Here is a 121,896-nt window from a genome sequence, read left to right as displayed (position 1 = left end):
GCAGTGGCTTCCCACTGCTGGAGGGAGCGGTGTGCTAGTGGGGGGACAGGTGATGAGCCAGCGTCTCTTCCCAGGCCCCAGGAGCGGAGCAGTGTCCACGTGCAAGGTCAAGTCCCGCCTCCTGATGGGTCTGCAAGGGACAGGCGGGGCGCGGCGGGAGCGCTCCCCCTGCCCACCTGCCCGCCCCCTTCTGATGCGGTTTCCCTGGACTCCGTTTCACTTGCGTCAGTGGGTACTGGCAGGTCCCCCGGCCCCCCGCAGTGCCCAGCAGCAGGGCGAGCGCAACGGACGCTGCCGAACGGGCCTCCCTCACCGCAGAGTGCGCTCCTGAGCTCCGCGGGAGCCTTCCGTCCGCAGGGCCGAGCCCTCGGGGTGCAGGGCAGATGCCTTCCGCTCTGCAGCGCGGAGCACCCGCCCCCCCAGCGCGGGGCTGAGCCGCCGGCGCGCAGGGCACGGGCAACCCACCTGGATCGGGAGTGGCTTGTGGAAAGCCCCCGAAGTCCTCAGGCGAGGGACATTCACAGGCCTCCCGACGGGGTTCCGGGGCCACGGCGCGGGGAGGAGGGCGGCGAGCTCGGCCGGGAGCAAGGCCCTGGGCTCCGGCCTGACCGTCCCGCAGGTGGGCTCTCCGTGGCTCCACCTTCCCACAGAGGACAGGGCAGCGGGGGTCAGAACAGGAGCCTGCAGGACCCTCGGGCTGAAGTGACCCAGGCGACCCCGACGGCCCCACTCCCGGGCGCCGCAGCGGGCCCGCCCCTCGCTCGGTGGGGGAACTCGCAGCCCAGCCCGACCTCCGGCCACGCCCCCACCGGCGGCACCTCCCCTGCCACCCCGGAGCCCCGCCCCCTCTGGCGTTACGCCCCGCCCCGTGCCGCCAAGCCACGGACGGCGCAGGACGGCGCGGGCGGGGTCTGGGAGCCCCGGGGTTGCGTGGCATCTCGACGGGCGCCGTCTCCGCCCAGTTGCCGGCCGCCGGGTGGTGGGGACCGCCGCCCTGCAGCCGCCAGCCCGCTGGGGCCCGGCCTTCCCCCGGCGCTGCTGGGAGTTGTGTGGTCGGAGCAAGCCGGGCCCAATCCTCTTCCAGCTGCGGATTTCGTGAAACCCGAGCAGAGACCAGGGGTTCCCGTGAGAACCGAGCGTGCGGCGAGGCGCGACGGACGGCACTTGGCGTGACCAGTACTAGGACTCGGTGACGGTTGACTGGACGGCGGTGAACCATGTGAAATAGCTCATTAATGAAGTTCATCGGTTACTTGTTCAAATGATAACATTTGGGATATGACGTAAAATAAGGCTATACTTGAAAACGACTGTCACCTGATTCGTTACCTTTTTTTTTTTTAAAGATTTATTTATTTATTTGACAGACAGAGATCACAAGCAGGCAGAGAGAGAGGAAGGGAAGCAGGCTCTCTGCTCAGCAGGGAGCCCGATGCGGGGCTTGATCCCAGGACCCAGAGACCATGACCTGAGCCGAAGGCAGAGGCTTTAACCCACTGAGCCACCCAGGCGCCCCTCTTGTTACTTTCCTAACGGAGCCACGAGAAAGCGTAAAATCAGGCCTGTGGCCCCTGCCACATTTCTGTTGGGGCTGCTGGACACTCACACGCGGACGGAGATAGAGTGTGCCCCACCCCACCCCGACATTCTCTGCAAGCAGGTGTGCAGTCCCTGGGGCCACGGTGGGCCACGGTCACTCGGGAGCTTGGGGCTACCTTTGCTTTCCCAGGGCTCTGCTGAGAGCACTCTCCGTGAGCTCCCCTTGATAAGGATGAGGGATGTGAGACGGAGGGAGTCAAGACCACCTCCCAGGTCACTCCGCCTGTGCGCAGCAGCGGCTTCTGCACCCTCCCGTTTGTCCCATCGTGCCTGGTGGACCATGAGCCTGGTGCAGGCCAATTATGGCTGAGACCCAGATGTCTTTCCTGAACGTCAAGCTGCCTCCAGGTCTGGCTGGGGACATGGCACTGCACGCCGAGACCACGAAAATCTCCCCTTCGACTGCAGGCGGCAGGTTCTCTGCAGACGCCGGGGACCCAGGCCTGAATCCTACCACACCTCTGCAGCTCTTTCCCGTCCCCTGGGGGAGGAAGTGACCGAATGAGACACAGAGGTGGGCAACCACAGCCGGCTCCCCCGTGCGCCGGCTTTATGCCTTACAAGTCCTGGCTTCTTCATCCACAGATGGGCTGCGGCTTGGAGGTTCGCTCTGAGGGTGAGACGGAGAAGGCCTCCCGGCTCTGGGGACGCAGGCCTGCACGCGGCGCACCTCACAGAGCCCCGCTACTGTTTTGTGGGATGGGCTCTAAGGAAGTTCCAGACGGGCAGACAGGTCTGTAACGCAAACTCAGAACGTACTTCAAGTCCAGTCATTCTTTGGAATGTGCTTAAAATGACGGTGGTGGCTGTGATGGCCGTGTGGGTTCCACACGCTATCAGACGCCCCCCGGCCCCTTCTTCTTGCCCTTCAGTGTGATCCTCTCCAGGAGGCCTCCCTGAGCCCTCAGATCTAAAGTGCCCCCCGTTATGTCAGCTCATGACTAGGTTTTATATTCTTTTTCTGAAGTTGCACCCCCTCCCCCAATAAAACTGGGTTCTGTCTCTCTCCACTAGAATGTGAGTTCCTTGAGAGCGGGGTCTCACCTGTCTTGTTCTCAGCCTGGTGCACGGGGGACCCTCAGTGGCCTGGCCTGTACGGGGCCTTCGGCAGCCAGGCTCCCAGTGGGCAGTCGGTGACCACGTGAATGAAGGCACACGTGCCGATCTCCCAGGCACTCCAGGGTAAAGGGTTCCAGAAAGAAGGGCTCTTGTCCTTGTTATCTGGTTCCTCTCTCCTGAAGGCATTCTAACCAGGCTATGTCCTCTTAATATTCCACACCTATAAGCCAGCAGGACACTTCAGGGGGAGCCTGGGCAGAACAGAGCAGAGCGTTCACCTTCCTTACTCCTGACTCTGTGTTTTTATTACCGTAGCCTCCTACGGATCAACCTTTTGTCCCTGCTCTCCCCCAGCCTCCTTGGGTCGGAAGAAACAGAAATTCACTCAGAGGCCCTTTAGATAAAAGACGCAGAGGTACGGGAGGGACCCGAGGCTGCTTTCTGATAAGCCGGGCCACCTTGAAAGGCTGTGGGTCTCCCACGAGAGCAAAGTGGGAACCATCACAAACCATCTTGAGTCAGCTGCTGGGTCTGGCTCCCTGTCCCTGGCTCACACAGTCCCTTGGTCATTACCCTGTCTCCACGCACAGGGTGGAAGATGACAGTCCTACTCCATCTCACTTCTCACAAACAGACGTGACAGGACGGTGGTTCCAATTCCAGTCTTGGGTCCCAGGAGAGGAGCTGACTGGTTCGGCTGTGCGTCTCTCGTCTCATTAGCAGTGACAGGAAGGTAGGGGTCCCACCTTGTAGAGGTGGCTGCTGAGGTGACCGTTTTACTGTAAGTGGCAGAAAGTTACTGCCGTCACTGTAAGTGAGGTCACTACAGTTACTGCCGTCACTGTAAGTGGCAGAAAATTTTCCAACAAGGAGCTTCCCCAGAGGCTGAAGTCACCCCAGAAAGACCTACTCACCAGGTGAGACATGCAAAGTAACAGTGGGACGGCCAACTGCAGTGGCAAGGCACTGGCAGTGGTGTTGGAACTGGTCCCCCGGCCCCTGCCCACTGGCTGCTTGTGAGGACTGAATGCAGACAGACTTCCTCATCCTACTCGGGACAGACACGTTTTAGATTCATGATCTGCATTCTACAGGACCCCTCGGTTATCCCCAGGGCCACTCAGGGCCTCCTAGTGCCCGCTGCCACCTCTAGGTTAGTGCCCCTGGGGAGCTAGCCAGAACACAGCAATCCGTGACTCTTTCCCTCCCAGGAGTCCCCTGCAGTGGACTGCCTGGGCGTGCACGCTCTTGCCACACAGCCAGGGGAGCCTGTCGTCCGTCACCTCACTCAGCTCTCTGGGGGGGGTCGGGAGCCGAGCCGGCACTCTGTGGTTCCAGGCTGGTGGGTGGCCGGGAGGCAAGACGAGGGTAAGGCTGGCAGAAACAGTGCGGCATTCTGGAGGCTCTGGGCAGGGAGGGGCGGTCCTGCTCACCAGTCACCAGCGCACCTTCAGAGGGCAGGGGCTGGGAGCCAGATCCTGACGTCCCCTGTGTTCAGGTCAGCTAGCGGTCTGTGCTCTCCAAGACCCAGCGCTCCCTTACTTTCCCGATGGCGAACCACGGTGTATCTGGGAGAGAAGGCGGCTGCCGCCCTCCCGATGAGCAGCTCCGAGCTGGAAGATGTACGAAGCCCCCGGACGCCCTTGGTCTTAAGAAGAGGCTGTCACTGCAGTTCCAGGATCCCGCACGGCTCTGCCCTATAACGCACCGCAACCTTAAATTTGGAAAGGTCCATTCCCACGGAGGTCCACGCTTGCCTCCAGCGTGCGGCCCAGAGCACACACGCCGGCACACACCGGTCACAGAACCGAGCCTTAAACACGCCGGCGGCCGCCTCCCACCCTGCTCCCGGCCGGCTGCTGTTCCCGGGGCTGCCCGCTCCGCTCATCGACGGGAACCGCCGCCTCTGGGCACCCTTTCCCCACCGAGAGGCCCCCTCCAGCGCGCCCCGGTCCTGGCAGCGGGACCCCCGGCGGCAGCGGGACCCCCGGCGGCAGCGGCCCCTCCCGCACTAACACCCCCCCCCGACCCTCTTCCCGGTACAACAGCGTCGCTGACACACCCGCACCCGCACCCGCGGAGAGACTCGGGTCTGGCAGCCGCCGAGAGGGCCAGCGTCACTCCACTGCCGTCAACCTCAAGAGAAGCGGCCGTCGCTCTCTTCGCCGAAACCGCGCGGCCCCGCCGCCTTCCCCGGGCGAGCTCGAGCCCTGCGGGAGCCCGGCGGCCGGCGGTGGAGGCGGGGCGGCGCGTCGGCGCGTCGGCGCATGCGCGCGTCGGCGCAGCCGCGAGAGCGTCAGTGCGCACGCGCCCGGACGGGCCCATTTCCCGGCCACCCCCGGCTCCCCTGCCTGTGGTTCCGCCCGCGGGGGGCGGGGGCAGGCGCGGCGGGAAAATCGGCGCTGCGCGCGGCACCACTTCTGTGCCTCGGGGTTCCCGCTCGCTCCGCGTCCCGCCCGGAGCCCGCATCCCTGTCCCCGCTCCCGCCATGGCACAGCCCCGCCTCACCGACTTCTTCGCGCGCCGCCGCCCCGGGCTCCGCGCCGTGCCTCCGCGGGTCAAGCAGGCCTGGCGCACCCCGAGCCCCGCCAAGCCCGCGCCCGGCGCCCCGGCCCGCACCCCCGGCAGCAGCCGCAAGCGCGCCCGCCCGCCCGCAGAGCCCGCGCGCGACCACCCCGCGCCGCCCGCGCGCCGGAGACTGCGGCTGCCGGCGGACGCGGTGAGCGGGAGACAGGCCGGGGCGGGCGTGCGGGCGGGGGGCGCGGACCGGGGGGCGGGCTGCCCACGGGGCACGGTGCGGAGAACCGGCCCCGAACGGCTGCAGGACACGGGAGAAGGCCTGGGGCCCAGTCCCCGCGGGCGGCGGGGGCAGGTGTGTCGTGGGCGCCGCGAGAACCGGGCGCAGAGCTCCGCAGCGAGGGCGCGGAGGTGCTGGACGGAGCTGCTGGAGGGGCCGGAGGAGGGCCCGGGCTCCGTGGGCTGGTAGATGTCCAGCCTGCCGGCCAGGCTGGGCGAGGGGTCAGGCCCGGGGAGAGCAAGAAGCCCAGACAGACCACGGCCGGCCCCTCTGGCTTGACTCCAGCGAGCACCGGGCCTTGTGCCGCCTTTGTAGCTAAGCGAGGGAGGGAGGAGTCTTTCACCACCGAGTCTGGTTCCTCATTCACCTTCTGCGCCTGCCCGCCAGGTCTCGGGTCCCACTGCCCCAGCTGCCCTTGCTGCCCCGGCTGACCCCACTGTCCCGGCTGACCCCACTGCCCCAGCTGCCCTCGCTGCCCCGGCTGACCCGGCTGACCCCACTGTCCCGGCTGACCCCACTGCCCCAGCTGTCCTGGCTGTTCCTGGCTCCCCAGAGCAGGCCTCTCTCTCAGCAGGTCTGCAGCCCTGCCTGGCCACCCCGGAGAAGAAAGTGAGTCTGGACCCAGGGTGGGGGAGGTCCAGTGATGTGGGTGTGACTGCCCAGCTGACAGCATCTCGTGTCCACAGACCTCCTCAAAAGTCACATTCTCTGAGCTGAAGTCGTGCCTACAGCGGGCCCGGGAGCTAGGGGCCCGGGCCCAGGAGCTGAGGGCAAGTGCCCAGAGGAAGGATGCTGGGGAGCCCAGCGTGCTGGAGGATCAGGGGCACCCCGCTGGGCCATGGTGAGTCCTGTGTGGGCGTTCAGGCCTCAAAGGAAAGGCCAGTCTGGTAGGAGGACAGGACTGGGCAGAGGCAGGGACGGGGCTCTCAGATCCCAGCTCTGCCACTGGCTAGCTCCGCACCCTGACCTCCATCTGTGAGACGTGCCAGCTCTTGCCGTGAGGGCCCTTGTGAATTTCGGATGCTCTCAAAGGCTCGCTGCTGCGGGGGGTGTGTGTGTCCTGTAGCCCCGTGTCCTCCTTTACTCCCTGTGGTATCATGTGCCTCTTAGAGATGAGGGAACCAGGGTTGGGGGGGGCTTGGGACTTCCCCGGCCCTGGGGTCTCCCGGGCCACGTTGCCTGCCTGCGGCTGGTGTTGGAGGACTGTGGGTCTGGTGCTTCCCCTGACCCCGGCTCCCTCCATGGCAGTGGAGAGAAGGCACCTGCCTACCAGCGCTTCCACGCCCTGGCCCAGCCGGGGCCCCCAGGCCTCGTGCTGCCCTACAAGTACCAGGTGCTGGCGGAGATGTTCCGCAGCATGGACGCCATCGTGGGCTTGTTGTACAACCGTTCCGAGACCGTGACGTTCGCCAAAGTCAAGCAGGGCGTTCAGGACATGATGCGCAAGTGAGTGGCCCGCAGCGCGCCAGGGCCTCCCCCTGCCTACGGCGCAGCGGGCTGGGGCCTCCCCCTGCCCGCGGAGACGGCCCTGTGCCCTGCCTGGCGCTCTCTGAGCCCAGTACCTTGTCCCGTAGGCGCTTTGAAGAGCGCAACGTGGGCCAGATCAGAACCGTGTACCCAACCTCCTACCGCTTCCGCCAGGAGCGCAACATCCCCACCTTCAAGGACGGCGTCAAGAGGTCCGATTATCAGCTTACCATTGAGCCGCTGCTGGACCACGGTGAGTGTGCCATGGCTGAGTTCACGCAGCTCTGAGCCTGTCTCCCTGCCAGTGATACGGTTTGGAGCGTGGGTGTGAGGCGTTGGGCCCCTGGCCTCCTCCAAGACCCGGGGCCTCAGCCCTGAACTCTGCCCGCAGAGGCCGGCAGCACGGCGCCCCAGCTCACGGCCTCACACCTCCTGCAGCGCCGGCGGCTCTTCAGCCAGAACCTGGAGAAGCGCGTCCGTGAGCACCACAGGGTGAGTACCCGGCCCATGCGGGAGGCCTGTCCCTAGCCCGCCCTGCACCCCGTCCCCTCCTCCTGTGACAGCTCGGTCCTGCCTGCAGGAAACAGGTCTTCTTGAGAGGCTGACCTTTCAAGTTCTCTGGACCCCTCCCACGGCTGCCTCCTGCAGGGTGGATGCGGGGTGGGTGAGGGTCCCGGTCTGGTCCCCCGGCGGCTGAGGGGGAGGAGCTCGGCGTGGCAGCCCCAGGCCCCTGGAGGTTCACGACGGGCTCAGTGGGGGCTGTCAGCTGCGGTGTCCTGTCCTTGCCCGGCTGAGCAGCTGGAGCTCGGGTGCTGGATCCAAGGTCGTCCAGCCGGGACAGGAGCCCCACAGCCCTGCCTGCCCCAACACGGACGTGCCCGGGATCAGCCCACACTCCCTGTCCCCTTCACACACAGGCCTTCCTGGCCTCCCTGAACCCTCCCGTGGTGGTGCCTGAGGACCAGCTCACACGTTGGCACCCCCGGTTCAATGTGGACAGCGTGCCTGACATCGAGCCGGCTGAGTTGCCCCAGCCGCCCACTAGGGAGAAGCCGGCCACCGCCCAGGAGGTGTTGGCCCGCGCCCGCGGCCTCCTGTCGCCCAGGGTGAGACTGAGTCTGGGAGGCGGGGACGGGGCGGGGCGGCCCCGTCTCCATGCAGGCATCTGATGGGTAGGCTCTGTCCTGGGCCACATGCCTCGGGGTGCTGGGATGGGCTGTCCCTCCGCGCAGTGCACAGGCTGGCCGCTGGCCGGCTCTGTCCTGGGGCAGCAGGTTCGGCCCTGCTGGGCTGGACAGACTGTGCCCCCCCGGGGAGGGGAGGCTCTTCCTCATTCCTCCCTTCTGACCTGCCCTAGATGGAAAAGGCCCTGAGTGACCTGGCCCAGCGTACCGCCAAGCCCAGCAGCCCTGGGTCCCCCGGCTCCGCCTCACTGGCCACCCCACCAGCCACCCCGCCTGCGGCCCTGAAGGGGGTGTCCCAGGACCTGCTAGAGAGGGTGAGTGCTGGGGGTCCCAGTGGGGCAGAGCCGGGGGCAGCATGGGCCTGGCTTCCCACTGACTGTGGCCTGGGCCTGCTGCAGATTCGGTGCAAGGAGGCACAGAAGCAGCTGGCACAGATGACCCGGCGGCCGGAGCAGGAGCAGCGGCTGCAGCGGCTGCAGCGGCTGCCCGAGCTGGCCCGCCTACTGCGCAGCATCTTCGTGTCCGAGCGTAAGCCAGCACTGCCCATGGACGTGGCCTGCAGCCGGCTGCTAGGCAGCTACTCCGTGGCCCTGAGCCCTGGTGTGTGCGGGGCCCTCCCTGTGTCCCCGACTCCCGGTTGAGGGTGGGCCCCGGGGATCGGCCGCTCCACATCCGTGTGGAGCGTCTGTGGTGTGTGCTGGGCGGGCACAGAGCCTTGGAGGTCAGCTCTCGAGCTTCTGCCTTCACAACCCGACTGTGCCCTGCAGCCCCTCAGATGAACCCATGGCCCACGGGACCCTTGGCTCCCTCCAGGCTCCAGGGTGGCTTCTCCCTGGGAGTAGGACCTGTGCAGGGCTTAGTGGGAGGGTCCGCTCCTTGGCAAAGCCGTTCCTCATCTTTTCAGTGTTTACTCTGCTTCTCAGGGGCATGGACAGGCAGGCAGGGGCAGGGGCAGGGTTGGCCTTCAGGCAGACCTGCTGACGGGGCCTGGGCCCCCGACTCATGCACCCCTCCCTCTGCAGGGGAGATGGAGAAGCACGTGCACCTCCTCTCTGAGCTGCTGCCTGACTGGCTCAGTCTGCACCGTGTCCGTGCGGACGCCTACCTCAAGCTGGACAAGGCTGCTGACCTGGCCGGTGTCCTCACACGGCTGGCCTGCCTTGCCCGGGCGGAGGGGGCACTGTGAACCTCGCAGCCATGGACTTCTGGTCCCTGCCCTCGCCTGCTGTGTCTTTTACTCTCTTTAGGAACAAGATGCACTTTCCCCCCTCTGCACCCCCCACCAGGCTCCCTGGCCAGCGTGGGCGGTAGGCCTCCCCTGGGGCAGCATTTTGTCATTAAACTGGTTTTTGTTGGGGACTTGGTCTTTGCAGTGTTTGGGGTGTAGGGAAGTGAGGCAGGAGGGCAGGTGGTAGGCAGAATGCCCTTGGGACGTCCACATGGGAATCCTGGGGGACACTGGGCCCTTGTAGGAGGGCAGCAGACTGCAAACCTGGACAGCAGCAAGCTGCTGGCTCGGGATGGAGGGTCGGCCCTGAGGCTCTAGAAGCCGGGGAAGCCATGGACACGGTCTCCCTGGGGCCCCCAGAAGGAACCAGCCCCAGCGACAAAGATGGGCACTTCCACCATCTAGAACCTGAAGACAAAGTTGTGAGCTGCCCAGGAGCATGACCTGTCGGACTGGACAGCAGTTCGGGCAGCCCTGGGCGGTTGGCCAGGCGGGATTCCTGGGCCTGTCGCCCACGGCCCCGCCCCACGGCCCGCCCCAGCACCTGGACCGAGAGCAAGCACTCTAACAAAGCAGTTTATTCACGTCTGTCGCTAAGTGCACCCGTAGGGGCTGGGCCCCGGCCTGAACTGCTAGCTCCAGGCCTTGGCACCTCCAGATCCAGAGCCCGCAGTAAGGATGGAGACCGCGGCCTAGGCACTTGGAAAAGGCAGCTGCATGCACAAAACCGTTTAAAAAACAAGTCCATGCGGATGGCCGGCGCCCCCTGGCGGCCGCGGCGCGGTCAGTCGAACTGCAGGAGGGAGAAGAAGGGCACCGGAGCCAGCCTCTCCCGGCCCCGCAGCGACGCGAGCTCCACCAGGCTCACACACTCCAGGACCTCGGCCTGCAGCTGGCTCAGCAGCTCACAGGCTGCCCGCATGGTTCCTGGGCGGGGGGAGAGGGGGGCGGTATGGTGACGAGGCTCCCGGTGGCCCGTGCGGAGTCCCGCAGCTCACTGGAAGCTGGACAGTGCCGCCTGGTCTGCTGCCCACTCCCCTGTGAGGCACCTTCTTCCAGCCCTAGCAGCATCCCCCCCGCCCCCACCAGGCCCTCCTTCCGTGGGGTCGGTGGGGGGAAGACCCTCACCGCCAGTCGCCAGCAGATCATCCACGACGACCACCTTCTGCCCCGGCTCCAAGGCGTCTCTCTGGATTTCCAGCTCTGCCTGCAAACGGGGAGCAGGCGCATGGTCTGATGGGATGCGACAGTCCGGGCCCCAGTTTCAACCCACCCAGCGGTTTCCTGGCGAGCCTGGCGTCCCACACACAGAGGCTGAGCCCCAACCACGGCAGTGCCCCTCGACCCCACGACTGTCTTGGGGTGGGGGGTCCCCGAGGGGGGAAGGCAGCGGTGCCCAGCCCATTTACCTTGCCGTACTCCAGGGTGTATGAGGCAGACACAGTGGGGCCGGGCAGCTTCCCTCGTTTTCGGACAAGCACGCAGCCCAAGCCAAGCTCCTGGGCCAGGGATGGGCCGAACAGAAAGCCTCGGGAGTCCAGGCCTGTTGGCGAGAGCTGGGGTGTCAAGGGGCAGCTGTGCGGTACAGCAGCCTGAGATCCCCGTGAGCCAGTGCTGGAAGGTGACACGGGGCCTTTGCAAAGACAACAGGCTCCTGGGTCTGTCGGCTGCAGCTGGAAGACCAGGACACGACATTGAGCAACGCGGGCGCAGCCCAGCGCGCACGTGCTGTGCCTCAGGAAGGGACCTGACGTCCCCGCTCAGCGCTGCTGCCGGTCTAGCGGGCACGATGACAGGGACTCGCGCCGCTCCTCATCCTTAAAAGCAGCATCTGCCTGGAGCGGGCGGAGCGGGGTCCCCACGCCATCCAGGGGAGCAGTGGGGGCGGGCTGCCCTGGCCGGGAGGACTCAGCCAAGTGGAAAGCTGTGGCCCCTGGGGAGCTTTGGGAGCCCCAGGCGAGGGGACTCGCAGAGGGACCAGACCTGCCAGGGTGCCGCGGGGAAAGGGTTAGGCGCGGCCCAGGGCTCAGGGCACTCCAGGGAGAACACCAGCGTGCTTGGCCCGTGGACTCTGGTCAGACACTCCCTGGGCAACCGGGCCTCGGGGCCCCACGTGTGCGGAGCTGGAGGCCGGGAACTTGCGGCGGGAGACGGGGACGCTCCGGCCTGCCGGGCCACCCAAGGCTGGGCCCACGCTCCGGCCGCCACGTGCGGCGCAGCGGGTCCGTCCCTTCCACCCACCCAAGGGTCCCCGCCCCAACCCCGGTGCGGCGTCCAGTGCGTCCGCCGGGGCCGCCCCCCAGCCCCTCCGCGCTCACGGCGCAGACCCCGCGGCCCCCGGACACCCCAGGGCGCGGCCGCGGCCGGGCGGGCGGGGCGTCCCCGGGTTCACTTGCCCACGACGTAGTCGATGTCGCCGCCGTGCGTCTGTCGCAGGTGGCGCGCCAGGAGGCCGATGGACGCGCGGAAGGCGGCGGGGTCCTTCAGGAGCGGCGAGATGTCCCTGGCGCGCGCGAGCGGGCGGGTGAGGCCGGGCGTCGGGCGTGGGCCCCGCGCCCCCCGCGCCCCCCGCCCCGCGCGCCCCCGCGGCCGCCCCGCCCGCACCTGAACAGCACCCCCGGGACGGGGAAGTCCGGGAAGCTGCGGATGCGCCGCGCCACCAGCTGCAGCTCGGGGTCCGCCATCGAGCAGTCGGCGCGTGTCGGCGAGCGGGGGACCCGGGCTCGGCGGCGAGGGGGCGGGGCCGGCGGCTCTGCGCCTGCGCTCGGCGCCGGTGGGCGGGGCCGCACCGTGGGGCGGGCTCCCCGCCGCTCGCCGGAACTACCGTATTTCTCCGAATCTTAGGTGCCAAGGTTGTCCCGGCGCGCCTGCGGTTTTGCACCCTGAACAAACGCGTCCGCATCTGGGGTGGCTGCGCGGCCGGAGGGCGACCGCGGCGTCCGCGCAGGCCCGGCCGGGCTCCCGGGGAAGTGCCGAAGGGCGAGGCCGGCCCCGCGAGAGTCCGGGAGGAGGAAGGGCCCGGGCTACCCGGGAGCACCGCCCCGTCCGCGGACGTGGGCGGTGGCTCGGCCGCCGCCGGGCGGAACGCAGCGAATTTCACCCCGGCGCACCGCTCCCCTCTGGCCGGCTTCTGCAAAAACGTAGCTCTTAAAAAAGAACCAAGTGCCCGCTCCTTTATTCTAAAACTCCTCTTCGTCATTTCCCAAGTCTTACAGCGGCGCAGTACGGTTGGCGTCTACACCGGCTGGCTCAGGCTCCCCGCGCCAGGCAACTAGGAGCCCCGGGGAGGAGGGTTGGCAGGGCAGCTGAGAGGCACCGACTCGCCACAGGGTCCTGGGGTCAGGATCCCTAAGGAAGGGGGAAGGTCAAGGTCCCCACTAGACCAGGGAGGCCTTCCTTGGCGGTTGTCAGGATCCCCTTCCGCCTTCACAATTCCACTCAGCGGGGTGCAGGGGCCAAGGGGCCAACACAGGACTGGCGAGGCCAACTGTGACGGTGAGATTCAGGTCGCAGCCCTGTCCTCTGGATCGCTGGATGGAGGCAGGGCCCTGGAGGAGGCCGGCAGAAGGAGGTCGGAGGGCAGCATCCGGCTCTCGGGCTGTGAGGCTGTGGGTCCTTGCGGCAGGGTCAGCCCGACCAGGAGCTGAGGGACGCCAGGGCTGGGTCTCCAGCACGTGGAGCCAGCAGATCCCACTGCCGGCTGCAGATGAGGTCTGTCCGTGTGGGCACGGCCTGAGGGCAGCCGGGGCTCAGGGTTCGTCCAGCAGGGAGCCCTAAGGCCAGAGTCTTCCTAGCCACAGGCACTAGTGGGGCCAGGAGCACTTCTCTGGGACGGACTCCGGGGGCGTCAAGCACTTCCCTAACTTTTCACAGCCCGGGGGCGCCCAGTTCTGGCAGTGAGAATTGAGAGAGAACATCAAGTTACTCTAAGCACGTCTGGGCTCCACCGTGGCCAGAGTCCCGCCCCGCCCCATCTCCTCCTTTGGCCTCAGGGTGTGAGCAGCCGAGGCCCAGAGCCACACTTCAGCAAGGGCTGACCCCGGAGGACCCTCACAGCCTGCTCAAAACCATCCATAGAGAGCTCTCTGATGGTCAGCTGCGGGGAGAGCTGGCCCGTTCCAGTGGAGCACGGACGGCCCCTCTACCCAGCGTCCACACGCCTCCATATGGCCGTATTCTCCTGGTGCGGAGGATGGGCCCTCCCTGCTTCGCCATGGCCTCCCACTGCCCATGGGGGTCTCTGCGCCTCAGAAGGGAGACTCCAAGTCACTCTGGAGGCGTTCCCCGCAGAGCGGGCCTCCCAGGCTGTTCCTGAATCAGGTTATCGAGGGCAGTGAGAATCGTGCTGAAGGTCTCTCCTGCCCTGGAAGGCATCACCTGGCTTGTGGCTGCCCAGGTGGGGAGAGGGGGCGGCCAGGCTTTGGAGAAGGAAGCTGCTCTGGACCTCGGACACAGAGCAAAGCACAGGGTGTGTGCAGAACAGACTCCGCCCAGTCAGCCCGACTGAGGGTGCGGGGAGCCAGCACACCACTCTGGAGGCTGGTCCACACTGCTCTGGGCTGCCTTCAGTTCACTTGCGGGATTGGGGGGGCAGGTCCAGGGGTCAGGTGGCTGTGGTCATGCCCCGGCCAGTTCCCTCCACGCCCTCCCCCGCTACATCATGCAGTGGGAAGGGACACGGGCACCACACGCACTGCTTGACAGAGGGCATGCTGGGGGTGGGGACAGCTCGCCCTTCCAGTGAGATTAAAGTGGAGTGGGCACTCCTGGGACCCCAGGCACTTTGGTGGTCCTGAGACGGGTACCTTCCTGCTCTACTCTGTGCGTTCAGAAGGCAGACCACTCCACGGAGGGAGGCAGGCAGCCCTGGGGGCTTTTGCTCTGAACGTCCTTCTGTGTGGGGCTTCAGGACACGAAGCTGCAGGTGTGGACAGCAGCGACAGGCCACCCCACCCTGGCCCTGGCTACCAAGGCAGCCCTGCCCACCCCAGGATCATGCTCAGCGCCCGGAACACACGGCTGACTCTGCTCCTGGTGCACTCCCCCACCCGCTGCCCTGGCCCCTCGGAGCAGACCAGACTCCACACGGCAGGTCAACGGTGCCCGGCTGCTCTCTGAACCACCGTGCGGGGCTGCGAGACGCGCGGTTCAGGGAGAGGGGCCGTCAGGCCAGGAAGCTGGGCCACCCCGTCCTGATGGTGCTTGGTGGGGTTTGAAGCCAAAGCTTCAGATACTGGGACACCTGAATCACCCATGTCCGGAGCAGGGAGCCAGACACCCTCAGTTCCAGGGACAGGACCTTCAGGCCATCAGTCCACTGTGTCCACACCTCACGCGGGAGTGACTTGGGCCAAGTGACTCCCGGCCACCCCTGCTGGGTCTGCGCAGAGCAGAGGAGGGGAAGGGGTCCAGCCCGCAGCCCCGGCAGCCTCTGGAGGCCTGTGGTCTACCGCGTCCTGTCACACTGCCCAGCAGTCGCCTGCGCTGCCAGAAGTCTCTGCAACCCGAGACAGCGCCCAGTCGAGAAGGGGGCGAGGGTGTGGGCTGCACAGACGTTCCGCGGTCCCTGGGACACCCTCCCGGCACTGGCGACCTGCGGCACATCAAGCACTCACCATGACAGCCTGGTTGCACACGTTGAGCTGGGGCTGTCCAGGGACCAAGGTCTCCTGGTGCTGCCGGACGGCCAGCGTGACCCCGCGCAGGGCACGCAGGTACTCGGGGCTGGCAAAGCTAGAGGCGAGAGGACCAGGTCACTGACGGAGCGAGGCCCAGGCTGGCCAGCAGAACAGGCCACCCAAGCAGCGGGGGAAGGGGCCTGGGGAGCGAGGGGTCCACTGCCCCAGTGGAGCCACCAGCTGGTAGCCCCTACCTCTGTCCCTCTGTGCCCAAGGGCTGGCATGCACCTCAGCAAATGCCCCACAGATGAGGCTGCAGGCACAGCGGCCATGACCCCTGTCAGTGTTTGGGGCCTGAGCCCCGGCCAGCACCACCAAGGGCACCAACAGGACCACAGGCAACCCCGAACACACCTGGGGCCTTCCCACTTTCCCAGTCCCTCTGACCCAGATCTGTGCGGCAGGAGCAGGGGTCCCGCCCGGCTCCCCATGGTCTCTGGGTCTGCAGCGGTGGCACTCCCAGGCCGCCCCGAACCTCAGGCCCCCCACTCCATCCTGCAGGCCGCGCTCACCGCACACACGGCCGGCAAGCTTTTCCGAGAGGCCTCAAGACCCTGTCAAGTCTTTCCCCTTCTCTGGCCAAATGCACTGCGAAGGACTGGCTTAAGCTAAGATCGTTCGTCTCAGCAGCAAGGTCCGCCTGGCTGCCTGTGCTGGGGACATATGTGACTTCTGGGTGACGCTGGGGCAGTCAGACTGCGGGAGGCCTCATGGGCAGAGGTGCGGCCTGCGGCTCCTCCGCAATCAGGCCCTGCCGTTGGCTCCCATGGCCCCGCTCGGTGTTGGCTCTGAAGTTACTTCCGGGGACAGGAGAGGCCTCGGACTGCTTCCTCCCAGGCTCCCCCTCCACACCTGTGGCTGCTCATACCCGCGAGGGCCTCCCAGCTCCCAGTGCAAAGTGTCCTGGAGCCTCGGGGACACGCGGCCACAGACTGGGGTTTAGACCCCCGGGGTCTCTTCCCTCCCAGGTCTGGAGGCTGCAGGCCGAGATCCAGGCAGGAACGTACCTCCTGCGGAGGTGCGTGTCCCTTCGTCTCTGCCTCCGATTTCGTGTGGCCCCTCCCCCCGTGTGTGTCCCCTCTTCTGTCTCCCAGGGCTACTCTCCGCAGGCAACGCCACCCTGATCCAGGATGACCTCCCCCCGACCTCGCCTTCACTGTCCCCACGAAGGCCCTGCTGCCAGGAAGGCCTCGTGTGAGGTTCTGGTGTGGGGCCCGTCTGTCTCCTTCCCACGTTCCCCGGGATCTGAGCTGGGCAGAGGGCCCGGAAGTGTCTCAAGCGTCCCGGTTGGCACCACAAGGCCCCGCCCCAGAGCCTCGCCGGGAGGAGCCCCGGGGTGGATCTTTCACGCTGGTGCTGCCTGCCGGGCACGGAGGGGCTCGTCCACCCCACACGCAGAGGCTGCTCAGGGCGGGGGTCACGTAACTGTGTCGCATGAACCCGTGGTGGAGGGACAGAGACCAGGCGCATGGGAACACCTGAGGAGGCAGGCCACGCACGCCAGTTTGCCGAGGCAGACACGGAGGACAGGCCTGGACCACCTGCGGGGGCAGGAGAACCACCCCACCCGCCGCCGCGCGCCTCCCAAGAGCTCAGGACGGGCCTCTACTTGGCAGTGCCCAGCCCGCCAGCGAGCGTCTGTCCTTGCTCGGGGCTGGCTCACCTGAGGGGGAACCTCTCCCCGGGGTCTCGTCCCAGGTGGAAGACCAGGGGCAGCTCCGTGTGGTCCTCCTGCGTGTGGGTGGTGACTCCTGAGACGTTCTGCCCGGGGCAGAAATCGATGCCCTGAAACGGGAGGCCGGGAGGGCGGTGAGGGCCGTGTGCGCGTGCGGGCACGGGTGTGCCCCAGGAGCCCAGAAGGCAGGGGCCTCGAGCTCCCCGAGGCAAGCCAGCCCGTCTCCCTCCCACCTGCTGCATCCCTAGACGTGCCACGGGAGTGTCCCAGGGCTGAGCACGCCGAGGGCCGGCCTCCTGGAGGATGGCATCTCTCCCACGCCCTGGCCCCGGAGCCGCTGAGCCATTGTGCCTGTTTGTATCCCGCCGGCAGCCCCTTCTCGGGCAGGGACGTGATGTTTTTTTTGGTTTTTAAGATTTTTACGTATTTATTTGAGAGAGAGACAGAGAAAGAGAAATGACACGAGTGACCTGAGGGGCAGAGGGAGAAGCAGCCTTCTGGCCAATGCAGGGCTCGATCTCAGGACTCTGGGATGCTGACCTGAGCCGAAGACAGATGCTTATCCCCTGAGCCCCGCAGGCGCCCCGGGAGATAAATCTCTACAGTATTTAGGAGCACCTGGTGACTCGGTGACGCGTGTGATTCCTGATCTGAGTTGTCTGATCCCCATGTTAGGTGTAGAGATTGGGTAAAAAATGAAATCTCAAAGAAAAAGGAAAAAAAGCGCTACCCCTTAAACAAATTTTTCCAGCCCATCTGGTGGCTGGCCTGTCACTGAATTCCGGAGCAAAGCCACCCCAGCACGTGCTGCTCAGCGCTCCCTGTAGGCCGCCCGGGGGGGCCGGGAAGACGGGCCCACGGCGGCAGCCCAGACGCCCGGGAACAGCAGGGCCTGAAACAGACCACTGCCGACGCGTCCGAGGACACAGGACAGCAGACCGTGCGCGTCGAGGCTCAGGTGTACGGCCCCAGGCCCCCAGAGAGGCCCAGTTCTGCAACTTCCCAGGCCACCTCTGCCCTCGGGGCTCCTCTGGGGGGACACTGCGGGGCAGCTTCAGCCTCTGAGGTCAGCGTGCGGCACGAGCCCCGTCCAAGGCGCTGGGACGGCCCTGGGCCCCTTCCCGAAGCTACTGGGCTCACGGCCTGGAGCTGTGTCCCCAAGGCTCGCAGGCCGTGGGACCCCAACTTGGGAACAGGAAAAGCCAGCTGTACCCCGAGGAAATCCTGACACCCTGGTGAGCCCAGGGCCCCACAAGCAGCTTAGCTCGTCTTCAGCCAATACAGGACACGGCCTAAGGGCAGGTCTGGAGAGACAGCCGTACACAGAGACGCGTACACGGTGCTCACGAACCCCAGAACTGGCGGCCGGGGAAGGCTTTCTGCAGCGGTCAGTGCTGTCGACGGGCGCCCCCCACACCCCGTGTCCAACCCCCCTGCGTCTGTCACGGACAGCTGGTCGGCGGAGCAGGTAACATTCTGCTTTTCAATAAAGCAGGGAGGTTAGGAACCCGTGAAATTCCATTCATCCGCACTGAGCTGTGACTCTTGAGCCAGTGGTGAAAAATAAGGACACTCGAAGCCGGAGAAGCCGGTGACGCCCGCCCAAGTGGGTTCCAAAGCGGGCGGCCCCTTGACCTTCCGGGAGTAGAAGTGCTGGGAACACACGAGGATTTGCCCACAAGAGCCCACGGCCTCCAGCACGGGAGAGCTGGCAGCTACCAGTCCAGACAAAAACCACAAATCCTCACCTGGATGCAAGCCAAGCACACTGCTTACCAACACCCCACTCACCAGCACTGGGTTTCCCACACGACTGCTGCCCTTGGGACATCACAGCCGAGCCAGCCCACGTGGCCCCTTCTACCTTGGAGCCCAGGGTGCACCCATCCCTCCGCGGCCCTGACCCTTGGAGCCGTGCACTTAGTCTAAGTCTGGGAGTGGCTCCCAAGTGACCACATGCACGTGTACCCCACTCCTGCTGTGCCACGGGCTGCCACAGGGAAACTGGTCGGGCCCTCCTTCTCGGCCCGCCCCGCTCAGCTAGCCCTTGGGGAACGGAAAAGCCTGACCTGGGACGCGGCTGGGCCCCAGGGACAAGAGTATAGCTAGGAAGCTAGCAGGGTCCACACGGGTGACTCCCAAGCTAGGGACCACAGATCCGCACGCCCCTGCGGGGACGCAGCCTGGCCTCTCCCTTAGGCTGGGAGCCGGCCCGGGCCTGGCTGAGCAGCCCCAGCCTGGCAGCCTCGTGACTTCTGAACAAAGCTGGCCCTAGCACGTTAGCCTCCTGGAAGGGCCATCAGAGCAGCCGACAGTGAGCCCACTCCCCTCCCAGGCAGCTGCCTCCCAGGGAGGGACTGCCCTGGGAAGCAGAGAAGCAGCACCCTGTCTCCTGGGAACTCAGAAGGGTGTCGAGCACAGCCCGGAGGGAGCGGGAGCCACGTGTCCGGCGGAGGAGGGCGGGGACCATACAGCAGAGCGGCCTCTCCCGATCGGGCCCCACCGTAAACACGGTCTGCCCAGGTCACACAGGCGCTTTGGTGGTATAGTGGTGAGCATAGCTGCCTTCCAGGTCACACAGGCAACGGCTCCACCTGCAGAACCTTCTGGACTTTCCCAACACTCCTTCTGAAAGAAGCTCCCCCTGCTCTTCTGGGGTCCGGCCTAGGTGGAAGCTGGGACGGGTCTCATTTGGGGCTGCCCAGACCCTGCCCCGAGGGCCCCTGGAGCCACAGGGAGGCCTGAGGTGGGGCTCCCGGAACCCTGCTCCCATGACACCTGGAATCTCGGGCAGCCGACGGCGGGGCCGCAGAAAGCCCCGGGAGGGAGCAGTGAGGCCACACAGCTGCCCCCAAGCCCGCACAGCCAAGCTCTGAGTTTTCGGGGGCTCCCACGAAATCTTAGCCTCTGAGCACCTAAAGGGCAAACCACAGGCAGCCCTGCCTGATGGGACATGGGGCCAGGTGCTGAGGATGGCGGACATCGTACCTGAAGGGCGGGCAGGCTCAGCTGTGGGACGGAGAGCAAGGGCAGGGACCCTGGATGCGAGCGGGAGGGCCGAGTGGGCCTGAGAGAGTCCAGTGCTAAGCGCGTAGGCCAGGGGACAGGACTGTGCCATGCCCTGTGCTGACAGTGGTTTGGAAGAGGTTGGGGACCGCTGCCACAGTGAGTCTGGGGGTTCACGAGTCAGGTGGCAAGCATGAGAGGCCTGTGGCCACCTGTCCTCCGCAGTGGCCTCTGGTCCTGGCCCACTCTGTCCAGAGGTGTCCTCCTAAGAGGGAGGTGGTGGGTCTGCAGAGTTCACGGTACCCCAAGCCCCCTCACCTGTCTGAACTCCTCCCAAGAATTGGTCCAGGTCCAGAAGTGGGCCTTGTACTGGCCGAGGGTGACCGCCATCAGCGTGTTGCCGCGGTAATAGAATATTGGCCTGTCGCGGAGGGAGGGAAAGGGTCAGGAGAAACTTGTCACAGAAACGACCACGCTGGGCTCCCACTGGGCACAGCAGGGAACAGGTCCACCAGGCCGCGGGGGGTGGTCGGGCCCCTGGGTCCTCGGCCCCGGCGTGAAGCTGGCGGCAGGCAGAGAGGCTCTGGCCCTCGCCGTGGGGCAGACGGCCTCTGAGCCCCCACCACTGCGCTCCCTCCCCCCGAGTCAACGCGTTCTTGTCCAGGGCTCGAGACAGCAAAGACAAGCTCGGCTGAAAACGCCGGACACCGTCTCACCAGCCCAGACCCAGGCCTCAGCGGCTCTGCGGCGGCGGCTGCCTTCCCAGCCACGAGACTTCGCGGTTCACAACTCCTGCCCCCGAGCAGCCTGGGAAACGGACTCTGTCTGAGCACAACAGCCCCTGTCTCAGGCTGGGAAGAAGCCGCGTCCGGCACCGGCTGAAGCCCAAGCCCAGGCCGGGCCCCAGGGGTCCGGACAGCCGGACACGCGGGCAGAACTCGCTCCGCCCCGGGTGCTGGGAGCCGGGTCTCGGGGCGCCAGGGCTCTCGCGTCTCAGGTCCTCCCCCTGCCCCGAGCCGGCCTGGGGAGGAAACGGCCTCGTCAGCCAGGCCTGGCTCTGTCCCCTGGTGTGCGGGGCTGGCGCCCGGCGGGCACGCACCTGTCTGTCAGCTGGCCCCACAGCATGGCAGGGAGCAGGTCCAGGCCGTCGATCACCCTGTCGCTGGGCGGAGCCAGGCCCGCGAGGGACAGGCTGGTCGTGAAGAGGTCCATGATGCTGCCCAGCTGGTGGCTCACCTGCAACGACAGGACACGGGGACACTCGGCGAGCCCGCCCTGACCGGACGGCAGCCAGGGACACACAGGGACAGAGGCCTTCTCTGCCCGATGTCCACATGCGGTGCACACGCCCCGGGCCCAGGCCCTTCCTCCGGGCCCTGCCTTTGCAGTCTGACCCCGCTCCAGGCCGTCCCGGAGCCCCGCACAGTCTGGAGGGTCAGGTCAGTGCGCGTGGGCCGCCACACGAACCCTCAGGCCTCACGACCCTGCAAGGGAGGGGCGAGCTCCTCCTCGGGAGAGTGGCTTCGGGAGGTAGGGCTGAGTGGGGATTCCAACTGTCCCATCCCCAGTTCCCGAGTCCTCGTTTCTGTGGCGACTACGAATGAGACCGAGGAGAGAAGACGGTGCAGGGAGACACCGGTGGGGTCCAGCCTGCTGATGCCTCTCTGAGCCCATCTGTCACCGCTGAACCACCGTGAGCTTCCCGAGTCAGGGGAGAGCACAGGCGGAGGAGACCCGCGAGGCCCAGAGCAGCGCAGAGGAGGGGCGGCTGGCTGGGGACGCCCGGGCCCAACGGGATGGTCTCAGTCGAGGCTCCCAGCGAGACGGGTCTGGGGAGAGGAGCACTGTTGGCCACGGGCCACATGCTGGTCTCCACAGACGCACGTCTGCTCCCTGGACGCGGCTCTGCCTCATCTGGAGACCCCCGGGTTCACCCCACCACCCGGCGTCAGCAGCCTGGAGCTGGGGTGAGGGCCGCCTCGGGGGAGGCCGAGAGTCCGCTGTTCAGCTTGGCGGGGCGGGCATCTGTGGGCATCTTGTTGGCTGGGACCTCCAGCCGCTCTTCCCGGTCCCCGGGGGTCCCTCATGGCCGCCCTGGGATCCCGTGAGACGCCCCCGCCACGAGGAACTCCGTGTGGACACGGAGCCCTGTGGGTTCAGCAGCCCCGTGTGGGGAAATGGGAAGCTGGTGTTTGATTGGAACCTTCTGCGCGGGCCTGCAGAGGCAGGAGCCGGCGGCCAACGGCGTCATCTCATTGCCGCGGCTTCTCCCCTAACACTTGTTTTGCAACAAAAAAAAGAAGAAAGAAAGGAAAAAAATATCAAGAAATCCCAATACTTTAACAAGAAAAATAAAGATGGCAGAGACTGCCGTGTGGGCGGGCAGGACAGCTGGCGTCCTTCTTGTCAGCACAGAACGGCTGGGGGCACAGAGAACTTCCTGACGGACAAACACTCTCGACATGCGTCACGTCTTTAAGAAGACGCCATCAGACTGTGGGCACACGGAGTCCCTGCTGGTGCCGCTGGCACGGCTAAGACCCCACGCGGGAGCAGTCCCTCCACCAGGCAGGAGGAGCCTGAGTACTGGAAAGGGGGGCAAACCACAGCGGGTCAACGAAGCCCTCCCGTGGTCGCCACAGGGCGCAGGCCGCACAGCTCGCCAGGCTCGGTTTCGGCGTGTGCCATGGGACCTGGCGCGGGGAAGGCTGCCCGGCTGTTCCCGGATTCTCGCCTCAGGGAGCAGGGCTGCGGAGTGAGGAGCCAGGCCGATGAGGGCCGGAGGCGGAGGGTCCCGAAGATGAGCCGGCCCCGGGGAGAGACGTCCGCATGGAGACCGTCCCAGAGGGTGCGGCTGTGGGGGAGCCTGGGCAGGACGGTGGGCTCCGTGCCCCACGCCAGCGTCTGATCCCAGCGCCCACGGGATGCCAGCGGTCCTGACAAGTGACTTCCTCTCCTCGGGCCCCGGTGTGCTCACACGTGGCGTGGGAGTGCAGATGACGGGGACGGGGACAGAGTAACGCCCCGCACGGAGGTCCACGGCCCTGTTCCCAGACCCCGCGCACATTCCTCACGTGGCAAACAGGGAATCAAGGCTGCCAAGCAGCTGACCTGAAGATGGGAGCGGATTCTGGGTCCCTGGAAGTGGCCGGGGGGCCAGAGTCAGAGGGAGGAGGGTTGGCGCAGGGTCCTGGCCACGGGCAGTGGCCTGGGGGCCAGAGTCAGAGGGACGGGTGACACTCGACTGGCCTGGACGATGGAGGGAGGGGCCGTGGGTACCTCAAGGACCCTGGAAAGATGAGGAAACGGACCCTCCCCTGGAGCCTCCAGAAGGAAGCAGCCCTGTGACGCTGTGAGCCTGGCCCAGGAGGCCAGGCCGGTCTCCCCACCTCCGGCCCGAGCGGAGGAGGGTGTCGTGGAAGGCACGGAGCGCGGCACTGTGACAGAGACCGCAGGGGAATCAATGTCCCTGCAGTGCTGCTGTGAGGGCCGCACCAATACCCGTGTTCCCTGGGGGGCGTCGGAAGGGGAGAGAGACCAGTTCGGAGACCGGGAAAGGAGTATTTCAAAACGGGAGCCCTAAGACCCCGTATTCCTCTGGAGTCTGAACTGAGCTGCCCTGTAAGAGAAGGCCCTGCGTGTGGGTTCCTGGTGGCAGGAGGGACAGAGCAAGGAGCTCTGAGGCAGGAAAGGGCTCCAGTGTCTGGGAGGCTGCGAGGGAACCAGCGACCGGGGAGAGACTTTGGGCCCAAGCAAGCTTTTAGGGACCCAGTATGCCCTGTGCCGGCGGGTGCTCGTTGAGGTCCATTAGCACACTAAAGCTCTGACAAGTCCTGCAGAAAAGAAACCTGCTTGACTTGGCTGAACTCAGGACCGCCACGTTCACTGAGAAGGCAGCCTCGACACCGACGGCAGTTGCTCACACCACCCGAGGCCCCGTGCCCGCCCCACCTGCCCCTCACCAGCCGCCTCCCGGCGTGGAGCTGCCGTTCGGAGCGCCACTCACCCGGCCCGCCGGGACGCGCCCGGGCCACCACGCGATCGCGGGCTCCCGCATCCCACCTTCAAACGTGGTCTGCTTCCCACACAGAAACGGGCCGTTGCTACCGCCTGGGGAGACAGAGTCGTCGTGCATCAGACGCCTACCCCGAGTCCCCAGGGCGTCCCCCCGCTGGCCCGTTGCTTTCAGGAGGGATCTGTCACGGCCCCCAACCTTCCTGGGTCCTCGGGTGACGCTGCTGCAAGGACCAGCCACAGAGTTCAGGCCTCAAGGTCAAGGTCAGATGCCTGGACGCGGTCAGGCAGCGACACTATGTCTGCGGCAGCGCAAGTGCTCAGAAATGGAGACTGGGCCGACTGCCCTTGGGCGGGGCTGTGACACAGGCTCCGGGGGAGCAGCTCAGTGGGGTTCACGGCTGCCTGCAGGACTGTGTGACTTACGTGTTCCCGTCCTTGAGCACCCCTCTGTGTGGGGGTGGGGCGTCCAATCAAAATGTGTCCCCCCTGGGTCCCAGCAGTGGGTTGGGGATGGGACAGGTTCGGTTCCTGAACCACACGCGTGGGAAGCGCCGGAGGGCAGAGGGCCCTGGCCAGGCTGGCTCCCTCCCAGAGTCCAGGGTGAACGGCGGTTGTTGCCATCACCGCCTGCTGCCCGGGGCTCCCATGAGCCCGGCCCCGGGAGGAACAGAAGAGGCGGTGCTCTTGCTCCTATGCAGAGCCCGCACCCCGGCCCCCCGTGTTAGCACAGGCAGACCCCGAGAGAGAGCAAGGAAGGGCGCGTCCGGGCGACAAGCGAGCAAGCGGGGGCAGACGGAGGCCCAGGCCAGGGCATCGCAGGATGGCGAGGATGGACGCGGCTCCTCCTGGGGCTTCGCAGGGCTCAGACGCACTGACGAGGCCCGACTGCTTGTCTACTCCGCGTGGCAAACGGTGAGGCGAGCACACAAACTTGTGTTCTTACAACCGAGCGTGTGGACTGCGTGCGTGGGAACCGGCCCCTACTTCAGGCATGAAGATGGGGCACCGCTGGTGGTCCTGGCAAGGGCTGCGCGTCTGGGGCTCTCGGCGCAGAGCTGGGAGGCACAGCAGGGACAGCGGCGTCCAGCCGGGCCCCGGGTCTTTGCTGGGAGGGATGCAGAGGGTCCCACCCTCACCTCTGGGCCCAACAGCAGTGCAGGGAGCGCCTGTGTGAGGACGAGGTCCCTCCACGGGCTGTGAATGGCCCCTTGGGGCCCCAGACCAGCCGGACCCAGACCCCAAATTGCTGTTCTGTGCCAGCAGACTCCTTCTCACCTGACCCCATCTGTACCCATACCAGCCGCGGGGCTCCCCCGACTGCATGGTCCCCAGCACCTCCCTGCCGAGGCCTGACCCCTGGGGTTTCCTGCTCCCCGTGGCCTTCCTTCCAGAGCCCTTTGAGTGACTCAGGGCCCTGCTAAGGGAAAATGGGACAAAAAGATATGGTACCATGACAAGGGAGGGGGGACAGACATGCTTACAGGACACCAGGTGGAACCCCTTGCTCCCCAAGGTGCAACAGTCCACGAGCTTGCCGAGCAGCCCCGGGGGGGGTCACGGCCCTGCGGTGGCTCCCTCGCTGAGCCAAGCCCGCACTCTGGGGTAGGGGCTGGGTCCAAGACACCAAGACACCACTTCCCAGGAGGTCTGGAGATGCCCCAGCAAGTCTCCTGGGCGACAGTCTTCCCACTGGACGAGGGCTCTGGGGAAGGGAGCGGGCATCTCCCCCATTGGACGGGGCCCCCAGGAGGCCCCTGACAGAGCCTCAGAGATCCCAGTGTCCCAAGGGCAGCCACATCTGGGGAGGCGAGGGTGCTTGGAACACTGGCCTTGTTTAGGAGCAGAAATGAGGGCAGCGCCATTGTCGGAGGTGAAGAAAACGAACGTGTCCTCTGCGATCCTCAGGTCCCGGAGAAGGCTCAGGATCTTCCCAACACTGTCGTCAATCTCCCGGACAGCGTCCCCATACCTAAGGGGAGAAAAGGCGTCCGTGAGCAGAGAGGTCATGACTGCGGGGACGGACAGCACACCGGACGGGCTGGCTTCAGAGGAGAGGGAGAGGAGAAGTCCAGTTCCCAGAGTTAATCCGGGACGGGACACGCCACACCGCCGCAGCCTCCTGCACGCGGACCGGGCTGGCCGGCAGCTTCGGGGAAGCACGGGAGCCGCCATCCCTTCCCGTGAGGGTAACCGAGACCGAATGGCGAGTGCCCCGTCCCTGGAGCCAATCAAGCTCAGCCGAACTCTCCAGGTGGGGGTCCACGTCTCTAGGACCAAGGACTCACCGCCCTCGCCGGCTGGTGCCCAAGAAGGGCCGAGACGCATACACGGGCGCGTGAGTGGCGTCGATGGCCCAGTACAGGAAGAAGGGGCGCCGAGCCGCGTGCTGCCTCTGCACGAAGTCCAGCGCTTCCTGGGGGAGATGCTGCCTTACTCGTCTGCCCGGAGGCCAGGCTCCCCCGTGCGCCCGCCCAGCCCGCGCGTCCGTCACCTGCGTGTACACCTGTGTCAGGTTGGCTTCCCCGGTCTTCAGATTGATCGGGAATTCCTCATAGTATCTGAAAGTAACACAGACCCAGACAAAAATCCGCCTCCCGGAAGCCAAGCGAGCCTCCTTTCCCTGATGTCCCAGGCGGGTACGGCCCCGTTCACAGAGGGAGGGAAACGCGGCCCCTGCGCGTCAATGACCCAGAGGCGTGTGCCGCTCCGGAGGCCCCGGGCCGGTTGAGGACGAGGCCCCACGGCAGCCCCCACCTGGGAGCAGCCACGTGTGAGGACACAGGGAGGCTGGCAGAGGCGGCGCCGTGGTCACCCCGGGCGGCAGCAGCTCACGAGCACAGGCGCTCTGAGCCGGCCGTGTCTGCCGGGAACCATGAGCGCGCCAGGACCCCCGAACCCCGCTTCCAACGGGGCATGTTCTCCCTCAACGAGGCTGTCCTGGAAATGCATGGGCCCAACTCGGCTTTTTGGCCCCGATGCAAGAACTTCCACCAAAACCATGAAGCAACACAAAAAGTGGGCAGGGAGGAAAGTGAAGACAGACGGAGCTGGACAGAACGGGGCCGACCAAGCGGGGACACGCTGCGGGCGCCGTGAAGGCAGGCCCATGGCCAGACCGGAGCCCGGGGAGCCACCCGGCTTGGGCAGCGGAGCTCCAGGCGGGCTCCTGAGGAAGGGAGCAGCCCCGGGGGCTCCTGGCACAGGGCTACGGGCCAGCCTGGTGCAGGCGGACGGCCTCGGAGCCTGAGCCCAGGGCCGCCCAACGGCTTCAGGAACCAAACCTCAGGAGCAGAACGCGGTGCTGCGTGACACACCTCGGGGGTCCTAACCTCTCCCATGCTAAAGTCCCCTGTGGGCGGCTCGAACAGCAGCCCTAGGCCGTGGTCCTCCTCGCTGCGGCAGAACCACCGGCTGACAAAGCCGAGCGCTGGGAAGCCGTTCCAGAACCGCCGACCCGCCCCCAGCGCGGCATCGGAGGGCAGGGCTGAGCTCCGCCGCGGGCGGGGTGGGGCGGGAAGGGACGGTTACCTGCCGACCATCTCCCAGTCCCTGTACACAGGGATGTTGGGCCGGGCCCTGTTGTCGTACGGTCCAAAGTGACAGTTGGGGGACCCGAACCACTCGTCGAAACCGTGCTTCAGGGGGTGGAACTGAGGCCTGTGGCCCAGATGCCTAGAAACGGGAACCCGGACGCTTTAGGGACCCCTGCTCAGGGTCCCCCAAAGTCCTGAGCACGGACAGCTCCTTGCCTGGTGTGTGCGGAGCCCCAGGCGCCCCGAGACGTCCTCCCCCAGGTGGGCGCCAGGACCCCGCCCACCCCCGCCGACAGCCCACGGCCCCGGCCCCGGCGGGTGTCCGGGCACAGAGGGGCGCTCAGGCATCCCTCCGGAGTGCTGCGAGGGCTCAGGGAAGACCCCCAGTGAGCTGCCTCACACCAGCCAGAAGCCGCCCAGAACTCTCCGCACTCTGGTTTCTTCCTTCTTCCATCTCTGGGGACGGTTCTATAGGTTCCGCCTTCTCCGGGACTGAGCCGGTCGCCGGCCCCTCGCAGTAACGTCTACAAGAGCCTCTTCCCCCACTTAGGCATAATCACGCCCCAAAAGACGGCTGCGCGGCCCTGGGGGAGCTGACCGTCCCGGCCTGGCCTCATCACAGCCTGGGACGCTCCAGGACCTGCCAAGGCCGCGCACTAACCCAGCGCCCGGGCCCAGCTCGGGGATACGTGTGCCCACGAGGTGACCAGGGCCAAGCGCTCCCCAGCCCAGGCTCTCCGGACTGCGGGCATCACGACCTTCCCTTTGTCGGTTCTGCCAACAAGAAGCAGCCGAGGGAGGACCCAGCAGTCCCTGAGCCAGGGCCGTCTGCTCCTCAGATCGCACGGCACAGACGCACGGGGGTTTCCGCTCCACCCATGGGCTCTTGGGGAGCACAGCAACTCTACGGGGCCAGGGGGCTCCCACGGGCCTCTCACGGCCACACAAGCTGGAAAGCAGGGTCTCCCTCCTCTGCTGCCCTGGGGAGGCCTTGGAGCAGGCGACCAGGAGACCCCGCTGCCTGCTCAGAGGTGTTCTGGTGGCCCACGCAGATGCCCAGGCACTGGTCACTTGGCCAAGGCGGTGTGGCATGGCACGGCGTGGTGGGGTGGGTAGGCCACGTGGGGCCAGAACTGAGGTGCCCAGTGCCGGGGTCTAAGAAGGTAAGTGTGTCTCTCAGGGCCTCGGCTCCCACGGCTGGTTCTCAAACACTCTGCCTCCCGACTGCCGCGTGGCCATGGTGCGGCACTGGCCTCTGCAGGGCCCTCCGCTGGGGGCAGGGCCATGGGCACTACCGCCGCCGCTCGCTGCAGAAACCTAACCCGCTCTGCGCTCCCTCTCCGCGCCTCAGGTCGGCCCGGGCCGCTGCTCCGGCATGGTCAGGTCTCCGCACGCCCACCAGCACTGGCCCGGAGGGGGAGGCGCTGGCTAGCCAACGTGGCTGCACGCTCACACCCACCAGCTCAGGCGGCCTCCCTTGACACACAGCCGCTGGAAGGGCCGCTTCTGCTAGGCTGTCGGCTCCCGGGCGGGCTGCAGTCCCTCGACCCCACAGTCCCCTGGGACCGGGGCGGCTGGAGGGGGCTCTCATGTGAATCCAGCCTCCACCCATCCCCAGACTTGCTCAAGCCACGGAAGTCTGGCTCCGTGGCACTGGGCTGGGAGGAAGAAGGTCAGTGCAGGCCACAGCCCTGTGATGGACCCCGCTGAGACTGGGACGCACCACCACCCCCCGCCAGGAAGTCTGCTGGCCCCAGGGCACAGCTGCCGGGCTGGGCATCACAGGGCCCATCCCTCCCATGGGCTCCCCACAGAGAGGGCCCTGGCAGTCTCCCCGGGCTTTCCGGGCACTGCCCAGGCCTGGGCTGGTGACGAGCATCCCCAGAGCTGTGCTCTGCCGCCACCTCCTCCAAGCCCCGCTCGGCAGGACGGCTCCCGGCGAGACTCAGGAGCGAGAAAGCACTTGGCGGGCAGCCCCTGGATCACCAGGATTCTCGACGCTCAGTGTCCTGGTTCCCATGGACCTCCCACTGCCGGGACCACAGTGCTGTGCACGGGGCGCCCGTCCTCGAGAAGGCAGGGCCAGCAGGTAGCAGAAGAACTAAGGGCAGAGGGGCCACAGTGCCGTGAAGGACAGGGACGGACGGCTGGACATCAGAAAGGCTCCCCGGGGAGGGCGGACTGGCTCTCTTCCAGAAGCCCCACAGCTCGGGAGAGGGAGCAGAGACCCTGTGACCTTCACATCTGCCTCCCAGGCTGCACACCTGGGGATCCCCGTGGAACCTGCTCCCAGTGGCAGGCACGGCACACACGCACGCCACGGGGGCCTCTGCCGTCATGACCGCAGGGCCCTCACGATCCCCCGCCAAGGGACTGTCCTCCGCCTCCCGGCTGCCCCTCTGTGTCCCCCCCAGACAGCACCCTGCCCTCGCCCACCAGCTGCGCACGCCCTGCAGGAGCGTCAGGACTCACCACTTGCCCACGATCTTGCTGGCGTAGCCGGCCCCCTTCAGCAGCTCGGGCAGCAGGCGCTCCTCAGCCGGGATGCCGCCCACGATCTCCTGCGGCGTGTAGGCTGCGAGAGCATGACCGGCGGGCACGGGCTCCCTCCGCTTCCTACCCCGGGGCACGACCGGCCGGCACGGGCTCCCTCCGCTTCCTACCCCGGGGCACGACCGGCCGGCACGGGCTCCCTCCGCTTCCTACCCCGGGGCACGACCGGCCGACACGGGCTCCCTCCGCTTCCTACCCTGGGGCACGGCCGGCCGGCACACTTCCTGCTCAGAGCCGCAGGGGCTGGGCTGCCCTGGGCACAGGAGAGCAGCAGGGAAGGAGCTGTAAGCGGTGTCTGCCCAGACTGTCCTTGGCAGAGCAGTGGCCGGAAGGAGCCCGGACTCTCCACCAACTGCCCAGGAGGACCAGCCCTCAGCCCGTTTCCTCTCCCCTGACGACGCGCATTTCTGACAGCGCCTGCTCTGAAGGACCGGCCACCCCCCCACACAGCCTCTGAGCCCAGGCCAGCAGCTGGCGCTCCCAGAGTCGGCTGGCGGACGCCAGGTCACGCATGAGAATGGTGGCAGACATCCCTCCCACCCGGGCCCTCTTCCCCTGTGCTGCGGGTGCTGCCCGCGGCACTGCGTACCGTTCCTGGCGTGCCCGTTGGTGGTGTAGAAGCCGTTGCGGATGGGCAGGCGTCCAGTGAGCAGCGCTGCCCGTGCTACACCGAGGAAACAGAAACGTCATGAGCGTCCACGGCCGGCTCGCAACGCTCCTCCTCCTGTTGGCATCTCCAGAGTGACAGCCTAGTGGGCCACGCGCACGGCACAGCGCGCCCCCCAACACCGGCCTTCCTTCCCTTCCTCGGGGGGCACGTAAGGGACCTTCCCAGCACGGGTGGTTGTCCTGGGAGGAGAGGGCGCTTGTCCCGAACCAGCCAGAGCCACTCCACTCTGGGAAAGGAGGAAAGCACGTGCCACTGGCAGCAACTTCTGCCTCCAAACCCGACACGCTCCGTGCCTTGGCGGCCTGTGACAGCACGGAGCCCAGCTGCCCCGACGTGCTGGGACCCTGACGGGAAAGGGCTAGGGCTGCCACAGCCGCCTGCAGCCGCCTGGTGCTCTGCTCGGAAGGAAGCCGGGAGGCGCCCGAGTGTGGGTCCCGCTCCCTGTGCCCATGGGCCAGCCCCAACTTACATGGCGAGCACAGCGGGTTGGCTGAGTAGAAGTTTGGGAAAAGCATCCCTTCTGCAGCCATCCGGTCCAAATTTGGGGTCTCTCTGGAAGGTTCTCCATATACTCCCAGGTCGCCCCAGCCCATCTGCAGAAGAGAGCATGGAGAGGTGGCACAGACCTCCTTTTGTCTTGGGGGAAGGTGAGAGCTCAGCCAGGAGCTGCTCGCCCGGTGCCCCACGAGCCACAGCGGCCTCACTACACCCCGGTGCCCGGCGCGGGCCGTGGGCACCGTCAGCGGCTTTGTGGCCGGCTTCGCGGGGACGGCCCCGTGCTCGCTGCTCCTCAGCCTCTGACGCCAGCACCTGCGGCTCCCCGGGAACCGGCAACTCGGGACACAAACCAGCACAGCGCAGGAAGGAGCTGGTGCGCAAACCGAGACGGAAAACACGCGGCGAGGCCCCACCCAGGGAGACGCAGTGCGGCCGCGTGCCTGGCTGTCCCTCTCCCAGGTCCAGCCGCAAGAACGGGACACAGGCACCAGGCACAACGACACAGGCAACACAAGTGTCCACGGAGGCGTGACTGACGACAGCCCAGAGCAAACGCACCGGGCGTCCGACAGCTGCTCCCTGGACACACGGATGACAGCCGCTCGGTGGACGCACGGACCGCAGTCTAGCCGCGCGGTCCGGGCCGAAGGTCACGTCCACTCAGAACCTACGCACGGCCCCGTATGTGGAAACACAGGTGCAGGGGTGCCTGGGGGGCTCCGTCAGGTAAGTGTCTGACCTGATCTCAGCTCAGACCTTGACCTCATGGTCGTGAGTTCAAGCCCGCACTGGGCGCCCGGCTAGCGGAGTCCACTTTAAAAAAAGCAGATGCTGCTGGTGTGATCAGCCTGGAAGTAGACTCATGGGACTAAGGCAGACCCCAAATCCAATGCAGAAGAACAGGGAGCGGCAGGACGCAGGCACAGGGGAGCACGAGAGAACCGGGGCTGCGGGATGCGGCTACACAGTCGGACCGCCGGGACCGCCGGAGCTGGCGTTGCAGGAAGGGCCTTCCTCCGTAGCCTCGGGGGCCCACCCTGCTGCCACCCTGACTTCAGACCTGGGCCCTCAGAACTGGGGCTGGAGAGTTTCCTGTTTGTGGTCAGTGGTGATGCCCTGGGCAGCGGCACAGGCACACTGGACACGGCTGGGCCGGGAATCAGAATGCTGGGGGCCAGGGTCAGCTACGAGGATCGCGCGCCGTGGGGATATGTTTCCGGGAAAAGTAAGAACATGCAGGTCCAGAAGGCCAGGAGGTGGGTCGTGGGAGCTGGGGACAGGAGGCAGATGCCTGCCAAGGGGCCAGCGAACATGGCCTGAAGTGGACTGTATGTGGCTGCACAGGGCGCTGAGCTCACGAGAGCCCACAAACCTGCCCAGCTAAGCCCGTGACCCCAGGCCGGCAGCCCGCGCACCGTCCTGGCACAGCTGTCAGCGAAGTGCAGGCCCCTGCAGGCCGTGGCCTGCTCTCCCGAGTCAGCCGGCAGAGGGTCCCTTTGGCCTTTCGGCTCCGGATTCCTCCGGCACGGCTTATCCTGACATCTCTGAGATGGCTGCTCTGTCCGGTGGCAGGCACGGGCACGGAGCAAGCCCCCGACGGAGGCGCGGCCACAGGAAGGGTGGAGGCTGAGCCGGGGCAGACGATGTCCCTGAGCGACCGGAGTCTGCAGGCCGCACACGCAGGGACAGGGCTCACATGCCCGTCGGGTGCGGGAGGGCCCGAGAGCTCGGTCGGAGCCTGGCCCAGCCGCCCACAGGGCAGGCGGAGGCCACGGGACTCACTTCCCTTCCTGGGGCCCGGCCTCCCTTCCCCTAGAGCTTGGAGACTTCTGAGAGAGCGGCTCCCTGCTGGCTGTGAAGGGCCACCCTGGGCCCTCAGACTCACATCAACACGCGTGGAAGGACGCGCGTGGCTCAGCAGCTCCGGTGGCTCCCGCGGGGGTCCCCGCCCACAGGCCCGCTGCACTCCCCCTGGAGCTGCTTCTGTTCAGCCCGACTGCACTCCCCAGCCGTACAGATGAAGAACCAAGACACAGCCAGTGTCCAGGCGCTCGGGAGCGGGCCTCTAAGCCCCTGCCCGCCCCAGCCCTGCCAGACGCGAAGAAGGGAGGAAAATCAGCTCCACGGGAGACCAGTGTCGGCATCCTCTAAACTCAGCACACAGCCGTGGGGGACCCGTCCGGTCCTGAGCGCACCGAGGAACGGTGACAGCTGCCGGCCTGGCCTCTGACACGCGCCCCCAGGAAAGTCAAGGGGCTGATGAGCCCCGTCACCACTGCCTCCGTTCTGCCCCCCAACTGGCCCTCCCCGGTGAGCCTGGCTCCGGAGCGACCCACGCCATCACGTAGGGCCCTGCACTGGGGCCCGGCAGGGTGGGTGAAGCCACAGCTGCAGGAAGGGCCTCTGGAACCCCAAAGCCCCCATGGCCCCAGCCCGCCCAGCAGGAGAGCCAGGGTGTCTGCTTCTGCCTGAGTCACTGTGAGTGTGTTTTCTGTCGGTTGTCACCAGGATGTCCGAACTAACCTGCGTTTGCCAGCTAGGACAAAAGCTCTTGTGACTTCTTGGTGTTTCGGCTGTGAACAACCCCAAAGCCACAAGAGGAACTTGCACAAGAGAGGCCTGGCCCCAGTCCTGGCCACCCGGTCGGCTGTTCTGGTTCTCTGCCGCCTGGCGTGGGGTGCCCAGGTGCGGGGTAGGGGGCTCCCCACAAAGCCCCCCGAGAAGCTCACCTCGGTGCTGGTCGTGCACACTGCGGCCTGAGCCAACGCTTGCAACAGAAATGCCACCACTTGCACACGTTCGCCTTTTCCGGCAGCCCCATCCAAGAGGCAGAAAGAAACGGAGGCAGCGTGAACGTATTTTAACTCTGTGTACTTGAAACACGATCCTCTCAACACACGTTCAAGACTAAACGCTCTTGGCGCCGCTTAGGAAGCAGCAGGCGGCTGACTGGGTACCCCGCGGTCACCACGGATGGGAGGACAGGACGGGCACCAAAAAGGCCGGGCAGTTGGCAGGGTCTGGCCTGCGCAAGGAGCCTGTGCAAGGCGGCCTCCTCCCGGCTCAGCCTGCAGAAGTCGCGCCGTGTGCCAGAGAGCACGCGCGTCCAAGACGGGCTATCTGCGGGTGAGCAAGGTCTCCCCGGCCGCTGCCGGGACGGGATCCGAGGACCCCGGCACCCGCTTCAGAAGCAGCCCCTCTGAGCACGTACATGGGATTAGAGAAACACGGTTACGGTTATTCCCAGGAGAGCAAAACCACGGACAGATGTCCGCCATCTTTCAGCATGATCTGAGAACCCTTAACTTTTCACAATAAGAAATTGTTATTTTAATAATAAAGTTACATATTTTTAAGATTTTTATTTATTTGTCAGAGAGAGACACAGTGTAAGAAGCAACAAGCACAGGGAAGCGGGAGAGGGAGAAGCAGGTTCCCCGCTAAGGGGCTCAGTCCCAGGACCCGGGATCATGACCCGAGCCAAAGGCACTGGGCCGACTGGGCCACCCAGGTGTCCCCCCCATAATGAAGTTATTGACTGACAAACTTTTTTTTTAAGACTTTATTTATTTATTTGACAGAGACAGAGATCACGAGTAGGCAGAGAGGCAGGCAAACAGAAGGGGGGGAAGCAAGCCCCCAGCTGAGCAGAGAGCCCGATGCGGGGCTCGATCCCACGACCCCAGGGATCACGACCTGAGCTGAAAGCAGAGACTCTAAACCACTGAGCCCCTCAGGTGCCTCCCCCAGGCGCCCCCCAACCCCCGCCCACAATGAAGTTACTGAGGGACAAATTCTACGTTCACTTTCCTGAACGAAGTCTCGGGAACCAGAGGGTTTCAACGGGCAGCTCTCCTCAGTGCTGACCCCAGGACAGCCCGGCAGCCGAACAAGGCTCGTGGCCCTGGTCCAAAGGCTCCCGTGAGGCTCTCTGCCGGCCTTTTGGGGAAACTCTGAGCAATTTTTACTGAAAATACTTCTGACTCTAACTGTGGGGGTTTCCACAACAACTGCTTCTTCAACTTGCCACGGTCCAGTTCTACCCCAGCTACCAGGGGCTGGCCCTGGACCCCACAAGCCGGGCGCGATGCCACAGTAGTCCCGCTGCAGAGGTCGGCTGGGAGGCCCAAGTCTCTGTACTTCTCTTCCTTTTTTTTTTTTAATTAATTAACTAATTTATTTGACAGAGAGATTACAAGTAGGCAGAGAGGCAGGCAGAGAGAGAGAGAAGGAAGCAGGCTCCCCGCTGAGCAGAGAGCCCGATGCGGGGCTCGACCCCAGGACTCTGGGATCATGACCTGAGCCGAAGGCAGCGGCTTAACCCACTGAGCCACCCAGGCGCCCTTATTATTATTTTTTAAAGATTTTATTCATTCATTTGACAGACAGAGGTCACAAGTAGGCAGAGAGGCAGGTGGAGAGAGAGGAAGGAAAGCAGGCTCCGTGCTGAGCAGAGAGCCCGATGCGGGGCTCGACCCCAGGACTCTGGGATCATGACCTGAGCCGAAGGCAGAGGCTTAACCCACTGAACCCCCCAGGCGCCCTTTTCTCCCTTTTCTGTACATAAGCTCCACACCCAGCATGGAGCCCAAGGCAGGGTCTGAATTCACGACCCTGCGATCAAGACCTGAGCTGAGACCAAGAGGCGGGTGCCTCACTGACTGGGCGACCCAGGTGCCCCCCGGGCGTCCATACCTCTGGTGGGGCTCAGCCCTCTGCTGTGCACCCGGGACGCGCCATGTTTCCTACTGCCAGTTGGTCATAAAGGACGTCTGGCAGGAACCCAGGGCAAGGGGAGGAGGAGGCCCCACCGCCAGCACCTCCGTGAGTTCACCAACCTGGACGCCCTCAAACGCACTCCTTAGGGTTTCGGGGAGGTCTGGCTACAGACGCAGAACTCATCACCTCACCGGCCCTCAGTGCCGGAACTCAAGCCCCAGCCCGCGGCCTTCCCCGGAGGTCAGGGCCGTGCTGAAAACCCCTGCGGAACCAGGCCTCAGGCTCTCTGCAGACCCGTCCCCAACCTCTCCAGGGGCCTCCGCTACCCGCCCAGGCACGCCGAAGCTCTGCTACCGTGGCGGGGTCCTTCAGGGTTTGAGGAGCGCAGGCCTGCACGGGAGACAGGCCCTGAGGGGCACCAAGCGCCCGGGCCTGCCTCCGCGCTCCCGCTCTACCCCGAGACCTCACGCCGAGTTCAAAACCCGCACTTCACTGCCAACCTCTGTGACCAAGAGATTAGGGCACAAAGACAGCGGGACGGCTCCGGCCCCGGCAGGCACCCGCTAACCTCTACAGGGCCGGCCCGCCAGAGTGACCAGAGCCAGCCGGCACCGGGCCGCACACACACCCAGCAGCGGACCCAGGCAAACCCGACCCAGGGCCAGAACTCCCAGCCACCCAGAGCAGCCTGGCCCGGGAGACAGTCAACAGCCCCCGGCAGGGCACATCCTGGACGTCCCGGCAGACGGGCCTGGGTCCCGGTCAGCTCTGCACCCAGTGCCTGGGGGCAAGGCAAGGAGACCCGGGGGTGCTGGGGAACTGGTCTGGGCCATCCCTCTGTCGGTCCGCGCTGGGACAGGGGGCAGTGCTGGAGGGCTCGTCCCCCGGGCAGCCCAGCGGGGCCCACCTCAGTCCGGCGCTGCCGGGGCAAGACCGCCGACGGCCGGACCAGGATCTAGGAGGCCGGTGGGCGCCGCACGGACCCTCCCTCCTGCCCGCCCCCCCCACGGCCCGCCACCGCTGCCCTGCCCCGACGGCGCGCCCCAGCCCCACCTCCTCACCGCCCTCCCCCGCACGGTCCCGGCCGCCAGCCCTCCCCGCCCCGGCCCCGCCCCGCCCCCTGCCGCCCCGCGTCGCCCCGGGCCGTCCCCGGAGCCCGAGCGGCGGCCGCACTCACGTCGTCCATGAGCAGGAGCACGATGTTGGGGGGCTTGGGCGCGCCCACGGCCGCGAGCCCGGCGGCGCCCAGCACCAGCAGCAGCCGCCATCCCGCCCCCGCGGCGACCGGCGCCATAGCAACGGCTGCGGGAGCCGCGGAGCCCGCGCGGAGGCAGGAAGCGGCGGGCGCGCGGCGGCGCTCCTGGGGGCGGGGCCGGGGCGGCGGGGCGGGGCCGGGGCGGCCGCGTGACTCGCGGCGGGGTCACGTGACGCGGCCGCCGGGCCTCCAAGATGGCGGTGTGCGTGGCGGTCATCGCTAAGGAGGTGCGTAAGCGGGCGGCCGCCGAGGGGCCGGGGGCGGCCCGGGGACCCCCGCTCTGGCCCCCGCCTCCCCCCTGCCCCGAGGGCTCCGCCGCGCCGAGGTGGGGACGGTGCGGGGGGCGTGGGATCCGCCCGGGCCGCGTCTGCCGCGGCTGGAGTGTCAGCCCCGGGCGAGCACAGCGCCCCGGACCCCGCTTGCGCCGCCGCCGTCCGTCCGCGGGCCCCGCTGGCTCCCGCTCCCCAGCCTGGCTGTCCGCTCTGAAGCCGCAGCGTGGCCCGGCCCGGCCCCGGGTCTCCCCAGTGGCTCCCCGTGGCCTTAGGGCAGCGTCGGGATAGCTCAGTCGCCCCATCCCCTTCTCCCCTAACCAGCCGCTCGGCCCAGTGCGACTACCGGCAGCTCCTGCGACGGGCTCTGCTTTCTCTGGGCCTGTGTGCGCTTGGAAACCCACTGCCGCCTTCTTAGCTGGCCACCGTGGGTGTCCTTTCCTCCAGAGAGCTGTTTCGGAGCCCTCAGCGTGAGCTGGGGGGCCGTGCACACGGTTTCCTGCAGCACACAGCGTTGGTGTCCCGTGTCTTCCCTAAGACCAGGCTCTTGGGGCGGTCCTTACAGAAGTTCTTCAAGGGCCGTCTTCTGCCGTATTAGCACATGACGTTGTTTATTTGGTGGGTTTGTGGACTGTCCATTAGCCTAGGGACAGCATCGTGTTTATGGTGTCTGTGTAGCACCAGGTACGGGGCAGAATCAGTGAATGGGGCGTGTGGGAGACCTGGGAAGACCCTACTGACTCCTGGCGTTAGAGTGGAAAGAACTGGCCGTGCAGAGATGAAGGGAGGTTCGAGCTGAGCCTGGAGGAGGTTTAGTGAGGGCAGAGCAGTGCCTCTGCCGAGGTGCTGGCATTGCAGTAGGCACAGATGGGGGAACGGTCAGTATTTACCGGCCGGGAGGAGAGCACATGCGAGGACTGGGCCCTGCACAGAAGCTGAGTGACTTTTCCAGCTGCAGGGTTGCTGTCACACTGTGCTCAAAACCACTGTTTCTGCCCACCAGTGATGCCCCGTGCAGGCAAGAGGTAAACCTCCAGCGTAGACTGAGTTCCCCAGAGACACCCCTGTAGCATCTTGGAGGAGTAAGCAATAGGTTTTAGAGAATGAGAGTGTGTCCCCCTGTGGCTAGCTGGGTCTAGTCCCCCGTCCTGAGTGTGCTGAGGCCTCATCCTTGAGGCCTGTGACCCAGGGTGGTTTCTCGGCACCTCAGTTCTGGCATCCTTTCTTGCAGAATTACCCTCTTTACATCCGCAGCAGCCCCACCGAGAATGAGCTGAAATTCCACTACATGGTACACACGTCCCTAGATGTGGTGGACGAGAAGATCTCTGCCATGGGGAAGGCCTTGGTGGACCAGAGGGAGCTCTACCTGGGCCTGCTGTACCCCACGGAGGACCACAAGGTGTATCCTTCATACTTGGTGGGGCGCCTGCGGGCCAGCGGTCTCCCCCAGCAGGGTTCCATGTTTGGAGATCCCGCTTCTCGTTTTGAAGGGCACTTAGGATCAGGTGACCTTGAAAGACGCAGTATCGCTTAGAAAGAAAGAGCTTTAGCCAACAGGGAATTAGGGTCCCTTGAGACCAATGAAGATTTCACGCCATTTTTTACTTTATTTGGGAGGATAAGGTGGGAAAAACTGGGCATGAATTCCTTGGAGAAGTGTGGCAGTCTGCACACTGGCTGAAGAACCGGGGGCTCTCCGCTTCCATTCCCGTGAGGATGGCTTTCTAGGCTCTGTCCTCTGGGCCACTGCTTCTGAGGAGGGACAGTTTTGTCACCAGGCCCAGCCCACAGGCCACCATCACAGCTTGACCAGTCCCTGGGGATAAATGGCATGAAACCCATGGAGTGCAAAGACAGCTCCCTGAGTAGTATTGTCGCTTGCCGTCCGGGGCATGTGCCCGAGAGCCGCTGTTCTACCGGATAAAGTGGGATTTCGTGGCGTGGGTGCCTTAGGCAGGGTCCCGTGGGGTCCTCCTGGTATTGTGGGACAGGTCCAGCCTGGGGTCTTTGTATGGTGTCCTGTTTTTCCAAAGCGGCCTTGGAGCCAGGGGCTGTGCACAGATGGCCCTTGGCTCATATAGTCTCCGGGTGATGCCATGTCTTGTCGCAGAGTCCCTGTGAGAAACGCATGTTCCCTAACCAGCTCTGCAGGTACGGCTACGTGACCAACTCCAAGGTGAAGTTCGTCATGGTGGTGGATTCCTCCAACACGGCGCTGCGGGACAACGAGATCCGCAGTGTGAGTGTTGGGGGGGGGTGTCTGCGGGACAGTGAGACCCACAGTGTGAGTGTGGGGTATGCGGGACAGTGAGATCCACAGCGTGAGTGGGGCGTCTGCCGGACAGTGAGATCCACAGCGTGAGTGGGGCGTCTGCCGGACAGTGAGATCCACAGCGTGAGTGGGGGGTCTGCCGGACAGTGAGATCCACAGCGTGAGTGGGGCGTCTGCCGGACAGTGAGATCCACAACGTAAGTGGGGGGTCTGCCGGACAGTGAGATCCACAACGTAAGTGGGGGGTCTGCGGGACAGTGAGATCCACAGCGTAAGTGGGGCGTCTGCCGGACAGTGAGATCCACAGCGTAAGTGGGGCGTCTGCCGGACAGTGAGATCCACAGCGTAAGTGGGGGGTCTGCCGGACAGTGAGATCCACAACGTAAGTGGGGGGTCTGCGGGACAGTGAGATCCACAGCGTAAGTGGGGGGTCTGCCGGACAGTGAGATCCACAGCGTAAGTGGGGCGTCTGCCGGACAGTGAGATCCACAGCGTAAGTGGGGGGTCTGCCGGACAGTGAGATCCACAACGTAAGTGGGGGGTCTGCCGGACAGTGAGATCCACAGCGTAAGTGGGGCGTCTGCCGGACAGTGAGATCCACAGCGTAAGTGGGGCGTCTGCCGGACAGTGAGATCCACAGCGTAAGTGGGGGGTCTGCCGGACAGTGAGATCCACAGCGTAAGTGGGGCGTCTGCCGGACAGTGAGATCCACAGCGTAAGTGGGGGGTCTGCCGGACAGTGAGATCCACAGCGTAAGTGGGGCGTCTGCCGGACAGTGAGATCCACAACGTAAGTGGGGGGTCTGCCGGACAGTGAGATCCACAACGTAAGTGGGGGGTCTGCCGGACAGTGAGAGCCACAGCGTAAGTGGGGGGTCTGCGGGACAGTGAGATCCACAGCGTAAGTGGGGGGTCTGCGGGCCGTGCCTGGGCTGGCGCGCCTTCTCTTTCCCACTTTGTTTTCAAATGCTGAGAAGTCAGAACAGTCGCAGCAGCCGTGTGTACCGTGAACCGACACCATTGGCTCTTGTCGCAGATGTTCCGGAAGCTGCACAGTTCGTACACGGACGTGATGTGCAACCCCTTCTACAACCCCGGGGACCGCATTCAGTCCCGGTGAGCCGATTGCGGTGCAGCCCCTCCCTTGCGGAGAGCCGCAGTTACCAGCATGCGGGAGGGAAGGTCTGTGTCCATGCCTCTAAGCAGTGATGCTGACGCAGCAGAACCCTGTTTTTCCAGTAAACTCTTACGTGGGTGTCCGACACATAAAACAGACGAGGACTGGGTGCAGGGCACACACCTTGCCCTCTTGGTTTCCCAGGTGTGCCCAGTCAGTCTCAGGGCCCCCACGGAAGCCAGTAGGGGCCCAGGCGTGTCACCGGACCTTTGTGAGAAAATGTCCTCCTGCTCCTGCCCAGTTTTGTCTTCGGTGCTGCACTTGGGGGGTTAGGGAACTGGATCGCAGGGGTCTTGCATGTGGTCCTCTGAGAGATGCTGACGTGACGGGGGACTCCACAGAGATCTTACAAGGAAGCGTTCATGCACATGTTCCGTATCTGCTCGGAATTCCCTACATCCCTACATGTGGTTCCCAAGGGGCTCCTCCAAGCCAGCAGATGAGAGGATCCTGCGTGGCCCAGCGTGGGGTCACCCCTGCCCGTGGTACTGAGGGAAGCCTCAGCCAGGACTCTGTCTCAGTTCATCCTGGGTCCTGGGTGAGAGAAGCAGGTGCTGGTATGGAGAATCCTGTGTCTCCCAGACTGCCCGGCTAAGGGACAGCCGCCACCCCTCTACCCCTCCCTGGAGATTCAGCCCCAGCAGGACTGCGGGAAAGGCACAGACTTAGCCTCCCCCTGCCGGGGTGGCGGGACACTGGCCTCGCAGCCGAGAAGTACGTGACTGCGGAGGGACTGTCCTCGTCCTGGGTCCCCGGTGGGGCTGCTCTGATGGCTGTTTCTCTCCGCAGGGCCTTCGATAGCATGGTGACATCCATGATGGTCCAGGTGTGCTGAGGGACAGCCCTGCCGCTGTCATGGGGGAGAGGCCCTGGGGACATGACTGTATCATCGTGCAGACATCCGTGATCGCTTGCCTGTTTCTGAGCCTCACAGACGTGCTGCTGGGGGCACGGTCTCCGGCGTGCTGCGTGCAGACTAAATGTCCTCTGGGATCGGATTTGGCCTTTTCCTTGTGTCAGTGGAGGATTTAGCTGGAGTGGGTAGCACGGGACACTTGAGGCACTGCACAGCTCGGGAGGGGCAGGGAGGGTGATGGGAGGGCCCACAGCGCTTTGGCCCTGAAGATGCTGCCGCTGCAGGGGGAGCTGACGGAGGTGCAGGGAGACTTGGGGTGGGCTGTGCTCTGGAGGCTGACCTGGCGGGGAGGTGTGGCAGGCCTCCGTGGCCAGAGCCAGGTCTAGACCCCTGCCCAGCCCACACACCTCCCCCTGCACGGAGGGGCCTGCGTGGGTCTGGTTTTGCGCCGGGCCTCGGGAGGCCCTCCTCCCAGAGCCCGGGAGCTTTGACGTGTGTTGTCAGGTGCCACTGGCTTTCTGAGGGCAGAGCAAGCAAGCCCCAGAGGCCTCTTTCTCGGTTGGGGCCCGGCTGGGTTAGAAGAGTCCCCGCTCACTTGCTGCCTTGGCAGGCTCCCGAGCTGGGAGGGGAGGGGTCCCATTGGGGACGGAGCCGAAGGTGACTGGATTTCTGCACTCTGCTTCCCCAGAGGCCTGCCTGGCCAAGTGCACGTGACTGTGCCTTCCCGGTTGGCCCGGCTCTAGTGTCCTTAGTCACTTGTTGAGCACACTGGCTTTGAGTCACGGGTCCCAAGACCGCTTCGAGTCCCTCCCTCCCCTCCTCAGTGTGCCAGAGAAGGTGACAGGAGGAAGGCAGCTCGGGGCCCCCTGGGCAACGGGGAAGGCGGTTTGCGTCTGGATGGAAGCCAGACACCTTCGCGTCGCCTTCCCTTCCCGTCTGCGGAGCCCAGGACTCGTGCCCGCAGTTCGGAAGCAGAGGGAGAACTCAGTCAGCAGCGGGTATTAAACCCAAGTCCCCGGACCCCCCCTCCCACCGCAGGTGGACCGGGAGGCCTAGCACAGGGCTGAGAGGCACCGACCGGTGGGCACCGGTTCTCATGCCAGTGTGCCCTCTCGGCCGCGCTCCCGTCTGAGTAGTGGCCGCGGGCAGCCCGCACGCTGCCGGCTTGCGGGCAGATAGCTGAGATAGCTACAGTTGCTGTTGGCTAGTTGACGGACGGAAGATACTTCCGCCTCTCTGTACCCACCACGGGGGTCGTTACGGCACGTGAGTGGAGATACTAGGACGGGGGACTCGGCCAGCGGGTCGTTTTCCTTCTGCGTCTTGGATGTGATGGCTGACGCTAGGGCAGCCCTCTCGAACACATGAGGAACAGCTTTCTCTCCTACAGATGGGGAGCAGAAAGCCAGAGGGAACGTGGGTTTTGCTCACCGGGGCCTGGACTTCTTACAGTCAGCGTCCTGTAGAGGAAAATGAAGTAAACCGCTGTCTTGTGGAAGGCACCGCGATTCGGGTCTTTCTGTAGGTGCAGCCAGACGAGCCCTTAATCGCGCTCTGCAGTCGGGCTTTCCGACACGTGGCTGCGGGGCATCCCCATTTGAAGCCTGAGTGAAGCAGGGCTCAGAGGTAATGAGCTGGCCCGCACACTGCCAGTGGAACCACCCTGTGGGGGCTTCCTGTCAGCTTCAAGCACTCTGCCTTGAGGCCAGCCTCCTTGGGGGCCACCGCCTGCCCGTCCCCGCAGCCTGGAGCTGGGCCGCGCCCGGTCAGCCCGTCGCGCTGGGGTTGCTCGGGAGATGACTCCCTGTCCTTCCCTCTGCCCCAGATTAGACGGGGAGCCTGTGTGTCTCGGCCTTCTCCAGGCACAGCCACGTGAGTCCCCTCAGCAGCTCTCCCCTCTTGGAGCCCTCACCACCCGTGCGGCCACCAGGTCAGGAGCGTTCTTCATCCCGTCTCCGTCTTGGTCTGTTTCGGCCTGAAATCCACGGAAGAGGAGGAACTCCTATCCCAGGTCACTCCGCAGAGCGGCCACACAGAAGGGGTCGGGAAACTCTCTGAAAAGGAACCCGATGCGGGGTGGGGAGACTGCCCACAGGACCTTGCAGAAAGGCCAGCATGCACAGTGAGCGCCTCAAGATGGAAGCAAATCCCCCCTCCCCAAGGAGGGGAGCAGCCCCTGGGTGCTTAGAGGGCAGGAACCCGTGTCTCCTGCTTGGTGCCACACAAACTCCAGCCCAGGGGACTCTGTCCCGCGCATGTGCCTCCTCTGCACCCCCCTGACAGCACGCTGCCCAGGGCCACCCCGGGCTCTGCCCTGACAGCCCCGCCTTCCTGCCTTCTCATGGGTGCGCGCATGTGCGTGAGCCAGCAAACGGTACTCCCAGGTTCCAGAGGCCAGAGTCAGGAATCCAGGGGTCAGCAGGGCCGACTCCTCCAGGCTGGGCTGAGGGGGTGTGTGGTTCAGGCCTCCACAGCTTTGGACAGCCACCCGGGTTCCTTGGCTCAGATGCAGCCCTACAACCCCCCGGCCCGTCGCCGCAGCGCCTCTGGGGGCATGTGTCTCATTAGATTTCGGGCCCACCCAGATGACCCAGCACGATCCTGACCTCCTCCCAAATAAGGTCCCATTCGCAGGTTCTGGAAATTAGGATATGGACCTTTTTTCCCAGGGGCATCGTTCACCCCACTCACGGGCAGACCTGACCCCAGATCACGGGGGTTATAAAGCTGGTCTGAGAGAGGATGCCAGAGACAAATGAGGGTGGAGAGCCAAGGGGTGGCCTGTCCCCGACCCCACCTGTGGACTCCTGGTGGTTGGCAGCCTGGGGCAGCTCTGTCCCTGGGGTCAGGAATAGGTAGGTAGGGCAACCAGGCGTGTGGCTTTAGAAGAGCCCAGTGAGGGCTGGTTGGCAGTTCCCTAGTTCCAGAGCAAAGGGAGTTTCCTCGCCCTGCCCTGCGCTGAGAAGGAGCACGTACTGCCCCTTCAGGGGGGATGTGGGTTGTGTCTGCCTCAGAGCCCTGGCAGTCGGAGTGCCCAGCATGGGGACCTCCCTTCTGCCCTCTGAACTTCTGACCAGGGCCAGGCTGGGGCCAGGCGCCCAAAGTGCGTGCCCTCCCACAGGGCCTCACACTGTGTCACTCACCGTGGGGGGGCAGCACCGACCACGCAGGCCACCAGGCCTGGGCTGGACACGCAGTTAGCCGCGGCTCCCCATGGAGCAGGGGGCTGGCTACTGGCTGGGAAGTAGGGCGGAGCCCAGTCTGGGACCCATCACCGGCCTTTCACTGTCAGGCCTGCACCCGATGAAGAGGCAAATAAGGGGGAGGCCTGTTGTCATGAGCTTTTAAAAAACTTTTAAAAACCATTCAGATGTAATCTTACGCTTACCGTCAAGATACGTTTCTACTTTTCCTTAAAAAGACTTGGACGGCTCCAGGCCGACTCAGCGCAACAGCCCGAAGCGTTACCCAGTGCCTTCCGCAGCCCCGAGCGGCGAAGGACACCGCCCCCCCACGGCCCCCAGCCCGACCTCCACCTCCAGCCCTACCCCCACCCACGGTGCCCGGCTCCACGCACGATCCGTGGCTCGGGCTGGGGCGCCGCGGAGTGAGTCCGGGGGAGCGCAGCTGTGGACCCCCGACCCACCGCGGCCGCACTCAAAACCGCACCCGCCCTTCTGCCCTGCGGACACCTCGGAAAGGGCTTCCACCGCCCCTGCGCGGAGAAACGGGGCGCGGGCGCGGGCGCGGGCCCCTCCCCCGGCCCCACGCGGGCCCGCCCCCCACCGAGTCCGCACAGGCCCCGCCCCACCTCGGGCCCCGCCCACGGTTCCGCCTTCGCGATCTGAAGCCGGCCCCGCCCCGGACGCCGCTGCGCGGGAAGAGCCCGCCTCCGGCGCCTGGCTGTCCTCGGAAGCCCCCGCGGTCCGTGGAGCGGATCCCCGGCAAACTGGTCCTTTTGGGCAGCACCTGGCGCCGCAGGCGGACTCCCTCGGAGACACCTGTTCTCCTCCCCTCTTCCGCAGCGCGGCAGAGTCCAGGGCTAGAGCTGCCTCCGGGAAGCCTTCTTGGGTTTCTTTGCTGGAGGCGCCCAGGCGGGTGCGCTGCGGTTACTGCAGCGGTAATTACGACCCGCAGCTCCTGGGCATGGAGCTCTGGGGCGTCAGACCCTAACCTGTTTCCAACCTTCTCAGAATTCCCACTCACACTTGAACTGTCCAGCCGCAGACGGGCGGGTGATGTGCCCCTGTGGGCCCGGCATCCCCCAGGGGTCCAGCTGGGGAAGGGAGCCCCCAGCACCCCCTCCCCGCCCGTGCCCCATCCAGCGGAGACCCGCTGGGCCCTGAGCACAGACACTGGGGACTTGAAGAAGGATTGTGGCCTCCCTGAGCCCGAATTTCCTGCCTCAGGGAGTCACAGGTTCGTGTGGTTTAGGGAACACACCTTGATGACTCGGCGGGGGGCGATGGTCTCATCCAGCCCCACCGCGGCCTGGGCTGAGCTCTTGGTGTCCAACTCTATGCATAGCTGGGGCGGGTGGACAGAGCGAGTGAGAGTCACCCGGGATGTCCGGGCTCTATAGTATCCCAGGGCGCTTGGGCCCCCGGAGGTCTCCTCCCAGAGCCCCCCCTCTGCTCCCCACTACCTGGCTGGCACTGACCCCTTGGGGTGTCCGGAGAACTTGGCACACAGGATGGTGATCCGGCGGAACTCGCGGGGGCTGAAGTGGGCTCCCAGCTCCTCTGCTGTGCCCCCGTAGTCCACCTGCCACACGTATGGACCCCCGGTGTGGAGGGGCCTCTGCAGAAGCCTTGCCCCCCTCCCCCCAGGGGCTCCCACCGCAAGTTTTCTTAGTAAAGAGGTGGAAGTAGCTGCCACAGTCTCGGTTCCCTACCCCTGCTGTGGGTGGACTGGAGACCGAGACGTGTGCTCTGCATGTGGGAGACGACCCCCTAAGTTCATCTGGCCTGCCCAGACAACGTGGGCCTTTTTAAAGTGGGATTTGTGGCCACAGTGATTGGCCAGCTGGAGACTTCCCATGGAATGGTTTCTGTCGGGACACCAGAATGCCTGAGGACACAGGCCCCACGTTCCATCCTGGGCAGCCCACCCCCCAGTCAGGTCCTGTCCTCTGGCTTCTCCCCTCCTGGGCCTGTGGCTCCTTTCTTTAATCCTCAAGGCCAGGAGGAGGTGGCCAACCCTGGACACCCACTGCAGGGGCCCCATCTTGCCCCCGCCAGGACTCACATTGCCCGCATAGAGGGACCTGTGGTCCAACTCCACCTTCTCCATGGGGGTCCAGGGGCACAGGCAACCTACAGAGAGGGGCCTCAGGATAGGGGTCTCACTGCAGGCTGGGGCTCCAGGCAGGTGCTAAGGGCAGACACCTCACGTTCATGGCTTACTTCTCGCTCCTTGGGGAAGAGGCTTACCCCCAGGGACTGTTCTGAAGGGCTAACTGCACCCTGGCCTCTCCCCGTGGACTGGCACCAAGCCCCCAGCAGCTGCAGCCCACCCAGATGCACCAATGGGGCAGGGGGCTCAGAGCCATGTGCCCAAGGACTCGTGGCCGACCCACCAGGGAAGGTGGCAGCCAGGCCGCTGGCTCTTACCTGCCTCAGGGCTCAGCAGCTGCGGGGCCACTGCGGCCCCCGTTCCCCGGGCGTCTCCGGCCCTTGGGTCTGCTCCATGGCCCACAGCTTCGGTTTGACAGCCTCTAGCTCCTGCCCGCACGATCCCGGGTTGAGCCCGAGGCATGACGGCCCCTAGGCTCCTCTTGAGGGAGGGCAGGGGGAACAGGCCTGACCCTGTCTGTCCTCAGGGTCACTGGCTCCAAGGGGACAGGCCGGGAGGACCAGGAAAGCCGTGTGGGCTGAGGCCCTGCCATCCTCCCTGGCCTTGCAGGCGTGGACGTACCCGTGACCCTCTTCTGAGTCACGAACAGTGGCCTGGAAAAGGGTCAGGGCTGCGGCCGTCGGTGCCTCTGATCTGTGAAGCACCTGAAGCCCTGGCCAGGTTCGCTGGGCCCCGCGTGGACGTTACCTGGTCAGGCTTGGGGCGCTCAGCCAGGTCCTCCCCGCTCCAGAGAGACAGGAGGGAGTCCGCCTTTTCATCTTCCTGGTCTTCCTCCGCTTCCCCTGGCTCCTCCTCCCTCCTGTCCCCACCCCCTGACCCCAGAGCGGGCTTCCAGGCTCCCCGGCCCTGGGCCTCAGGGTCCCTGGAAAGGCTTTGCAGCCAGGCCTCAGTAGGGAGTGGGACGAGAGTGTGGCCTTGGCAACACGCCACGTGGGGGGGCGGCTGGCGGCCTCCCTTGCCCGCTCTGGCTCTGCGCCAGCACCTGCCCTCCCCCAGGGCTTTAAGCGCCTCCCCAGGCCAGCTGCTCCCGCTAGAGCGCTTAAAAGGCTTCCCACGGGGCTGACCGCCAGCCCCAGCTTCTGGGCCCTTCCCCTTCTTCCCCACCCAGGAGGAACCTCCAGGACACCAGAGGTAGAGAGAGGAGGGCCGGGCAGGTCTGCACCTGCGTGAACTCTGCCACGCTCCCCGCCACACCTGCTCGGGGTCAGACACGGGTGGGACGACACACCTGCTCGGGGTCAGACACGGGCATAAGCGGATTCCTAAGTGCACTCAAGCAGGAAGGACGGCACTGGGGTGAGGACGGGCCTCCTGGAAGAGACGGGGCTGCCCTAGAGGGACTGGTCAGGCAGAGCTGGGGCAGAGGACGGTGTGGGCAGAGGGACCAGCGTGAGCAAAGGCCTGGCAGGGGGTGAGGGCAGGGCGTGTGCCACAGGAGGTCGGAGGCCCATGGTGTGCACAGGGGAGGGCCCCGTCCCTGCTCCTGCTACCCCGACTGGTACCCCACAGACGCCCCTCTCGCACCCTCACTCTGGACCCGGTGGCAGGGGGAAGCCGGAGTCCTTCCCTCACTACAGGTCGTAAACGTCGAGTCAGGTGCAGACCTGTGATGGACTCTGGAGGCCCGAAGGCCGCTTGGCTTCCAGGCTGGCCTCTGGTCCTCACTTGTCACCTCTGGAGGGCGGCTGTGGGCCTGTGTCCCCATGTGCCCTGGCCTCCCGTCTGTCTTCGCTGAAGTGACTGCTCTGGCTGGCCTCAGCCTGCCTCGGCCTCAGTGGGGCTCCTGCTTCGTGTTTATGGGGGACTCCTCTGGGCATGTCTGCTCACCCTGGCCCAGAGCCCCCCACCCCAGGCCATAGCTGGTAGGTCCACGCTGGGCTCATTGGAGTCTCTTCCCTGGGGACTTGAACTGTGGGGAGCTGCGTCTTACATGATGCTGGCCTGCGGGCCCTGGACCCAGGACAGACTCTCTCCCCAAGGGGGCAGAGGGCGGGGAGCGCTTGTCGCTGCTGACCTGTCTCCAGGAGCTCCCTGCTGCCACACTGCCTCCATTCCAGAGGCCACACAGCCACGCACACTGACAGTGGGCGCAACCTCTGTGCTGCTGTTTCCAGGAAGCCTTCCTGATTGCTCCTCCTTCCGCCAGGACTCCCCCTCAGTCTCCCCGGGCAGGTCATGGTGCCTCAAGGGCAGCATCTGTGTCTGCACTGAGGACAGGGCCTTGGCCCAAGACTGGCTGGGTGAGGATGGAAGTACGGCCATTCTGAAACATGAGGCCGCCGGGTCTTCTGCCTCCCGGGGGTCCGAGGCCCCATGGAGGGCCTGCAGCCCGGGCCCTTCCGTCCACTTCCACGTGGGAGGCAGAACACCACGGTGGCTGTGTCCGAGCCAAGAGCAGGCTGCACTCAGGCTGGGCCCCCCGCCAGCCTCCGTCTGAGCTCAGATCTCCGCAATGGAAAAACGCCGTCAGCCTGCTCTCTGCTGGACGGCTGACACACCAGGCCCAGCTGGGGCTCCCGCCAGCCGCCTGGCAGGGGTACAGACTCGCCCCCACGCTGGCCTTTCCAATGACACCTTTCAAAATACATCATGTCCCAAGCCTGGGCCCAAGTATTAATAACAGCCTTTCCTCCCAGGGGCTGCCAGCGCACCAGGAATGCCAAGCCCTGGGCATCCGAATCTGGCTAGGACCTGCCCTGGGAGCCGGGACACTCTGGCCGCGACACCCTGGCTCCTTGGGGTCAAGGTGTCCCTTCCCTCAGTGTCCTCCCTTGGGAGGGTCTTGGGGAAGGTGCCGGGCACAGCCACAAGCCTGGGTGTCCCCGGGGCCCAAGGTCATCCAGATCACCTTGAGGACCCAGATCTTGGAAGTTCACTCCGCTCGGCAAGAGCACAGGAGGCTGTGGGCGGACTGAGCCAGGGTGTCCGTCGTCAGGCACACCCCAACTTACGTCACCCATCTGTCCAGCACCCCCAGGGGGCAGCGCCTTGTCTCTTGCCTGGCACCGGGAGAGCCCTGCGTACAGAGATGGTGAGCGGCCCCACGAGATGCGGCTTCCCTGCGGTCACCAGGAACCAAGGAGAGGCACAGCCCCGTGATGGCAAACGTTGGCTTTATTACATGACACAGGTAACGGGTGTGACCTGAATCCAGATGTCCCACAGCACCCAGGCCAGACACGCACATCAGGGGACACGCGACGGGGATGGCATGCCATGGGTCCCATAGCACGGAGGAAGACCCGTCACAGGAAAATGGAAAACGGACCAACACTCGCTCCAACTCCTTCCAGGGAATTAAAAAAAAAAAAAGAAGCGGGAAAATTCATCCAACCCCACGAGCCTGTTCCCAGGACCTGACACCCTGGAGGCCAGCCTGGCTGGGCCCCCTCATACTGGTGGACAGCAAGGGTGTCCATGGCCTCTGTCCTGCTATTTTAAAACGGGCTCCAATTTGAGTCCCGATGTTGTTTCACAAGGCGTCCTTGGGGTGGGATTCCAAGAGCCAGTCAAGTTGAAACAAAAGGCATAGAAAGCATGCAAAATGGAGTTTTCCAGAACTGTGGGGGCCCAGACAGGTGCCGTGGCAGACGCTGGGCTCCCCAGGCCTTAACCATGAGTGGGTGGATGGACGAGCAGATACGTACCCCTGGCTCTGTGCCTCATGTTCTTTCTCCTCCAATCCTGCCCGTGGGACCATCATCTGGGGGCCTTGCTCCAAGCCCCATTTTGGAAAATATCCCATGTGGCGTGAAGCCTGGGGCTAGGAAGTGCTGGGCCTCCAGTGTCCCAGAGAACATCCCCCGCCATCAACCACATTCAGCTTGGGCAGGGGCTGTCCCTGCAGCTCTCTGGAGCTCTGAAGGGCTCATTTCCAGAGTCTGCCGGCCCAGGATAGAAGAGGGGAGTGGGAAAGAGGCACAGCAAACCATGAACGCCCAGGTAGGAGAGTTCCAGGGGCACTGGTCTCTTTCTCCCTACTCCTCCTCCTTTCCTGAGGACACCTCCTCCAGGCAGTGAGCCTTGGAGACAAGGACAGGACACCCACAATGTTGGGGTCTTGCCAGGGAATGTGCTCACCCTGACTGGTGGCCCTGGTCACGGGGCCCCCTAGCAGGTGTGCGGGCCATCTCCCAATGAGTGCTCCTGGCCCATGGCCACCACACTTGCCAGGCAGTCTCAGACTGGCCAAACCTGTTGCTAGGACATCGGTCCAGTCTCTTCACAATGCCCGGAGCAGGCTTGGACCAATGGTTGAGGAGCTGGGGGAGGCCAGTTGAGTCCACAGGCAGATTCCTTTAGGGCAGTTGAGGTCATGGAAACATCCAAATTGCCCTTGTAGTTTTGGAACACTGCAGGATTAGGTGATGCTACTCTGGGTTCAATGGGTGGAGAGGCGGACATGATGGATGGAGTGAGGCATAGCTGTGTGGGTTAGATTGGAAAACAGACGGACGTAGATGCGTATGGTGTGTATTGGGGTGGTGGGTGGGGAGACAGGTGATTAGGAGAAAGTTTGAATGGGGGACAGTGGAATCAAGTGGCAGCTGAGATAGACGGACGGACAGGGCGACGGATGGGTGTTTGGCTGAATGTGCAGGTTGGGGGTGGGCGGGTGAACGGATGAGCGGATGGATGGACGGACGGATGGACGATGAGTGGATGGATGGACGGACGGGTAGATGGATGTGTGGACGGATGGATGGACAGGTGGACGGATGGGTCAGTCCATGGGTGGGTGGGTGGGTGAGTGGACGGACGGCCGGACAGATGACTGGTCAGAAGGGTTAGCTGACGTCATAAAAGAACTGAGAAACAGTTGGAGTCTGGCTGGGGGATGGGCAGGACACGACCCGCCGTGCCGGCTATAGCCGGCTGGAACAGGCAGGACAGGGGGGTAACAGTGAAGGGCCTTTGGTGTCATTTTGAAGATATGTTTGAGAAAACTGGCAAACAGAAATTTGGGCCTGTCATGATCCCTTTCTACCATGTCATTGAGATGAAAGCAAACCAATACCTCCTAGCCCCTGGCCTGTCCGGCTCCCTCCGCTGCTGAACCTCTAGAGGCCCTGATGAGCGGCTCCCCCGTGGAGCGCATGCGGCAGTCCCTGGCCTGGGCATCTGCCTCCTCTCATCCCGCCCCTGACGCTTCTGGGCCTCCAAGACTGACTCCCAGCTTTCCTCTTTGCCCCTGGGAACACCCAAAGCTTCCCTTTGGTTGTGATGAGCTGTAGGGATGGGGACCCTCTATTCTGGTGGAGTCTGGGGTAGGCCAGCCTGTTCACACGTGGAGTAGGAGGCACTCTTCTTTGTAGGGACACCCCCTCCCAAGACACCACCTGGGGATGGTGACATGTCCTAATGGGTCCACGGCAAGATGGGAAACAAAGAGATAGAGGAGCGGGTGGGAAAGTTGAGGGGGTCAAACACTGGGAGGTGGGAGGGCCTGGGGGTGCCAGTCTCCTTCTCGTTGCCCCCCCCCCGCCCCATCTGCGCACTGTATGCGCCTGGGCTTGGGACGAGGGAGCTCTGGCCGCCGCCTGGCTGCCTGCCTCGCTCTGCCTTGCTGCGGTAGCCTGGGGCTCGGAATGCCAGACGGGCCCTTTCAGCTTGATTTAGGGGGAGGGAGGCTCCATGAGCACCAGCGTCTCACTGAAGTTTGGGGTCACCTGTGTGTCTAACCCTGGCGCTGGCTGGCGGGAAGGAGACTGGCCAGTGGTTTACAAGCTCAGGAGGTAGCGGGGCATGAGGGTCTCGGAGCAGAGAGCAGGAGCAGAGAGCAGACCCCCTCTTGGCTTAAGAAAGGCAGGTGCACACTCCTGCCCATCTCCTGAAGGCAGAAACTCTGCCACAGCCCCTCCCCAAAGCTATTGATTCTGTGTTTGGTGCTGCTGTGAGGTCTTTGGCCGAATGGGGCCTGAGCACATGACGGACAGGAACACCAGCTCCCAAAACCTGGACCGCCCCAGTCCCTGGGTGGGAGGAGCTGCAGGCATTGGCAGACACAGAGCTTCCCGGGACAGCTCCCGGTGGCTGGCGCCAAGCCTCAGCTTCCTCCCAGCAGGCCCCCTGCCCCAGCTGCTGTGCTCTCAGCCCGCAGGGGCTCCACTGTCGGCCTGCATCGGCTCTCCATGCTGGGCTCCTGCAGCCCCCCGGGAGCTGGCTTCTTGATACACGGGACATGGGTGGGGGAACGACACTGGGAAGACGGCCTTTCAGAGCAGGCTTGAGAGGGACCTGTTCCCAACAGCGACGGTGGGAGGGGCTGCCCCATCTCGGACCCCCGGCCAGCTGACACACTACACTCCCTGGTGCACCTGCTTGACCCTGGGGGCGCCTTGTGAGGAGCGGGGACACAGGCTGGCGGCGCAAGCCAGCGGGCCCCAGGGGAGGGCTCCTGCACGCCTCGCCTCGGACCAGCGGCCTCAGCCTAGTCCTGACGCCGGGGACCTGGATCATCGGGGCCTCAGACCTGCTCCCCCAGACGCCCAGGTTACCTGGGGCAGACGCACTCTGGACACAACCTTGGGGAACGGAGTCCAAAAGCACCTGCCTCCAAGGTACACCACCCACACGGCCGTTTTCATAGGTTCGGCGCTTGCCAGAGAGAGAGACGGAAGCCTGGACGCACGGCAGGCGTGTCCAGCGTCTCACCGAGAGCCCAAATCCCACACTAGTCCTTGCTTTTCCGAAACCCATGGAAGCGGACCTTTGACAGGTGCCTGGCCCCACGGCTCGAGCCCCGGGACATTTCCGGAGGAGAAGGTAGGCCTGTCTCGACTTCGGGACTCAGGTTCACCATCCGGCCGGACTCGGGAAGTCCCCTGGCTGCGGCTCCTGGACGGGGCCCGTCTTCCCAGGACCGCACGATGAACTCCTACAGCTCTGGGAGGGATCGCGGCGATCGCACAAACCCACTGCTACCCGCAGGACCACGGTTCTGATTTCTTTGAAAATCTATTTTCTGAGCTTTCTGTGCTCCGGCGGTTTCTCTGTTTTTATTTGGCAAACAACCCTTCTCCGTTATCACCACCATGAACATCATGATTTGGACCTCTTCGAGAACTATATACATTCACATTAGCATGTACTAGGACTTCCTGCCTCTCGGTGGGGCCCCCAAGGGCCCCAGTTTCAGTAGCTGGTCACTCCCCGTACTGCGGTCCTGGGAATCCCTCCCAGCGATGTGAGGAATCGCCAGACCGGAGCCCAGCTGCCGCGGGTCCTCCCTCGGAGTCCCCACGAGGGCTTCCCTACTCTCTCATGTCCTCTGTGAGGGTCGGGGCAGCTGGTGAGGTGAGGAGACGGGGCTGGGGGCCCCGCAGCGGCACAGAAACGCGGGGCTCCCTGCGGCCAACCCAGCCTCCAGCGGGCCGGCGAGGGCATTCTCGTTTGCAGCTTTCCCTCCGTTTCTGCGACAGCGTGCAGAGCGGAGCGGGGACAGCAGATCCCGGGCCGGGGTGGCGGCGGGCAGCCTCGTGGGGCGCGAGGGCAGGGACAGGAGGAGAGGCGGCGAAGCAGCGTTTCCAGGGCCCGGAGGCCGTCTCTTCGAGCTTCCAGAAGCAGTCAAGGATCAACCCAGAAGATTGTCACAGTTTTGTCTCCGAGTTATTCTCTCCTGGGAAGGACACGTTAGTGCTTTCCCACGCGTGGAAAACATGCAGCGTCATGAAGATTCACGGAGGGCGTGGGGACAGACGGGGGTGGCCCCCGCACGCCCGTGGGCAGGGCGCCCTCCATCGCGGCAGAGAAACCCAAGGGACCTCTCGTTGAGCGAAACCCTCCAGACCCGGCGGTCCCCACACTCCAGACACGGAGGCAAAGCAAGAGAACAGGACGACACCTGAACAAGTCCAAGAGCAGAGTAAAACCGTGGACAAGATACTTTGGCAGTGACAAAACCATTTTGGATTTTGATGTCTTGTGTTTGCTTTTTGGGTTTCCTTTGGAGCAGAGGTGTGTCCGGCGTCCTTGGCTAGCTAGCTGGCAAGGTAGCTTACAGGAATGGTTCCTTTCCTTTTTTTTTTTTTTTTTTTTTTTTTTTTAAAAAAAAACTTTTTGGATTTCTACTTAAAGCCAAGGAGTTTAATGTTGAAGGAAAAAAAAACTCTGAAAAATGTTTCTTGAGTTGGACATTGGAATCGCTCTCACCGTCTTCACCGCACCGGCCCCACGCCCTGGAGGAGCGCCCGGGCCACGGCGGCGCCGACCTCCCGCTGGAACATGTCCGTGTTCTGTTTCCCTTTCTGATCACGGAGGGGACAAAACCCCCGTTTCCTTTGTCTACTTCTCAGTAGGTCTATTCCACAAAACCCCCCAAAATTCTTCACTGAAAATATAAGCCACCAAACAGATTTCATCTTCGAGAGAAAGCGTACACGGGCACAGAGACAGACACGGGGAGCACGTGTGGGCGGCGGCCGCTCTGTCGCAGGGGTCTCTGAGGACGTGCGGTCGTGCTGAGGCCGCCAGGTTGCTGAGGAAGTTGCGTTGATGCAGTCTTTGTTGTTCTGTTTTCTTTTGGAGAGAAGCTAGCAGCAGTGGCTCCCCGGGCCGGGGGAGGGGGAGTGCCCGGGGCCGGGCCAGAGGGCTCGGCATCCGTGGGCCGCGGCCGACTCGGGGGGGCCGTGGGCAGGGGCAGGGGCGGGGGCGGGTCAGCGGGGCGCGGCGTCCAGGGGCCCCGGCGGGCCAGGCGAGCCGGGGCGAGAGGGCCCCGCAGAGCTGGCCTCGCTGGGGCTGGCGGCGCCCGCGGGCAGGCAGGGGCCCAGGCTGGCCGTGGCGTCGGGCGGCGTGGGCCCCGGGTCAGCCGCGGCAGCCGCGGGGCCCTGCAGGCTCTGGCCGCACACGTGGTGGTGCTTCTCCCAGTCCCGGTGCTGGCAGAAGGCGCCGCAGTACCGCGCCGCGTTGCAGCCGCTGCACGTCTCGCTAGCCTTGCGTCCGCAGTTCCAGCAGCTCTGGGGGCGGGGGGACACGGTCAGGGGTGGCTACGGGGCGGACGCTGGGCCCCGTCCACCCAGGTGCCTGGCCCGGCCGATGGGGGCGGCGCACACAGCAAACACACGCACTTGGTCCGGCCACGGCATCCCAGAGCGAGAAGAGGACGGCCCTGACCAGTGACTCGCCGCAGCTCGTGGGTGGCCTTCAGCGGCCACGGCCATGACCACGGCCACCTGGCTAGGCCATTCTGGGGATCGGGCTCGCACTACTGAGGCACACAATTCCAGCCAGCTGCGGTCAGGTTCACGTGGCATTTTCAGGACTGTGGGTCCTCAGGAGGGAAGGCAGTCACACCCTGTCCTCTCTTCCAGGAAGCCCTCCCGGGTTAGCTGGGCTCCAACCCCAGAACATGGCGCCCTGGCTGGGTAAAGACTGCCAGGCTCCAGTGTGGGGTCATGGCCAGGCCTGCCCCAGGCCATCGGGCATCTGCTCCCTTTCTGTGGGATGAGCAGTAACTTCAGCCGTGCATGTGAGCAAAAGGTGGGCAGGGATACCAGCAGGGACCCGAGCTGGCAGCCAGGCTGAGGGTCGGGGAGCCCATGCCTGCCCCAGGAGGAAGGCCCAGCATCTAGTCGGCCCCCAGAGCCTCTTAGGCTTGCTCTGCTCAGCCACACCGTCCTCACTTGGCCCGGCGTGCCCCTGCCTCCGTCCTCACCACCCCTTCCTTGCAGGGGCACTGCTCCCCCAGGTCCCTGCCTGGCTTTCTCTCACCTCCTCCAGGACTGTGCTCACACTTCCCTGCCCCGGCCCCGAGCGGTCCGCCTATTCTACCTGCCTGCTCCTCCCGAGCTCAGTGTCTGCGCGAGCAGCCGCTGCGGACACACGAGCTGACCCTCGGGGCCTGTCCACGCACACGCACACACCAGGGCTCTGGAGGTGTGTCCCTTCCAAAGGGCAGTTCCAGGAGCCCCCTAAACAAGCTGTCTCCCTTCCCCTGACTCCTCTGACACGAAAGCCCTTTCTGGACAAAGACGAGAGGCACCCGGCCCTTGCTCTGCTGGACCCACCCCCCCAGCCCCTGATGCCCGGGCACAAGCAGGACGCTGGCGCTCACGCCCCTGCTGGGCACATGCGTGGGTGGCAGCCGGGGAGGCGCTCTGTGTGCACCTGTGGTTTCCACGCACCTGGCACCCCTGCTGTCACCATTAGCCAGAGCACTAGCGTCAGCCGGCCTGGGTTTGAATCCTGGCCCACGAGGCCTCGGGTGTGGCCTAGAGCAAGCCACCTAGCCCTGGAGCCCTCAGTGTCCGCACCCACGCGATGGGGAGCCCCAGCTGCCCAAGGTCGTGAGGCTGGGAGGTGACCCGGTGAGGGTTCGGGGCCTGGACCTGGAGGCTGGGGCCGGGGTGGGGGGCCGGCGGGCAGCCGTACCTCGCTGGAGTCCTCCTGCTGGTTGACGACGGTCAGGGCGTCCTCCGAGGCCTGCCGCCGGGCTTCGGCCAAGGCGCGCTCCATCTTGGCGCGCTCTGTGCTGATGAGCTCGTGGGCCTTCCGCTCGGCGTCCGACACGGCTTTCTGCAGCTCGGACATGGCCTGCCGCTTCACTTCATTCACCGCCTCCTCTGCAAACGACACGCGGGCTGTGGACACGCGGCCGGGCCCCGCCGGGCCTCCTTGCGTTGTGTGCACCTGCGACCGGGCGCGCGTGGCAGACTGGTGTGGGGGCCTCTCCCAAGCCTGGCCCTTCGCTGCTGTTCCCAAACCTCAGCGTGCGGTGGCACTGCCCTGGGAGGTGTGGCCAAGCCCACCCTGATGTGGACCCCACGGGCATGAGAGGAGGAACCCTGGAACCTCGGAACCCACGAGTTCCAAGGGACGCTGATGCTGCGGGTGCCGGCACCCACCTCGAGAACCAGAGCTGTACTGTTCTGCCCCCTGGACGGTCTGCTTCTCCTGGGCCGTGCTGAAGCAGTCCAGGGTCGCCCCCTCTAGGGCTCTGCATTGCCGTCACTCCGGAAGGCCTCTGTCACCCACCCATGCCGCCTCCCGCCTGCTCCCGCCGGAAGATAAGCCGGCCTGGGGCTGCGTCGTGAGCTCAGCTGTCTGGCTGAGCCCAGAGCGTGTTTGGGTTTCACGGTGCTCTCCAGCCCTGGCAACCACCCACGGCCGCTCAGGCCTGCCTCAGTTTACCTGGCAATGCTCTCCCTGCGGTGGTGTGTGGGGATGCGGGTAGGGGTGCCCAGGGCTCAAGGAGCCTTCTGTGTGAGCCTTTGCACGCCGGGGTGGCCGGCTGCCAGCGGAGCTCCTGAGAGCTGCCCGCCCCCAGGGTACCCCGGGAGTGCCGTGCAGCTGTTGCCAAGGGTCTCCCGGGGACAGATGGAGGCAGAGGGGACAGGCCGAGGGACACGAGGACCCCCCTCACTGTCCAGGCCTGGGCCTCCCCCATCCCGTTCCAGGCAGCTGCTACCCGTCCGCGGCCCCTCGGTCTGAGTCTGGGGAGGGGATGCTCTCAAGATTCTGAGACTCTCCCTCTGCCTTACACCTCTCCTCGAATCCATTCATGAACCAAAGCATCTCAGGGACCCTGCTGCTTCTCTCCCCGGGCGCCCCCCAAGGGAGCCCCCGTCCCCCTCTTTTTTTCTCAAGCTGCCCACTGGCTCCTACTTCTACCCGGCCCTCCCCATAGTGTGTCCCCCTGTGCAGGGAGTGTCCCTAGCACAGGACTCTGTGCCACACCCAGAAGGCCGCAGGCACCCCAGCTCTTTGTCTCCCCCACGTGTGTCTGTGCACACGCGTGTGTGTGCAAGACCCAGGGACCAAGTCGGTTCTGCTGAGCGGCACACTCGTTTGCCTGAAAATGGCAGGTCGCCACCGTCCTACACTGAACATTAAGTGCGCCCTGAGCCTTCCCACAGGGCACGGAGGGCACGCCGGGTGCCCCCACCCCCCGCCCCCACCTGCACTCACCAGCCTTCCTCCATATCTCCTCGGGCATGTAGCCAGAGATGCTCCGAGGCATGAACTCCCGGTGGGCGTCTGCAACACAGGGATGCGAGCTTCACACACAGAAGGGGCAGCACCCAGCCGGGTAAGGGGAACACAGTGTGTGTCCCTGCGGGGGGTCTCCTGGCACGCCCCTGGGTCGGAACCCTGTATCCACTGCGGGGGTGGGGGTGGGCAGGGCACTGCCAGGAAGGAGGACACTCGGGGGCCCCTTGGCCTCGGCTGGGACCCGGGCCTCGCTCGGTTCCCGCGGCCACCTGCCCGGAGTCAGGGCTTCCAGGGCTTTGGGCTGTATCCTCACACTGTGGTGCCGGCATGGCGGTGCCGGTCTCCGTCCTCGACGCCACTGCCGTGCCACCCTGCCCCCCATGGTGCCCCCTCGCACGCACCTAACGGAGACCCCTGTGCCCCCGGGGAGCTGTTGAGGGCCCGGGCGGGGGCAGGTGCGGGGCCCTTCTTGGCGTCCTCGCTGTCGCTGCAGCGCCGGACCCAGTGGCTGAGCTCCTCCCGGTCGGCTTCTTGGCACTGGCGCAGCACCGTCAGCGAGCGCCGTGTCTTCTCGGCCATGTCCATGATGCAGTTCAGAAGCTGTGGGTGGGCAGGCGGGGGCGGGGTGCGTATGGGGCTGGGGGGCTGCTCTGTGGGGGACGGCCACGGAACTTCTCCCACGCCCTGGGCCTGGGCCAGCCCGCCGGCCATGAGGGCCCACCACAGTGCGCTCAGGGCCATGGTGTGAAAACTGCCTCCCGCTGCCTGGGCGCCAGGCCTGGGGTGGGGGGTGATGGCCAGATTCTCCATCTGGGGCCGTTCTTTCAGCGCTCCAGGGGCTGCTCTGCCGGGGGAGAGCAGATGGGCCAGAGCTGCTCTGGGAACCACACCTGCCTGGGCTCCCTCCCACAAAGGAAGCAGGAGAGGGATGACCCTGAACACAGAGTGGAAGGGGTCCCAACGCCCCAAGCCCCCTTCCTCCCAGAGGCAGAGCTGCTCCGTAGGGGCGGAGATGCGAAGGTTCTGAGGCACCGACCGCCCAGACAGGTACAAAGCAGGGCCCACAGGGAGCCTGTCCCCCCGCAGCCCCAGGGCCCCACGGGCCGGGCGGAGGCCCAGGAGTCTGCGGGCGCCGGGCTGGACACTCACGTGGTTGACATGCTTCCACTCCTCTGCCCACTCCCGCTCCGTGAGCCTGTGGTCGATCACCTCCTCCTGCCGGGAACCCTGCGCCGCTGCAGGGTGCGCAGACGCTCAGTCCAGACCCCCGACCCAGGCCCCCCAGGCCCGCAGACCCCGCCCTCATGCCAGGCAATGGTCTTTCCTGTGTCCCTTCCCCAGCCCCATGCCCTCCAGGCCCCGCCCCACACCTAGGCCCCGCCCATGAACTCCAGGCCCCGCCCAGTGCTCCCAAGCCCCGCCCCTCACCCCAGGATCCGTCCTTGGGCTCGGCTTAGCCTGCCTCAAGGAAGTGAAGAGGATGATGAGGAGGACCCTAAACACGGACCCTCTGTCCACTGCCTTTGGGGGGAGGTCAAGAATAGGTCTGGCCTCTACTCCGTGTTTGGGAGGAAGAGACGGGTCCCCATCCCTCAGTCCAGGCTGGGCCACCCCTCCCCCACCTCCCTGTCTCCAAACCGAGTGTATCTCCCTCTCCCTGCTGCTGCTGCCCATGAAGCTGCCTCAGGCCCCACTTTGATGGCCTTGTCCCTCCTCCAAACTGTCAGGGGTCACTGGCCGCTGCCCGGCTCCAGCCCATGCTGCCCTACGCCCTGGTAGCCAGCTGGACTCCTACACACCCTTCAAAGCCCAGGTCCCAGGCCCCCTCCTCAGCAGTCCTGAGCCCTTGAGAATTCATTCAGCCCCACAGGGATCTGCGTGCGAAACAGTCCTGGCTGCTGCCCAGTTCATTCTGTCCTGGGCGGGGCTGCTGAGTCTCCTGGGTCAAAGTCCAGTGGCACAAGCGGCTGGGCTCTGGCCCATGGGCTGGGTCCAAGGGGGCCCCCTGGGAGACAGGGAGGTCTGGGAAACCCTTGTTCCCCACAGGCTCCCAGGCCCCTTCCCCTCAGCGCTTCGTGTGCATTTCCCTACCCTGCTGACCTTCCAAGGGTGTGAGAAGGCTCTCCAGAGGGGCACGGGCAGGGAGGGCCCCCCAAGGTGGCTTCTACTGTGGCTCCCATCCGACAGACGAGAACACCGAGGCTGGCTCAGGGGGTGTGACTGCCCAAGGTCGCCCAAGGTCAGCCCGAGCCTCCAGTGTGCCCTCAGCTACTGGTCGGCAGAGCGCCAGCGACTGAAACAACGGGGTGTCCTCCCTGCCTCCCCGCGGTGGTGAGACACAACCCTGAACCGACGCAGCAGTGCCTGCCTGTCCTCAGGCTGTCCTGACAGCTCGGAGGCTCTGGGCCGCACGCTGCTTCGGATGCTCCCGTCGCGGGGCCGTGAGCTATGCTGGTAACCCAGGGCTGGCCGGGGCTGCCCGGCCCGGGCTCTCGCTGTTTAGGCCTTGTCCAGTCCCTGAGGGTCCTCTAGCCTCCCCAAACCTGAAATGCCTCTTCAAAGTGCGGCGGGAGTGAGCGTGAGAGGCGGCCCCGCCTGCCGTCCACCACCGGCCCCGCCACCCGCGGAAGCAGGGCCTGTGCCCACACCCCAACCAAAATAGTGGCTGAGATGTGCCTGACAGCTGGTGTTTATTTTTGCATTAGCAGAAGCGGGTGGGAATTAGCACCTGCCCGACGCTGTCACCTGCTGCCTGGGCCCAGGCCCTGGAAGCTTCTGCAGAGTGGGGGTGGGGAGATGGCCTTGTACAGGGCGAGGCCTCGGCTGACCCTGCCTCTGGGCCCCCCAAGGGCACCCTGGGACTCTCTGGGGCAGCTGTTTCCAGGCTGTTCCCCAGGGCGCTGGGGGCCCGGGGTGTGGGCTGGTTCTCTTCATCTCTTAGTCCTCAACACAGAAGGGGTCAGAAGGTCAGGCAGGTAGGACGAGAAGGCTTTGGGCACACGCACTGGGTTTTCTGGGTCTCCTCGTCTGTGATGTGGGCCTGCCCTCCCGTCAGTACCAGGCCTTCCCCTGTGCCAGGCCCCGTGTGAGCTCTCCTCACGCTGCCCGGAGGGGTGGGACGCCTGCCGGTGACGGAGGAAGAGACTAAGTCTGGGAGGTCAGCGGACGCACGGGACACTGCGGGGTGGGAGCTGGTGCCTCTCCGAGGCCCCCTCTGTCCCCCGAGACCCGGGCTCCTGCACGTCCCTCCTTCACGCACTGGGATCTGGTATGTGGGCCTCACTCTCCCACTCAGAGAGCCGGACTCGCCCGGTGTCATCGGCGGTACTCGGAGAGGGCTCGTGAGTCTCAGGGGGGCATTTGCTTCCTCTCGGGACCCTGGGCCCAGAGTGTGCGAGTCCCTGGAAGCAGGCTAACGGGGGGTCTCCTGCTGGCTGGCCGGGACCCCAGCCTCCTGCTGCCTCTAGGGACCCGCACCCCCCAGGCAGCACATCCTGTGTGTGGGCCTGGCCAGCGGCCAACGCCCTTCTAGGTTCCCATAGAGGGAATGCCTGGTCCCAGGGGACAGGCAGCTCTGCAACCACACCCCTTCCCTCCGGGGGAGGGAGGCCCCCCCCCCATCAGGGATGTCAGACCCCCAAGACAGAGAGCTGGGAAAGATGGCCCTCACGAAGGCCAGGGGCACGCCCCACTCCACTCCTTTCCCACACCTGTTTCCTCAGCATCCTTCCTGGACAGACAAGGCCCAGAGGCATCTGCCTATCTCTCACCGCGGCTCTGTGTCGCTCCCCAGCCCGTGCAGACCCACATGGGCCCCCGTGCTCCGCTCACCGAGCTGCCGATGGCGCTCCCGCAGCGCCCGGGGGTCGGGGTGGCGGTAGGAGTCGCGGAAGTGGTGGGCCATGGCCATGTCCTCCAGGCGGTAGTGCGGGGGAGGCGTGGGGTGAGGCAGCCCGTTGCTGGGGCTGTAGCGCTGGGCGGGGCTCAGGGTGCACGGCCGTTTGCTGAGGTGGTCGGGGTGCAGCGGGTCACGGTCTGACCCACTGTCTTTGGTCCTGACGCAAAGAGCAGGTGGGGTCACAGACCACGAACCGTGGACAGAAGCCCGGGCAGGAGGGGTGAAAGAGACAGGCACAGGCAGGGAGAAGGAGAAAGAGCCACAGGGCAGACACAGATGCACAAGGAGAGAGACGAGGCCCAGCCCAGCCCCCCCACTCTCCCTCCTCCTGTGGGGATCGTGACAGCTTCCACTGCCCACTGGTGGCTCCTGGGGCTGCGATCAGGGAGCCTGAGCCTCTGCTGAGGGCCTAGGAAGACAGCCACGCGTTCTCCAGCAGCCAGACAAGCGTCTGGCATTGTGGCCCGCACTGAGGGCCAGCCCTGCCACCTGGAGACCTCAGGTGCCTGGACGCTCGGGTCCACCTGCAGCCCAAAGCGAAGAGCCAGGCCATTCTCGGCACACGGACTCCCTCCTGAACACTCCCTTGTCCTCCCAGGGCCCCCCCGAGTCGCTGGGATGCCAAGCCCCGGACCCTGTCCCTCTGTGGCCTCCCCGGACCCCGTCCCTCTGCGGCCTCCCCCCTCGCCCCCCCCCCACCTGTCAGGGGTCCTCCTCTTGCCATGCTCGTTGGTGTCCAGTAAGAGCTCCGAGGAGTCGACGGGGGAGGAGGCGTTGGCGTCCAGCAGGAGCTGCTCGTGCTGGGCCAGGTACTGGGCGGGGGTCTGCTTGGCGAGGCGGGCACAGTGCATGAGTTCCCTCTGCAGCAAGGGCAGGTTTGCCTGCGGCAGGGAGAGACGGCGGCGGTCACTGCCGACAGGGGCCAAGGCCCAAGTGTGCTCTGATGCGCGGTCGGGTGGCTGGCGGCCAGCCCTGCTCTGGGACCCCGGGCACACTGCACGAGCTCTCTGGGGTTCCTCCAGTACAGTCTGGGAATGGGGGCGGGCACAGTGATCGAGGTGCAGGGGGGGCCTGAGCCCAGATCCTGGACCCCCAGGCTCGGGTTTTCCCGCTTCGGTGAGCTTCCTCCCCTGAGGGCATCCGGAGAAGGCGAGGAAGGACTCATAAGCAGGGCTCTGCCTTCACCCGCGGGGGCACCCAGTCAGCTGCGGTGTGGAGGGGAGAGCTGAGGCTCAGGGAGGGCAAGGGGGCAGCCCCCCCCCAGCAGACCATGAAAGGAGGAGCTGGGAGCCGCGCCCTGCGTGTGCGCTCCGGACCCCGACTCTCCCACGTCCTGTGGTGCCCTGCCTGGCCCAGCCCCGAGCAGCCTGGAACCCAGAGCACACGTGGGCCCGTGCCCACCCCACGTGCACCATCACACGCGTCCTCTCCCGCAATCCTTACAACCACCCATGGACACACGTGACCACTTGGTTCCGCGTCTGTGGGTGAGGAGAGCCCAGCCCACATCCGGGGGGGACACGGGACCGGGGCAGTCCCAGCCGCTGCCGCCCCAGGCCTACTCCCACCCCCCGCCCGGCGTGGGCTGCTGGGCTGCACGTGGGCTCCTCCAACAGCACGGCGGGGGGCAGGGGACAGGCTGGACGGGGGCCCAGAGGCGGGCTGCTTGGGAGAGCCGGCAGCTCCCAGTGTTTTGCACATACACAGGATCCCCCCAGCTTCCCTGTGGCATCGCAGAGTGGCCACCGCCTGGCTCTCCAGCCCCCCGTGGGCGCGTCCAACCAGACCTGATGGGGCAGCCGGCGAGGGTTTGTGAAGCAGAGCCGGCCGCCAGGCCTGTTTTCTATTTGGAGAGCTGAACGGCGGCCGGCCCGCCATCTGTCGGACACGTTAGGAGCAGGAGCTGGGAAGGGAGGTCCCCGGAGGTCTGAAGACGCCAAACATCCTCCGCTCCCTTCCCCACCCCCCATGGCCTCCCCTCAGCTGGCTCAGCAGGGTGGGGACTGCTGGGGCACCGGCTGGCCGGCTGGTCGCTGTTCAGGCCGTGGAAACATCTGGATTCCTGGCAGGCTGGGGCCAGCTGGGAGCCGGTCCGAGGGCGGAGGGCTGGTCGGGTGGGGCAGCATCTCCCAGCTTCTGGGAAGCCCCACCACATAGGCCTGCTGCCTGTCGGGCTGAAAAGAGGGTTCAGGGGTCTCGGGGCCCTTGGTGGGGGTGGGGAAAGGGGAGCCACAGGCCAGAAGAATGAGGGTGGGCTGCGGGCCAGCTGGTCCCACACATGCCTCTGGGGCAGTCCTCCCCGTCGTGTTCCCAGGGCCCCGGTCACAGGGGAGACCCAGCCACAATGTCACCAGAGCCCCATGAACACCAACAATGCAGGAAGGCCCCGAACCCCCTTCTTTACAGGCAGGAACTCAGGCCAAAGGGAAATCAACGTTTGCACGGACATGTGTGACTGTGGGCCTGGCTGGACGGGCCCCCCGCCTCATGAGGGCTTGCGTTGCTCCTGTGGCCCGTCCAGGGCCTTCCCTGATGCCCACGCGGCTGGGGTGCTGCGGGCCCGGCCATCAGGCCACCCCGCCTCCGCCTCGGGACCCCGGGTGAGACCTTTCCCGTGTGTCTCACCCGCCGCGGGGCCGTGCGAAGCTGCCTGTTCTCCCAGCCTCAGGCAGACCTGCCCAGTGAGGGTTACTGGGGGAGAGGCCCGAGACCCCAGCTCTGGGCTCTGAGCCAGGCCCGCGACAGTTCCTGCCTCTTCGGCAGGCGATAAGGCCCCTGTGACCGCTCATGCCCCACGGTGGGCCTGGTGGGTGGTGAATCCTTGGGAAGAGGCTCCCCACCTCCAGCCCAGGTCCCAGACGGGAAACCAGGGTCATGCACCCCCGCAGTGCCGTGTTCTCCAGTGGCTGGGGCTTCCGCTGGAGTGGCGTGGGGGCAGGACCTGGGGGGCTCGGCCTGCAGACAGAACTGGCTGCCCCTGGAGCTCCAGGTGAGGGACACACGCTCCGTGGCCTTAACCGCGTGCTGGCCCTGAGCCCCGGGGTCGGGGGGCGACAGGCACAGAGAGTGGCTGCTTGGTGACCATGAGAGCAGTCTTGGTGTGAGAGCCCCGGGAGCCCTTCAAGGGCACCGTGGCCAGAGGGGACACAGAGCCGGAGGGGACACAGAGCCGGAGGGGACACAGAGCCGGAGGGCACCGTCACAGGTGGTGCTGGGCCCTGGTGTGACCCGCCTGGCGCCACATTGAGGGGACTTTGGGAGGACCCTGTGTGGGGCGGCAGGGCCGGGGGCGGGGGGCCGGAGGCCTGGCTGGGCCCAGAGCAGGGGCCCCCGGTTGTGCCCCGCACCTCCCGCCAACGAGGGCAGCTGCACGGACTGCAACATCTGCTGTAAATATTTGATCTGACGGAATAAGCAGGCGCCCTGTGTCCCCAAAGATGGGGCGCGTGGGTCAGCAGCAGGGCAGGGCAGGGCTCCTGACGACTGACGGACGATGGCCGGATGGGCCCAAATGTTGGCGCTGCCGCAGGCGTCCGGCTCAGGGTGTGAGCCCAGCAGGGTGTGGGCGGGAGGGCGGGAAGCAGGGAGGAGGGGACGGGTGTGGGGCGGGACCCAGGGTTGCCTTGACAGGGACTGCAGGGACCCGGTGCCAGCCCAGGGCGTCTGATGGCTCCAGGGCGTCCGGACTACAGCTCTCTGCAGTGGGGCCCTGCGAGCCAGGAATGGTGGGAGTTCCTGCGCCGTCCCCTCACAGGGCTGCCGTGGGGGGCAGGGGTCAGCAGGGGTGCTGGGAAGAGCTTCCTAAGCAGGCCTCGTCCACAGACGTTGACGTGCCCAGCTGAGGACGCCCCCCTGAAGCGAGCATCTGCCGCCTTCCCAACGGCAATGGGGCCACTTCCATGGAACGTTTGCAGAAACCAAGTCCGAGGGGCTGAGCTAGCTTGGCCCAGGCCAACAGCAGCGGCTCAGGGGCGGGGCTCAAAGGCAGGAGCATCTGCCCTCATCTGTCCTCAAGACCCTGGAAGGCAGCCCGGGCCAGGGCCCGCCGTGCTGGTGAGCAGGGCCCGGGGAGACGGCAGCGCCTAAGTGAGCTCTGTGACCACCAGAGGGGCTCAGAAGTGAAGTGTCACGGGTCACATGCATTTGGGAAGCATTTCGCCTCTGCCCTCTCCAGAGACACAAGGCCCTCCTGGTGGAGGGAAGGCCCTGAGAAGTCCCGCAAGGAGAAAACAGCCCCGCGGGCTGTAGAACTACGCTTGTCCTACTTTGTATGCACTCGGCCCCTTGTCACAAGGCAGATTCCGGCTCCGGGGCTCTGGGCTGGGGCCCAGGAAGCTACATGGCTCACAGCCCTCACGGTACTGCTGCAGTCGGCCTGCCATTACCCTTCCCTGCGCCGAGGCCCTGGTCCACTGACGACCCTCCATGTCTGGCCACACGGCCCTCGTTCTGCCACCGCCCGTCTGTCGGTCAGCCCGTCCCTCCATCTGTCCCTGTCACTCTCCCCTCCATCTGCTCCAGCCTCACAGCAAACACAGGAGACACATTCCTGCCTTGGGCCCCGGGGCGTGTAGTCCCTGCTGCTCTGTGCCCTGTGGTCCACCTGCCTCCCTCCCTCATCCTCCTCACCCCTGCTGATCTGTAGCCCTGGCTGGCTGGCTCAGCTCCCTCACACCGCATCCCCAGGCCTCCTGCGGGCCACCGGGCGCACAGCAGGTGCTGCGGGGAGGAGGGGTGCGTTTGGCCACTGCGGTGGGACGGAGCTGGGGGCAGGGTCTCGGAGCCCTGGGGCTGGAGGGAGCCGGTCTGCAGCCGCAGCGAGGAGGAGTCGGGCCTGGCTAGTCAGTGCTGTTCCCACACAGGAACCCGTGGGGTGGGCCGAGCGCGGTGCCTGGTCACAGCAGGCGGGGGACAGACACGGGACGGCGCGGGGGCCCCGCCGCTGGGGGACGGTGACGCGGGCTCACCTTCAGGAAGGGGATGACGAAGGGACGCAGAGGGAAGTTGGTGGCCTCCTGAAGCTTGGAGTGGAACTCCTCGATGGTAAGCGTGGCGTTCTGGGCGGGGAGACACGGCCCCAGTCAGCCCGAGCCCCGGGCAGGGCCCCGCAGCCCGCCGCCCTGCCGGCCGCCCCACTCACCACGAGCCCCAGCACCAGCGTGCGCACGCGCTCCCCGATCTCCGGGGAGATGTCGGTGCCGAACTGCTGCAGGGTGGTGAGGAAACGCTTCAGCTTGCTGAGCTGCCGCGCCCCGCAGGCCGGGGGCAGGTGCTGCGTGGACAGCGAGGCCGTGGACGAGGTGGCCGGGCCATTGCTGAAGCCGCTGGGCGTGGACGGAGCCCCGTTGACGGCCGTGGGTGAGTGACCACCGTTCATCACTGCAGGAGGGAGAGGTGGGCTGAAGACGCAGGGGGCCACGGGGCCAGACCCGCAGCGGGGGCGTGGGGGCACTGGACACCCCGCACAGATGGGCAAACGGGCCCAGGTCAGCAGCGGGTGGGGCTGGGCAGGCGTGGTTCCCTGACCGCACCAGGCCTCTGGCCTTGCTCTGGGCTGCATGGCCAGGCCCTCCACAGCCGGGGGTGCACCACAGCAGGACCCCCGCCAGGCTGCTCAGGGGTCCGCGGGGAGCGGGCAGAGGGGCTTCTCCCCCACGAGGGACCTGCAGACCTCTATCCCCATTCAGGAGATCAGGGGCTCACCGTTCCAGAAAGGCCATGACCCTCACCTCGGCCATGACGGCCCAAGTGGTGCCCTATGGCCTCCACAGGCCCCATCACTTGGGCTGACAGGGCTTGTGGGGACACAGAGGGTTCTGGACACCCTGCATGGGTAGGGCTGGATCCTGGCCCGGAGGCTGCTGGTGGGCCGTTGTCTGGGGCTGCCATACCCCGGAGGTGAATGTGCAGGAGCCCCGGGCTGAGCAGGGAGGACAGGCGCCGTGCGGACCGGAGGCCGCTGTGATGAGTGCGCTGGGTCAGGGGAGGGTCAGGGGAGTGGCACCGGTGGTCCCCATGGCCCCAACACTGGGGGCAGTGTTCCAGGACGGCAGACACCTGGGGTCACTGTGCCATGTCCTGGGACAAGACCTCACTCCTCAGCTTTGAGGGACAGAGGGAAAGGCTGAGCCTGAGCCCGGCCTGCACCCCGGTCCCCTGGCTTCAGGAGTCTGACCTCAATGACCAGGGTCTGCAGAGACGGCAGAGAGCATGGGCTGCTGGGGCCTGTGTGGACAGTGGCTGGAGCTCCAGATGTGGGAGGGGGACGGACACGTCTGGGTTCCTGAGGCTTGTCTGATACGCCCAGCGGTCACTCACACCTTGCCCCCTCTGGCAACTGCTCAGGGCAGCCCCCGGCCCCTGATCCCCGTACCCCGACACGTACGCTCTGTTCCCCACCCCGCTCCCCGCCTCAGCATCCTTGCCCACTCTCCCATGCACACGCACTCCTGTCTGTACACAGCGGCGCGTGTGCCCTACACGCAGACATACGCATGTCCTCTCAGGCCCGCGTGCACACACAGACGTGCATACGAGGGGACACGGACGCTCGTGCACACACGCACACACGTAGGCACACACATGTATGCACGGACACACACACGAGGACACACGTGCACACGTCACACGTGTACTCACACATGCACACGTGCATACACACACAGCCCCACACGCGAAAGCGCCCACGTGCCCAGCAGAGGGCCCTGCGCACAGGCCCCCACGCCCCCTCGGGCAGCTGCCGTCCTCAGGGCCCCACCCCGCCCGCCCTTCCCGCTGGGCTGCGCACGAAGCCCGAGCCGGGGAGTTGGGGGGGCAGCTCAGGGCCACTACTCCCTCGGGACAGACTGTCTCAGGGCTCTGGCCCCTCCAGGGGCCTCTGGCTGAGGCCCAGCAGCCGGAGAGTGTGCGATGGGGCGCAGGAGCTCCTTTCTAGGGGCCAGGGTGGGGATGCCGCCAGGGTCCGCTCTGAGCGCCCGGCACGTCCGCTGGCCGGGGCCATGGGGGTGGGGGTTCCGCTCCGGACCACGGCTGCCCAGCCCATCCTCACCGAGCCCAGCAGTGTCCTCTGCAGATGCTCTCGGCCTCACCTGGCTTGGAGGCTCGGGCTCCCACGCCAGCCACCTCCCCGGGTCTCAGCCTTCCCCCAGCTGTGGCTTTCCTGGGTCCACATCACCCCCTCCACCTGCCCTACAGGGCTGGGGGACATGGCTCCCCCGAGTCCGGTCCAGGGCTGCACTCTCCGCTGTGCCCATGCCTGTCCCCTCCAAGCCCGCTAGCCCTCTGTTAACCCGGAGGCTGCTGTCGGCGGGCTTGGCCCCACAGACGCTGCCTGCACCTCCCTCCACACCGGCATCCTCCCCCAGACCCGCTGGCCAGAGACACTTGCAAATGTCAGTCCGTGAGTCCCTGAGTGGGCCTGGACGTACCCAGTCCACAGGTGGCCAGGACCACGCACACTCCATGCACTTCCCCAGAACGCCTGCCCCCCACGGGTTGACCCCCGCACACCATAGACCCTCAGCAGCAGACACACCGGGCCTTGCCCTCGTGGCTGAGAGGGGGCATCCTGCCTGCGGCCTCACCTCTGCCTGGGAGGTGCGAGTGGGGGGCCTGGACTCCATTTCTTCATTTGCAAGTGGCCCTTGGCCTGACGCGGAGGACGGGTGTTGGTCCCCTTCCGCTCCATGGTTCCTGGGTTATGGCCTCGGCTGTCCTGCCACCAGGAGGAGCTGGAAGGCTTGGCCCTGACGGCTCCCGTGTCGGGGACCCCTCGTCAGTAACGGGCCGCCGCTCAGCAGGAGTTTGGAAGGCCCTGCCCGGCCGGCGTGCACTCCTGTCCCCACACGGGGCCTGCGTCGGCCGCCCCTCCCCAGGAGGCACCCGCAGTCGAAGCCCGTTCGCCCCCTGGTCTGAACAGCCTCAGGGGCACCTTCTGGGGCCTCAAGGGGACACACCAGCCCCAGAGCGTCCCCTCACTCGTGGCTTCCCTCGCTCTGCGATGGGCAGTGAACGCCGGACACAGGCAGGAAGCGTTCCCGCCCTCACCTTCTCCGAGGTGCTGTCCGGAGGACCTTCCGGAAGAGCAGGGGACCCCACTGCTGGGCCCGTTTGCTCTCTCCCTGGTGGCTGCAGCTGATACCCGGGTCGAGAGTGATGACAGCCGCCGGCCGTCCCCACGCCCCGGCCAGGAGAGGGCTCTGCTGGCCCGGGGAGCTCACGCCGCAGGGGCCCGATTCCTTGCAGCAGAGCCGGGCCATCACCTGGGGTCTGGAACTTCCCGAGGCCTCTGAGACCAGCGGCTTTCTCTACCTCCTGGGCCCCCGCACGGCCCGGCCTGGCCCTGACCCCCTGCTTCTCTCTTACCAGCTTGCCTCGGCGCCTGGGTCCTCCCGGTGGCCTGCGTGCCCTCGCTCGCCCGTGTTCCCTCCCGCGGGCTCCTGGGCAGTCTCAGCAACTTGCTAAAGAGACGCCGAAAATAACCCCCGGCCACAAGCGCTTTCATTCCCACAACAGGTGTGTTACTAAGTTAGACCGCACACGTGTCCCCAGCTGGGGTTTGGGGGCACACGCGAGCACCCCTGTGGCTCCCCTGGCCCTGGGGCCTGGGCGGGGGTCGCGCTGGGACATGGAACCCACAAGCAGTGCCCCCCGCCAGCCCCTCTCCCGTCAGCACAGCGGCTCCTGGGACACGCTGGGCCCCGAGGCTGGGCACAGCACACGATGGTGGCAGCAAGGACACCGGCCTCCTGGGACAATGCAGGACCGCTATGCCACCTCCTGATCACAGCCCGGGGGCTCCGCGGGGCCACCCCGGGCCAAGCAGCCCCCTGACCTAGAGTTGGGCCTGACCTGAGCATGGCCCTTAAGTGTTTCCTGCCACAGGCGTCAGCAGGGTCCCACGCCGACGGCAGAAACATCCACTGGCCACCAAGCGCCCAGCGTGTCCCAGGCCCTGTGTGAGACCAGCCGCATCTCACGGCTCCTTGTAACTGCCCCGGGCACCGGGGGCCGGGCTGACTCCCGTTTCACAGGTGGAGAAGCAGGTGCCGTACCAGCTGCGGGGCGGGGGCGGGGTGGGCGCTGGGGCTGAGCGACCCACTTGCTGTTGACAGGATCTCACAGATCCCACAGGATCTGAACCTGCCTTATTCTCCCTGTCCTGTGGCTGGGGAAAAGGGAGCCCAGAGAGGCCCCCCACCTGCCCAGTGCCACACAGCCCGTGAGCGCAGGGCAGCGGACGCGGGTCTGACTCGGGGCACTACGCTCTGCCCTCCTGGGCCTGCCCCTAACCCCGTCCTGTTTAAGGGAGGCAGGGCTCACGAACACAGCAGACACAGTGATTACGGGGTGCAGGCTGTGGGGGCACTGCCGCGGCCTTCCCAGAGCAGAGCATGCTGGACCAGGATCTCCCGGGGGCCACAGTTTTTGTTATTTTACTTACAGAGACAGACCATAGACCATTTTAAGCAGCCATGAAAACGGCCATGGGGTAAGGACATCGTGGGCCCGTCCTCTTGATCTGTAAGCAAAATAAGAAAAACACGCTGTCAGGAAAGAGCAGGCCAGGGAGGGTCAGGGGGCTGGGCAAGGCCGCCTCCGAGGGCGCCCGCAGCCCGCCCCTCCCCTCTGCCTCTCCCTGCAGCTCTGGGGCTGGGACTCTGTCAGTCCATTCCCTTCCCTGGGGCTCACTTCCTCCACCGTGAAATAATGGGGTTGTACTGGGGGGTCTTAGGGCCATTTCTCGTGGGATCTTCAGAGCTCGACCAGCACTGTGTCATCTCCAACGGCACGGGTGGGACGCTAGGCTCCTGAAAAGCTCTCTTCCTGGAAGGTGCCCAGTGACCCTGCTTGGACCGTCCTCAAGGGACCCGAAGCCCAAGCTGATAGGGCGTGAGGTCTGTTGGCAGACAAGCCAGTTCGAAAACAAGGCCCAGGACCGAGCCGCTGTGCAGGGGGAAACACCAGCAGGCAGAGATATGATCTGTCCCAGCTGGAGTTATTTGGCACAAGGCGCAGCAAGACGGGCTGGACCACTGCAGACAGGCACAGAGCCCCCTCTCACAGGGGGTAATCAAGAAAGGACGGGCCTCTGAGGGTATCCTGAGCCATCTCAGCCATCCTGACCACCGCCACAGACATACCGCAGCTTCCACTGCAGGATGAGTTTCTGACCAGACGGTCATCAGTCAAGGAAAACCACAGCCCTCAGGCCACGGCTCAAGGTCAGTCTGGCCGGCGTGGCTCCCAGGCCCCCGCCCCCAGCAGCCAGGGCCCCGGTGCAGTTAGCCAGAGAGTTCCACGGGTGAGGGCACACCACCGAGGCCCCTTGTAGGTGGCCAGGGGCCCAGAAGCACACCCCAGCAGGCCGGAGACATCCAAGTGCTAGCCACCAGCCTCTCGTGACCTCCATGCTCCAGATGGAGCCAGAAATGCGAGCCCATGGTGTCCTGGGGTGTGCGGGGGACAGAATGGCCGGGAGGGGACCCTGAGCGACACATAGGACCCACCCTGTCCCCAATCTGGAATATCCGGTTCCCAGACCAGTGCTTTTGGGAACATGGGTCCTGGACCCAGAAGGCAAGTAGGCCGAGGGCGACGTGCCTTTCATACCTGGGCAACCGGCTCCCAGCCCTCGGTCAGGCCGGCAGACAGCCTGCTGCCTTCTCTGCCGGGAACCGGACACTGGAGAATGGGTTCGTCATTTTAGGTGGAGGGCCCATGGCCTTGTGTCTTGGAGCTCCTAGTGGCGGTTAAAGCCAGCGTCCTACAGACAAGGGGCCAAGCCTGGCCTTGAACTTGGGCTGCCTGACAACCGAAAGCAGCACCTTTCTCCAGATGTAGGCTGGGTCCGGCCAAGTCCCCAGGGACCCTGGCTGCCTGCCCTCGGAGGACAGGGGAGGCAGGAGCTGGGCCCTGCCACGTGGCCTGGGCTCTGGGCAGACAGAGGAGTGTCTGAGGAAGCCATGTCCACCACCACGCTGAGGCACTCGAGGCTCCCTTCCCAGAGACGAGCTTTGCTTGGATTTCAAACGTGGGGAAGCATTCCCCAGGTGTGGGGCTTCCTGGCCTCGGGACGTGGGGGGCAAAGATGCCATGTGGATTCTCTCCACTGCCCACCAGAAATGGTTAGGACACACTGCTAAGCCTCTAGTCTTGGGGGGCACGGGATACCATACCCCCATCGGCCAATTCCCCCATCGGCCCAAGGCTAACGTCTTCTTCCCAAACACTCAGGACCCCAAAGTCATGGAGTCACTGAATTTTCTGGCTCGAAGGAACAGGTCCGCAGTGGTGTTTGTGGACTGTGGAAGGCTTCCCCGTGACGCCGTGTGTGCCCCGAGGCTGAGCCCAGATCAGTCCTGGGCCAGAGAGATGCTGGCCTGCCCCGATGTCCCTGGCAGCCCAGGCTCCGGCTGACCCCAGGTCCTGAGCAACTCCCACCCCCACGGCAGCTGCAGAGCCCCTCTGACGGACCCCGGCCCTCGAGAAAGCTGCTGTGCGCTAGTAGGGATCTCCCCGTCCCTCTCTGGCCTCCAACACTCCCCGGGTGAGAACTTGCATTAACTCACTTGTCCTCACAGGGGTTCCGTGAGGCAGGGACAGGGGCCAGCCCTGCATTGTGGCTGAGGACTCCAGGTCCAGAGAGATCTAGTCGCTTGCTCCAGGCCAAACAGCCACAAAGCAGGAGAACCAGGATGTGAACCTCCAGGCTCCGGTTGGGACCGTCCCTTTCAAGGGTCCAGCGGTGGGCGTTTATGGGTTCGGGGTGGCGGTGCCCCCATCACCTGCCAGAGGAGCCTCACACAGCTTCAGGAGCCTCCGCTCAGCCCACCCGGGGCCCCAGCCCTGGTCACTCACTTGTGTGCGGTGCGAAGGAGGGGAGCCGGGTGGCCCCCTGGGACGCGGCCGGCGGTGGGGGCAGCATGCTGGGGGGTGTGGAGCGAGGCTGCGTCTTCACCTCGGCCGGCGAGTCAGGCATCGTTCCTGTCTCCTCCTTCCTGTCCACTGCGGGGGCCGTGGTGGGGGAGACAAAGAGAGGCAGGGTGAAGCAGGCTGACGGGACGCGGGGCACCCACGCCGGGTGTGGACGGCACTGCTGGTTCCCCGGGGGACGTCCGACTCTGCGCGCAGCCAGGCCCAATCCCAGGCCCCAGTGGGCAGCAGATAAGCCTCAGCTGTGCTCCCAGGGGCTGGCTTCCCACCCACTGGGCTCAGGTGGGCTGGAGGGTGGAACTGGGAGAATCCGGGGCCGTCGGAACGGGACTGCGGTCCTTCGGGGGCTGTTTCTGGGGGGGCTGGGGTGGACTCCCCTGTAGATCGGGGGGGTGGCCCCCATCCCCGGCAGCGGCTACCAGACGCAGCCTCTGTCCACACGCCCCGGAGGGCCTGAGGTCTGGGGAGGCCGGAGCACCTGTGTCCCTAGCAAGCTCCCTGGTGCGGGGCTGCAGGTGGTCCCCCTCCGGAGGAACCATGGCTCCCAGGGCCCTGCCGGCTCTCAGGCATCATGTCTTGGCGCGGTGGGGGGGGGGGAGGCCCTTCCCAGGAAGGCCTGGGGGGCAGGGCCTCTGCGGTGGCAAACCCTTATTTGAGCCCTTGGCAGCCTGGGTGATTCCTGGGCCCGACCAGGCGACGGACACAGTCAATTCTACATTGTTCCAGGCTTGGTCACTCGGTATGTGGCCCACGGTGGGTCACGTGCCCCCGACGTTGTCAACATTCCCATGTGGTCCATGGTGGCTGTGGAGCCGCGCCGTACCAGGGCCTGGGGGACCCTGAGCCCCAGGCCCCCACAAAGCAGTGCCTACAGGGAAAGGCCTCCGGGGGAAGCTGACCAACCGTACAAAGCCTGAGCCCACAGCCAGCCATTTCCGCAGCTGGAGGACGGCAGGCCCTGGGCCTCCCTCTCTGTCTTGACTCGGGGCAGCCAGTGCCCGGCCAGGGCGAAATACCACAGCAGGCTTGCTGGGACGTGGGGTGGCCCAGCGGCTCGAGGCCGTCAGGGTGCGCGTCCTCTGCTGCTAAGGAAGGACAGCCCGTGCTGCCCCAGGCGCGGCCCCGCGTTCACCCTGCTAACACCGGGGGGTCTTGCCAGGGGCCCGGGTGGCCCACCTGTTAGCTGTCCCTGTGTGACTACACCTCACCTGTCCGCGTCTCCCCGTTCTCTCCCAGGGGCCCCCGCAGGCCCAGGACGCACATGTGCAAACGGGGCGGCGAGCCTCTGTGGCTGGACATGAATCATGCCGACAGATGGCATGACTGCCTCCCTCCCCACACCGTACAGGGCGGAGATGCCCCTCGTCCGCCCGCCCGGTGGGCTCGGACAGCCCTCTGCGCTGTGGGCCCGAGGTCTGGCCGTGAGGACGCCCCTCCCTGCTAGGCCCCCCGGGGCAGGGACGCAGCCGGTCATGAGCAGCCCCCCGGGCCACGCCGCACCTGCTGTCCTCAGCTGCAGCCACTGTCCTCCCTCCTGCCAGGCGCCCTGCCCCCTGCGGCCTGTCAGGGAGCTGATGGCTGGGCACACGTGCACCGCAGCTGTGGGCGCCCGTCAACGCCGGGCCTGGAGGCACGGCCGGCCGCCAGCCCCGGGACAACCAAAGAAGGCAAACGTGGCCGGCCCCTGTGAGCCCTGGGCCACCTTTGCAGGGTGCAGACGTGGCCCAGCCAGCCCTGGGAAGGACCGGGCACCCCGGGACAGCCAGTCCCCTGGGGCCGACAGGGTGTGTGTGTTTCAGACACATGGCCGGCCCTTCCCCGCTGGGGGCTTCGTCCCAGCCCGGCCGCTGAGGACGAACCGTGTGGAGAGGGCAAAGGGAACCTGACAGGCCCACCGCCCGCCCCTTCCACAGCCGGTGGGGGGACTACGGGCGCCAAGGGCCAACACTGCAGGGCCCTCTGAGAATCTGGCTGGTGGGCACACTCTGCCAAGGGCCGCCCGCTGAGCCCCAAGGAGGGAACCGGCCGTGCCCACTGGCGCCTGTGACCTCCTTTGGCAGAAAGGGAAGGTGAGGCCGCCCGTTCCCAGAGCAGACATGTATGCTCCCGGCCCCCCGACCGTCCCAGCTCCCGGTTCTGGCAGAGGCGCTGGGGGCGGGGGTTCTGTCACCAGCCCTGGGTCCCAGGCACCGAGCAGCGCCGTGTCTGCCGTGGTCGCTCAGCGGGGGCGGGCGCGCCTCCATGGGGGCCTGTGGGTCTGTGAGCCGCGTGGCCTCAGTGCACCCTGTTCTCCCAGAGGTGGCCCCGGGTGGGGTGCGGACCGAGGCTGCAGGGGTAGAGTGGGCGGCCTCAGGTCCCAGGGGCACCGTGTGGGACCTCCTGAGTCCCTTGTGTCTTGGGTCGTGGCTCTGCGGCTCCCTGGCTGCGCCTCCCGGAGTCTTTTCCTGTGGAGGGGCAGCAGCCTGGGCACGCGCTCAAGGAAACTTGGCAGAGATTTCCGGAAGGACTGTGTGCCCAGCCCCTGCTCTGGAGGCTGCCCTCAGCACAGACGCCCCCCGGGAATGACGAAGGCCTTCTGGGGAGGGCAGAGGTGGCGTGGTGATGGTGAGGAACAGCGTTCCTGCGGAGGGAAGGCTCAGAGGGCTTGGGAATCTTGGCGAGAAGTACGTGGGCAGGGGCCCCGGGATGGAGGGTCAGCGGGGGCCGGGCGGGCACAGGTGGACCCGCTGTGTGGGCAGGAGGGAGCCCGGAAGGCTTGCACAGCAGCTAGAGCGAGCTTTGGCCCGCATGTCCACGCCCCTGCCCACACCCGCCAGCAGCTTCCACTGTGCCTGGAATGCTGCTTCTCTCTTGGTGGTTCCGCTCTGGCCTCATGTCCTCTGCTGAGGTGCCCCTCGCCCTCGGGGACGTCGGCCCTCTCTGGGGTGCCCTTGCCTCCTGATCTCGCTGCTGCAGGGGCACGTGGGGCCGGGCGTCCAGAAGGCTGGGCTGTGTGCACATCGATGCAGGAGCAGGACGCGGGGCGGACGGGGGCTCTGAGGGCATCTCCCTGCTTCGGGGCTGTAGGGGGCTGGTGGGGGCGGAGGGGCGGGCCAGGCAGGGACAGCAGGGTGGGTCCACTCGGCACGCTGACCGGAGGGAGCTGGATGCTAGGCCCCAGGATGAGTAATTGCCTCTGCGAGCCCAGTGCCTCGCTTCTCGTCCGAAGCTGGTGCGCGGCCCAGCTCCCCGGTGAGTGGGATGCATCCAAGGAGCCGGAGGGAGAAACACACTTAGTAGAGACCTGGCGCCCGCCAGGGTCACACCACAGGCGGCGTGGGCTACGGTCACTCTCACTACCTCTCCTCCCCATCCCCAAAGCCCCAGGCCCACCAGCCCGCACAGCTTGACTGGCTCACAGCCCCCGCAGCCTGGAGGCAAACGGTAACGTGCTGCCGGACAGGGGAGGCCTGGTTTCTCCACTGCTGGCTCCAAGGGCTGCTCTCTGGCCCCCCGGGGCCCCTGTGAGGCTCAGACTCCCCGAAGGTCACACAGGCAGGTGGCCAGCATGGGGCTGTCTGGGTAGGATCCTGTGCCCAGAGCGAGCAGGGGCAGGAGCTGGCTGGGCTCAGGGTGTGTGGGTGCAGGAGAAGGGTCCCTCCGTCAGAGGCTGAGTGCCAGGAGCTGGTGAGGGGGACGGTCCTGCTTCTTGCCGAGGCTGTGAGTGAGGGTTGGCTCTGCTCCCTGGCAAAGCCAGACCCCGCCTGGAGACCCTGAGTGGGCCCTGGGACGCTGCCCTTCCCCTCCCTCCTTCTCAGGTCCCCTCAGTGTCCCTGCCCAGCGGCCTCCCCGCCATGCTCTGCACACAGTATCTGGTAGAAGCTGGGGTTCCCCAGACAAAGTGCCTTTAGGGAGCTCTGTTTAGGCAGATCAGGTCAAGCCTTACAATGTTAATATATAATAATAAGGGTATCAACTGCCCCCTCGTGGGGCTCCGTGCGGTGAGCTTGTCTATCCCTCAGACCAGGAAGCGTGAAGTGACGGCAAGGACGGGTTTTTATTAGGCATCCACACGGCAGACTGGTTACCACGCTCATGTGCCCTGTGCCCAGCGTCCCCGTCCCCTTGCCCAGCATCTCGGGTCCCTTGGCAGCAAGGGCAAAGGCATCATGGTTCTTTCCAAGCCACCCGCCAGGCCCAGCTGCGCGAGGCTGCCTTAGCCAAGTGAGGGGCCAATCACGTGACTGGAGGGAAGCCCAGATTCTGCAGCGGGGCCGCTGAGCCCCGTCACCTGATGCCGGGGGTCCCCACCAGCCCTCCTGGAGCCTGAGCAGGGTCTCAGCCAGAGCAGCAGCCTGGGGGGTGGGGACAGCCAGGGGAGGGCCGGGCCCCCACCCCACGGTCTTGGCCCCGAGGTAGGCAGACGTGAAGTGAGGGGCCCGTAGCCAGGGAGCTCCAACGTACATGGAAAAGAACATTCCTTATGGGAAGGGCCCAGCCCACCGGCTTGTGCGACCCTCCCACAGCCCTCGGAGGCTGATGGCGCTCCTCTGCTCTCTCGGAGGGGGAAGACCGAGGCTCAGAGCGGCCCGTGACCTGCTGCGCTCACACAGCGGAGTGGGGAGCCAGCCGGGAGCCGGGCATCTCTCCCCCCGCCCACAGCCCTGAGGCTTGCAGGTGCCCTGCCCACCCCGTCCGCCGCCCCGAGGGGGCCTCCTCTGTGGCAGTCTCCACCCGGCCTCCCGGAGGGCTGGGGGCCTGTGAGCGCTGGGCGGCTGGTGCCGGGGCGCGTCTGGGTGGGCAGGAGGCAAGTCACGTCTGGGCGTCCCAGTGAGCAGGGAGCCAAAGGGGTCCCTACCCCCAGCCTTGCCTCCTCCCCTTGAGAACGTTCCCAGCCCTCGGCCCACATGCCGCAGGCCCGTGGGAGACCCTGCTTCTTTCCCAGACGGCGTAGCCGGTCTCCAGCGGACTGTCCCTAATCTGTCCACAGAGGAAGCAGCTCTCCAAGGCCGGGCGGAGCTGATGGGAAAGAACATGGAATGTGCCGGAACAAGCCACCTCATCCATCACTGTCCCTGTCTGCCTGTGGTTCCCAGCCCGCCCAGCTTGGCTGAGAACTGGCCACAGCCCAGAGCTCCCAGCCCTGGGGTTCTAGAACCTTCTTCTGCCCGCCTCCAGTCTGCAAAGCGGCCAGAAATAATAAGGTCCGGCTTTGATCATGTAGGGTCTGACCCGCTGGTACCTCTACTGACCCTTGCAAAGGCCGTGGGAAAGTAGGAAGCTGAGCAGGTCACCCGCGTCGGGCCCTTTGCCCAGGGAGGGGTGGGCACCGACGGTAGGTCACAAAGCCCCGGTGATAAAGCCCGCACTGTGTGCTGAGCCTGTGCCAAGGCCTCCTGCGATTCAGCTCAGCTCACCCGGCAACAAGCCTGCGAGGCGGGCATAGGAGGAAACCCAGACTCGAACCCAGGCCGTCTGGCCCCAGGAGCCACTCTCTCTGTGGGGCTTTAGGGTGCCGGGGCCCTGCTCTGGGGTCTGTTGTCCTGGGATGGACACAGCCCCACCCCAACCCCTCTCCTGGAGCTGACAAGCAGGCAGGGGTTCCTGAGGCCTGCGCGAGGCTGGGGGGGCCCCCAATTTTCCGAGCGCCCGCTGCATCCCCAGGAGGACAGGGCCCAGCCTCAGAAGCACCAGAGCAGAAGGCTCCTGGGGCTGCCGGCGGGCAGGGGTCTGGGAGTGCAGAGCCGGGGTCCTGCCCTCCTCTGTAAAGGGCAGAACACGGGGCTAGAGCAAGGGGTCTGACACCACACCTGTACACGGGGGTGGGGAGTGAGCGCAAAGCGTGCACAGAGACCACTGAGTATTGCTGAGGCCGAGAAGACCACGTCCCCAACGGGGCCTGACTGGGCTCCTGGCTCTCACCCAGTTGTCTTAGCTTCCTTACAGGAACACAAGGAGGAGAAAGCCCCCTCGAGGTCGCCAGGCCAAGGCCAGTCTCCCTGTGTGCGCCACACCCCTGTGACACAGTGAGCCCGTCTTCCCTATCCCCCAAGAGGGGAGGGAGCAAGGGGCAGAGCCAGGAGCAGGGTCTGTCTCTGAATTCCCAGCTTCTGCCCTCAGCCGGGTAGCAGGCCAATATTGTAACACCCCAGCCAAGGTAAACCCATGCACTTGGCTTTCTCGGGAACCAGAAGGGAAAGCTTGTCCTTCTAAGACATATTTCCTAAGCCTGCCTCAGCCAGGACCCTGAGCATGCTCACGGGGTCCTCTGTGCCTGGCCTGTCCCTTCTCTGTCCTCGTCTCTCATAGCCTCCCCTCATCCAGTCTACTCAACTACCCCTACCTCAGGGCCTTTGCACAGACCATTCCCTCTGTTGGGGATTCCTTCCCCAGATTCTGTTAGAGCCTGCTCACATCCTCTGCGTTTCTGCCCCAAGGCGACCTTCTCTTGTACAACCGAGTGCTTAGAACAGTGTCGGGCACACAGTAGGTGTTCAATAAATCCTCACTGAGTGAAAAACAGGACCCCTCCTTCCCAGGCATGGTCTCCGGGGGGCAAAGCCCTGTCCCGCCGAGCCGCGCCGCCCACTGACAGGACGAGGACAGCGAGGGCTTCGTCCGACCTCCTGTCCCAACAGCTCCCCACATGGCGGGTCTGAAGCCGCCCCGACCGGCCGGACGCCGAGCCGTGGCAGATAAACACCGCGACGCGTCTGAAGGACGACCAGGCAAGGGGCCCACGGCGAGGCCATGGCTGCTCCCGCGCACACCCCGAGGGCAGGCCCCGCCAGACGGTGGCCCGGCCTGTGAGGGTCCGAGCAGCGGCAGCGGGTTTGGGGAGCCCTCCCAAGGGCTCAGCGCCGCTGGGCTCTCCCCGTCCGCGAGCGAGGGCCTCATGGGAGAGCCAGGCTGAGGCAGGGGCCACCGGCCGTGGGGAAGAGCGTCCCACACGGACCCACCCTGACCCGAACCCACCAGGCACCCAGAGACCCCCTGGGAGGCCGCTGAGCTCGGTGTGGGTCCCAGGCCAGAGCGGCCAGCCGGCCGGGCCCGGGTGTGGGGTGCAGACAGCGGGAGCCCAGACCTCGGACACGCGGTCCTGCCCCCGCAGCGAACCCCTCCTTCACAGCTGCCCTGGGCGGCCTGAACTCGGCCTGGCCAGTGTCTCCTCTGGCCCCAGGCCTCTCAGAGGCCTCCCTGACTGGGGGCGAACTTCCTGGGGCCTCCCATGGCACGTGTGGGACCAAGAGGAAAATTGAGCCCCCAGGAAGAGACACATTCTGGAAGGTCTGAGCAGTGAGGGATGGTGGGGGGCACCAGGCTGGGGTGACGGGCTGGGGGGCTGCTTGCCTCCCGGGCAAGCCCAGGACAGCGGCTGACCCGGACGGCAGGTCTGACCAGGAGGCTGACCGAGGCCGGTGTCCGACGGGAGCCTTGTCTCTCAGCCCCAGCAAAGCGACGTGGGGCGTTCAGCGCGGGCAGCCCTGATGAGTCCCAGGCTCTTCCCGGGTCTGCTTTCCAGCAGGCATCCGCCGCCCGATGAAGTCACAAAAACACAGGATGCCTGCGTTCCCCTCCACAGGGCGGGGGGAGCCTCCCTGGCCGCGAGCGCTGGAGCCCAGCATGTTCCTCCGGAGCCTCCCGCCATGCTCTCGGGGCCGCTCCTCCGGCTGGGAATGTGCCTGCTCGCGTCCTTCCCACTGCTCCGTGCTGAGCCCCCAGAACGCCTGTTCCCAGGACCCTGCGACCCCCTGCGGCTGTGGGGCTGGTGGCAAAGGTCACAGGCCACCATGGTGACAAAAATGGGCCAGGTGCGGGAGAGTGGGGCTCCCCTCTGGCTCCGCAAACCACCTTGAACTCGAGAAGATGACCCCAGCATGTCTCTGAGCCTCGGTTTACCGGCTGGTAAAATGGGGCCTGTAACTCCCGCTTCTGGGGCGGGGACGGTCTTGGATGAGGAACCCAGGACGGCTTCTCAAGGTGGCAAGCCCGCCGCTCCTCCAGGCCCGTCTCCGTCTCCTGGCTGGAACATCAGTGACATTTCTAATCTGGGCCTCGTTGTCCACACCTGTGACGCAGGGAGGGGTCGCAGCGGGTGACCCGGGGAAAACAGCCAGCGCTCGTGGACTGGGCATGAGTTCAGCAAGCTGTTAGGGCCCAGAGCAGGCCCTGCCGTGGGGGTCCCGGGGGAAGGGGTGTGCTCTGCACGCCACCCACCTGCCCAGCTCTGAATTTCAACTGGCTCCCTTTTGCCAAGAGCTGCCCCTGTGCCCGGCTCTGAAGCCGTCTGTCACTCAGCTCCTCCTGAAAAGGCCAATAGGTGTTGTCAGAGCTCCAAGGTGGAGTGGGGGAAACTGAGGCACAGAGTGGCGATGTCCCCGGCCCTGGTCACACGGACATCATACAGCAGATGGGTCCAGCTTGAAGGCTGACGTCTGCACCTGCTGGCAGAGGAGCTCGTCCCTTCCCGTGGACGTGCGCAGAGCCCACCCACAAGGTGGACGGTGGGCCTCTGTCCGAGCGTGACGGGGTCCACAGGAGAGTGTCGGGGCATAGCGAAGCCCCTCACAGCCACAGAGGGGTCACCCTGTGTAGCCGCCGGGCTGCTGACATCTGCTCAGCAGTGACCGGGAGACGGTCGGCCTGGGAGGTCCCTTCCGCCAACCAGACAAACACAACGGGCCAGGCGTGGCACTCACTGAAGTCCCTTCCGGCCCCCGCCCAGCAGTCCCTTCCAGGCCGGGCCCACTCACCGCCTCGGACCCAGCTACGAGGCCCCGGGCTGCGAGACCTCATCCCGGACACAGCAGGCCTGCCTGCCTGCTCCCAGCATCTCTGGAAAAGTGGGAACTTCTCCACTCTCCAGATAAACCTGGTCTCATCAAGGCCTGGGAGGAGGGCACGACTGTCCCCTCCTTGTTTCAGGCCCTACGGGTGGCAGGCGGATGGGCCGACATCTGCCCGTCTCCTGACTCGGGCTCCTTCCTCCTCCCTCCTTCGTTCCTGTCTAGCCCTCCCGTCCTGCCGCAGGGCCTTTGCACCTGCTGGAACATGACCCCAGATCTTCACAGGGCTGGCTCCTCATTAGTCAGGTTTGGTTCAGATGTCCCTCCTCAGAGAAGCCTTCCCCGACACCCAGGCCCGAGCTGCCCCATGGCACTTACCCTCCGCCACCTGCCTTCCTCTCCGCTGGAGCACTGGTCTGCACCTGCACTCACGTGCTGGTTCTCGCTCTGGTCTTTCTGTGCACCGCTAACCCCCAGAGGGACCCCAGAACCAAGCCGGACACTTGGCAGGTCTCCAGCAGACGTCGAAGCTTTACTGACTGGCCTATGAGAGCGAGCGTCCCCACCTGCTGCGGCGGGGGGCACGGGGTTGCGGTGTACAACAGAGCGAGGGGGCCAGCTCCCCGGACAGCCACATGTACCAACACAGACGAATCTCAGCACAGCAGAGCCACGGACGCCAGAGCCACAGATGCCAGAGCCACGACCCACATGCCAGGCAACGCCATTTTCACAAAGTTCGGCAACAGGCCAAGGGGCATCTGACTCTTAACGTAAGAGTCAGGAAACGTCCCTCTGATGGAGAGCCCGAGAGGGGCCCGGCCTGGGGCGGGCCAGGCCACCTTTGTGACGGGGCATGCTTTGGGAGTTCAAGCCGTGGACTTCCGTGGGGGCCACTAACTGCAGAAACGAGCCCGTGGAGCCCACTCTGATGGATGGGACAGTGACCCACGCACACGGAGAGGGGACCAGCGCACGCGGTTCTATCTTGAAAACAAACTCATGCACGGAAGAACGACCAGACGCGAAGGTGACCGTGGCTCCTGGGTCAAAAGCAGTTCAGACCCAGCATGTTCCCTGCCTGTTTTCGGGAAGAGCGTGGGATTTCCGCTGGGCCACCCAGCTCAGAGCTCCGACCAGCTGCAGAAGCCTCAGGCAAGCCTCAGGCAAGCGGGAGAGGCGAGACCCTCTCAGCCCCGAGCCCTGCGGACGGTTCTGCATCCCAGGCCTTACAGCGGCCCAGCAGCCAGCAAAAAGTTAAAAGGCAGGGGAGGGGGAGCTGCTGCAGTGAGCACCTTCCGTGCCCTCCTGCTCTCCGAAGGGCCACGAACGCGATCCAGATGCCGGGCCCACTTGCCCTGCGGCCGGCAACACAAAGGAAGCACATTCCTCGCCCAGCTGCTGCGGCCAGCAGCCCCCTAAGAGCGGTGGGGGAGGCACCCTGCCATCTGGCCGCCTGCTGGGGGAGGGGCAGTGGGAGGAAGGGGTGCCCTCCTTGCCCCGCACTGGTCCTAGAGCTCTGGGTGTCCTCTGCGTGCCGGCGCACCCGCGTGGACTGGGCTGTGACAGTGAGTGGTGGCCCGGCTGCCCGGGTGGGTGGGCGCATACGGGAAGATAAGTGAGCGGGGGCGGGGGGATGGACGGACGCACAGACGGACGGACGGACAGGCGGGCGGGTGGACAGAAGGACGGATGGATGAGTGGACGGGGGTGCATGGTCGCTGGGTCCGTGGACGTCAGGAGCCAGGCTGCCCTCTGAGGTGGGGGGTCAGGTGGGCAGTGCCACCGACGGCCCCGGGCACACCGCGGGCTGTGTGGGGACACAGTGGGTGTCCAGAGTCAGAGGAGCTTCTAGGGAGGTGCAGTCGCCGCCGGAGCCGGACGGCCGTGGGGTCTGCACACCCTAGAAAGGCTCCGGGCCTTTCTCGACGGCCAGCAAGCACGGGTTGTGTCCCGTCCACGCGGGGAGCGCGTGAGAAGGCGGGTCTGGAACACCCCGCGGTGAGGACCCTGCCTGCAAGGAGGGAGGGAGACGCCACGGGAGGCTTCAGGGACCCCTAAGTGTTCTCGTTAGTTTAAAAAATGGGCAAATTGGTCGCATTACCACCTTGAACTCGCCCAAGGAAAGCTGCCAAAATCGAAAATAACGGGGGTGCCCGCGTGAATGCTAACGAGGGACGGGCGCCCTCGCCCACGCGCACGGGCAGCCTTTCTCCCGAGGGGCAGGTGCGCGTCCTGCCGGGCCCAGCCGCGCACGGCAGCGGCCTCGTCTACGCGTGACCCGTGTGGACCTGCTTCACCTGCCGCTGCCCACGGGAGGCAGAGATGCAGGCCTGAGGCACCCGCACCTGGCGGCCTCTCGGAGGCTCCCGGTCGCCCGTGGTGGGTGCAGACCCCGCGCCCTGCCAGCGGCCCCCGAGCGGCCCCGGGGGACACCGTGCGAGCAGAAGCTGGAACAGGCGAGGCTGCAAAGAGGAGGCGCTGGGCCGGCCGGGGCGTGGGGAGGCCGGTGGGCCAGCCGGGCTGCGGGAACGCTCTGAGGCTCCCCCCACGGATGTGAGGATGGCCTGCCCGCAGGATCGCCTGAGCTGCGGTGAGCCTGCCCTGATGGGGTTGCCTCGAAGCACCCATGGGTCCGGGACGGGGAAAGGGGCAGACCTGTGTCTCTCTCGGTCCCACGCAAGGGCAAAGGAAGACCCACTACCCCGGGGACAGCAGCCCCAGGGCTCCAGGGCTCCAGGGGCTCCGACCCCTGACATCAGAGGGTGGTCCTCTTGCCTCCGCCATCACGGGGGGAGGGGGCTGCTGGCGGAGTTCCCACTTCCTCCAGCGGGGCAGGAGGGCAGCCCCGATGTGTCACAGCTCCCAGCACCGGGACCCTCACTGCCCTCACTCCCAGACGCTCAGAGAGGGGCAGGTCCTGACCCCAGGTCACACGGCACTGGAGAAGGGCTTGGGTCCCCTGCCAGTATCCATGGCCGTGGTTGATTTCATGCTCCCAGCTCCGTCACGTGGGAGAGGCCTGGGGGCAGGTGGCCTCACACCATGTCCAGGAGGGAGGGAAGACAGCCGGTGTCAGGGCGCCTGCTGGGCATCCTGAGCTGGGAGCTCTGGGAAACTGTCTTCCCAGGGCCCTCTCCCTGGTGGATTCTGGAACATTCTGTCTTCTTGCCCTCAGAACCGTCAAAATGCCCCCGATAGTCCAGGTGCGCGTTGCCCAAAAGGCACAGCCCAGACTCCTGTCATGCAAGTGTGGCCAATGGCCTCGGGGCTTCACACACCCAATTCTCAGGGCCAAGATCTTCCCATGCGTTCTCGAAAGCCTCTGGCCAAGCCTCCCCAGCTGCCCCGCCGTCTACACCTCTTCCAGAGAAGTTGCCTCGTGCCTGGGGTGGGCCTGCGCCGGGGGCCAGAGGGGCGGACGTCGGCAGGTAGGGGACCCCTGCTCCCGCAATGCTCCACCAGCAAGGACACTGGGCGAGGAAAGGGGATCCCCGCTCCCGGGAAGCAGCCTCTGTGGCCAGCCCTCGTGGAGCCCTCCAGATAGTTCCAGACACTCGCGTGTACACGGAATCCGGCGTGTGTTTACTAGGGAAAGACAAGCACAGGCACCCCCAGGCCACCCCGTGCGACCCCCAGCTCTTCCCCGCTGGGGCCGCGGCCTCTTCTCCAGAGACGACCAGGAGGCCGCGCTCAGGCTGCAGGGCTCGGCCCCTCGCACACCTGCCCCCTGGGGCTGATTCGCTCTTCTTCGGAGAGTCAACGGTGACCCAAGCAAAAACGAGCACCTCTCAAGTCTGCCACAGCCGCCAGGCATGCAGTAAGCGCCAACTTAGGACCAACCTATGAACAGGAAACTTCCTGAACCCTTCGCGCACTGGATCTTCTGTCCTGCCCTCGACCCTGAGAGGAGCAGGGGGCGGTCGGCACCCTGGCCGCTGTCCCCCCAGCACACACGGGGCCCACCACCTACCCCCTTCCTCACGGAGAGCGCCTGTGACCATGGAAGGTTCTAGAACTGTGCATCCCAGGCACCACGAGCAAGGTGGCCGTGTGACGCAGACCCGACCCTGGACTCTCACTTCGTGTTCCCGAACGTGACGGAGGCACAGCCCCACCCCCAGGGCGTGGCCGCGGAAACCGCAGGTGCCAAGGGAGGCCCTGACCTCCCCACGCAGCGGGGAGCCACACCAGCCGCCCCCGTTCTGCCAGGACGGCCGGGGTCCCCCGCGCCCCAGAGCCACCCGGGGAGGCGCCACCGGGGGCCGGCGTCCCCACGACCCGGGAACAGCACCTCCTTTCTGTGAATTTAAAGAAAACAGGCTCCCGTGGAAGCCAGCCCTTTAAACAGATGTTTCCTCCTGGCGGGGCCTCCCCTGCCGGCCTCGCCGCTGGCTCTCACGCCCTCACGCCGAGGCGCAGGGAGACCAAGCGACTGCAATTCTTTTTGGGAAGGGGGAGGAAAATATTTTAAAAATGTGTTTTACCAGCCTGGCTTTGCCATTGTTTATGTAAACAGGTAAATTGTTTCCTGCCTCAATTAAAAACATCTGCCACATAAATGAATACCAATTAGCTCATCCTGTTTTTAATTACTCTGTTAATTACACGCAGGCAGCAGAAAGGACGGCAGGGCGCAGGGGAAGCCGAGCGCCGCCCTCCCCCAGCTTGGCTCGGAGCCGGCGTGCGTCTGGCTCCTGGTGGAGGAGGGCGGCGGGGGGCGGTGGCACGGAGCCAGCAGGGATTCCCCGACCCGGCCTGGAGAGTGAGCACCGCGCCCCGGGGCCCCCCCGCTCTCAGCAGGGAAGGTGCGGCCCCTCCAGCATGCCCCGTGTCCCCACCACCCTGCTGCCACAGGCCACCTGTGGCCCCACGACTCCGGCTTGTCACCGGACAGGAACGGTGGGGTTTCAGGGTGTCCCCTCCCCTCCTGGCCCCACTCTGCGGGGGAGGGAGGCGGCCAGAGGGATGGAGGCCTGGACCTCCCGCAGGAAGGCCTGGCTGGGGGATCGGGGCGAGCCGCTGCTTACGGACACTTGTCTTAAGCCCTGGTTGCTGGAGCTCGCAGCCCGCTCAGAGCCGTCTCGCAGGGGACTTTGCCCCGACCCCTCCAGCCCGGCCTACCACCCCCGTCCACAGCCAGCACCACAGTCTGATCGCACAGCCCGCCTGCCCGCGTCCCCGTCCAGCCCAGCGCGTGAAGCAGGTGACCGCCGAGGACACACGCCGCCGCGTTGTCATGGAGGCTCGGGAGGGCGCGGCCTGTCTCAGGTCCTGTGGCTCATGCCTGAGCGGGGTCTGCACCCCACAGCCACGCCCTGGCTCTCTCCGTCCTGGGGCATCTCGGGGTCGCCACTCACCCTGCCCCCCTCAGATGCGTGTGGCTGTGGAAGGCTGGCCCCAGAAACCCAGGGGTTTCTGGTTTGTAGATGCCAAGAGGGTCAGGGCTCTCAGAGCTGTCCAGGCTGAGGGACCCGAAGGTCTCCGCCCACACGCCGAGTCCAGCCACGTGGTGGCCACCAGGGCCGCTCATGAGAGAGAGCGAGCCTGGGAGCTCTGGGCCAGCTCAAAAGAGAGGGAGGACGGCGATCCACGAGCCACGTCAGCCCTGGGCTTCGGTGTGGACACAGATCGATCAGCCACGTCAGCCCTGGGCACCAGCGTGGCCAGAGGGGCCCATTCTCTGTGTATGTCACTCCACAGGTGGGGAACCTGATGCTCACAGTGTTCTAGAACATTCCGCCTGTCTTCTTATCTGTGGGTGCCTGCACTGGGAGGGGGGGCTTCCCTGGGAGGTCATCCGCAGGGGCAAGTCCCTTCCACAGCCGGTCCTGGCTGGCAGGCCTGAGACGCTGGGGACAGGCTGCTGTCTGGGGTCCCATCCCAGCCACAGACGGACGACAGAACACACCCAGGCCAGAGTTTTCCGACAGCCTGGGACGCTGTTCTGTATCGAACGGCCACGGTGAAAACTTAAGACCTGCTACTCCTCCCAGGGGCCGAGAGGGGTCACGAGACAGCCTGAAGCACACAGTTAAGACGGACAGAGCGGGGTTACGACCCCGTCGGGACCCCAGCCTGGTTCCTCCAAACATCCCGGGTCCCCCCAGTTCGGCGGACGGGGTGGGGGTACCTGCAGGGGACTCACAGCCTGCCCTGGACACAGCAGCTGGGGGCGGGGTGGGTACAGCCTCTGGGTTTGAAGTCCCGTGGGTGTCCCCCTACTGGCCGCGGGCTGTGGGCTTGTCCCTTGGAGTGCGAGGCTTCAGCATTTCCCGGAGACGCGGAGGGTGCTTGCCTCCACTTCGCAGCGAGAGCCTAAGGACGCTGGGCTCTCCTGCAGGCCTCTCTGCCGATTACTTCCCGCTTGTCTCCCCTTCCAGGCAGGCCACCAGGCTGATCTCCTATGTGTTGTCTGGTACTTTCCTGAGCCACTGGGCCCGAGACCCCATTTCTCAGGACCTGTCCTCATGCTCAGTGGCCTTTTACACTCAGACCGCAGCCTAGGGTGACGGCCTCCTTCGGACCCTCTGCCACATACTACTCCTTCCCACAGCCACCCGCTGTCCTAAGGATCTGGGTGGCTGCTCTGGGGCCTTCAGCCAACGTGAGGGAGAAGACGCATCTCTGCTGGCGGTGACTCATCGGGGGCAGGGCTCCCCACAGCACGTGGGACTGTGGGACGCTGGCTCGTGCGCACACACCCCGAGGCCTGCTGAGCCCGGCGACTGTCCTCACGGAAGCAGGAAGCAGAGTCCGTCCCCAAGGCCCGTCCCTCGCTGGCCGAGGTTGGTCCAGACACGGGGGCTCACCCTGCCACAAGGTGGTGTCCACCTGCCCACTGGCCGTGGTCCCCTGCGAGACAACCGCCGGGAGAAGACCCTCGGTCCTGCACACCCCCAGCCCGGGGGCCGGGGCTCAGGGTCAAGAGCAGGGACCCCACACGCTCCCGAGAGGCCGAATGGGCCACAGACATGGCCGAGCCCCGGGGTTTAACCCCAGTGGCTTTGGGCCAAGACTCACCCTCTCTCTGTGAGGAACGAATTCGGTGGGGTGGGGGACGCCCTTGCCCGAAACCTGAAGGGGGGCTCATTGGAACCCAGGAATCATTTCTGCCCCGAACCACAGAATCACATCCCACGGGTAAGACGGGCATCGGGGCGACGTTCGTAACAGACACGGTTCTGAGAGCACAGGACTCCACCGGCCAGTGGCACTCACTGGGGTCCAGCCTGGGGTGCGGCGTCCCCACCCTGCGCCAGCCCCAAGCTGGGCCGTTTCCGGGGGGCAGGGAGGGCAGGAGCCTGGTGCTGGTGTTCGTTGGACAGTGACGGGGGCCATGGGCACCACGGGCAGAGTGCCCGTGTGCAGCCCTGCCCCCTCCCTCGCCGTGGGAAGGCACCAGGCCGGCAGATGGGCCTGGGCTGGCGCAGCCGCGGTGGCAGCTGTGTGTGGGGGGAGCGGGGGGGCACGCGAGGAGCCGCCTCCCTCCGGGAACCTTCTGCATGTTTTGACGCATTCCACCAAATGGTCTCACAGAAGCTTGAGGGGACCTGGGGTAGGTTCCTGCTGAGTCAAAACAGCCCCAGGGGGTCTTCTGCAGGGGTGGCTCCCGAGGCTGGTGGGGGACGTCTCCCCTTTGGCAGCAGGGAAAGCTGGGGCTCAGAGAGGCTGGGGACACGCCTGAGGTCCCGTCCCGGGCCTGGGGGTGCCCCCCGATGGGCTGGGCAGGGCCTGTGGAGTGCCCTTTGCTGGTGGAGCGTCTGGCTTACCTCCTGGGGTTTCGGGGCCGCCCCGAGCTCCTGGGGCCGCTGCACCCTTGTCTTCCATGAGCCCTCAGACCAGACCCCATGTCACACACTCTGGGCAGCGTGACAACGTCCATGGCAACTTATTTGAGAGAGACAGTCAGAGAAGGGGGGTAGGCAGAAAGACAAGGTCCCGGCCTCCAGAAGGCCCCGCGTCCCACCCTCACCGGCGGGGACGCTCCAGGGGGCGTGGCGGGGAGGCAGGACTCCCTCTCCCCTCAAGCGGAGCAGGGTTCTCTGGCAGGACGGCCCCCCGCCGTGGACCAGACACCCCGCTGGCAGGCGCCCCGAGCCTCCGGGTCGACCAGTGCCGCAGCCACCCAAGGCTTCCATCCCCCGCCCGTCGCCCTCCCACGCACAGCCCACCCACGCGTCCCCCGGCTGGTCCTCACGTGCGCTGCCCATCGTCCTGCCCCGGGGCCTTTGAGCGGGCGGACCCCCACGCCAGTCCCCGTGCTGGCCTCCGCTGAATGTCTCTCAACCGCAGAAGCCCGACTAGCCTGGATGGGGAGACTGGATTTCCGCGGCACAAGGGAGCGCCCTATCTCCCGACTCGGAGAAAGGGGGAGGTCTTAACTGTGCACCCAGGCCAAGACCCGGGGTTTAAATTCTGCCCCGTGTACGGACTGGCTGGGGGGCCGAGGGTCCGCCGGTCCTTCTGCAGGTACCGCCCCGAGAAATGGCATGGGAGGGAGATGGGCTGTAGACGCACACCCCACAAGACACACCCACGAGGGTCCACGGCTCAGGACCCGCGAGGCGAGAGGCGGAGACAACCCGAGGCCCGTGCGCCACGCAGCAGCCGCGCCGTTCGCTCCGCGAGGAGGGACGTGTGGCCGCGGCGACGGGTGTGCAAACCCCGAGCACAGCAGCCAGCCACAGAGGCCGCAGGGTGCTCGGGCCAGGCCACCTGGATGGGAGGGGATCTGCGGCCGTTGGGGCTGGACGCGGGGGTCCTAGCGGGGACAGGGTCTCTGGGGGGATGACAGAGTCTGGGGGCTAGAGGGGACGGTGCGAACGTTCTAAGTGACACGGAGGTGTCGCAGGGCCGCGCCTCCAAACACGCAACTGCCCTTGTAGCCGTACAGACCAGACAAGCGAAGGCAGGGACTCGAAGAGACGGCCGCGCCCCGCGCCAGCGTCAGCCTCGCCGCAGCCGAAGGGAGGAAGCAGCTCGAGGGCCCCCCGCAGAGGAATGGTGAGCAGACGCGGTCCGTCCGGCCGGTGACTCAGCCGTCACAGGGAAGGCCGTTCTGACGCGGGCCACCGCGTGGGCGGACCTGGAGGGCACGAGGCTCAGGGAGGTCAGCCGGGCTCAGAAGCACGGACACGGCAAGAGTCCCTTCTACCAGGTCCCCAGAAGAGTCCGACGCACAGACACAGAGACAGCTGGCAGGCGCAGCACGGCCGGGGCTCTGGCTAGGGGAGATGAGAAAGTTCCGGAGGCAGACGGCACGGCAGGTGCACAAGTGTGAATGTATTTAACGTCGCTGACCTGACCCCGAGAAATGGCGCAGGCCAGCAGTTTGACGCTCTGTGTGTTTGACCACAATCAAATAAAACACCTATTGGGGAGACGGAGGCCAGGCACGAAGGGACGTCCCCCCTGCCTTCTAGCAGCCCGTCTACACTGCTAACAGCACAGGCTGGGCACAGCTTAACCATGGCTCGACTGCGGAAGGACGGCAGCCTCCCTCTTCCCAGGCTCCAGGCCCTTGTAGACCCTAGAGGCGGCAGGCCGGGTGCGGCCCTCGCTGACCCCTGCTCTGGCTCTCCCCTGGGGCTGCTGGCGTCGAGAATGAGGAGGGCAGAGGCCAGGCCTGGGCAGGCTGGGGACACGCGGCTTCGGTCTATGTCCCCCACACCCAGTATGTGTAGGCACGCCCCGGGGCGTCTCACTGGGCTGAAGGCCTTTGTAATGTCAGGGTTACCAGACAGGAAGGGGTCCGGGCAGTAGCTTCGGGGGTCCCAGCCCCTTCAAGAAGCAGACACGAAGCCCCTCCATACACGTGCTCGAGGGAGGTCAGGTCCAGTTCACAGCCACCTCCGGACCCGTGTCCTCAACCTCAAAGCCCCAGACCCTGGGCAAGCTCTGACCTCACTTGGAAAGAGAAACTGTGTCCACCCCAGCCTGACAGGGCCAGGGGCTGTGCTGGGTCCCCCGACCAGGTATTTGACTGCCAGGCCCGCTGAGATGCAGAAAGGAGCGTTCACGCGGACGCAGAAGAGCCTGAAGGACCAGCCCACGTGATACGCCGAGTAAGGTTAGTGCGCGGGCCGCGTGGCCACAGGTGTCCCGGGACAGTCGTGTAGGTGTGTGGTGACGGGTGTCCTGGGGATGAAGTCCCATCCGTGAGTCCTCTGCTAGACATCTCGCCGGACGCCAACGTGGGTCTCCGGTCTGCGGGGTCCTGGCAGGGGCTGGCCTACTCGGACTTCTGAGCCTGGGGACCCTCCACACGCAGCTCCCAGGGGCTGGAGTGCAGATGGCCTGGGAAGGCGAGCTGGGGGCCCGTGCTGCTGGGCCTGCTGTGCAGTCAGCCCGTGGGCTCCCAGTCCCTCCTCCTGGACACACAGGCCAGCCCGTGGGCTCCCCCAAGTGCGTGAGGGCAGCCACCCTCTGGACAGCCAGGTCAGAGGTCACGCTTCCTTCTGGTCTGGTGTTCACACCTGTACACACCCATTACGCACGCTCATTCACACACTCACACACACGAGGACTCCATAGGCAGGAGGACAGCTCAGTCACGCTCCCTGGAGTGTGGTACTCCGCTTCTGGCCGGACACCCCCCCGGGTACAGGGCCCTCCCCGCCTTCCTCACAAGGCAAAGAAGGAAGTAAAGGTGGCTGAGAAGTACCCCGTTTTAGGAAAGAAGCGCCCTGGGCCGCGTGTTCCCTCAGACACGCAGACTGTGGGACAGAAGGAGCCTCTGAGTGGTGGCGGGACCTCCCCGTGGCACATGCAGGGCAAGGGGCAGGAGGCGCAGCTTTCCCTGCACACATGCACGTTCTGGAGACTGACCAGGACACAGGGTCGCCCTGGATGCTTCCCTCAGCTGTCCAGCCCTGACCACCCTCTCCCAGGGCCCTGTGTCTGGACACGGTCCCCCTTGGTCTCCCCAAGTTCTGCCCTGCTCGGCCTTTTCAAAATGCAAATCCGACCCATCTCCACGCCATCCAGCCAGGCTCGGGGGCTCCAGGGACAAAAGCCAGAGTCCCCTCTGCATCCCCTCTGCCCCAGGGTCCTGCCATCTGGCTTTACCACCCAGCCTCTCCCTGCCTGGAGCCCCTCCCTCCCACCTCCGCGGCCCGCCGCTTCCACGGGGCTGTCCCCATTGCGCTGCACAGGGCCACCCCAGCCGTGCCCACTGCGGGTCCTCTGGGAATACCCTGTGCCCTCTGCCCTGTTCCGTGGGACCGTGCGGCCGTGAGCCGGCCGGCGTGGCTGTCCAGAACTGAAATGCCCGCCACGTCGAATGCATACGGAACTTCAAAGTCTCTTAGAAAAAAGAAAGGTCTCAATTATTCAAAAAGTCAACCGCCGAGTGGAAAGACATGTGGGTACGTCGGGTTCGGTAAGTCGTACGGCTAACATCGTCCTCGTCTCCCTTGCCTGTTTTTAACAGGGCCACAGTCTAAGGCGTCACAGGTGGCCACCTGGTGTCACGGACACGTCTGCTTTGCACAGGGGTGCTGGGCACAGCCCCGGGGCCCCCGAGGCTGGTGGGAGCCGGCGCTTCCGGAAGGGAGCTGCCCTGGAGAACACGTGCTGCGGGTGCGGCCTCCGGCCCGGGGCGCGAGGGAGTCGACCCTCTAACACGCGTCCCGCGGGAGAAGCCGGTGAAACCCCACGCTTGCGAGAGGCACCCAGAGGGGCCGCATTTCGGTGACAGGGACTCTTGCCACCCAATCAGACCGCGGTGGGGTGGGGAGGGTCGCGGCCCAGACCCCCACCCCACCCCGAGCCACCACAAGAGGGCGCGCTTCCCGTGTGCGCGCCGGAGCCGCCCCCTCCGCAGGACACCCCACCAGCCGAGGTGGGGGACGGACGGGACCCGGAAGGTCAGAGGGGCGCGACCGGCGGGGGCCACAGCGGATGGACACCCCACAGCTGGGCGGTGTCCATCCTGCTTCCTGCCTGCAGACCAGAGCCCGGCGGGGGGACAGGCCCTGGAGGCCCTGGGAGGAGTGGGTGGCCAGATGCTCGGAAGGACGCGGTCTCGGCAGAGGGCCACCCCGCGGCACCCGTGGCCACGCCTGCCACGGACACCCACGCTATCAGCGGCCCACAAGCCGCCTCTTCCTTGCACCCCGGACATGGCCAAATAGACGCAAGCGGCACCCTCTGCCCAGGGCTGGCAGGTCCTATTCCCACGCCTGGGCACAGGGGAGGACGGCAGGAAGGGGTCCAGGCTGGGCTGCCGAGGCTGTGCAGGGTTGCCCAAGGGAAGAAGCGGGAGCCACGGGACCCCAAGGCCCCCTGCTCTTTGGGGACCCTGGAGCGGCAGAGACGGAGAGTGAGGTGACCGGGGTTCCTGGGTTGGAATCCCACCTCTGTCACCAAGTAGCCGCGGGACATGATGGCCTCAGCTTCGGTGTCCCCTCCATGCAGTGGAACGGGGGGAGGGCTGGTGTCCCTGCACACAGGGCAGAGGGTCAGCAGCGGGGGGCTGGGCTGCACTGTGGGACACAGGTGCAGGGAGAGTTAGTGCCCGCACAAGGCTGTCTGGCAGGGGCAGAAAGAAGGGTTCCCCCTCCACAGAGCCACCAGGTCCCCACACTCACCAGCAAACCCCAGGATGGCCACGGGGACGCCGCAGAGTGGGAACGTGACGGCCACGTCCACAGGCCAGAGGGGAGCAAGGAGAGACTGCACGCCTCAGCGCCATCTGAAGAGGGACGGGGTTGTGGGACTGTGTTTTGCATTTGAGACTGAGACACAGAGGGGTAAGCGACCTGCGGACGTCACACAGCCACTGGAAGGGGACCTGGGGTTCCCGTCCAAGCAGCAGAACTCAGAGAAGCCCGTGTGCTGCCCACCCCCCCCCCCACAAGCCACAGTCTCCTCCCGCGCTGCCCCTGCCAAAGACTTTTCTCTGCCCCAGTACGGAGATGAACGAGCCTGTGCCTGGAATCCTCCCCAAATCTCCACCAGGCTCCCAGCCTCAGAGGCACCCCAGGCCCCCAGTGGTGCCCAGCTGTGCAGTGCGCACACTGCGAACAGGACCAGTGCAGCCGCTGAGCGTGTGGGTCAATGGCAGAGCCGGAAGAGACCTCTTCCTTATTACCGCCAAATGCATCTCTGCTTTCCTTCCCAGGGACGTCTGGCTCACCGTGAGGTCCCAGGAATCACGAAAAGCAGAAGTCTTCACTTCTGTTTCCGTGCTGCAAAAAGCACGGGTGGGAAGCGTTTCCTTGCACGTCTGAGGCTGCGGCGCAGCTGTGTGCCCCGCGCCCCCAGTCGAGCTGTGAGCCCAGAAGCGGGAACTGGGAACTGAGTATCACTGCTACGTCCTGAGTTTCCATCCCACACGCCAGACCTCGGCCTGGGTCCTTCCCCTGACGCTCTAAGGGCGGTTTCTGCTCTAAGAATGTGTTTCCAGACACCAAAGCCTGCACCTGCATTTGTGCCCTTGGCTAAAGGCAGCCCACCAAAGCAGCCGGGGTCAAGCCACCCCCTGCAGCCCCCACCTTCTGCACGGCCTCATCCAAGCCCCACATGAAGGGGATCCCAGCTTTGGGGGATCCTTGGACATAGAACCAGACCTGCTTGTTTGCCCAGAAGTCTGGGGTCGCAGCCCCAGGAAAGGGCTTGGAGGTGTGGCTCGCCACCTCCGACAGTCCTCTTGGGAAGACGAAGAGCTGCAGGGTGAAGATGGTCCAGAGGGTGACTGGCCCCTTGAAGCCCCCAGCATGCTGCCCGCCCAATCTGGCTGGGACTCCAGACACCCGGTCTCCCCAAACTGTGACGGGTCCAGAGAAGGAGCCTTGGTTAAACCCTCTGAGTGCCCCCCACTGAGCCCGGGCCCCAAAGGCTTCACCCCAGATGGACATCTACCAACCCCAAGTTCCCAGACCCCTCCTGCCCCTCCGGACTCAGCGGCCCCACTCTGTCCCTCTGGACGGCCGCACTGTGTGCAGACAGTGAAGGGACGGACACCACACACGGTCTGCCCTCGGTCACTGGAGCAGTGTGGCACCTGCCCGCCTGCTTCTGGTGAACCTCTCCGGGCCTCTGGGTCCCCGCCTGGAAGATGGGACAGCGAGGGTGCCCCCATGCAAGTCTGTCGCAAGGTCACACACGAGGAAGCCCAGCCCTGCCCAGCCTGTGGGCCCTGATGTGACTTAGGTCACTCCTGCTTCAGGACCGCTCTGCGCCCGTCCCCCACGACACAAGGGCTCCCTGCGACCTGCCCGGGGGCTGAGCCGCGGATGACGAACTCCTTCCGGGGCCGGTCCTCTGCAGTTACCAGTCCACGGCAAGCCCACAGTCTCACGTGCCCGAGTCCCGGGGTGCAGGACGCCCCGCCCCTCCACCACCCCACACGGGAGGGGACACCAGCTCCTCGGCAGGCGCTGAGTTTGTGTCCTCTCCTCCACTAGCAGACACACCATGTCCATGGGGTTCTCAAGGGTGTCCGATGACAATGTCCCCTCCCAGCTCCTGTCCTCCCCAGGGCCCCAGGGTGGGGGAGGGGTCTGCCCCGGGCTTCCATCGCCCAGACAGGATAGAGGTGTTCCTCCTCCCCATCCCGGAACCAGGGGGAACTCTGACTCTCGGCAGTGCCATGCTGATGGCCGTCACCGCTGCGCCCCATGGGCCTGTCCAGGGGAGGGACTCGCATCGGGGGATTAACCACTGATCAGCACCCGGTAGTCAGGCCGGGGCCGGGGGCCGGGGCACAGGTGGCCCTCGCGGTAGGGGGAGCAGCCGTCACCTGCAGTCTCGGCACGATGAAGGAGCGGGGGCAACAGGCAGGCATGGGTTCCCCTCCCTGACGGGCCCCCACCTCTCTGGGCATCAGGGAGATACAGTTCCCACACCCCCACCCATTGTCACCCTGCCTCCGGGAGCGGGAGCCGCTCAGCCAGGCCCAGGGACCCTCGCAGGTGGGGGAGGTGCGGGGGCAGGACAGGGCTGCCCCACAGGAGAGCCGGTTCCCTCCTCGCAAGCAACGCTCGTTAGGCACCACTGGATGCCAGCTCTTTGCCACGGGCCGGGCCCACGGGCCGCAAAGCCTCTTCCGTGTTTGGGATTCCGAACACACACGTGTGCACGCGCAGTGATACATGACTCAGAAAAGGACCTGGGACCCACGGGAACCAACAGCCATCCTGCAGGCCCGGGCGCCGTGGGAGGCTGGGGATGAATCAGACGGCGCCGAGCTCAGCCCACTGGTGGGGCAGCCGGGCGGGGAAGCCCAGCCAAGGGCCGCGACAGTTCCGGAAGGTGGCAGGGAAAGGCGTGGCCGGGACCCCACCCAGGGCTGGAGCAGCCGTCCGTCCCCCCCACCCCGACCTGGCAGCCCCGATGGCTTGGATCTTGAGGATTAGTGGCCCAGCCTGCCGGCGTCTCCAGATCCTTGCGTAGGAAGGAAAATTAATTTCTTCCAGTCATGCAGAAATGAAAATATGTGGGGCCGAATCAGAGATTTCCTGGAGGTGGGAACTCAATTACGCAGATAACCCGGTGACCGAGGAGGAGCTCTAGGCGGGAAGGGAGTGCGGGGGGCCCTGCAGCCCCGGAGCATCCCGCAGGGAGAGGTGCAGCCGAAACGCCCCGGCTTACCAGCCCCGGCTGGCCTTGCGGACAGCCAGGAGCACCACAGGCCTGTCCCTTCTCCCTGGGCTCCCGGAGACCAAGGCACCTCCAGAGAAAGCCGGATTCCACCAGATAATTGGTCCTAACCTGACCTCCTCCTCCTGCCTTGTGCCTGTCTAGCTCTCGGGGAGCGCGGGCCGTACATCTGCTCCCCTCTCAGTGTCGGGAGCGGCGGGGAAGCACAGCTGGGCCAGCTCCGGGCCAGCGCCTGATGGCTGCACATGGCTGCACGGAGCGGAGCCCTCGGCCTGCCCAGTGGCTGGGCTGAGTCTCCCGCTTCCCCTATCTCCTAACCTGGGGGCAGAAGGGGGGTGGGGCAAATGCCTGTCACAGCGCCAGCTGTCTGCATCGTGCCAGGGAACTGGGTGCCAGGCCCTCCTGCCCCTGCCCTTGCTGGGAGCCACTTCTGGGCCTCTTAGCCCTGCCCGCCCCTCCCCCCCAGGCTCCAACCCCAAGAAGTTTCTCAAACCTTGCAGCAACTTGCAGGAGCAAAGCTAGGGTACGGACTAGCTGCCCAGCTGTCCCCGGCCAGCCCCAGTGCTCTTAGGGGACATCCTGGGACCCTCCCATGTCTAGGGCCAGGAGAGGAAACGCAAGCCTGTGGGACATGCGGAGGCAGCATCCTGGCTGCTGGGCCAGAGACCCCAGCCTGATGCAGGAGCGTAGGGTCTCAGCTACTCTCAAAGGAAATATTCTCCCCAGTCGGGAGCAGCCGGGAGTCCGCCAGCCAAGGTCCAAATGTGGGGAACGCAGCTATTTTTCTGGAGGAAGAGTGTGCACACTTGCCGGGGTCTGCCCACTCCTCTGTGGCTGCCGGGCCCAGCACACGCGCGCATACACACACACACACACACACACACACACACACCCGTGCGGCTCCCAGGGGCGGGAAGGAGGGACAGCCCGAGGCTGTGTGTTCAGAGCCCAGCAGCTCAGAGTGTGGCTTGCCACCAGCCCCGCTGCCTTCTGCTCTCCGCGAGCCCGTCTAGGGCTGCTTTTCCAGCCATCTGTCCCTCCACGTCGGCTCACACCTCCCTCGGAGCGGAGCCGTTCCCACAGCCTGGCTCCCGGCCTGCCCAACACGCAGATGGACGGTTCCCAACGGCTGTGAGCAGAATCACTGCGTCCCAGGCATGGCTGCCTGCTGGGACCCCACGGAGGGCCCGTGAAGCCCCTATCCCCGCACACGGGGTGGGGGGCAGCCCCCTCCCCCAGGCTCTGGGCAGACCTCACCGCGCTTAAGCAACCGGCCACCTACCTAGGGGCAGGGCTAGGGACTAAAACAAGACAGGAGACCCACCCCCCATCTCTCCTGCGGCCGCTCTCTGTGCCCCCTCCCTGTCCCCTGTCCCCTGGACCAGGCCTTTTGTCAGGAAGCCCAGGCGCCAGACGGGGGTGGGGGGGGCTGCGGGACACCCCACCTCCCGCACGCAGTCCTCGCGTTAGGCTTGACCACACCCCCCGCGGGTCAAGCTCTGCTCGCCGTGCGGTGCAGGGACCGAAGTGGGTGGGCACTGACTGGCCTGGCCCCACCCCGCCGTGGGCTCCAACTTTCCGAAGTGGGGAGGGGGCGCCCGGGGACTGCCCGCACGCTCCGCGAGGCGGCGAGGAACCCCCCCCCCCAGACGGCAGCCGCGGGCGGAGTCCGGGTGACAGCGGCGGTGGCGCGCGGGACGCACGGGGCACTTACGGTCCGGAGGTCCGGCGGAGGCGGCCCGGCTCCTCCAGTGGCTCCTCCTCGAACTGGGTCCCCGCCCGCGTAACTTGGGGGCGAAGGCGCGGCGTTGCGAGCGGCGGGGCCGGGGCTCAGGCGCGCGGCGGGGCCGGGGCGCGCGGGGCGGCCGCCTGGGCCATGCCCGGGCTCGGCTCCCGCCGCTCGCTCCGCCCGCCCGGCCGCCCGCGAGGGAACAAAGCGCGCACGCCGCCCCGGGCGGTCTCCGGCCTCCGCGGCCGCCGCTCCAGCCGCCGCGCCTTTGACTCGCGGGCGCCGGGCTCCGGCTGCCGCGCGCTCGCCCGAGCGTCTCACGGGGCCCCGCGGCCCCCGCCCCGCGCGCTCCGCCCCCGCCTCCTGCCCCCCGCCGCCGCCGCCGCCGCTGCGCCACCTGCCTCCCGCCCCGCGCCCGGCGCGCTCGGCTCCGCCCCGGGGCGCGGGCGGCGGGCGGCGGGCTCGGGGCCGGGCTCGGTGCGGGGCCGGCGCGGGCGAGGGGCTCCGCCCGCCGCCGCTCGAGGCCGACCGCAGACCCCGCCGGTGGGGCGGCCGCGGAGCCCGGGGCGCGCCCTGCGACCTCGGCAGGCGGCACGGGTGCGAGTGCGAGCGGGGCGTGTACGCGGGGCGCGGTGTGGCGGGGCGCGGGGCCGTGGCCGGGGGCGAAACGAGGGGTGCCGTTGGGGGCAACGCGCGCTTCTCTGGAAGGAGGGGGTGGTGCCCGCTGGGCGTGCGGGGGCCGGGGTGCCGCGGGGGCAGCGGTGTGGGCGTCGCGCGGGGAGCGCGGGTCCCGTGCCTGGCGCGCCCCTCGCCTGCGCCCCCTCTCCCCCGCCGGCTCCGCAGGCCGCGCCCCGGGCGGGCGGGTGGGGCTGGAGCCGAGCGCGCCGCCGCGCACCCCCTCGCAGCAGTCGGCGGCCGCCGGCCTCGCGGTGTCGGGAGACGCGCGTCTGGCGTCCGGGCGGGAGGCGAGCAGCGGGCGCCCCTCCTCCGGGCGCCGCGCCCCCCCACTCCCCCGCCTGCCCGCCGCGCGGGGCGGGAAGGGGTCCGGGTCGGCCCCGCGCTCGGCCGGCAGGGGGCGCCCTCCCCCCGCCGCGCGCCCCGGGCACCGCGCGCCCCGCGCGCCCCCTCCCCGCGCTCACCCCGGCAAGAGTGCGGGGGCCGCAGGGTCTCCAGCTCCCGGGCCGCTCGGCCTGGGGACATTTGCATGTACTTTGCATGTATTTGCATACCATTCTTTGAACGTCTGCAGAAATGCCCCAGCCGCGGGCAGCCCTTGCCCTAGCTCCCCACCCCCCACCCGTTTTTCCTCTTTCCTTACAGCGCTTTGTGGCGAAACTGATGCGTTTGCCTGGTGCGAAAGTGGTAGTAAATCGGCGCTTTTTTCTTTCCTTCTTCCCCCGAACCACACGCACTTTGTTTCTCAGAGATAAACCGGGGTCCTAGGGTGTCGTAGCAGACAGGGGGACCAGAAGTTGGGAAGCGCAGTGCCCTGATTTGCCTCTTATTTGGCATAAATCTGCATGTGAAGGTCCAAGGTCCCTAATTCCCAAGTATAAACATGCAGCGAGGTGCCAAAAAGTGCCCGGTCCTCCCCGGCTTGCTTCCCAGGCCCATTTCTCCCCAGCCCCAGACCGACCTCTCCGGACTGAGCACGGCCCACCGGAGCTGAGCCAGGCAGAGGAGGGCTGCGCAGGCTCGGGATGAGGCCTGAGGAGAAGGGGACCTGTCCCTGCCCCTCCTCCTGTGGCCGCCCCCTGGGGCCCTGGGTCACCCTTGACCTCCTGGGCCTCTGTCCCTGGAGAGGTCAGAGGGGGCGTGGTGACTGATTAAAGGATAAGACGAATGTCTGGCATCTCTTTCCCGTTGCTTTCCGCATGTGCTTAAATGTGGACTCTGCCCGGTCCTGCAGGAAAGCAGGGGGTCCTGAGCCCATTTCACAGAAGAATGTGGATCAGTAGGCAGCAGGCGTGCTGCGGAAGGTCCCAGAGTTCACGTACCGGTACTGACCGACAACGCCTCCTTTATGTCACCGGTTCTGAGACAGCATTGATTTTAAATGTGCCATGCCCTTATGTGTCCCTAAGAAAGCAGAGCAGCTCCCCATCGTCACCCCCAGATGCCTCTAGATTTCAGAGATGCCAACGTGCAGGGAAGGGGCCGCGTGGGCAGTCAGCCGACGCCCAGAAGCTGGCCTTGGGAGTTGTCCCCCGGGCACAGCACTGTGCTCACGTGGGACGCTGGCAGAAGCTAGGCCCAGCATGGGCCCCGGGGGGCGCTGAACCGGACCCCCTATAGACGAGTGTTAAATGACCATTCACAGTGTCATCAGGTGAAGCGGGAGACTGGGAACCACTAGAGATGCAAGAGGATCCCAACCCGGAGAATGAAGCTGTGCTCCTTGGGACAGAGCTCCAGGTCCTGGAGTCCGTCCCAATGTCTCCCTCCTCCTGGCCTGAGGGAACTGTGGCAGGAGGGAAGGGACCACGGGGGGAGGGCTGCTGCTTGGGGTGCACAGGACAGACAAAGGCCACATCAGGGCCATGGTGAGTGTGGATGCCGTGGGGGTTCACCAAGGGCAGCCCTAGGCTGCCCAGTTAATTCCCACCCATCTGCCAGAGAGGTGCTCCCGGAGCCCCATTTCATAGGTGAGGGTGAGGCTCGGACAGGTTGTCTGGCGTGTCTGTGGCCACAGGGGCCCCCCTGGGTGGGGGTTGAATGCCCACACTGCCTCTCACCCACCGGGTCTCCCGCAGACAGTTTCTGACATTGCAAGTGGCTCAGGCCCTACTGCTGGGCGCCGCAAGGTGACATTGAAGGAAAAGCATCCCACCCCTTCCCAAGAGACCTATGCAGTTCGACCAGCAAGGCCAGACGCCCCTCCCAGGAGACCAGACCACAGGCAAGTCCGCGCCAAGGCCGGTGCCGCACTGAAGGGCCAGGCAGAGGGACGTAGAGCAGGAGGGACGGCCGTGGGGACAGTGGGGTGGGGATCGGGTGCCCCTGAGCAGCCTCCAACGTGCCAGCGTCTGCAGAGACAGGAGACCAGCTCGTGGGAGAGGAACCACCTCCCCTTCCTTGTGGCAGCGCGGCCCCCCGAGTGAAGTGAGCGCCCCACCAGCATCCCGTTTCCGGGCTCACACGCACAGAGAGGGACTGTGCTCTGCGGCACAGCTGGGGACAGCACCCAGGGTCTCTGACCTACCCACTGGGGCTCACTGTGGGGCCCTGGGTCCACTGCCTCTTAGGAAAGTAACCCTCACACCCCGTCCTCTCCAACCGCCGTCTCCAGTGCCTCTGCACTGGCTTCCCCCACCGAGTCCCGCCTTAACCTGGCAGCTTCAGGCTCGGGGCTCTGACAAAGACACACGCGGTTTGTACACTTGAGCCTTGAACAATGTGGGGGCAGACAACACGAGGGTCTGGGTCACGCCCACCTGTGCAGTTGAAAATCCACACGTGACATTTGACTTCCAAAACCTTTGCTAAGGGGCACCTGGGTGGCTCAGTGGGTTAAGCCTCTGCCTTCGGCTCAGGTCATGATCTCAGGGTCCTGGGATCGAGTCCCGCATCGGGCTCTCTGCTCAGCAGGGAGCCTGCTTCCCCCTCTCTCTCTGCCTGCCTCTCTGTCTGCTTGTGCTCTCTCTCTCTCTGTCAAATAAATAGATAAAATCTTAAAAAAAACACAACACCTTTGCTAATCGCATGCTGCTGACCAGTGCCTTACTGACGGCGTAAACAGTCGGTGAACGCACACCCCGTGTGTTACGTGCGTTGTCTGCCACGCTCTTACAGCAGGTTGCTGGGGGAAAGAAAATCTCACTCAGAAACTCAAAAGGAGGACAAAACACACGTACGGAACTCAGCTGTGTTGATGGAAGAGAAATCCGTGTGTAAGTGGACCCGCGCATTTTGAAGCGGTGTGGTTCGGGGGTCACCTGCCAAAGACCCCTCGAGCTGCAAGGGCCCCTTCTCCCTCACACCCAGTCCTGTACGGGGCCCTGGCCAGGGGCCCCAAGCGCCACCTGCCAGGTCCTCATGGCTCTCACCAGCTGCCCGGGAGGTGGGCCTTGCCCCCGGCCTCGCTGGCCTGAAGGGGACACCCGGGGCCCAGAGAGCTCGGGTTCTTGTATGGCTTTGGCAGAACTGGAGTTCCACGGGGTCTGCCCGGCCTGGGGGTCCAGGCCGTCGGCTGCTGCAGACTCACAGGTCTTCATCAAGAATTCTGCACGACTCAGGACCGCTTTGAACATGCTTGTGTTTCATCAGAAGATGGAACAGAAATTTAGAGAACTGCCAGGAGTATAAAATCTGACGTACCATAAACATGGACTTTTTTAAGATAAAAGGGTGGGGAGAATAGGTATCACAGCAGCTTGATAGCTGCCTTACCCATTTTTTAAAAAGTTTTAAAAAGATTTTATTTATGAGAGAGAAAACACAAGAGGGGGGAGGGGCCCCGGGAGAAGCAGACCCCCCGCTGAGCAGGGAGCCCGACCTGGGACCCCGGGATCCTGACCTGAGCCAAAGGCAGAGGCTTCACAGACTGAGCCCCCAGGCGTGCCCAGCACCAGCCATTAAAAATATGCAAACTCTTCCTCAGCACCTGCGTCCTCACGCAGGTCCCCGGCTGTCACAAAGACCTTTTCAACACAGCACCAGAGATCTGGTCCGCGGAGCCTCCCCGCGCCGAGAAGCGTCCGCTCCGCGACAAGGGGAGGACCGGCAAGAACGCGTCTCACGAAGGGCCGTTGCCCAACACGGAGAACGAGCTTGAATGTCAACAAGAGGAGAAAACCAGTCCAGGGAAAACCCGGACAGAGCTCACGGAGGAGCACACACGGATGGCGCATCCGGTGTGAACAGATGGTCCGCGTCACACGGCACCGGGAGACACACGCGGGAACAGCCGGGGGACACCCCGAGCCTGCTCTTCGAGTGGCCGAAGCCCAGGGCGCTGACCACCACGGGCGCAGACCAGGACGGGGCCGGGACCAGAACCCGTGGCCACAGGAGCACTCACTCACGGCCGCGGGGAAGGAGCTCGGCACGGACACCGGGGAAGGCAGGTCGCCGTTTACCGGAGCATTGTAGAGACCAGTGTCCCCACAGAAACCCTCACGCGGGTGTTTATGGCAGCTCTGCTCAAAACTGTCAAAACTTGGGAGAAACGAAATCGTCCTTCCGTGACGCCCACACCGCGGTCCGTCCAGACCATGGGGGACATTACTCAGCACTGAACAGAAGGGACCTGTCATGCCGTGGAAAGATCTGGAAGAACCTCTCACGCACATCTCGGAGAGAAAGAGACAATCGGAAAAGGCCGCCTGCCGTGCGGTCCCAGCCCTGTGACAGCCGGAAAACGCAAGACTACGGAGCTGGTCAAACCATCCGTGGTTGCCAAGGTTGGGGGAGGGAGGTGTGGGCAGAGCACTGCGGGGTTTAGGGCAGAGGAGCTGCTCTGTTTGATGCTGTGACGGTGGAAACCCGGCCTTGTACACGCCCCAAACCACAGTACGTCCACCACCAACAGGGGCGCTGAAGGTCACTGTGGCCGTTAGTCGCGAATCATGTTCTCGTGTGAGAGCCGGAGAAACCCGGTCACGTCAACCAATAGACCCGGAAGGAAGGCCTCTGTGCCCCCGAGACACACTGTGGCCTCCTCCGGACGGCGCGGTGCCCAAGTCTCATGGTGACCGTCATAAAATGACTTAGCGGACCAGTCCGCAGTCCTTCTCCAATCCTGTGGCAAGCGAGCCCTGAAGACCGCCGGGATTGCAAAAAGATGTGTTTCCGGACGGCGCAGGTGGGGTGTCAGGACCGGGCCCCGGTGGGGACACTTGTGCCTTTTTGGGAAGTGAGAGGCAGGGGCCCCTCGAGGAGAGCTGGGAAGCAGGTCGGTGCCCGGCCACCCGCTGTGGCTGGTGTGGAAGCGGATTCTGGGGTTCTATGTTGTCCACGCAGGGAAAGAACCAGAAAGCAGACGAAGCTGGGGCTCCAGCCAGGAAGCCCTCCCCACCCCCAGCGCATCTCTTGGCTCTCCCCCCTCACCCAAGATCGGCTCAGCTCCTATCCAGGAGTGACCCTTCCTGCCAAGAGAAGCCCCACTCCAAGCCCCAGGCAGAGACACAGCAGGAAGGCCAAGGGGTGGGCTGGGGGTCATCTGGTCTGCCCGGCATGGGGGCTGCCAGGCTGGGCAGTGGGCACGCTGCACCAGAGAGCAGGGACACGGGCGGTGCTGGGGGCTTGGGGAGGGAAGGTGCGCCCCTGTGTGCAGCTCTCCTGTCTCCCACGGCCCACCTCTGAAAAGAATTCTTGAGTTCTCCGTAGGGACCCCTGCCTGCCTGGGGCTGGGGCCCACTGCCTCGCCCCTCCTTATCCCCCCCTCCTTCCTCACAAGCACACCCCCCAAGGAGGTCAGGGATACATTCCTCCCCGCTGCAGACCCTCCCAGCCCTTGCGCAGCCCTGGACACTGCCTGGCAGCTCCCCCGCCCCGTACCCTGGTTCACAAGGAGGCTAGTTCCCTTGCCGGTGGTTGGTTCTGCCGTGAACATGGGATCCAAAAGTCGGCCTGCTTCCCGCGGGAGAAACTGCCCCATTTTCTCCCAGCCTGGGGGCTCTCCAGGTGACCTGGGCCTACCGCTGCCCAGGGCTACCAGCTTGAGCGGTGCTGGCTTGGGGGCAGGTGGACAGAGGGGACGGGGTCCTCGGTGCACGTCTGCTGCCGACGCAAAACCGCACGGACTCCATCCGGCCCTTGCTCATTCTTTTTTTAGAAAGACTTTATGTATTTATTTGACTTGAGAGAGGGAGAGGGGGAAGCAGGCCCCCCGCTGAGCAGGGAGCCCAATGTGGGGCTGGATCCCAGGACTCTGAGATCATGACCTGAGCCGACGACAGAGGCTTTAACCCACTGAGCCGCCCAGGCGCCCCTTCACTTGCTAGTTCAATAGTTAATTGCCCTAATGTTCAGGCTGGTTTTACCCAAAGTTTCTGGTTCTTGCAACCAAAAGCAGTCTAATCATTGCATTTCCTTGCTGGAGGGTCTTTCTTTATCCCAGCTGTCCAAGGGCCACAAAGGCTTACTGGTCACCCCCAACTCGACCACACACCAGGAGCACACCGAGTCGTGCAAGCGGGATCGGGACTGGAGGCCCACGCTCAGGCCCAAAATTTAAGGCAGCACCCAAAACCTCAGTATTCGAGATAAACCACACTTTAATCCGATATTTAAAAATATTACAACCACTGACAGAAAAGTCCACGGTGAGCAAAATGCCAGAGCTTTAAATAAAGACAGGATTTCCATGGCCAATTCCCCACTTTGGGGTCAGCCGGGCACTGCCCGGGCTCCTTCCCCCGAGATGGGGTTGGAGGGCTGGCCAGCCAGGCGTCCTGAACCTTGTGGTCGCTGATGACCTTTCCCCCAGGTGACTCCGGGCGTTTGAGGCCACAGCTGGAGAAAGAGGGACCCAAGGCACGGCATGAGCCACTCACCGGTCTCTGTGCTCAGACCATCCCTACGGAGGGGACCAGCCACGCAGGTGGGCAGGGGGCAAGCTAACCCCACGGGGCTCTGAGAATGGGGTATAGGCCCTGGTCTGGGCCAGGGCCCAGACGGACGGCTGGCGTGGTCCTCCTTGGCTCCCCCGGAGGAGGACACAGATGAGGCTGGCGGATGGTTGGGACGGGCTGCCTGGAAGCCCTGGGCTGCGGATGGAAGAAACGTACAGAAGCTGCCCATTCCCCCAGGGCCGCAGAAGTTTGTCCTCTGGGCACCCGGGGAGATCTGCAAAGTGCTGAGAGGCCGGGGACTGGAGTGTTTGTGTGACACCCCGTCCCTGCCGCGGGGACGCCCCCCATCTGGTCCTCCACACAGCGGCCAAGGGGGCCATAGATGGGGGTGGCCGGGGCTGGAGGCCTGGAGCCAGAGGACACGCACAGAAGAGGGACAGGGGATGTGGGCAGGCGAGTGTGGGCACTGGCCACGCCTGGATGGACCCTGCAGACCCGGCTCTGATCCCCCCAGGGCTCTCCCAGCCCGGCTCGGGGCGCCTCCGCGTCCCAGGGTCCCGGCACGTTCCGTGGGCACTCCCACCATTTTACTCCTGGTCATTTGTGTTTTCAAATCTGTGTTGAAGCCTCGCTTAGGAACACCAAAGACAGACTCGGGCTCGGGTCCTGATCCTGGAGTCCCGGGATTGAGTCCCACGTCTGGCTCCCTGCTCGGCAGGGTGTCTGCTTCTCCCTCTGCCCCTTCCCCTGCCCATGCTCTCTCTCTCTCATTCTCTCTCTCTCTCAAATAAATAAACAAAATCTAAAAAAAAACCAACTCGGGACGACAGCCGAGTTGGGAAAGTTGTGAAGACAAGCTCTCCAGTGACATCAGCAACGACCCTGCGCAGAGCCGAGCCGCTAAAATCCCCGTCCCAGGCTGGGCCAGGTACCCGCTGGCCTCGGCGGGTGGAGCCCTCCGGCAGAGCACCGCCCCGCCTCCTCCCACTGGTTCGGTGCCGTGATGGGCACTTTTCAAACTCCCTCTCGTTTCAAACCTTGAAACAACCCCTGTGGCAAGTGATGCCCCATGTTTCTGCAGCTGAGGGAACCGGGGCCTGGGGAGACCCAGGACTCGTGTGGGGGTGCGCTGCGTGGCGGGCAGCTCTGCCCAGGGCCCCCGCCCGTGTCCCTCTGTGCTGTGCTGCCGGCCCTCCCCGCTCACTTGTGCCCTGTTATCTGGCCTGGCACAGCCTGCCCCCTCCCAGGCCCACCTGCCTGCCAGCCCGTGCGTACCACGGTCGAAGGTCACAAGGAAGGAGGACACAGAAGGGTGGCCCACCTCCCTGCCAGACCGCAGGCAGCAACCAGACAGAGCCACCCAAGGAGACGGTCGCCATCAGGGTGTGGGGTTCAGGGGCTACTGGGGAGCTGCTGGAAAGCTGGGGAGAGCCCGGGCACTGGCCAATCACTGGGCACAGAGCCCGAGTGCCCCACCGCTGACCCCGAGGCAGCCCTCGGGGGACCAGACGCTCCATCTGCGGCCCTCGGTTCTCCGGCATTCCCGTCCCCACTCTCCTGAGACTCCGGATGAAGTCAGGGAAGGATGGCATGCGGGGACTGGCGCTCACCCAAGAGGGCCCCACACCGCGGGGAGGCTGAACCTCACTGGGGATCAAAGGCCCAGGGTAGATCATCAGGCACTGTAAAAGGTCAGAATTTGAGAAGGACACCATTCGTTGGGGGGGGGGTGCACGGGCACTGTTGCCCCACAGGGCACGTTGGCAGCGGCCATCCAGAGCTGTGAGCGGGTCCAGCAGCTTCTATGGCCAGATTCCTCTCTCACAGATGCTTGTTACAGAGACGGCGCCGTGTAACCATGGACAACGGGACGTCCGCGGACCGCCGTGGCCACCTACACGCCACGGGGCGCCCTGCCTCCTCAGCAGGGGAGTGGAGTGGAGGGCCCTGGCTCTCCATCGGCAGGTGGACGGTACAGATGCCGTCGGGGAACGGGGGTCCCAGGAAGGGGCCGAAAGGGGCCCAGCAGGTGCAGGGTGGCCAGTGGCTGCTGGGACCCCGCTTTCTGCTTCTCTAACTTTCTGACATTCCTGCCACGCGGCAGCCTCATCCGCTCACCTTTCCCTCCCCGGAACGCAGCCCGGCTGGCCATGAGCTCGGACAGTAACCACCGAGCGGCTCACGCATCTCGGCCCAAAGATGAGTTCTGAGTTCTCGCTTGTCTTCGCTCCCTTTCCGGTGAGAATCGGGTGGGCCGTGGACACGTGCCGCGGGAAGCGTGGCCGCTGCGGCCGCATCACAGGCAATGTCCACAGGACGAGGGTCGTGTAAATCCCCAGGGAGCCGTGCAGTCCCTGGCAGGAGGTGCCAGGCCAACCACCGTCCTGGTTTGGGGGAAATTTTTCTAGCGCCTCACCTCACTTTGAAAAAGAAATTCCATGTGTGTGAAGGAATAAAATGTGAAAAACAAAATGGGACGGGATCAGGGGAGAATTCCAGGCGTCTGGGGGACACTTGCTTCTGATGAAGGAAACACAGACGAAAACAGACGGACACACTTGGCTGTCTGAGTGGTCACGGCTGTGCCCCGAGGGGCTGAGCAGGGGCCCGGAGGGTAAGGGGCGTCGGGTAGAGGAGAGAGCGACCCTTGTGACAAACGACTCACGGGTCTACAGCCCCAAGGAAAACGGGCCGAGTGTATGACCAGGTGCGTCCCACAGGAAGACACAGCAAAGAGACCATAAACTCCTTCATTTTTAGGGTTTTTCTCCAAAACTCCCCCGAAAGCCAGGACCAGCCCTGCCTGTGGGCAGCCCCCTGCTGGCCCTCCGGGGCCTCTCTGCTCCCCGCGGCTGCATCCCCCGGCTGCACCTCAGAACCCTGCTCAGCGGTCGGGGACCCCCGTCTGTCTGGGGCCTCTGTGCCCCACGGCCCTGTGCGCAGCACGCCCTTCTCTCCCCGCAGCCTGTTCCCCGAGCCTGTTATGCCCGGTCCTGCCTGAGCTCCCCCGGGGCTTCTGTCGCCTGCCCCTGGCATCCTGGCCGGCACACGGCCTTACCCCACGGCCCCCGGGAGAGGAGGGGACGGACCAGCCTGTTGCGGTGCCAGGGCACACGGGCCCAGCCGTCAGCCTGAGGGGGCGCCGTCGCCGGCCGGCCGGTCTCCAAGCCCACACGCATCTTGCTCTGATAATGGGGTGCGGCCATCACGAGGCCCAGGCCCCCGCCAGCAGGCCTCAGGCACAGCTGAGAGTCTGGTCCTGTCACTCCCGCATCAGATAAGGCATCCCCGCCCGTCCGACGCACACGCACATGCGGTTGCCACCACCGTGACCACCTGGAACTTTCTGCCAGGCAAGTCCTGCTGGGGCCGGGTGCCTCCTTCTGTTCGCCACAACAGCCTGCCTGCCGCACCATGGCTTCTCCCAGGAGCCGGGGCCCTCGGCGCCACGGCCTCAGTGTCCTGCCACCGTCGTGGCCTGGGGCATGGACTGTCCAGAGCCCACACGCATGGCCCTGTCAAGACAGCTTTCCAGTGTCTGCTACTGTGTGAGCCGCTGACGGAATTAACCTTCATCCTGCTCTCCCTTTGTCCATTAACTCTGCACCAGACAGCCCCGTGCCCCCAGGGGATGGGAGAAGGCTCCAGGCTGGGGGTGTGTGCCGGGGAGGGAGCAGCCTCCCTCGGGCTCCCTGGATCCCGCTGAGCCCTCCCTTGTCCCTCATTCTGTCCACAGTTGTCCGGGTCACCCCGCCCTTCCTCGAGCTGTGACTTTCACAGCCGGGTGCAGAGGACAGATGTCACCAGACCGAGCCCCTGATTTCACACACGCGGAGACAGCCTCAGAGAGGGGAGCCACGTCTGGACCTCTCTGCTTATCCCCCAGGTCCAAGCGGACCCTGACCCCCAAGGGGTGTTTTCTGGCTAAGAGGCTCCGATCGTTCAGGGGCACGTGGAGCCCACCCAGCCCGAGGTGGGAGCCAGCCTGTCCTCCCCCGCCTGCCGCGCAGGGCTGGTCCAGGGAGCGGCTCTGAGGCCAGACACGGATGGAGGCTGCTGTGCACCGCTGGGAGAACCGGGCTTTCCTGGTGGGAAGGCGGGCGGTGGCTGGTGAGAGCCCCCGACGGCCCCCCTGCCCGGCCCGGCCCCGTGAGACAAAGGCTACCGCAATGGCCTGGATGAAAGCACTTGCCGCCCCCCCCAACCCCCCGCAGCCTCACCGGCCCCCTCTCCAGGAGAGGGCGTCACCCTGGCTGCATGATCCACTCCCCACCGGTTTGCTCTCCCAGCCCCACCCCTGCGGCGGGTTCCCTGTCTGGCGGCACCAGTGCACCAGTGCAGGCACATGCCCCAGGGAGGACCTGCACTCCCCACCCGCCCCACGATCTCTGCATCCCTCAAAGCCCAGTCCCTGCCCTGGGGCGGAATTCCACAGCAGCCCAAGGCCTCTTGGCCCTGGCTGCCAGGCTCCGTGAGGGGTGAGGCCGGTGGAGGGGCCGAGGGGGCGGATGTGAGGCCCAGTGGGCTGGGGGCTCCCCAGGCTCCCTGGGTGCCGGGGCGGAGACAGGCTCCGATTTCTCTGTTTCCGGCTGTGGGATTGCTGATGGCTTTCATGGCTCCTGGGTGCCGGGGTCCCTAATTTCTGCCTGTTGAAGTCATAATTTACCACCGGGAAAATAAACCCTTGGGATCATTTGCTGCGACTAAATCGCATGAATCTTAACAGCATAAGGTCTCTGGGTTTCCCTCCAGGGGACAGGCTCCCGCCCCGGCGCTGGCCTTCCAAGCAGGACCTGCTACAGGTCCCAGCCTCAGACTCCGTGTGAGGCGCGTGGGGACCTGCTCCTGGACGCCGCGCATGGGGGGAGACCCAGACGGCACAGTGCCCCCCTTTCTGGAAACAGACGTGCCCTCTGGCCACAGGCCGGATCCCTGACCAGACAGGGGAGGACCCCCTGGGCCGGCCAGCGACGACGGGCACCCTTCCTGGGGCGGATGCCGAGGGCAGGAGAGCCGTGTGGCTGAGCCGGGACGCCGCTGCCTCAGAGCCAGCCTGGGTCTGCGGAGCCACCGCAGGACCAGAGATGGGGGAAGGGGACAGACCTCTCCTGCGCACTCGGGCTCTGTTCTGTCCCCGGGATGAGCCGCCCTCTCTTCCCTCTGATGCCACCAAGTTCCGTTCTGTCCCGACTCCCTTGTGTGTGACACACTTCACACACCTTACACATGTCGCCGACCACAGTGGGGCGCTTCCATCCCGGCGACCCCGCAGGTTCCCCTGTGACGCTGACCCCGCCCCTCAGCCACAGCTGGCCGTCCCTGAGCACAACATATGGGTCCCTGAGAATTTGGGGGAGGGGGCCATGGGGCGCCAGCCAGGTGGCCTAGAGGGCCTGAGAGGGCAGCTGCCCGGGCTCCTGACGCTCTCTCCCACCTGGTCCCCGGTCCCAGAGGGAACAGAAAGTCGGGGTGGGGAGGTCCAGACACCTCGGGCAGCAGAGTCTGGCTTCTTCTGTGCACAACAGAGTAGAAGCACCGGGTCAGAGCTGGGACGCCTGGCCATGCACAGCTCCCGGCCTGGGCACCTCGAACTGCTCTGGGCTCCCAACCTCGCCGGGCAGGAGCCCTTCCCCTGCCTCCCAGCCAAACGGATAGCCCACAGCCAGCCCAGCTTTTCCCCGGGAGCCTCGGGGCCAGACCCCGGTAATGCTGTCCGGGGCAGAGGCGGGGAGACCCCCAGCCTCAGAGCGCCCCGTGTGTGTGACTCCTCGTGGCACAGCTCCCCTCCGGGGCCCGACACCGCATCGCACGGCAGTCGGCTCACCCCCAGCTCTTTGAGCACACTCTCCCCGGGAGCCGAAGCGCCCCTGGGACTTGAGCCCCCCGCGGCTGTGCCCGAAGGCAGCTGGGCGCCAGACCTACGGGGATGCAGTGCTGGGCGCAGAGCTGTGGTACGAGCCCGTCGGCCTCTCCCTGCGTCTTCAGCACAGGGAGGATGACGGCCCGGAGGTCGACCCCTCCCATGCAGGGCCCTCTGCGGCACCCCTCTGCGCCCGGCGCCGGTCCGCTGTGGCAGCTGGCAAGCGAAGCCCCAGAGACGGTGGTTCGTCCCCCGAGACGCACAGCGTGTGGGCACTGGGCTGGGCTGGGCTCGCGCCGGGCTCTCCTGCCCTCCCAGCTCGGCACCGCTCACGCGGAAGAAGGCCCAGGGCCAACGGGGAACACGACTCGGCCAGGAAAAGGCGTGCGGTCCCCGTTCTGTCATCGGCCCGCGCTGCTGCGGACCATCCGGGAGAGCAGAGCCACAGACTGAGGGACTGAGGGCGGGTCGCGGGGCACGAGGCCGGGGGCACGGCGCAGGGGTGTCGGGTGTCTGCTGAGGGGGTGGAAATGTTCTAAAATTCCGTAGCGGTGCTGACCACGGCACAGCTCGGCTGGAAGCCGCCGGCTCGCGTGCACGCGGCCTGAGTTACCGCAGGAAAGCTGCTCCGGAGTCCAGCCGGACCCAGATTCCTTCCGAGCCTCATTGCGACCGCCCTGTCCGAGGGGGCAGGGCCAGGGAGGGGCCGGGCTGACGGCAGCCGTGTGCCCGGGAGGCCCTGGCAAGACCGCTCGGGCGTCAAGGGGCCCCAGAGGCCACGGCGGAGCCCGTTGAGAGGGAAGGCCCCAGCGCAGGCCACATGGGGAAGGAGACCTAAAATAATTCTCAGAACCTGAAACTCCAGGGAGAAGCTGGTGGGGGGAGCTGTGGTCGGCTCGAATGGGAACTCTTCGTGCAGGGAAGGAGAAGTTTTATCTTGGGGGTTTGGGGGAAGCCAGGCAGGGGAAGGGGAGGACCCCCACGCGGAAACACTCAGGTTTAGGGGCCTCGTCTGATTGTGGCGAGCGAGGGCTCCCCGTTCTCCAGATGGGGACTGAGGCTGGGCCCGCCGCGGTCTCCGGAGGCTATGTGGACACAGGCCCAGCGTAGCCGGGTCAGAGCTCTGTCGGACCCCCGCGTGGGTCGCCTCTGCGTCCTCTCCCCAGCCGGGCCTGCCCAGCGCTCCTGTGCTCCATCATCATGGACTGAGGGCCACGCCGTGCCCGGCACCGCCCAGGGCGTGGGAGTTCTGGTGAACGGGCTGAAAAGCTGGCCTCGTGGCGTTTGGTTCTAGCAGCCGTGAGAAGGCCTACCCTGTTTCCACCGATAAAGGGGTTGGGTGACTTGAAGCCACCCCGGGCAGGCTCTGTGCCCAGCGCCAAGGACACTGGCCTGTGGGACCGAGCTGGTCCTGCTCTGACCAAGGTGACCGGACAGTCCCACAGATAACTGCTGTGACGACCCCTGACCGGCTTTGGCAAACGAGGGTGCCTCTCCATCCCCAGCACACAGTTAGAGCCCCTGGCAGATAATGGCGGGTTTGCAGAGAAGACCGGCATGGAAATCCAGGCCTGGGAGGAGGGTGGGTGCCCGGGGCCCGAGAGCAGGCCTGGGGGCTGTCGCGGTGGCCCGGAGGTCTCAGATGGGAGTGAGGACAGAGCTCAGATACGGCGTGGGTGTGCTGTCCCTGTTAAGCTTCGGCATAGGAGAGAATATTCTACAAGTAAATTTAGCACGATGCTGTGCTTGTCAGAGAGGTTGCGGGGAAGAAAGACGGAGGGAACCAGGAGAAGGAGAGAGAATCAGGAGAGGAGGGCCCTGGGGAGGCTCGCAGGGATGATGGAGAGAAGACAAGCACAGGGAAATGCAGCGTCCAGGCCCCAGGAGGAAAGGCTGGCTCTTAGAATAAACGCTCCCAGGAGGACAGGTCTGTCAACCCCTCGGGCCACGCTCAGTGGAAACCTGCAGGGCTAAGACGAGACCCTTCGAGGACGAGTGCAGGACCCCAGGTCACCGTCCCACAGACTGTGCCCTCGGGAGGCCCTTGAGAGACATGTGGTACTACACCGCTGTCTTGGCACGGGGGCTGAGGCCAGGGTGACCCACCCCTCGCCCACCACGGCCAGCAAGGATGGCCATCGGCGGGCTGATCGTAGGGTCACCTGCACCACAGACCTCGAGGGGCCAGAGCTGGGTCAATGGGGCCGTGGGAGTAGGGGCCTCCAGAAGGCCACGGAGAAGAAACAGAAGCAGGACTGTCCTGGTCTGGGAAGGAGCCTCGGGGATGGGGGCAGGAGCCCTGTTGTGGTGGGACAGCCCTCGGGGAGGCCGGCATCTACAGAAACCTTGGTTTTCCTGCTGGGAGGGGCTGGCCCAGGGTTCGTCCTCTGTACTGTCTCTCTTCCTCTTTCTTCCTGCTTGGAAGGCAGATGTGATGGTTGGAGGCGGCGCAGCCACTCTGCGGCCAGGAAGCCTCGAGGAAGAGGATGATGGAGGAGGGAGAGCGCAAAGGCCCGGGTCTGGAGGTGGCCCTGTACCACTTGCCTCTGGGCTTCCGTCCGCGTCGCATCTACGTGCCCGGCCGCCCCCCTCCTGGACACGGGCTTCAGACCCTTCATGGGCGGGGTGGCCAGAGGTAGGAAATAAAATCACGGGAGGCCCGGTGGCATTCGGGGTTCGGGTTCGCAGTGAGCGAGCGTCCGTGTAAATGGGTCCCTGCGCAGACGGGGGACTGGCTTCTCAGCCTCTGCCGCCGGCCTCAAGCTTGACTCTGACTGCAGCTCCGTTCACGGAGAAGTCATGGCAGCCAGAGGGGTCTGGGGTCCCGCCATGAGCAGGGGGTGGGGGCACGTGCAGGGGGTGGGAGCCCGGGGGCCGCCTGTGTGTTCATTCGGCCTGGTGTCTCTAGAACTTTCCTCAGCGTGCCGCTGTCGGACGCACGGAGACTCAGGAAAGCCACACTGCTCCCAGGACTGAAGGCAGACGTGTACGAGGGAGAGCAGCGGGACGTGCTCATGGACGTTTTCACTGCGTTTGACCAGAGTGTTGGTGGCCCACGGGTTGCAGGGCTGGTGTGGGGCTGCTGACCCGGGCTTGAAGGCAAGGGGGTTTCAAGTTTGCTCGAGTGCCTGGGCCATCAAGGACTCCGTGTCGTGCCAGATGGTGAGGCCTGGTCCACACGCAGTGAGAACTTTCTGTGAGGCATGGCCATACCCGTGACATGCCCTGGAAGGGGCACCCAGGTCCCTGGACAGTGGCCTGCTGCCCAGGCGCCTCCGTGGGGCCGAAGGTCCACCTGAGAGGACTGAGAACCGACGTCCAGGTTCTCGGGGACCACATTCCCAGGAGCCCTCATGAGCCACGGAGCACCTTCCCCGCGTCTTCCCTTGGCCCTGGGGGTGCTCAGCACACCCCAGCGCAGAGGCCTGGCGTAAGCCCAGGAGGCCATCCCCAGGGCCCTGCACCCTCTGTCCATTTCTGCACACAGACGCAGCTCCCTGCCCGGGGGTGACCTCGGGGCGCACTCCCCACGACACAAACCCGTGCCAGCTGTGGGCTGCGGTGGAGGGAAGGGAAGGAGACTCTGTGCCCTCGTCTTCAGCCCCAACATGAGGCGCCTGGAGTCCCGGCTGTGCGGCAGGTTGGGGCTGGGGCAGGCTCTCCGGCCAGCATCGCAGGAGGCGAGGCCCAGGGCTGGAGGGAGGTCACGGAGCACAGGCCCTGGCTGCCGGGCTGGGTGGAGGGAGCCCGGGGTGCCCTGGAGCAAGGCTGCTGGTGAGTCCCACGGCCTGCAGGACATGTATGGGAGGGTCGGCAGGGCCCTGAGGCTGAGGAAGGGCTCACCTTTCCGATGGTTTAGTGGTTGTTTGTTTTTATTTTTTAAGAAAACTACATTTTCTGCGTTAAAAAAACCCAGAATGGAAAAGTGCCCCTTGTAACCATTTTGAGAGGAACGAGGCTGCGGCGGCCAGGGTCCTGACGGTGCCGTGCAGCCCCAGCCCCATAGGTAGGAACGTGTTCCCACGACCTGTCGCTCAGGGCCTTGTGCCGCCAGCCGCCAGGGACCGCTCCCTGTCCGCGGTAGCCTCCTCTCCGCGTCGGCGCCGGGAACAGCACGGGGGAGGCCGCATGCCGGGCTCCTCGTTCTCAGCTCCCCAGCCCCACGCTCTGCCTTCCCAGAGCCGCTTGCGACCGATGCTTCTAGAGCACCCAGTTCCCACCATCCGCGTGGGGCAGCGACCCTCCGACTCCAGACCCTGGTGTCTGGACCCTGGTTTCTCCAGGGAAGAGGAACCGAGAATCTGCCGGCCCCCCCAGGCCCAGCCCCCCACAGCGGTGTCCATAGCCGGGGTCTTTACGACCCGGGTGCCCACGACCACTTTCCAGGGGCCGGGAGGAACGGGCGAGGGCCTCGCGTGCCATGTTGTTTTGGCAAGAGTGTAAGGGACTGGGGGCTGGCGGTGGCCATGCATCGCCTCATCTCTCCGGACCGGAGCTCTGCAGGGGGTCTGATCATGGGCCATTGTCTCTGGGCATCAAGCCCAGCCGGGACCCCGGTCCCCTGACCTTCCTCTGCTGGGCTCCCCGTCCAAGCCGGCCAGAGGCAACACGATGGACTGAGTCCTCCTGCTGCTGAGCAGGTTGCCAAGGGTCAGCGGCCCTCGGGGCATTTCGGGCCCCTGGGCAGCCCTGCTGTGCGTCCCTGGTCCCCTTACGGGCTTGATGGGGGTGGACCCGCCATCATTCTGTTTCCGACTTCCCCACCATCTGCGGCAGCCCCCTCTGCAGGGCATTGGGACGACGGGGACGGGGGACAACCCGGGGGCTCAGTGGCCCTGGGCAGGTGCAGAGACCCCTTCGAGCCTCTTCCTGCTGGAGAGCCCAAGGCAGCTCCTTCCCCGCCACTCGGAGCTTTCTCAGTGTCCTCGGAGGCCTCGTGCTCCCAAGAGGTCCCCACACAACCCTTGCATGATGCCAGGCTCTCCCGTCCGACGACCTTCCTCCCCGGTGTCCTTGGCAGGAGAGGATGTGGCCGCAGGTGAAGAGGCACCCGAGTGAGAGCCTCCCGGCCTCTGTCCCTGCAGCTGGACACGTCCCACCGCCTCACGGGGGCCGACCAGGAGCCCCTGTTCGGAAAGGATTGGGCTAGAAGGGCTGAGGCGCCCCTACCCGTGCTCGGCCTCCTGCCTCCCCTCTCCGGCTGGTGCTGGTTTCCACACCCGAGAAATCTCCAGGAGCCTCAGCCGCTCAGGACCTCCAGAAACATCCATGCCATTGCCAGACACCCGCACGGTACAGAAGGCCTTAACAATGGCCGCTGGGAAGGAGTCCCCGTCCAGCCTCACCCAAAGCCTGGCCTGGGCTCCTGGAGCCCGCTGCCTGCCCCCAGGTCATGTTATCGTGGAGAGGAAACTTGGAAAGACCACGGCCACCATGATATGTTTATGTGACAACGTAAAATACCAAAAATCACAGTGTATCTGGGAAGCACACACACAGACCGACATAGTCCCTTGGATGGTTGCAGCCTCCAGCCAAGAGGGGCTCACATGTCCTTGCCCCATGCTACGGAGGAGGCTGCGGGAAGGCGCTGGGGTCCCGCAGCTCAGTCCAGATGCCGCCGGGGCTGGCTGAGTGTGTCCTGCCCACGCAGCCCAGCTTGAAGCCGCTTGTGGCTGGGGCAGGCTCTGGGGGCCGCCACGACGTCTGGGGTAATCCAATGCTGCGGAGAAGCAGAGGGGAGGGACAGGCTCTCCAAGGAGGCGCAGCTGGTCCCCAGTGTTCTGGGTGACGTGCCTGCCAGTTGTTTCAGATTAAATGAACGAGGGGCCACGGAGAAGCAAGGACCACGGGCGAGCCTGGGGCCCGAGAACAGGTCAGACGGGTTCCTCCCCCAGATCCACGGACTCGGCGCAGCCTGCCCACGGACGGGGGACCACGTTCCGAATGTTCCATGACCCCAGCCGGAGGGAAGGAGAATGAAGGCAGAACCGCCGGAGTTAATGCTCTGTTAAGTCTGACTGTGCTCCCAGGTGTCCCAAGCTAGAAACCATGAAGGTGGTCTGCACCCTGTGTTTTGCACAAAGACCTTGAAAGCCGGCGCCAGGGTGGCTGAGGCTGGGGCTGCACTGAGGCTCAGAGGGGCCCCGTGCTGGGAGGCGAGGCCCCGCGGTCCTCGTCGTCGGGCGGAGGGCTGGGCTGCAGGACGGTGGGGCCGGCTGTCTCTGGGTGGCCCCGGGAGGGAGGGCAGGCGGGAAGCACCTGGCAGTTTCGGTTTCCGACAGGAAGCTGCCTGCTCCTATCTCCCTCACCCCAGCTGCACCCGCTGCCCCGGAGCTCGGGGTGGCAGCCCCGCCCGGAGAGCCCCCAGGTGGGGACAGCCCCTCCCGCTGCAGACGAGGAAGCCTGGTTGAGGGGCCCGGCCGAGCAGAGCCCCTGGAGGCCTCCTGAGCCTTCCAGCACTTGGAGAGCAGCCCTTTGGGGCCTTGGGGGGGGCTCTGACTTGCATTTTTGGTCACCTGTCTGCACCTGTTTTTGGGGTGTGTGGTCCCAGACTTGATGTAGAGAATGTTGTGGTATTAGAGGAGCAGGACCAGGCTTGCCGTCTGTCTGTCCATGTGTCCAGGCCTGGCCAAACACTGGGACAAAGTCCGCCCCGCAAGGCCCTGGCAGGGGAGTGGCAGAAAGCAGGGGCTGCTGAGGGTGGCGAGCAGCGGGAGGAGGCGGGCTGCTGTCCATCTGGGCTCTGACTGAGCTCCAGGCTTAAGTGTCGGGGTCCCCTGGCCTGGCTGGTGGAGCCCCACACAGGCAGGGGTCTGGGACCCTTACGCCTCGTCTCTTAGGAGGGGAGCCCAGATGGGAGGAAACCCCAGTACCTGGCCCTAGAGCAGAGGGCCCCAAGTCTCCCACAGGGGTGATCAGGGCTGCGTGTCGGGCTGGCCCCACCGGCCTGGGATCCGCGGCCATGGCAGCTGGCGGTGAGGGGCACAGCCGGGTGGACGATGGCCAGAGGCCCTTCCCGCCCTCCCGCTGGCCCTTCCTCCCACCCCGCTCTCCCTCATAGGGTCTGCAAGGTCGGGGCTTTCCACAACACTCAAAATGCACCCCAGCTTGGGAGGGAAGGAGGAAGCTCCGGGAGCCGCGGGCGGGGGAGATGGCCCAGTTCCTTCTCCACTGCAGGCTCTCAGCCGCCCCAAGTGGCCTTTGAGGGAAGGCCTGCCAGGGGTCACGGGCAAATCCCTTGGCGGCAGGGAGCATGGGGACCAGGGGGAGGAGGGCGGAGGGTCCCGAGGTCCCTCACCAGAGCCCCCAGCCTCTCCTCATGTCACAGACAGAGACGGGCCTGTGGGGTCACGGGGTTACCAGCCCGGACCTCGCACCAAGGCTCTGGTCTCCCCACCCCGTTGGCTTACGGCTGAGCACCCCGCACCAGGGAAGCCAGGCCACGCAGGGTTAGCCCAGAACCCCGCCCTGGCCCTGTCCTCAGAGCAGCCTCCTCCCAACGGCTCCTGTCCTGCCTAGACCTCCCCACTCTGCACCTCCCGTACCTCTGCACGGGTCCGCAAGGCTCCTCGGGCCTGGGGGAAGGACGTGGCCAGCATGGCTACCAGGCCCTCGGGCTCCCTCACCTCCCCTGGTCCGAGGGCACCACGGATGAGGCCACATCATTAGGGTAAGGACCGTGGTGCGGGGCTGGGCCTTGATCCGCCGTCGGCCCCGGGGTTCTTTGTCCCTGCAAGTCTGTGAGCCCCGTGTGGGCAGGTGCCGACACCACTTCCTCTCAGAAAGGGACC

General features: G+C 65.5%; 6 protein-coding genes and 1 long non-coding RNA gene across 13 annotated transcripts; 2 read left to right on the top strand and 5 right to left on the bottom strand.

Annotated features, from left to right (window-relative positions):
* Nucleotides 1-1,459: 1,459 nt before the first annotated feature.
* LOC122911136 lies at nucleotides 1,460-4,886 on the bottom strand. Of its 2 annotated transcripts, none has more exons than XR_006385420.1 (3): nucleotides 4,727-4,886; nucleotides 3,573-4,355; nucleotides 1,460-3,437 (listed from the first exon to the last, which is right to left on the bottom strand). It is a non-coding gene; the product is annotated as an uncharacterized LOC122911136 (long non-coding RNA). The 2 variants fall into 2 exon arrangements; XR_006385421.1 differs by having other exon boundaries at nucleotides 1,460-3,706; nucleotides 4,107-4,355.
* A 168-nt stretch (nucleotides 4,887-5,054) lies between these two features.
* On the top strand, nucleotides 5,055-9,465 carry CDT1 (chromatin licensing and DNA replication factor 1). Its single transcript, XM_044255557.1, has 10 exons — nucleotides 5,055-5,377; nucleotides 5,843-6,064; nucleotides 6,142-6,296; nucleotides 6,704-6,901; nucleotides 7,030-7,175; nucleotides 7,314-7,414; nucleotides 7,840-8,028; nucleotides 8,280-8,420; nucleotides 8,505-8,706; nucleotides 9,129-9,465. Exons 1-10 carry the CDS (start codon nucleotides 5,147-5,149, stop codon nucleotides 9,290-9,292), a joined length of 1,749 nt encoding a protein of 582 aa, XP_044111492.1. The 5' UTR covers nucleotides 5,055-5,146; the 3' UTR covers nucleotides 9,293-9,465.
* Nucleotides 9,466-9,894: 429 nt separating this feature from the next.
* APRT (adenine phosphoribosyltransferase) lies at nucleotides 9,895-12,068 on the bottom strand. Its single transcript, XM_044260364.1, has 5 exons — nucleotides 11,939-12,068; nucleotides 11,731-11,837; nucleotides 10,744-10,877; nucleotides 10,463-10,541; nucleotides 9,895-10,261 (listed from the first exon to the last, which is right to left on the bottom strand). Exons 1-5 carry the CDS (start codon nucleotides 12,016-12,018, stop codon nucleotides 10,119-10,121), a joined length of 543 nt encoding a protein of 180 aa, XP_044116299.1. The 5' UTR covers nucleotides 12,019-12,068; the 3' UTR covers nucleotides 9,895-10,118.
* Nucleotides 12,069-12,492: 424 nt separating this feature from the next.
* On the bottom strand, nucleotides 12,493-36,998 carry GALNS (galactosamine (N-acetyl)-6-sulfatase). 3 transcript variants are annotated; one of them, XM_044255554.1, is made up of 14 exons: nucleotides 36,861-36,998; nucleotides 30,936-31,059; nucleotides 30,386-30,460; nucleotides 29,716-29,818; nucleotides 27,239-27,382; nucleotides 26,202-26,268; nucleotides 25,996-26,123; nucleotides 25,540-25,679; nucleotides 23,700-23,803; nucleotides 20,793-20,929; nucleotides 20,012-20,114; nucleotides 16,676-16,797; nucleotides 14,950-15,067; nucleotides 12,493-13,224 (listed from the first exon to the last, which is right to left on the bottom strand). In XM_044255554.1, the coding sequence occupies exons 1-14, from the start codon at nucleotides 36,975-36,977 to the stop codon at nucleotides 13,138-13,140; spliced, it is 1,569 nt and encodes a 522-aa protein (XP_044111489.1). In that variant the 5' UTR covers nucleotides 36,978-36,998; the 3' UTR covers nucleotides 12,493-13,137. The 3 variants fall into 3 exon arrangements, with proteins under 3 accessions (XP_044111489.1, XP_044111490.1, XP_044111491.1); XM_044255555.1 differs by lacking the exon at nucleotides 36,861-36,998 and adding an exon at nucleotides 33,488-33,539; XM_044255556.1 differs by lacking the exon at nucleotides 23,700-23,803.
* Nucleotides 36,999-37,112: 114 nt separating this feature from the next.
* On the top strand, nucleotides 37,113-41,656 carry TRAPPC2L (trafficking protein particle complex subunit 2L). The gene is made up of 5 exons (XM_044255553.1): nucleotides 37,113-37,165; nucleotides 38,439-38,611; nucleotides 39,362-39,449; nucleotides 40,518-40,597; nucleotides 41,448-41,656. Exons 1-5 carry the CDS (start codon nucleotides 37,133-37,135, stop codon nucleotides 41,491-41,493), a joined length of 420 nt encoding a protein of 139 aa, XP_044111488.1. The 5' UTR covers nucleotides 37,113-37,132; the 3' UTR covers nucleotides 41,494-41,656.
* Nucleotides 41,657-45,171: 3,515 nt separating this feature from the next.
* Nucleotides 45,172-47,271, bottom strand: PABPN1L (PABPN1 like, cytoplasmic). The gene is made up of 6 exons (XM_044261259.1): nucleotides 47,127-47,271; nucleotides 46,762-46,829; nucleotides 46,171-46,278; nucleotides 45,958-46,041; nucleotides 45,326-45,483; nucleotides 45,172-45,229 (listed from the first exon to the last, which is right to left on the bottom strand). The coding sequence occupies exons 1-6, from the start codon at nucleotides 47,269-47,271 to the stop codon at nucleotides 45,172-45,174; spliced, it is 621 nt and encodes a 206-aa protein (XP_044117194.1).
* Nucleotides 47,272-55,523: 8,252 nt separating this feature from the next.
* CBFA2T3 (CBFA2/RUNX1 partner transcriptional co-repressor 3) lies at nucleotides 55,524-100,826 on the bottom strand. 4 transcript variants are annotated; one of them, XM_044255551.1, is made up of 12 exons: nucleotides 100,715-100,826; nucleotides 74,555-74,701; nucleotides 72,138-72,215; nucleotides 67,836-68,074; nucleotides 67,663-67,752; nucleotides 63,395-63,576; nucleotides 62,629-62,852; nucleotides 59,947-60,032; nucleotides 59,199-59,397; nucleotides 58,774-58,842; nucleotides 57,238-57,428; nucleotides 55,524-55,823 (listed from the first exon to the last, which is right to left on the bottom strand). In XM_044255551.1, exons 2-12 carry the CDS (start codon nucleotides 74,673-74,675, stop codon nucleotides 55,524-55,526), a joined length of 1,779 nt encoding a protein of 592 aa, XP_044111486.1. In that variant the 5' UTR covers nucleotides 74,676-74,701; nucleotides 100,715-100,826. The 4 variants fall into 4 exon arrangements, with proteins under 4 accessions (XP_044111486.1, XP_044111487.1, XP_044111484.1 ...); XM_044255552.1 differs by lacking the exon at nucleotides 72,138-72,215; XM_044255549.1 differs by lacking the exons at nucleotides 74,555-74,701; nucleotides 100,715-100,826 and adding an exon at nucleotides 74,266-74,308.
* Nucleotides 100,827-121,896: the final 21,070 nt, after the last annotated feature.

The sequence above is a fragment of the Neovison vison genome, chromosome 7, assembly GCF_020171115.1.
Source record: "Neovison vison isolate M4711 chromosome 7, ASM_NN_V1, whole genome shotgun sequence".
NCBI classification, from domain to species: domain Eukaryota; kingdom Metazoa; phylum Chordata; class Mammalia; order Carnivora; family Mustelidae; genus Neogale; species Neogale vison.
The sequence above is the reverse complement of the archived record's forward strand: the minus strand, read 5'-3'. Positions and strand labels throughout refer to the sequence as shown.

Bases quoted from the DNA above. Each gene is read 5' to 3' on its own strand.
- APRT (XM_044260364.1), bottom strand. From the start codon at position 12,018: ATGGCGGACCCCGAGCTGCAGCTGGTGGCGCGGCGCATCCGCAGCTTC. The intron at 10,542-10,743 runs GTAAATGGGCTG...CCCCGTTTGCAG, and splicing joins ACACCCTGGAGTACGGCAAG to GCAGAGCTGGAAATCCAGAG. The intron at 10,262-10,462 runs GTGAGGGTCTTC...CCCCCCGCCCAG, and splicing joins TGATCTGCTGGCGACTGGCG to GAACCATGCGGGCAGCCTGT.
- GALNS (XM_044255554.1), bottom strand. From the start codon at position 36,977: ATGGCGCCGGTCGCCGCGGGGGCGGGATGGCGGCTGCTGCTGGTGCTG. The intron at 26,269-27,238 runs GTAACCGTCCCT...TGTTACTTTCAG, and splicing joins GACTGGGAGATGGTCGGCAG to ATACTATGAGGAATTCCCGA. The intron at 25,680-25,995 runs GTGAGTCCTTGG...TTCTCCCCTTAG, and splicing joins GGCACCAGCCGGCGAGGGCG to GTATGGGGACGCTGTCCGGG.
- TRAPPC2L (XM_044255553.1), top strand. From the start codon at position 37,133: ATGGCGGTGTGCGTGGCGGTCATCGCTAAGGAG. The intron at 37,166-38,438 runs GTGCGTAAGCGG...CCTTTCTTGCAG, and splicing joins TGGCGGTCATCGCTAAGGAG to AATTACCCTCTTTACATCCG. The intron at 40,598-41,447 runs GTGAGCCGATTG...TTCTCTCCGCAG, and splicing joins GGGGACCGCATTCAGTCCCG to GGCCTTCGATAGCATGGTGA.
- CBFA2T3 (XM_044255551.1), bottom strand. From the start codon at position 74,675: ATGCCTGACTCGCCGGCCGAGGTGAAGACGCAGCCTCGCTCCACACCC. The intron at 72,216-74,554 runs GTGAGTGACCAG...TTTTGCTTACAG, and splicing joins CTCCTTCGCACCGCACACAA to ATCAAGAGGACGGGCCCACG. The intron at 62,853-63,394 runs GTGGGGGGGGGG...TCTTTGCGTCAG, and splicing joins AAGAGGAGGACCCCTGACAG to GACCAAAGACAGTGGGTCAG.
- CDT1 (XM_044255557.1), top strand. From the start codon at position 5,147: ATGGCACAGCCCCGCCTCACCGACTTCTTCGCGCGCCGCCGCCCCGGG. The intron at 6,065-6,141 runs GTGAGTCTGGAC...TCGTGTCCACAG, and splicing joins TGGCCACCCCGGAGAAGAAA to ACCTCCTCAAAAGTCACATT. The intron at 6,902-7,029 runs GTGAGTGGCCCG...CTTGTCCCGTAG, and splicing joins GTTCAGGACATGATGCGCAA to GCGCTTTGAAGAGCGCAACG.
- PABPN1L (XM_044261259.1), bottom strand. From the start codon at position 47,271: ATGCCTCGGGCTCAACCCGGGATCGTGCGGGCAGGAGCTAGAGGCTGT. The intron at 46,830-47,126 runs GTAAGAGCCAGC...CCCTCTCTGTAG, and splicing joins GCTGCTGAGCCCTGAGGCAG to GTTGCCTGTGCCCCTGGACC. The intron at 46,279-46,761 runs GTGAGTCCTGGC...TACGTGTGGCAG, and splicing joins GGTCCCTCTATGCGGGCAAT to GTGGACTACGGGGGCACAGC.